Raw genomic sequence first — 144,179 nt, forward strand, 5'->3', positions numbered from 1 at the left:
TGTGCATCAACAAAGTCTTGAATAAAGGGTGTGAATACATATCTACATGTGATTTCTTTCTTTTTTTTAGTTTTAATCAATTTGCAAAAAAATAAATAATTAAAAATATTGTCATTACGTGATGTTGTGAGCGGAATTTTGAGGACAAAAATGAATTTACTCTCTTTTGGGACAAGGCTGTAACATAACAAAATGTTGAAAAATTGAAGCGCTGTAAATACTTTCCGGATGCACTGCACATTTATTCATTATACCTCTGACTACTTTCGGACAATTTGGTGTCAAAATCCAACCCTTGTTCTGCATTGTGACACCTGGGTAATGGATCAAGTGGGGGATTGTCTGTTGAGGTGAAATATGGTGGGGACCTTTTGTGCCCCGTGCCACTACAGTAACCATGAGGCCCAACGGGAACCCTTAACATGAGATGGCTAAAGGGGGTCTGATGAAACAAGAAATCCTCAAAGATGAAGCAGGTGGCCGAAGTAATGACTTGTCTCTCAACGGCTGTGAAGGTGAATGAAGGTTGCAGCAGGTCCTCACACCCCGATCATCTAGGATTTCCCAGCCATTGGACCAGGCGAAAAATCTGTGAAGGGCCGCGTGTTTGTTGGCAAGCAATGATATTCCCATGTTAAAAAAAAACCCATGCATAGAAACCTGCTATGCCAAGCTGGACACTATTCCATCTGCTATCCCATCATGTGACAAGATGATCCTCCTCGGTGGCTTCAATGCCTGAGTCAGAGGAACCACCAGCTCTGGAACAGAACCATCGGGAGAAACAGAGTGCAATGTCAACAGCACTCTGCTTCTCACGAAGTGCGGCAAACACGATCACGTCATCATAAATACCATCATCAAGAAAAGTTCAAATTCTCCTGGCAACACCCTCGCTCCAAGTATTGGCACCTGCTCAAGTACATCATCTTACGAAAGTGCAACAACAAAGATGTCCTGTCCACTAAGACAGTGACTGGTGCGGACAACTATTGAATAGATCATTGTCTGATATGCTCCAGGATCCAGCTAAACATCTGCCCCAAGAGTAGGCCTGGACACTGCCAAACTGTCAAAACATTCAACATTGCCAAGCTCGAAGACCGAGAAACAAAAGCAGTTTCAACAGTGCCTGATGAAAGAACATCCCAGAAAGTAATCTGCAGGGAGGAGCTCAAGACAGCCTTAAAAACATCTCTGCAGACCCCTCACACCCTTGACACCCTCTGTTTAAACTCCTCCCCTCTGGTCAACATTAGAGCTCTGTATGTCAAACCAATGAGACACAGGAACAGTTTCTTTCCACAGGCCATCACACTGATGAACAATTTAACCTGCCATAAAACTCACTAATTCATATACCTCATGTACAGTTTCAATCTGTTTGTCTGTTTCTCCATTGCACACTTTTTTATTGCACATTTTATTTGCACTTTTTTTATTGTGAATTATTTAGTGTTTTGTGTTAATTTATGCATGATTGTACAGAGAGAGTACAGTTCAAACCAGAGTCAAATTCCTTTTATTCTTGTTGATACTTACTCTTGGCGAATAAAGACTATTCTGATTCTGCCAAGAAACACTCAGACACCAGAAGAGGAAGCACGACTACTGGTTTGATGAGAATGACCAGGTCCTCCAATGACTCATTAACCAAAAGCAAAAAGCTTTCCTCAGCATCTGGAAAGATCTGACCTTACAGGAGAAAAGGTCTCTATTTAAGGAATGCAAAATGAAGCTCTCAAACTTAAAAATCAGTGGTGGATCAAAAAGGCTGCACAAATCCAAGCCCTCAATGCCAGAAATGACAGCAGAGGCTTTTTAAATGCCACCAAAGCAATCTACAGGCTTCCCAACCAAGAACAAGCACCTCTTCGAAGAAAGGATTGCCTGAGGCTGCTGAAAACCAATCACATCAGTGCTCAGGCAAAAGAACACTTTGAAGACCTCTTAAACACCAGCTCAATCATTGAGGAGGAAGAAATGCTCAGCCATTTACATAGACAAGACATCGTTGTACAACTCAGCCAAAACCCAACTCGAAGAAACTGTTGTCACCCTTAAGGTGTACTGACACGTGCATGACTTTGATTCATGCACTTGAACGACCTGTGTCGTGCATAGGGATGAGTATCGGGAACCGGTTCTTTTCGGGTATCATTAAGAAATCATTCGATCCACGACATCGATAGCCTTTTTGCTTAACGATTCCCTTATCAGTCCTTCAGAGCGGCCATTGTTTTGAGGGTGTTTGTCGGGAAAATGATCATTTCTCTACACTGATTACAGACCCTGCAGCAGGTCTGTAATCAACCATTTCTGCAGCACTGTTTTGCTTTGGACCTTGAACCAATGAAGCAGTGCTTTGACCTGCTGCTTCATTGGTTCTTTCAAATCAAATCAAATCAATTTTATTTATATAGCGCCAAATCACAACAAACAGTTGCCCCAAGGCGCTTTATATTGTAAGGCAAAGCCATACAATAATTACGGAAAACCCCCAACGGTCAAAACGACCCCCTGTGAGCAAGCACTTGGCGACAGTGGGAAGGAAAAACTCCCTTTTAACAGGAAGAAACCTCCAGCAGAACCAGGCTCAGGGAGGGGCAGTCTTCTGCTGGGACTGGTTGGGGCTGAGGGAGAGAATCAGGAAAAAGACATGCTGTGGAGGGGAGCAGAGATCAATCACTAATGATTAAATGCAGAGTGGTGCATACAGAGCCAAAAGAGAAAGAAACACTCAGTGCATCATGGGAACCCCCCAGCAGTCTAAGTCTATAGCAGCATAACTAAGGGATGGTTCAGGGTCACCTGATCCAGCCCTAACTATAAGCTTTAGCAAAAAGGAAAGTTTTAAGCCTAATCTTAAAAGTAGAGCGCTCTATTGGGGTGATATGGTACTATGAGGTCCCTAAGATAAGATGGGACCTGATTATTCAAAACCTTATAAGTAAGAAGAAGAATTTTAAATTCTATTCTAGAATTAACAGGAAGCCAATGGAGAGAAGCCAATATGGGTGAAATATGCTCTCTCCTTCTAGTCCCTGTCAGTACTCTAGCTGCAGCATTTTGAATTAACTGAAGGCTTTTCAGGGAACTTTTAGGAGAACCTGATAATAATGAATTACAATAGTCCAGCCTAGAGGAAATAAATGCATGAATTAGTTTTTCAGCATCACTCTGAGACAAGACCTTTCTAATTTTAGAGATATTGCGCAAATGCAAAAAAGCAGTCCTACATATTTGTTTAATATGCGCATTGAATGACATATCCTGATCAAAAATGACTCCAAGATTTCTCACAGTATTACTAGAGGTCAGGGTAATACCATCCAGAGTAAGGATCTGGTTAGACACCATGTTTCTAAGATTTGTGGGGCCAAGTACAATAACTTCAGTTTTATCTGAGTTCAAAAGCAGGAAATTAGAGGTCATCCATGTCTTTATGTCTGTAAGACAATCCTGCAGTTTAGCTAATTGGTGTGTGTCCTCTGGCTTCATGGATAGATAAAGCTGGGTATCATCTGCGTAACAATGAAAATTTAAGCAATGCTTTCTAATAATACTGCCTAAGGGAAGCATGTATAAAGTGAATAAAATTGGTCCTAGCACAGAACCTTGTGGAACTCCATAATTAACCTTAGTCTGTGAAGAAGATTCCCCATTTACATGAACAAATTGTAATCTATTAGATAAATATGATTCAAACCACTGCAGCGCAGTGCCTTTAATACCTATGGCATGCTCTAATCTCTTTTATGGTCAACAGTATCAAAAGCAGCACTGAGGTCTAACAGAACAAGCACAGAGATGAGTCCACTGTCTGAGGCCATAAGAAGATCATTTGTAACCTTCACTAATGCTGTTTCTGTACTATGATGAATTCTAAACCCTGACTGAAACTCTGCAAATAGACCATTCCTCTGCAGATGATCAGTTAGCTGTTTTACAACTACCCTTTCAAGAATTTTTGAGAGAAAAGGAAGGTTGGAGATCGGTCTATAATTAGCTAAGATAGCTGGGTCAAGTGATGGCTTTTTAAGTAATGGTTTAATTACTGCCACCTTAAAAGCCTGTGGTACATAGCCAACTAATAAAGATAGATTGATCATATTTAAGACCGAAACATTAATTAATGGTAGGGCTTCCTTGAGCAGCCTGGTAGGAATGGGGTCTAATAGACATGTTGACGGTTTGGAGGAAGTAACTAATGAAAATAACTCAGACAGAACAATCGGAGAGAAAGAGTCTAACCAAATACCGGCATCACTGAAAGCAGCCAAAGAGAACGATATGTCTTTGGGATGGTTATGAGTAATTTTTTCTCTAATAGTTAAAATTTTATTAGCAAAGAAAGTCATGAAGTCATTACTAGTTAAAGTTAAAGGAATACTCAGCTCAATAGAGCTCTGACTCTTTGTCAGCCTGGCTACAGTGCTGAAAAGAAACCTGGGGTTGTTCTTATTTTCTTCAATTAGTGATGAGTAGTAAGATGTCCTAGCTTTACGGAGGGATTTTTTATAGAGCAACAGACTCTTTTTCCAGGCTAAGTGAAGATCTTCTAAATTAGTGAGTCAGGCACTTCTGATTTAAGGCTCTCTTTTTCAGAGGAGCTACAGCATCCAAAGTTGTCCTCAAAGAGGATATAAAACTATTGATGAGATAATCTATCTCACTCACAGAGTTTAGGTAGCTACTCTGCCCTGTGTTGGTATATGGCATTGGAGAACATAAAGAAGTAATCATATCCTTAAACCTAGTTACAGCGCTTTCTGAAAGACTTCTACTGTAATGAAACTTATTCCCCACTGCTGGGTAGTCCATCAGAGCAAATGTAAATGTTATTAAGAAATGATCAGACAGAAGGGGGTTTTCAGGGAATACTGTTAAGTCTTCAATTTCCATACCATAAGTCAGAACAAGATCTAAGGTATGATTAAAGTGGTGGGTGGACTCATTTACATTTTGAGCAAAGCCAATCAAGTCTAACAATAGATTAAATGCAGTGTTGAGGCTGTCATTCTCAGCATCTGTGTGGATGTTAAAATCGCCCACTATAATTATCTTATCTGAGCTAAGCACTAAGTCAGACAAAAGGTCCGAAAATTCACAGAGAAACTTACAGTAACGACCAGGTGGACGATAGATAACAACAAATAAAACTGGTTTTTGGGACTTCCAATTTGGATGGACAAGACTAAGAGTCAAGCTTTCAAATGAATTAAAGCTCTGTCTGGGTTTTTGATTAATTAATAAGATGGAGTGGAAGATTGCTGCTAATCCTCCACCTCGGCCCATGCTACGAGTGTTCTGACAGTTAGTGTGACTCGGGGGTGTTGACTCATTTAAACTAACATATTCATCCTGCTGTAACCAGGTTTCTGTAAGGCAGAATAAATCAATATGTTGATCAATTATTATATAATTTACTAACAGGGACTTAGAAGAGAGAGATCTAATGTTTAATAGACCACATTTAACTGTTTTAGTCTGTGGTGCAGTTGAAGGTGCTATATTATACTTCTATATACTGCTATACTTCTTTGCTTCGCTCCTCTTCAGAAGTGGCAACTCCGCTTCTTAACCCCTCTCAAAGCTATTAAAATATGTCAATCGTGAGTCACTTTTGTGTGGATTAAAGTGACTAATTGCTACTCCTGTCTTGTTGCAAGAAAGAAACAAGAATCGTCCTCTGTTCCGTTGCTCCAAATGCTGCACCGCTCTCTGCTGAGTCAAGTCCGCTCGGAATTTATAACTTCAAAACGAATCGCCGTTTAAATCAAATGACACCTCTTTGCAAATGTTGTAAACTGTAAAAAACTGCAATTGATCAAAATATTTTTTTCTTCCCAAATGAGACATCCTGCGCTGATGTGCAGCAGCCCAAGACTGTATGGCTGCAGACCTGCAGACTCCAGCAGCCAGATGAGCTCAGCTCAGATGTATGGAGAGACTTTCATGTCATTAATGTCTGAAAGGAAATGCTTTTGACAAAACTACAGATTTTGTTTATTTCTATTTACAGTAGTGTTCAGAATATAGTAGTGCTATGTGACTAAAAAGATTAATCCAGGGTTTGAGTATATTCTTATTGTTACATGGGAAACAAGGTACCAGTAGATTCAGTAGATTCTCACAAATCCAACAAGACCAAGCATTCATGATATGCACACTCTTAAGGCTATGAAATTGGGCTAAGTGTGTGGATCAGTCATGCACATGTCAGTGCAGCCTTAAAGGCATGAAAAACAACAAAGCACCTAGGGGAAGACAACATTCCCATTGAGGTCTTTAAAAAAGGAGGTCCCTCTCTCCAACACCAATTGCACAGGCTCATAATCAAAATCTGGTCTCAAGAACAAATGCCAGCAGACCTGAAAGATTCAGTGATTGTCATCATCTACAAGAAGAAAGGAAAGAAGTCTGACTATGGAAACCATCGCGGAATCTCCTTGCTGTCTGCTGCAAGAAAGGTTCTTGCACGGATTGCTAAGAACCGTCTGAGTCAACAAGCAGAAAACATCCTTCCTGAAACCTACAATGGGCTCTGACCATCAAGAGGGACAACAGACATGATCTTCACTGTTCAGCAATTGCAAGAAAGTGTTGAGAGCAATGCCAACCATTTTTCCTCACCTTCAGTGACTTGACAAAGGCATTCGACAGCATGTCACACCCACGTCTGTGGAAAATCCAGAGCAAAACGGGCTGTCCAGAGAAATTCATCAAGATCCTAAAGCTTCTCCAGATTGACATGTCTGAAGCAGTTCTGGTATATAACACAAAAACGTAAGGCTTCAGTGTTCAATCAGGAGTAAAGCAGGACTGTGTTGGTGCCTCTATGCTCTTCATCATCTTCATGGCAACAATCAAGATCTGATCAAGACAAGACACCACCATTAACTGAGTTCATACAGAACGGATGGAAAGCTCTTCAACCTGAGCAGACTGAGAGTCAAGAAGACTTCACTGATGACAGCAGCGTGTCATCCTTTAGGGCCAATCACACATTGTGCAAATTTGGTTGATTTGTGCATAAAGTGCGCATGAAGCAGGAATCGTATGCAATACGTGTAAAACCACAACGTCTCGTACACCTGTTGCTCCAACTGTTTGCGTACACCAGCAGCTGAAAGACAGAGTGAGCGCTGTACGAGCCCATCAAACCCTCTCGCGGCAGGTGTCGGCCAAATTCCAACTGATGCGCACGAACATCTAACACCGCTCGCATTGCACTTAGAAAATGTGTGGCCATTCATACTATCATCATGAAAACAGTCTGCAGACAATCACTGTTGAGCTGGATGTGAAATTTGTCTAAGTGCCCCATGACTGTGAAGTTGCCAAGTGCTCTCCCTACTGTGCGTGTGTTTCACGCACTCCCCCAGCTCTCCCCCAACACATCTGTGCATGTGGTTTGCTCCCCCTCCCCCCGCAGGCAAGGCATCTCTCATCTGATCAGAATGACATCTTGGTCTGTGCGCTGACAGGACGGGGGAGGGCAGCTGTTGAGACATCTCCAGTCCTGGACATCACAGCTGCAGCACACGTCCCGTGTTTTGATGGACACTCGTGTGTGTGTGTGCGCTTGTGTGGAAATACATAAAAACATATATCACTTTTGCGATGGGAGGAGAAACGGACCGTCAGTCCGTTTGGACACGCAGCAGGTGATCTGAATGTCACGTCTGACAGGACACGTGTGCTGGGCCGTGAAGGCTGTGAGCGGTGCGCCACAGGACCAGGACAAGCCAACAGTATGACAAATACGCCACTTTCAGTCACATATCAGAAGAAATACACCGTACCAAATGCCGTTTGATCAGTTATCACAGCGCTTTTTTCTTTTTTTAGAAAATACGTTTATCTGCTTGTTGATTTTAGCCATTTCACACTGCTGTTACAGGACAGTGATTGTAGCACAGTGGTAAAGTTTCTATCCGGTAATCAGAGCGTGCAGGTTTGAATCCCATGGCATTATTTTTTGTTTTTAATTTAACCAGGGTTATTTAACCGCAGGGTTCTGTATTGCATCCCCTTTTATGTATTATTTATATCAACCCAGTGACATTCACTAATAGGGATGGGTATCGAGAACCGGTTCCTTTCGGGTATCATTAAGAAATTATTCGATCCACCGACATCAATAAGCTTTGTGCTTAACGATTCTGTTATCGGTCCTTCAGAGTGGCCGTTGTTTTGGGGGGTGTTTGTCAGGAAAATTATAATTTCTCTACATTGATTACAGACCCTGCAGCGGGTCTGTAATCAACTTTTCTGCAGCACGGCTTTGCTTTGAACCTTGAACCAATCAAAGCAAAGCTTCAATCTATTGCTTCGTTTATTCTTTCTTTCGCTTAATTTTCCCCCGCTAAAACCCTAAAGAGCATACGTCTGTGAGTATTATTTACCTTTTTTATGTTAAACCGACCTGTTATGGTCTTCTGAAACAGTATTTTATAACTTAAAAATGGGAGTGATGCTAATGCATTAGCATGTCTATGTCATTTTCAATGTTAAAAGTTAGCATTAAGCAGTTGCAGCTGTCATCACTTTCAGGTGCATTTGTTTTCAAATTGTAATATTTCTTAAATTTATTTTTGTTTATATATTAATAATCTAATGATTATTATATACAATTTTAGAGAAAGAGACAAAAAGAACCTGAATAGAAACACAACAGAAAATATAAAAGCAACTAACAATTAACATAAATCAATAAATGCATACAGAAATAAATACGTGTTTCCTGTGAACACCTAGTGACTCTTACACCTCCATTTCATCCCTGTCTTATTTAAGTTTAATGACAGTTTGTTTCAGTCAAACCATATTTTCAGTGTGTTCATTTCTTCAGTGATTTCCTCCAGAACTATCTGCCAGACTAGAAAACTAGAAAGAGCAGAATACTACTGGAATGAATTTGAATAAGGAAAGTTGTTTTTTTTTCCTCTCACTAAATGGATGCTGCACTCACTCCAGTTTATTGTCTGGAATAGTCCCAGATTGCATTTCAGAGCTTCTAGAATTTAAACATTTTCGTGGATGGTGTTGGGGGGTAATTTTGGATTTCAGCTTTTTTTGTTTTTCACCACTTTCATCCCTGAATATGTCAATCATGATTCACTTTTGTGCGGATTAAAGTTGCTAACTGGGACTCCTGTCTTGTTGCGAGAAAGAAACGAGAATCGTCCTCCGTTCTGTTCACACAGCTCCAAACGCTGCGCGGTTCTCTGACGAGTCAAGTTAGAATGATAGAGTCCAGTCTGAATTAATAACTTCAAAGCGAAACAACGTTTTGTTTATTTTTATTTATGTCAAGAGATCAAGGATTCAGTGACCAATTTCATATTTATTTACTTTAAGACTCAATGAAATACATAGAAAACCTGTAAAGCCTACTTTTAGTACAAAATTCACGAGGTATCGATAAGGGAATCGATAAGGAATCGGATCGATAAGCAGAATCGATAATGGCATCAATATCGACAAAATCTTATCAATACCCATCCCTATTCACTAATTATACCGCTGGTTTTTATTTTATTTTCCTCCACATTAGCAGCGCAATGTGGTGCACCTCATCCCATGGAACACAGTGCAAGCAGCTGCAGCAGCTCGCACTGTGTTCCTGCTCGAAACACACCGTCATGTGCACGAACCGTTGCACCGGCATTGTGCATGCCTACCGGTTGGTGCAATGTTTTGTGGTGCGCTCATACGAGCTCTACTGCCGTGAGTCGCTGTAAATATTCGCACTATGTGTGAAGGGGCCCTTATGGAAGAAGGTTTTCAGAAATTCCTTGAAAGCTTTGACACAGCCTACAGCAAACCTGGTCTTCATATCAACCTGAAGAAGACACAAATCCTGTATCAGCTGTTGTGTGGGCCGCCAGAAGAGGTACTGCTGGCCCACCACCAAGGGCGCCCTGCCTGAAGTGCGGGCTTCAGGCACGAGAGGGCGCTGCCGCCACGGACACAGCCGGAGTGACAGCTGTCACTCATTATTCCTGACAGCTGTCACACATTCTTCATCATCACACTCCATAAAGACCAGACGTCATCTCCACCTCGTTGCCGAGATATCGTACTTCATTGTAGGTAATATCCTCAGCCTTTTTGTGTTTATCTGTAATCTGTACATTGTGAGTGTTTGCAGGTGTACCGGTCCCTTGTTTTGTGGAAGCTGAGTGAGTGCAGGACGGCACTCTTTTTCTCTGAGGGATCACTGCAAACACATCAGCATATTGAGTGAGAGGTGGAGGTGGCATTCCCACCGTTGTTGTTACTGGGTGTACACACACCCACACTTGACTGTCTTTGTTCTCGCCAGCAGTACCAGATCCGACAGTCGGGGACGGTGATCACCTGGGAATTCGGGACTTGGCGGCTCCAGTATTCTCTGGGTTCGGTGGCGGAGGAAATCGTGTGGTTCCGGTTCATCTCAGGACAGACGTCTTCTATCCTCGAGCCTGCCCACACGTCACCTTTGTGATTTGACTGTAATTATATTCTGAGATTGTCTGTATATTCATTGTGCACGTTTCACAACATTAAATTGTTACTTTTTGGCTCATCTATTGGCCGTTCATTTGCGCCCCCTGTTGTGGGTCCGTGTCACTACACTTTCACAACATCAGCTTCCAACCGTCATGGTCAATCCAAAGCTTCCTGCTGTGAAACTGCATGGACAGGTCCTGGAGCATGTGACCCACTTTTCATACCTGGGCAGCCATGCATCATCAAATGCAGACATTGATGATGAGAGCCAACACCAGCTCAAATGTGTAGGAACTGCCTGCGCCCTGCTTCACACCCATGTTCTCAAATGCGTAGACCTTCGACAGAGACAAAAATCCTCATCAACAAAGCTGTTGTCATGCCAATTTTGCTGTACTGATCTGAGACCTGGATCAACTAACACCGCCACCCGAAGACCCTTGAGAAATTGCTCCAGCGCTGCCTGATGAGTATCTTCCACATCATGTGGGAAGATTACTGTACCAGCATCAGCATCCTAGCTGAAGCCAAGCTCCAGAGCATAGTGTGTCATCATCAAGAACCAGCAATGGTGGGTGGGTCATGTTGTGAAAATGGATGACAGTTGAATTCCCAAGCAGATCATCCACACCCAGCTAAGCGAAGGAAAATGGTCCAGAGGAGGGCAGGAGAAACGCGACAAGGACCTCCTGAAGCACAACCTGAGGAACTGTTCCATCGACTGGAAGACCTGGGAAGAACAAGTAAGTGACCAAGCTAGGTGGAGAACAATGATCCACATGGGAGTTGAAGTCAACACAGAAGAGAAGAGGAGAAAGAGGAAGGAGAGATCCTGACCATCAGAAGCCTCCCACAGTAATCACGTGCTGCGCTTCAAGATTGGGCCTGTTCAGTCATCTCCGTGCCCACCATGTTGTCCGAGAGTCGATCCAGAGACAGCCTTTCTCACCACAGAGGGACTGTCACAGTGACGCTAGACATGATGATTTCATTTTTAAGTTGTAAAGTTAAAGTTTCATCTGGCAATAAGAGCCCTGTGTTGACTTTTGAACTTGTTGCGAGAGCTTTAAGAACTGAAGCAGCAATGTAACAGCTTAACGCAACTGATTTCTAACATTAATACAAATAATACGGATGTAAACAAGATTTTGCAACGTATGAAAAGGAAACAGAAATATCACTGCAATATTTTTATTTTCAATGTATCTTCACAGGTCCAAAAAGAATGAATCATATTTTCAGACAGAGAAGGATTAGCGCACCTGTTACAGGTTGGGTGTGTGAAGCAACAGCCACCGACTCCTCAGTTCACAGTGAAGCGCTAGAGAGGGCTCAGGATTAGCCGGAATGGCAAGGAAATCGCAATCTATGTGTTTAGACCACCACAATATAACAATATATTTGATTTATTTCTACATACTGGTTGCATATTGCTCAAATAACATTGGAGAATATCTGATTCAATGTCCTATACTATTTATTTCACAATGTATGTGTGATACATATCACATATGAGCAAAAATTTTTAAACAGGTCAGGGATTTGCAGGTGCCACTCTGGTTGGTTGATGTCATGCTGGGACGACAAAACAAAAATGATCACAGTAAATCCAACCCTTCTGCTCTCCACACCTAACTTTACTGATATGTAACTAGTAATGAGTTCATGACTTTCTTTGCTAACAAAATTTTAACTATTAGAGAAAAAATTACTCATAACCATCCCAAAGACGTATCGTTATCTTTGGCTGCTTCAGTGATGCCGGTATTTGGTTAGACTCTTTCTCTCCGATTGTTCTGTCTGAGTTATTTTCATTAGTTACTTCATCCAAACCATCAACATGTTTATTAGACCCCATTCCTACCAGGCTGCTCAAGGAAGCCCTACCATTATTTAATGCTTCGATCTTAAATATGATCAATCTATCTTTGTTAGTGGCTATGTACCACAGGCTTTTAAGGTGGGCAGTAATTAAACCATTACTTAAAAAGCCATCACTTGACCCAGCTATCTTAGCTAATTATAGGCCAATCTCCAACCTTCCTTTTCTCTCAAAAATTCTTGAAAGGGTAGTTGTAAAACAGCTAACTGATCATCTGCAGAGGAATGGTCTATTTGAAGAGTTTCAGTCAGGTTTTAGAATTCATCATAGTACAGAAACAGCATTAGTGAAGGTTACAAATGATCTTCTTATGGCCTCGGACAGTGGACTCATCTCTGTGCTTGTTCTGTTAGACCTCAGTGCTGCTTTTGATACTGTTGACCATAAAATTTTATTACAGAGATTAGAGCATGCCATAGGTATTAAAGGCACTGCGCTGCGGTGGTTTGAATCATATTTGTCTAATAGATTACAATTTGTTCATGTAAATGGGGAATCTTCTTCACAGACTAAAGTTAATTATGGAGTTCCACAAGGTTCTGTGCTAGGACCAATTTTATTCACTTTATATATGCTTCCCTTAGGCAGTATTATTAGACGGTATTGCTTAAATTTTCATTGTTACGCAGATGATACCCAGCTTTATCTATCCATGAAGCCAGAGGACACACACCAATTAGCTAAAACTGCAGGATTGTCTTACAGACATAAAGACATGGATGACCTCTAATTTCCTGCTTTTAAACTCAGATAAAACTGAAGTTATTGTTCTTGGCCCCACAAATCTTAGAAACATGGTGTCTAACCAGATCCTTACTCTGGATGGCATTACCCTGACCTCTAGTAATACTGTGAGAAATCTTGGAGTCATTTTTGATCAGGATATGTCATTCAAAGCGGCATATTAAACAAATATGTAGGACTGCTTTTTTGCATTTACGCAATATCTCTAAAATCAGAAAGGTCTTGTCTCAGAGTGATGCTGAAAAACTAATTCATGCATTTATTTCCTCTAGGCTGGACTATTGTAATTCATTATTATCAGGTTGTCCTAAAAGTTCCCTAAAAAGCCTTCAGTTAATTCAAAATGCTGCAGCTAGAGTGCTGACGGGGACTAGAAGGAGAGAGCATATCTCACCCATATTGGCCTCTCTTCATTGGCTTCCTGTTAATTCTAGAATAGAATTTAAAATTCTTCTTCTTAATTATAAGGTTTTGAATAATCAGGTCCCATCTTATCTTAGGGACCTCGTAGTACCATATCACCCCAATAGAGCGCTTCGCTCTCAGACTGCAGGCTTACTTGTAGTTCCTAGGGTTGTAAGAGTAGAATGGGAGGCAGAGCCTTCAGCTTTCAGGCTCCTCTCCTGTGGAACCAGCTCCCAATTCAGATCAGGGAGACAGACACCCTCTCTACTTTTAAGATTAGGCTTAAAACTTTCCTTTTTGCTAAAGCTTATAGTTAGGGCTGGATCAGGTGACCCTGAACCATCCCTTAGTTATGCTGCTATAGACGTAGACTGCTGGGGGGTTCCCATGATGCACTGTTTCTTTCTCTTTTTGCTCTGTATGCACCACTCTGCATTTAATCATTAGTGATCGATCTCTGCTCCCCTCCACAGCATGTCTTTTTCCTGGTTCTCTCCCTCAGCCCCAACCAGTCCCAGCAGAAGACTGCCCCTCCCTGAGCCTGGTTCTGCTGGAGGTTTCTTCCTGTTAAAGGGAGTTTTTTCCTTCCCACTGTAGCCAAGTGCTTGCTCACAGGGGGTCGTTTTGACCGTTGGGGTTTTACATCATTATTGTATGGCCTTGCCTTACAATATAAAGCGCCTTGGGGCAACTGTTTGTTGTGATTTGGCGCTATATAAAAAAAAAATTGATTGATTGATTGATATGTGCTCAGACAAGCTGCAAATAGATTTGCCCAGCTCTTTTCATCCTTCAACCGCCTCTTTATGTCATTCAAGCTTTGCTATTATTGTTTACAGGACAAAGTGGTCACATGTTTAGGAAAATGACAGAATCTTCAATACCACACAGGCTCTCTGAGTGATCTTTTAAAGAGTAGGTTCCTCATAAAGTGGAGGTATTTCTACTAAATCTACCTGTGTAACCATTTGTGCAACATGGTCAATGAAAACGCAATGAACTAAGGTGAACTATGTCTTTTTGCAGGTCACAAAAATGCAAATTCCTTCCAATTCTACTGTGTAAAATGTCACCAAAGGTAAAGTGGAAGTAAAAACTTGCATGCATAAACACTGTGCATCTGTATAACATGAAGGTTAACCAGTCCAATAGCTGTCACATTTCACGGTTTTGCATGATAGCTGTGCAAGTTAGTCACATCCGACCCCTTCTTTAATTACAAAATGCACATTCTTTCAGCACATGCATGACAAAAAAATAAATAAATAAATAAAATAAAATAAACATTTTCTTTATTTGACTCTGAGTTTTAATAGTTGGTGTCACCCGTGGGGGTCAGTCAACCACTGCTGTGTCAGTAGAGATGGAGGCAAACACTTTTGTCCCTGATTTGAACTACAAATGATTTGCAGAGTTGAACACAAAAGAGAGCTTTTTCTTTTCTTTTTTCCCCAGTGTGCGTGCAAGCATCAAACATGGGCAGACATGATTTTTTTTTTCAGCATTTGTTCATTTTTACTGTTCCAAGACTCTGGTTATATATTTTTTGTTTGTTTGTTTGTTTGTTTTGTTTTGTTTTTTTACATTCATGCATTTTATTTTCTTTCATTGCTGAGGTCAGGTCTGAGTGCACACCCCGCATCGAATTTTGCTGAAAATGGTTAAATATTTTAACAACAGATAAACCTCCACTGCAGGCTGGAGAAAACAATACCCAATTATCTTGTCTATTGTTTATATATCTATGTGTATGCATGTGTGTGCATGTGCATACATGCATTGGAACACACTTGTGAAGGACACACACATACACACAGGTGAAAGACACGAAGAAGAACAAGTTTTACTGCTGGAAAGGGGGAGGATGAATCCTTTATTTAACCCTTCAGGGTGCGGTGCAAATCACCTCTGTAACATGCAGGTGTTTAAGCTGCAACAACATGCATGAGCAATCTGATGTCACAAATGAATGATGTTACAACACCCTGGCCACTTCAACCCTGACCAGCCACCCCTAGGCGTGTTAAAACAGGATTGCCTCGTTCCCACATTTCCTCCAGCATCATTAGCACAGATCTAATCGAGACAGATGGCGTCATGCAGTGGGGCAGTTTAGCATTTGGCTGCGCGGGCTTGGTGTCCGCACGCTGCACAGAGGGGCTGGCTAATAATTTGTCAGCCCCTGTGGGTTATGAGGCCAGCAAGTCAACAACGGGCCCAGTGTTTCTCAGGCCAGCGATGGAGATTAGAGAACGAGGCTGATCCAGTCACAGTGCAGGCGAAGGGGGGAACAGTGAGAGGGTGAAAGGAAACGAGAGAACGGGCAGTGTTCCCGGGTCTGTCTCACAAATGTAACTGAGACTGTGTTTTGCAGCACTCGCGGCCGTCAGAAGGAACATACGAGTCACTCTCTGTATATTATGTTTTCCGGCCACAACACGTGAACACAAAAGCAGCATCGTTCATTTCATATTTGCTTTTTCATGTCACGATATGTGATGCTTCCCTTGATGCAAAGCAGGCAAACAACATTTTGTGCTTTCTTAGTAATAGCACGTTGTGCAACACTTGTTCCCTCCTGTGCACGTCACAGAGTTAACCGGTGGAAATCTGCAGACAAACTCAGGACATTTTTGTTTTTGTTTTGTTTTTTTATACTTTTCACTGTTAGCCAAAACACTGGGACACAGAAAATCATGTCAGTATTTATGCAGGTTGACTCCCCTGTGTTATCAGTTGTTCAAACAGCCCTTTGCTACACAATATACCTGCTGCCCACATAGTGACAGGAAGCGCCACCCTCGATCCATCTCTGGCAACACAACACCAGTACGTCTTCTCCTAAGATTTATAATCTCAGGCCCCCAAATCCATATGACACATTACAGCTCTTCTGTATGTATTTTTAAAAGCAGTGAATAGCACACCTCACCAGGCTGTGTGATTTCTGGAAGTAAAAATGATAAAATATATATTCTGACATCTAGTGGTAGAGCTATGTCAATGTCCACACTGTGTGATATCTTAAACTGAAAAACCTGCATTCACACTAGCTCAAAATATCACATAATTTGAACAAATAGGTTTTTATGTGATTTTATTGTTTTATGACATCAAATCCGCAAGAGATCTGCCATAAAGGACAAGTTGGTCAGGCCAAGTTGAAGGGCAGCTCATTCACCGACATTGCATTCCATTTTTAAAAGTTATTCGTTTGTCAGTGGTTAGCTAAATTACCATGTCTCTTCTAGGGATGGGTATTTTATCTATTCATTCCGCTTATCCATCCGATTCTTTATCGATTCCTTTATTAATACCGCTTGTGAATTTTCTGTCTACTAAAAGTAGGCTTTACAGGTTTTCTGTGTTTTTACTGAGTCTTGAAGTAAGTAAATATGAAATTGGTTACTGGATCATTGATTGCTTGACATAAATAGAAATAAACAAAATCTGTACATGGTTATTGGATCCTTGACGTCTGGACATAAATAGAAATAAACACAATCTGTACATGGTCACTGGATCCTTGACCTCTGGACATAAATAGAAATAAATAAAATCTGTACACGGTCGCTGGATCCTTAATCTCTGGACATAAATAGAAATAAATAAAATCTGTACATGGTCGCTGGATCCTTGATCTCTGGACATAAATAGAAATAAATAAAATCTGTACATGGTCGCTGGATCCTTGATCTCTGGACATAAATAGAAATAAACAAAATCTGTACATGGTCGCTGGATCCTTGATCTCTGGACATAAATAGAAATAAACAAAATCTGTACATGGTCACTGGATCCTTGATCTCTAGACATAAATAGAAATAAACAAAATCTGTACTTGGTTACTGGATCCTTGATCTCTGGACATAAATAGAAATAAACACAATCTGTACATGGTTACTGGATCCTTGATCTCTAGACATAAATAGAAATAAACACAATGTGCACAAGGTCACTGGATCCTTGATCTCTGGACATAAATAGAAATAAATAAAATCTGTACATGGTTACTGTTTCATTGATCTCTGGACATAAATAGAGATAAACACAATCTGTACATGGTCACTGGATCCTTGTTCTCTCGACATAAATCGAAATAAACTAAATCTGTACATGGTTACTGTATCCTTGATCTCTAGACATAAATAGAAATCAATAAAATCTGCAGTTATTGTCAAAGCATTTCCTTTAAGGTATAAATGAGACATGTCAAGAGCCATGTAATTCATAAAGAATAGAGGACATCTCATTTTGGGAGAAAGAAAAATGGTTTAGGTCTGTTGTACTTTGGAAAGAGGTGTCATTCGATTTAAAATGATGATTTGCTTTGAAGTTATTCATTCCGACTAGAATCGATCTTTCCAATTTTACTTGGCACTGTTATGTGTCGACGCGGGTTGAGGAGTGGACCTGCGTCTGACGGAACCCAGCGCTAAAATAACCAGAAAGCGGTTCCAATAACAAAACAATTTATTTTTTCCACCCTCTGGTGCATAACAAAGTGTATGAACAAAAGATGCGTCAGTCTGGTGGAGTGAAGGCTGGCACGCTCTCCAGCGCCTAAAAGGATCGAAGCCCGGCGCTTCTGGACTCACTTTACCGCCAAACACCCCCCAGGTGGACACGACAAACCGACTCTCTGCGAAGGATAGAAAAGGTGAGGTAAGTCATCAGCTACAACCAATATCCTTCAAAAGGCACACACTATCAGCAACACATTCAGGTCTGTATTTAAGCTTTATGTAAATGAGCAGCTTCTCACAACAGGTGGAGGATTACCACTCCGCACGCCACGGCAGTGAGAAGCGAGCTGCACAATTCTCATCACAATTCAAATCTACTGCGTAACAAAATACCAAGTTACTATCAACAATTAGTCAAACAATTAATCACCTCAGATGTGTGCTGACAGCATGTGTCCCTCACCCTTCTTCCTTCACAGGCACGATGTGTCAAACCCAGGCGCGGTCCTCAGCGTCTCACAAACGAACATCACAAGGTCGAGTTCCCGCCATCTCATTATCTGCTTCAGCTGAAAGTCTTTAAGGTTGCACTTGAGCACCATCCAACGCTGGTGAGGGTGAAGGACTCTTCAGCCAGCACCTTCTCCACAGACAAATCAGTTTTCATACCACCTGGAGAGCAAAGAAAAGAAAAGAACACCAAAATGTCCAGCCACACCCCCCCCAACACACAACAGGCAGAGAACAGTGCTGCGTTTGGAGCTGTGCAGTTACTCCCACAAAACAGAGGCTATCATTATTATTATTATTATTATTATTATTTCCTTCATGTGATGGACAACTTCAGCTTATGCACTGGCGAAGCGGGTCCAGCTCACACCAGAGAACCATCTCGTAAAACTCTGGTGTGGAACGGAGGACGATTCTCGTTTCTTGCCCATAACAAGACAAGAATCCCAGTAAGTGACTTTAATCAGCACAGAGGTGACTCATGATTGACATCTTTAAATGGGCTTGAGGGGGAGTTAATAAAGAAATTGGGGACCTGCCGCCTCTGAAACGCTGCGAAGCAGAGAACCAGCCAAGCAGCAGGGCTTTGTTGCTTCATTGCTTCAAGCAGACACACTGTGTAGAAAAATTATAATTTTTCTGATACATACCATCAAAAATAATTTTATGATCATGAGCAGTCATGATCAGAATATCAACACCCAAAGCTGTAAATAAATAAACAAATCCATTACTCAGGTGCCAGGTGGTCACAGGCCCAGTGGGAATTCTGCCACTTGCAGTGGCCTGAGGCAAAAGTTCACAGAAGGCTCCTCCAACCAGCTTTCATCACCATTATGTTGTGGGTCTAGCCCTATGTCTTCAGTCAAGGTTTTCAAAGCTCAAGGTCAAGGACAACACAGTTCAAAAAAGTTTTGTGTGTGTGTTTATCTCAACCAAGAAGCCTCGATGGGACAAACTTGGTCGAAATGTTTCTTTGATTCTTTCTCTGATTAGATTTTGGACAACATACAAAGCTTGCACTGTTCACATTTTCTCCAGTCACAGCCATGTAAGTCCATAACTTCTTCTGGATTGTCTTGGTGTCTTTCCTCACTCTTCTCCTTCTTGCACAGTCATTCAGTTTTTGAGAACTGTCTACTCCATGCAGATATACCATAGAGTGTCATACTGTTTGGATTTCTTCATTGGTGTAAATAAAGTCCAAGACATATTCAGTAGCTTTACCATCAGAGAGCCTCGTCCACAACTACCACAAAAGACTCCAAGCTGTCACTGATGTTAAAGCCTGTCTATGACTGATCAAGAGACCCTGATTCATGCATTTGTCTCTTCTAGATTGTACTACTGCAATGTTCTATTTCTGGTTTACCGCAGTCCAGCGTTGGGGGTCTCCAATTGGTTCAAAATGCTGCAGCCAGACTTTTGGCAGGAAGCAGACAGTTTGACCACATTACACCCATTTTGGCATCTCTTCACTGGCTTCCTGTCTCTGTGAGATCAGATTTTAAGGTTCTGCTATCAACCTATAAAATAATTCATAGATTAGCACCTCCCTACCTAGCTGACCTAATTAAACCTTACATACCGGCCCGAGCTCTGCATTCTCAGGCTGCAGGACTACATTGTGTCCCTAGGGTGAATAAAAAGTCTGTGGGTCACAGAGCTTTCTCTTATCATGCACTTGCTTTGTGAAATGATCTCCCTGCGTCAATAAAACAGTCAGATTCTGGAGAGACTTTCAAGTCTAGACTTAAAACACACTTATTTTCCCTTTCGTATGGCTAGCATACTGCCATGGTACGTTATTATGCTTTCTACCCTTTTAAATTAATTTTATTATTAAACAGAGCGGGTCGTGGCCTCAACTTTATATAAAGTTGAGGCCACAACCTAAGCTTAGCCCTAAGCTTTTAGTGAAGCTTAGGGCTAGTGGCTGGCGATCACCTTAGTATTTCTTCTGTTTTGCTTGTTGCTTAATGCTGATCGACATATTATACTTGTATTTGTTGTCTTTCTGCCGCCTGATTCTGTTTTTTTTTTCTCTCTGATTGAGCTGCACCAGCATGGACTCAATTTTTCCTGTATATTTGTATTGTCAGTGTGTCGGTAGCATGGCCAAGCAGAGGGTCACCCCTTTGGGTCTCTGGTCTGTTTGAGGTTTCTTCCTCAAATCATCACAGGGAGTTTTTACTTACCACTGTCACCTGAACAGGGGTATGTAAACTTTTGATCAGGATCATTTTGGTAGTTTCTGTTGTCATTATGATTTTAAAAGAGGTAAGCACAGTTGTTTGGACAACAAATGGCTTCACCACAACACCTACCATGAGTGCAAAAAAGTTTTTGTGTTATCATTCATATTCCTCTGAAAAAAATGGTAAAAAAAAAAAAAAAATCTGCCAGTGTATGTAAACCTTTGAGCACAATTGTAGCATGTCATATCACTGCAATGCTCTTGGGACTATATAATATTCTTATTGTGACCCTGTGCACAAATGAAAAGTCTTTCAGGGTGACCAACTTGGGAGCATCCTACATATAGCTGACTGTGTGAGAAGCATTTTGTCTCCAGATTTAACCCAACCAATTTCTGTGACTGTCCCTGTGCCTTCTTGGGAGGCATAATTGCAAAAATGCACACTTTAACTTGCATGCGGCATGCACTAGCCCGTTCGGTTTCTAATTAACATGCACCCTAGCCAGCCACTACTACGTACTAACTAAAGTGTGATGCTTGCTACCTGACCTCAGTACCACGTGAACTGCAAAAATAAGGGCTCTAGTGAGTAGGTCATGATTGCAATTAAAGCCCACATACGCTTTCAATCTAAAGGGCCATTCACACTGTACACGTTCAGGGCATTAAACGCATCGCGGATGGCTCTAAAAACCATTATTTTCAATGAAATGCTTCATGTTTTTGCCGAACCAAAAGCCGAACTGGCACAACGCTTCGCTGGGTGCGCGCATTGCTGCTTGTCGTCGGTTCACTGCGGTCAGAGGTCAACCCAATCCAACTTTCACCGCTGTGGACGGTGACGTAGCTTCTCACTGTCCAATGGAAAAGAGGCATCAGGCCAAAACATGGAAGACTACAGTGCAGAAATGTGCACAGAACTGCTAATTTATACACAGCAGTTTTCTGAAGAAAATCCTTACAAATGTTTTTTTTTTCTTACATCAAGATTCATTTCTGATTACTGTTAAAAAAAACTTTTCTTATGTTAGAACACTTATTAAAATAGTAAAAAAAAAAAAGGTTCTTTAGAAATCTTTGTTCTGTAAATTAAAACCAAAACTTACCTGTTGTTTCATATGAGATGATTTCTTGATTAACATTATAAGGAACCTTGGACATTTATTTTTAGAGAAATAAAACAGCATGAAAATGAATGTGTACATTTTTAACTCTGGTAGAATCATTCATATCTGCATTTCAACCAGAAATAAATGCAAATATCTATATACTAAGTGTGGAGGTCCCATTTTTTGTCCTCAATGTTCTCTGGATCTGCTCACCTCACACATCATCTCTATGCTCTTGATCTTCCCCTATCCTCTGTAGTTACGGAAGCACATCATGTCTCTTTCACAAATCCCCTTAACTGCCCACATTTTGCGGTTAATTAGAACTGCCAATCTGTGATATACCACAATTTCCGCTGGATGGCGTTTTCGCCTAGTGAGTATTGACGCCTTTATGGTGTCAAATCTCGCGCCTAATCACGTTCTCGCTGGGGAGGCCAAGATTTCGTTGTCAGTGTAAACAAGCGTTTGCAGGTGGTGAAATGTGAGCCACCAATTTCTCCTTAAGAAATTATTCGACCCATCGACATCAATAGCCTTTTTGCTTAACCATTACCTTATCGGTCCTTCAGAGTTGCCATTGTTGTTGGGGGTGTTTGTCAGGAAAATGATCATTTCTCTATATTGATTACAGACCCTGCAGCGGCTCTGTATAATCAACTGTTTCTGCAGTGCTGCTTTGCTTTGAACCTTGACCCAATGAAGCAGTGCTTCGATCTTCGATCTGCTGCTTCGTTGGTTCTTTGTTTTATTTCACTTTATCTTAAATTTTCCCAGCTAAAACCCCAAAGAGCATATGTCAGTGAGTAATATTTACCTTTTTATGTTAAACCGACCTGTTATGGTCTCCTGAAACAGTTGATAGATGTATTTTATAACTTAAAAACAGGACCGATGCTAATGCGTTAGCATGTCTATGGCATTTTCAATGTTAAAGTTAGCATTAAGCTGAGCCATTATCAAGCCTCCCTCCCCAGCGTGCAAAGGGTTCTGGGATACTCTAAAACCATGAATGAATCCATCCAGCTTCCATGTATGACATTCAATGCATTGTCACTGAGCACTGCTTTTTTTTTTTTTTGTCCGTATTTCATCAAGGTAGGTCACTGAAAATTATCTGAAGATGTTTCCTAGTGCAAAAGCATCCACAGATTCCAAATCTACCATCACATTTGCGCCAGTTATTATGCTTCGGGCGCTACAGTCCCGTTTTGATGCCAAAAATAGAGCTTGGGCAACAGGAGATGATGTAACAACTGCAGTGTGTTGGTTAATTTAGGATTTCTCAATGTGACATAAACCTCATGATGAAATCATTTTTTAATTTAGTCATTTCAGCTTTTAATTACATCCTCATTGAGTATGATTGTTTTTAATGTTGTGATCAGGACAGAGTAATTTCTAAAACATGAATTTGACTAGTGATTGTGAATGTTTTAAAACTGTGCACAATAGGGGTGGGGCTTCTACCTGTGTAAATGTCTTTTTGACTGAACTTTGACTTCATGGACATGTTTAATGATTCATTCATTTAATGTTTAAATATAAAAGAAAACAGCTTTTTAAAATAATGAAATAGTTGCAGTTTAAACAGCCTTTGTTTTATTTAGAAGCGTAGCAGCAGGTGTTAGTTTTCAGAGAGGACAGGTGAGTTGGACCCTCAGGATACTGAACCAAATGAAGCTCTCCTCTGCAGCGCTGAGTTTTTGGGAGACACTTTTGTCCTATTTTGCAGAGCAGAGATGTTCTCTTCTTCCTTCTGGACTTCAGGTTTTGGTGTTCAGCTCCAACACTGGAAGTTTTTGAAGTGCATCTGTATGTTGGTTGTCTGCACAGCAAATGTTCCTGATGTGGGAGAAGTAAAAAAAAAATATCTTAAACTATAAAGAAACATGTAACAATAAAAAAAACTTAAAAAAAATTGACATTATTACATATGTTTTTGTTATAGTCACATAAGCAACAATTAAAAAAACTGTAACTTTAGTCGGTAAAAAAAATAGATTGAACCAATTACAAATTTACAAAACATTCACTCAACTCGACTGTGATTCTGCAGCCAAAGGCTAAAATGCTAAGTTAACTTTAGCGAGCATTAAACCTTCAGCAGTGCAGTAACGTCATGTTTTATTTTTAAATGATCCTCACCTCAGACAAATTTGCAGAACTAAACTCAGTTGCTCAACCTGGGTGTTTGTACAACCCCTGGCAATAATTATGGAATCACCGTCCTCGGAGGATGTTCATTCAGTTGTTTAATTTTGTAGAAAAAAGCAATCACAGACATGACACAAAACTAAAGTCATTTCAAATGGCAACTTTCTGGCTTTAAGAAACACTATAAGAAATCAGGAAAAATAATTGTGGCAGTCAGTAACAGTTACTTTTTAGACCAAGCTGTTGTGTGTTGGGGGGTGTGGCTGGATATTTTGGTGTTCTTTTCTTTTCTTTGCTCTCCAGGTGGCATGAGAGCTGATTTGTCTGTGGAGAAGGTGCTGGCTGAAGAATCCTTCACCCTCATCAACATCATGTGCAGCACCTGTGAATGGTGCTCACATGCAACCTTAAAGGCTTTCAGCTGAAGCAGATAATTGGATGGCGTTCTGCATTTAAGTCATGTGTGATTCAAGCAGAACTGCCGGGAACTCGACCTTGTGATGTTCGTTTGTGAGACGCTGAGGACCACACCTGGGTTTGACACATCGAGCCCGTGAAGCAAGGAAGGGTGAGGGACACATGCTGTCAGCACACATCAAAGGTGATTAAGTGTTTGACTAATTGTTGATAGTAACTTGGTATTTTGTTACGCAGTATACTGGAATTGTGATGAGGATTGTGCAGCTCGCTTCTCACTGCTGTGTCATGCGGACAAGTGGTCCTCCACCTGTTGTGAGAAGCTGCTCATTTGCATAAAGCTTAAAATACAGACCTGCATGTGTTGCTGATAGTGTGTGTCTTTTGAAGGATATTAGTTGTAACTGCTAACTTACCTCACCTCTTCTATGCTTCGCAGAGAGTCGGTTTGTCGTGTCCACCTGGGGGGTGTTTGGCGGTGGTAGTGGGTCCAGGAGCGCCGGGCTTCGATCCTTTTGGGCGCTGGAGAGCGTGCCAGCCTTCACTCCACCAGAAGGACGCTATTTCTGTTTTTACACTTTTTATGCACCAGCGGGTGAAATAAATATATTGTTTTTGGAACCGCTTTTCTGGTTATTTGTAGCGCTGGGTTCCGTCTGACGCAGGTCCGCTCCTCAACCCGCATCGACACATAACACAAGCAGAGGGAAAAAAATATGGACTCACTCAATTCTGAGGAATAAATTATGGAATCACCCTGTAAATTTTCATCCCCAAAACTAACACCTGCATCAAATCAGATCTGCTCATTAGTCTGCATCTAAAAAGGAGTGATCACACCTTGGAGAGCTGTTGCACCAAGTGGACTGACATGAATCATGGCTCCAACACGAGAGATGTCAATTGAAACAAAGGAGAGGATTATCAAACTCTTAAAAGAGGGTAAATCATCACGCAATGTTGCAAAAGATGTTGGTTGTTCACAGTCAGCTGTGTCTAAACTCTGGACCAAATACAAACAACATGGAAAGGTTGTTAAAGGCAAACATACTGGTAGACCAAGGAAGACATCAAAGCATCAAGACAGAAAACTTAAAGCAATTTGTCTCAAAAATCGAAAATGCACAACAAAACAAATGAGGAATGAATGGGAGGAAACTGGAGTCGTCTGTGACCGAACTGTAAGAAACCGCCTAAAGGAAATGGGATTTACATACAGAAAAGCTAAACGAAAGCCATCATTAACACCTAAACAGAAAAAACAAGGTTACAATGGGCTAAGGAAAAGCAATCGTGGACTGTGGATGACTGGATGAAAGTCATATTCAGTGATGAATCTCGAATCTGCATTGGGCAAGGTGATGATGCTGGAACTTTTGTTTGGTGCCGTTCTAATGAGATTTATAAAGATGACTGCCTGAAGAGAACATGTAAATTTCCACAGTCATTGATGATATGGGGCTGCATGTCAGGTAAAGGCACTGGGGAGATGACTGTCATTACATCATCAATAAATGCACAAGTTTACGTTGATATTTTGGACACTTTTCTTATCCCATTAATTGAAAGGATGTTTGGGGATGATGAAATCATTTTTCAAGATGATAATGCATCTTGCCATAGAGCAACAACTGTGAAAACATTCCTTGCAAAAAGACACATAGGGTCAATGTCATGGCCTGCAAATAGTCCGGATCTTAATCCAATTGAAAATCTTTGGTGGAAGTTGAAGAAAATGGTCCATGACAAGGCTCCAACCTGCAAAGTTGATCTGGCAACAGCAATCAGAGAAAGTTGGAGCCAGATTGATGAAGAGTACTGTTTGTCACTCATTAAGTCCATGCCTCAGAGACTGCAAGCTGTTATAAAAGCCAGAGGTGGTGCAACAAAATACCAGTGATGTGTTGGAGCGTTCTTTTGTTTTTCATGATTCCATAATTTTTTCCTCAGAATTGAGTGATTCCATATTTTTTTCCCTCTGCTTGGTCTAAAAAAGTAACCGTTACTGACTGCCACAATTTTTTTTTCCTGATTTCTTATAGTGTTTCTTAAAGCCAGAAAGTTGCAATTTGAAATGACTTTAGTTTTGTGTCATGTCTGTGATATGCTTTTTTAATACAAAATTAAACAACTGAATGAACATCCTCCGAGGCCGGTGATTCCATAATTTTTGCCAGGGGTTGTATATAGCTAAAAGTGAGGAATTTTGGATTGAGTGGGTCTACTCCATCACTCCATCTGTGGTGTCTCACTCTGCCCAGGAATGTGGCCTGAACCACGGCTGCTCTGTGTGGCTCTGCCCATTGTCACGGTCCGATCGACCCCACCGTCTGATCAGTCCTCCCTCAGCTCGGCGTTACTCCGAAAAGTTGCTGAAAAAAGCTTCTCCCCGCAGGGTGATGGGTAATTGATTCCACTGCTGTTTTTTCAGCTTTTTTGTGGTTCTGACAGATGCAAATTCAAGATGGCAATTGTCCTGCTTTTTCAGGATTTGGAAGAGGGAGATAGTGACATAGGAATCTCTGCCTCCCCCCCTCCCCCCACCGCACCCAATACTTTGAATGCCTCCAAAGCATCACACGTATCCAATGCAAGGGGAGATGTCATTTGATTCTAATGAAGCGTGCAGCGTGAAAGGCCTTTTTTCGGCCGCAGTGACCTCCTCCTTGGTGCCCCCAGACACCATAGCAAGTTTGGTGTCGATTGCTCAATTACTGTGGCTGTGTACAGCAAACACACACACGGTCAGCCTTATATATTAGATTAGATGAAAAACAAACATTTTCAGAATGTGAAGTTTAATCAGAATGTTCTTCGACAGTTTCTGAAAAGTTGGATTCCAATCCTGATCAACAGGACCACACAAAACAGGGCTGTCAAGGTCCTTAGACTTAGACAACTTTATTCATCCCACCAGGGGCAATTAATTTCAGCAGCCTGCATACCGGCACATCACACACACAAAAAAAACATACTACATCCACATAAAATGTGCAACATACTGCATCCACATACCATACATCTACACCTTACAAGGAATTTAAAGGACGGATAGCAGAAGGAATAAAAGATTTTAACAACCGATTCGTCCTGCAGACAGGTGAAACATAACGACGGCCCGAAGGCAACAAAGAAAATTCACCTGCCAGCACATGTCCGGGAGAAGACAAAATACAATTTGCCTTCCTCACCATTTGCTGTTCACAAAAACTAGCTAGGTCTCTGGTTTCCACTCCAGTGATCTTTGAACATGTCTTTGTGATACTATGCAAGCTACTTTTATCTTTCAGTGCCAGGCTAGGAAACCAGCAGATGAAAGAAAAACATAAAAGACTTTCAATAAAGGACTGATAAAAACGACCCATAATAACAGAACTGACAGAGAAGGACTTCAATTTGTGAAGAAGGTACACTCTCTGTTGCCCTCGCTTCACAATGTCTGCCGTATTTACGTCGAATCTCAACTTCTCATCAAAAAAAGTGCCCAGATATTTATATGCAGGAACTTTTTCTACAGCTTTCCCATGAATAATGCTGTCTATAGCAAACCCTTTGTTACGTCTAAAATCAATTATAAGCTCCTTCGTTTTAGATACATTTAACTCCAAGTGATTTGTATCGCACCATGAAACAAAATCAGCAAGGGCCTCCCCATGTCCTGACTCCTCTCCCTGAAGAAGGGACAGCAAAGCAGTATCATCAGAGAACTTAACTAAATAGCTGCGTTGCCTGACACTTCTGCATTCATCTGTATATAAGATGAAAAGCAAGGGGGAAAGAACACAGCCCTGTGGTAAGCCTGTGGACAAAACTAAGGAGTCTGAAACGCGTCCATTTACCAAAACTCTCTGTCTCCTATTCGTTAAAAAGTCTGCCAACCAATCAACCATCTGGTGAGGCAATTTAAAATCACACCTTAACCTCTTAATTAAAAGGCTAGGCTGCATCAAGTTAAAAGCTGAAGAGAAATCAGCAAATAAAAGCCGAGCATGAGCTCGAGGCTTTTCCAAATGTCTGTAAAGACAGTTGAGAATAAAAAGCTTAGCATCTTCTACTCCTTTACCCACCTGATATGCAAATTGAAGTGGATCAATATTCCCTTTCATATTTGACATTATCATATTCTTCATAATTTTCTCAAAGACCTTCATACACAGTGATGTAAGTGCCACAGGTCTAAAATCATTAAACTGTTTAGGAAATGACTTTTTCGGGACAGGAATTATAAGTGATGATTTCCATAAATCTGGCACTCGGCCGCAACTAAGTGATCTCTGAAAGATATAGAGGAGGACACTACTGAGTTGCTCACCACAATACCTCTGTGTACATCCACAAATTCCATCTGGACCACAAGACTTCCTTACATTAACCTTCTCCAGAAGTCTTTTCACACTATCCTCGCTAATGATTATACCATCGTCAGTAGCAGAGGAAGTGCTCTCAAGGGGGAGTTTATCTGCAACCTCATAGTTCTCAAACCTAGAATAGAAACAGTTAAATGCATTCGGCAGATCCTCATCGTAGCTCCCCTCTACTTTAATTGGCGCTCTATTATTATCCTGTTGGACATTAGTAACTGAAGCCATAGATTTAATGCCTATCCAGGCTGCCTGCAGATCACCACTACTGTACATATGTTCTACCTTGTCTTTGTAAGCTCTTTTAGCTTTACGGATTTCATTCCTAACCTCCTTGTTAATTTCTTTCTTTTCCACATTATCTCCTATATAAAAAAATTTTTTCTTCTTATTTAAAACACTCTTTAAATTTTTTGGTGACCCACGGTTTATTATTGGCATAGCTAATAATATTCTTCTGAGGAATGTTGATATCCACACAGAAGGATATATAAGAGGAAACTGTTGGGAAGGTGTCGTAGCACGGACCCACAACAGGGGGCGCAAATGAACGGACAATGAATAAGCCAAAAAGTAACAATTTAATGTTGTGATAATACACAACTAAATACACCGAATTTGCAAAGTCAATTGACACCAGGTGACGTGTGGGCAGGCTCAAAGATAGAAGACCCCCGACGAGAGAGAAGCCGCGTCCCACACGGCTTCCACCACCAACGGTCTGAAGAACACCGGAGCCGCCAAGTCCCGAGTCCCCAGGTGGCCTCTGTCTTCGGCTGTTGACTCTGGTACTGCTGGCAGAAAGCAGAGACAAGATGAATGAGTGTGAGTCCGCACACTCAGTAATCCACAGTCTGCACACAGTTAGGAGGGAGCACCTCCACCTCCAATCACACACTCGTGCAGCTCCTGATTAACCACTTATCTGGTTTGGGGTGTGAGGCGAAGCCGTCGCTGTCACACCAAACGCCAATCCCACAGACAAGGAAAACACCAGGAAAACGGCTGCAACAGAAGTTCAGATTATTACACAACGTATTAGTCAGCAGAGAAATTACCTCTTCAGTAGTCGGTTTCTCGGCGAGGAGGTGGAGTTGCAGTCCGGCCTTTATGGTGATGATGATGATGATGATGAACGAGTGACAGCTGGTGCAGAGGATGAATGACAGCTGTCACTTCTTCTGGGTCTGGCGCCCTCTCATGCTTGGAGCCTGCACTCCAAGCAGGGTGCCCTCTGGTGGTGGTGGGCCAGCAGTACCTCCTCTTCAGCGGCCCACATAACAGAAACAGTCTGTGTCAGTTCATTCAGATCAGAGCATGTATCATAGAAAACCTCCCACGCAGTCCATTCGAAGCAAGCCTTCAGTTTGTCGATGCAGTCTTCGGACCAACACCTCACAGTCTTTATAGTCCGCTCCCGACGTCTACAAACTAGCTTATAAGTCGGCAAAAGAAGAACACTATTATGGTATGAGGCTCCGAGAGGGGGCATACTGATGGACCTATAAGCTTTGGCTACTGAGCCATAGCACTGGTCAACAATAGAATTTCCCATAGTTGTTGAACAAGTAACATACTGCTCGTATGTCCTCAGTACTCTGTCTAATCGGCAGTGGTTAAAATCCCCCAAAATAAATTTAGGAGCATCAGGGGAAATTGCAGTTAGTTTATTATTCACATCCTTGATCAGCTGGCAAGCTGCCGTGACGTCAGCTCTTGGGTGAATATAAACCAGGGAAAAAAACAACTGAGGAAATTCCCTCGGCAGGTATAAGGGGCGAAGTGAGATACTCAAAAGCTCAATATCTGAGGTGCATATTTTCTCTCGCACCACAACAGTTTTACAGTATCTCTCATTAATATAAAAACAGACCCCACCTCCTTTAGACTTATTTGTAATGAAAGAAGAGCGGTCCAGACGAATGGGGAGTCCAAAGCCGGTTAAGTAGAAATCCTCATTCCTGTCTCGTTCTCCCAGCCATGTTTCAGTGAACGCGAGGAGGCAAGTCTCTCTAAACTCATGTTTCCACTTTGCGTAGATCTCGAGTTCATCCATCTTATTCCTGATAGACTGAACATTGGAAAGAAGGACTATTGGGAGAGGTGGGAGCCGGAGTCTATCGTCAAGTCTAATTCTTCTCAGCCGGCGCTGGACGCCACCCCTCCTCCCCCTTCTTCTCCGGCGTTTCCTCGGTACCAATCCACTTTCTGCAGTGTCGAAAAACCCACCCGGCAAGCCAGGAGGATGCAAGGACTCCGAACCCGCTTCTGGCAGACGGAGAGACAACAAGAGTTCCCGACTGTAGATAATCCTACCAGCACTCACGTCTCCGCCATCTTGGTAGCGCTAATGCTCCGACATAACAGAGTCCAGAGAGCAACGAAGATCCCGATGTAAGCTCCCTTCATGTTTCCGCGTAACTCCGCTTAGTCCTCGATAACAGATACAGGCATAGAAGTCCACAGCAGTAACACACAATCAACAACAACAACAACAACACCCAGCACTCAGAACATACGCCTCAGCAGGCTGCACAGTGTCGCACAGGTAGACGAGCGCCACTTCCGCATTCCGGAAGTGGCGCAGTCCTGAGCGCTAACGGGAATTCATGGTGTGAGGTCACCGACTGACGTGGTCCTAAATGCAGGTAGACGAGCAGACGAATCTCAGCAGCCTGATGTCCGTTCAGCCAGCAGTAGACACCTAAAACAAAATTATAATTCAGACTTAACAACCACGAAATTAAACTTCCACAGAAACAAATAAACATGTTTTCAGTAAAGTCAAAACTACCTGAGTCTTCAGTTTTTGCAGGTGTGAACACCAGGTGGTGTCCCATGTCCATGTGGACCCGGTGGGATGTGGTGCAGCTGCTACCACCAGCCAAGTGTGGAGAACGAAAGATGGGATGAGCTTCTCGGTCCCAGCCACAGCCAGGTTTGGTTGCACCCCAGGACGGCCCAGGCGCAGGATGTGCTCAGCTGGCGGGTCAGATGGTACACTGGCAGTCCCGCTGGCTCGGAGAAATAACTGCAACAGAGAACAGAGATATTGTATCAAATTCTTTAGACATTCAGCTCAAACTGAAATCTGTAATGTACACAGCAGGATTTTTTCTTAAAGTACAACAGAATTTTGAAAATGCTGCCCCGTCTCCTCTGTGCTTACGGTGTTTAAAATAATTATGTGCAGTTATCCAGTTTTGCAGTAAGTTATCAAGGCTTTTGTCTTATGGTCACCTTGAAAAGAAGCTGACCTTCTTTGCCTTCTGGATGTCCACATCGTAAAAGAAGAGACCTCACATTTTGATCTAAAGTTGTTACTTGCGGCACACCAATCAAAATTTTCTGTCAATTTTTCAACTTTCCAGAAATGTCATCAACTTTATCAGATGTCATCACTGAGCAAAAATGTCCACAAGAGTGTACACTGTGAAAATCGATTTCCAAAACTGTCCTCAAATTCAAAGAATCAAATCAAATCAAAACAATTTTATTTATATAGCGCCAAATCACAACAAACAGTTGCCCCAAGGCACTTTATGTTGTAAGGCAAGGCCATACAATAATTACGGAAAAACCCCAATGGTCAAAACGACCCCCTGTGAGCAATCACTTGGCGACAGTGGGAAGGAAAAACTCCCTTTTAACAGGAAGAAACCTCCAGCAGAACCAAGCTCAGGGAGGGGCAGTCTTCTGCTGGGACTGGTTGGGGCTGAGGGGAGAGAATCTGGAAAAAGACATGCTGTGGAGGGGAGCAGAAATCAATCACTAATGATTAAATGCAGAGTGGTGCATACAGAGCAAAAAGAGAAAGAAACACTCAGTGCATCATGGGAACCCCCCAGCAGTCTAAGTCTATAGCAGCATAACTAAGGGATGGTTCAGGGTCACCTGATCCAGCCCTAACTATAACCTTTAGCAAAAAGGAAAATTTTAAGCCTAATCTTAAAAGTAGAGAGGGTGTCTGTCTCCCTGATCTGAATTGGGAGCTGGTTCCACAGGAGAGGAGCCTGAAAGCTGAAGGCTCTGCCTCCCATTCTACTCTTACAAACCCTAGGAACTACAAGTAAGCCTGCAGTCTGACAGCGAAGCGCTCTATTGGGGCGATATGGTACTATGAGGTCCCTAAGATAAGATGGGACCTGATTATTCAAAACCTTATAAGTAAGAAGAAGAATTTTAAATTCTATTCTAGAATTAACAGGAAGCCAATGAAGAGAGGCCCATATGGGTGAGATATGCTCTCTCCTTCTAGTCCCTGTTAGCACTCTAGCTGCAGCATTTTGAATTAACTGAAGGCTTTTCAGGGAACTTTTAGGTCAACCTGATAATAATGAATTACAATAGTCCAGCCTAGAGGAAATAAATGCATGAATTAGTTTTTCAGCATCACTCTGAGACAAGACCTTTCTAATTTTAGAGATATTGCGCAAATGCAAAAAAGCAGTCCTACATATTTGTTTAATATGCGCATTGAATGACATATCCTGATCAAAAATGACTCCAAGATTTCTCACAGTATTACTAGAGGTCAGGGTAATGCCATCCAGAGTAAGGATCTGGTTAGACACCATGTTTCTAAGATTTGTGGGGCCAAGTACAATAACTTCAGTTTTATCTGAGTTTAAAAGCAGGAAATTAGAGGTCATCCATGTCTTTATGTCTGTAACACAATCCTGCAGTTTAGCTAATTGGTGTGTGTCCTCTGGCTTCATGGATAGATAAAGCTGGGTATCATCTGCGTAACAATGAAAATTTAAGCAATGCTGTCTAATAATACTGCCTAAGGGAAACATGTATAAAGTGAATAAAATTGGTCCTAGCACAGAACCTTGTGGAACTCCATAATTAACCTTAGTCTGTGAAGAAGATTCCCCATTTACATGAACAAATTGTAATCTATTAGATAAATATGATTCAAACCACCGCAGCGCAGTGCCTTTAATACCTATGACATGCTTTAATCTCTGTAATAAAATTTTATGGTCAACAGTATCAAAAGCAACACTGAGGTCTAACAGAACAAGCACAGAGATGAGTCCACTGTCTGAGGCCATAAGAAGATCATTTGTAACATTCACTAATGCTGTTTCTGTACTATGATGAATTCTAAAACCTGACTGAAACTCTTCAAATAGACCATTCCTCTGCAGATGATCAGTTAGCTGTTTGACAACTACCCTTTCAAGAATTTTTGAGAGAAAAGGAAGGTTGGAGATTGGCCTATAATTAGCTAAGATAGCTGGGTCAAGTGATGGCTTTTTAAGTAATGGTTTAATTACTGCCACCTTAAAAGCCTGTGGTACATAGCCAACTAATAAAGATAGATTGATAATATTTAAGATCGAAGCATTAATTAATGGTAGGGCTTCCTTGAGCAGCCTGGTAGGAATGGGGTCTAATAGACATGTTGATGGTTTGGAGGAAGTAACTAATGAAAATAACTCAGACAGAACAATCAGAGAGAAAGAGTCTAACCAAATACCGGTATCACTGAAAGCAGCCAAAGAGAACGATATGTCTTTGGGATGGTTATGAGTAATTTTTTCTCTAATAGTTAAAATTTTATTAGCAAAGAAAGTCATGAAGTCATTACTAGTTAAAGTTAAAGGAATACTCGGCTCAATAGAGCTCTGACTCTTTGTCAGCCTGGCTACAGTGCTGAAAAGAAACCTGGGGTTGTTCTTATTTTCTTCAATTAGTGATGAGTAGTAAGATGTCCTAGCTTTACGGAGGGCTTTTTTATAGAGCAACAGACTCTTTTTCCAGGCTAAGTGAAGATCTTCTAAATTAGTGAGACGCCATTTCCTCTCCAACTTACGGGTTATCTGCTTTAAGCTGCAAGTTTGTGAGTTATACCACGGAGTCAGGCACTTCTGATTTAAGGCTCTCTTTTTCAGAGGAGCTACAGCATCCAAAGTTGTCTTCAATGAGGATGTAAAACTATTGACGAGATACTCTATCTCACTTACAGTGTTTAGGTAGCTACTCTGCACTGTGTTGGTATATGGCATTAGAGAACTTAAAGAAGGAATCATTGCTGTGTGTTGGGGGGTGTGGCTGGATGTTTTGGTGTTCTTTTCTTTTCTTTGCTCTTCAGGTGGCATGGAAACTGATTTGTCTGTGGAGAAGGTGCTGGCTGAAGAGTCCTCACCCTCATCAACATCATGTGAAGCACCTGTGACTGGTGCTCACATGCAACCTTAAAGACTTTCAGCTGAAGCAGATAATTGGATGGCGTTCTGCATTTAAGGCATGTGTGATTCAAGCAGAACTGCCGGGAACTCGACCTTGTGATGTCCGTTTGTGAGACGCTGAGGACCGCGCCTGGGTTTGACACATCGAGCCCATGAAGCAAGGAAGGGTGAGGACACATGCTGTCAGCACACATTAAAGGTGATTAAGTGTTTGACTAATTGTTGATAGTAACTTGGTGTTTTGTTACGCAGTATACTGGAATTGTGATGAGAATTGTGCAGCTTGCTTCTCACTGCTGTGGCGTGCAGGATAAGTGATCCTCCACTTGTTGTGAGAAGCTGCTCATTTGCATAAAGTAAAAAAATACAGACCTGAATGTGTTGCTGATAGCGTGTGTCTTTTGAAAGATATTGTTGTAACTGCTGACTTACCTCACCTCTTCTTTGCTTCACAGAGTCAGTTTGTCGTGTCCACCTGGGGGGTGTTTGTCTGATGGTAGTGGGTCCAGGAACGCCGGGCTTCTATCCTTTTGGGCGCTTAAGAGCGCGCCAACAGTCACTCCACCAGAAGGACGTTGTTTCAGTTTTGTACACATTATTATGCACAGGTGAAAAATAAATTGTTTCTGTTGTTGGAACCGCTTTCTGGTTATTTTTAGCGCTGGGTTCTGTCTGACGCAGGTCCGCTCCTCAACCCGCGTCGACACATAACAATCATATCCTTAAACCTAGTTATAGCGCTTTCTGAAAGACTTCTAGTGTAATGAAACTTATTCCCCACTGCTGGGTAGTCCATCAGAGTAAATGTAAATGTTATTAAGAAATGATCAGACAGAAGGGAGTTTTCAGGGAATACTGTTAAGTCTTCTATTTCCATACCATAAGTCAGAATAAGATCTAAGATATGATTAAAGTGGTGGGTGGACTCATTTACATTTTGAGCAAAGCCAATAGAGTCTAATAATAGATTAAATGCAGTGTTGAGGCTGTCATTCTCAGCATCTGTGTGGATGTTAAAATCGCCCACTATAATTATCTTATCTGAGCTAAGCACTAAGTCAGACAAAAGGTCTGAAAATTCACAGAGAAACTCACAGTAACGACCAGGTGGACGATAGATAATAACAAATAAAACTGGTTTTTGGGACTTCCAATTTGGATGGACAAGACTAAGAGTCAAGCTTTCAAATGAATTAAAGCTCTGTCTGGGTTTTTGATTAATTAATAAACTGGAGTGGAAGATTGCTGCTAATCCTCGGCCCGTGCTACGAGCGTTCTGGCAGTTAGTGTGACTCGGGGGTGTTGACTCATTTAAACTAACATATTCATCCTGCTGTAACCAGGTTTCTGTTAGGCAGAATAAATCAATATGTTGATCAATTATCATTTACTAACAGGGACTTAGAAGAGAGAGACCTAATGTTTAAAAGACCACATTTAACTGTTTTAGTCTGTGGTGCAGTTGAAGGTGCTATATTATTTTTTCTTTTTTAATTTTTATGCTTAAATAGATTTTTGCTGGTTATTGGTGGTCTGGGAGCAGGCACCGTCTCTACGGGGATGGGGTAATGAGGGGATGGCAGGGGGAGAGAAGCTGCAGAGAGGTGTGTAAGACTACAACTCTGCTTCCTGGTCCCAACCCTGGATAGTCACAGTTTGGAGGATTTAAGAAAATTGGCCAGATTTCTAGAAATGAGAGCTGCTCCATCCAAAGTGGGATGGATGCCGTCTCTCCTAACAAGACCAGGTTTTCCCAGAAGCTTTGCCAATTATCTATGAAGCCCACCTCATTTTTTGGACACCACTCAGACAACCAGCAATTCAAGGAGAACATGCGGCTAAACATGTCACTCCCGGTCCGACTGGGGAGGGGCCCAGAGAAAACTACAGAGTCCGACATTGTTTTTGCAAAGTTACACACCGATTCAATGTTAATTTTAGTGACCTCCGATTGGCGTAACCGGGTGTCATTACTGCCGACGTGAATTACAATCTTACCAAATTTACGCTTAGCCTTAGCCAGCAGTTTCAAATTTCCTTCAATGACGTGAATTACAATCTTACCAAATTTACGCCTAGCCTTAGCCAGCAGTTTCAAATTTCCTTCAAAGTCGCCTGCTCTGGCCCTCGGAAGACATTTGACTATGGTCGCTGGTGTTGCTAACTACACATTTCTCAAAACAGAGTCGCCAATAACCAGAGTTTGTTCCTCGGCGGGTGTGTCGCCAAGTGGGGAAAAACGGTTAGAAATGTGAACGGGTTGGCGGTGTACACGGGGCTTTTGTTTAGGGCTACGCTTCCTCCTCACAGTCACCCAGTCGGCCTGCTTTCCCGGCTGCTCGGGATCTGCTGGAAGGGAACTAATGGCGGCTAAGCTACCTTGGTCCGCACCGACTACAGGGGCCTGGCTAGCTGTAGAATTTTCCACGGTGCGGAGCCGAGTCTCCAATTCACCCAGCCTGGCCTCCAAAGCTACGAATAAGCTACACTTATTACAAGTACCATTACTGCTAAAGGAGGCCGCTTTGCAAACACTTTGGGAAAGCAAACAGCTTTCCCAAAGTGCATGCAAACCAGCACCAAGGATTGTGGCATCTGCCAGCTGACAGAACATTCATAATTCTGATTTTTACTCCCACCAGTCACCGCTGGACTGATAATATTGCACACCGGGCATTTGCCCGCTGGCCTTATGGCCTACTGGCCTGCGGATTGTTTTCTTTTTTCTTTTTTTTCTTTTTTTTTACTAAGTAAAGTGAGCTGTGAGCTTTTCATCCGCGTTTTTTTTTTTTTTTTTTTTTTGTAGCAGCTACGACTCGTCGTCATGCGGTGATAACAGCACACCTGCACTGAGCTTTACAAAGACATTTTTATGCTTTTTTCCTCCTTTATTTACAGCTGAGCTGAGCCGCTCCGTATCTGCACGTTAAAACAGCTGATCCTCCGTGACGCGTCAACAACTAACACTATTTTCCACTCAAATGCACCTAAACTCTCTTTCTGAGGACCACATGATGTGAAAACGCAATAAAACTTTCTGACCTGTAAATCTGGTCATGTTTTCTGCATAAATAAATGTTATCCATTCTTTGTGCTCAAACGCCAAAGCAGGGGCGAATCCAGATGGAATGGGGGCGTGGGGCAAGGATGTGCTCCCCTCACAACACCCCTAGATTAAAGGTCCAGTTTTGAAGCCTTTTCTTACTACAACTACTAATACTACTTAAAATAATAATAATTTCGACAAGTAAAATGTTTAGACAAAATTTAAATGTTAGAAAAATGTTAGAAAGAATTTAATAGTTACATTTATTAACAATGTAAGTTTTACAGTTACAGTGCTGTCAGCAGTTAAATATGAGGTCAAGAAAGAGGTCTTTATTTTACTTTTTATAAAACAAGTATATATTTTCATTGAAGTCAAGAAAGGGTGACTATAAAGTGAGGCGGGGACCACTACGGCCATGACAGTAAGTGAAGGTTAACTTCAGCTATTAATTGATGAACAGCAACCTAACTTGTTCATAAATCAGACATCTGTGTGTGAGAGAGACATTCTGATCTTCTGGTCTGAAGTAAAGTGCTGTTTAACTGGGTCACTCAGATATGAATTAAGCTTGGATATTATTTTCGTTCGTGCTAACTCTGCCAGTCACGTAACCTAGCCTAGCAATGTAACCTGTGTAAATGGTGTGCATGGCTAGCTACCATGCTGTCGCCGCCAGGTTGTGGCTTTATTCTTTATTCTATTTGTGTGACGGTTGTGCATCGGTCATATGAAGTATGCTGTTTTGCACAGTCTGCGGTGCGGTGGCGTAGTATAACGGCGTCCCTGTCTAAAATGTATTTTCCCAAGTCCTGGCATAATTTCACATACCTAACATTTTACTTTAAATTGAGAGTCATTCTCTAAGTTGATTAGCAACACAAATTGGTAATAAAAGAAATCCTTGATGTTACTTGTAGCTTGTAGTGAGATAGACAACTGTCTCCATCTTGTGGCCTTTTTGTGTATTGCAGTTTCAAAAGTTCAACCTTTGTATCCAGTCATTGGTCCAGTCATCCAGTCAATTCTTGCTTTATATGATGAACTGTATCACACAAGTAATATTATTTATAGTATAGCCTACAGTATTTCTATAACAAATGTTTTTATATAATTTCTATTTCTAAATTTAAGTAACAAGGCTGAATGAAATGACGGCTTATTATGTCTAAAAAGTAATGTGACCTACTGTCAATAGATCGTACTTTTGATAAGCCTATGATAACTGTATTTCGGGAGAACTTTTCATAATGCTTCTTATAGTGTTAAAATGTATGTGTCTCCTGGTGCACATTGATCGGTTAAGGCAGTGATTCTCAACCGGGGTGCCGCGGCACCCTAGGGTGCCGTGATCGATCGTCAGGGGTGCCGTGGGTATTTTTCATATTCGCGATTATTTTTCATATTCGCGATTACCGTGAATTATTTATTTTATCCACAAAGCATAAAACGACTCAGAATCTGACGTCATTGTTCTGCAGCCTCGCTCTCGTCTTAAGGCGGGACAATAACAAGGAGGCTGACGGCCGATTAAAACAGTGCCGTCTCCTTCAAAAGCCGTCTAAAATGCGGAGCTGTCGGTGTGTGTCTGTGCCTGTGTGTGCACGCGCGCGGAGTTAACAGGCTGCAGACTGCGAGGGAGGGGGGGGGGTGAGGGAGGGGAGGGGGTGGGTGAGGGAGATTCCTGAATGCAGGCGCGACACGTTCAGTGCGCAGCGAGCGCGGAGCAGAGAGAGGATTTTAAATGGAGTGAACATGTTAACAAAACGGAAACATGAAGCTGCCTTTACTTCTCTCTGAACTTTCTCTAAAGGTGTGATTCTGCCGTTACCGTCCTGTTCACACCATGTGCGCGTCGTATGCTGAATTTATGAGATCATGAGATGAAATAAACGGTCAAATATCTTTAAAAACATATTTAAAAAATTAGAATATATGAATGAACTAGAATTAGAGCAACTCTTTACCTTTTGACCCTGTACAAACTGAAATTGACCTTTGTCACCATTCTTGCCATTTTTACCCCAAAACTCCATAACATTCAGTCATAGATTGTCCAAACTATACCTTTTTGGAATCTTTATAATCAGAAAAGTAACATGATGTAGTTTTCAATTTGACTGGAGCATTTTTAAATTTCGACCCCTGTGTAATTCTTCAATTGAACCCTACCTGGCCGCCTACTGAAAATTCATGTGGCCAGTCGTTTTTTTGAAAAGTGTAGTGTCTCAGCTGTATTTGTGCTGAATTTGATGCTTGTATCACCATATGAAGGATTGCTTTAATTATCTGCTGCAGTAATAAGCCAACAGAGCATGAACCAGCTGCTGTCTGTTAGCTTAAACATGTGTATATAAGGCAACATGAATTAAAGGAGAAATGCTGATTTTAACAACCTGGACCTCATTTCTGGCATAAAATATGGTCGTTTATTCACCAATATAAGTTTAGTGTGATTAGAAGTCCATAGTTCAAACGACGTGTTCAGTTCAAATCTGAGGCAACACATTTTCTTCTTTTACTAAGGTGGATTAGAACTTTTTGGGGTACACAGCATAAACTACTGGACAGGAGGAACCTAGCAGTCAATGTGACTCACCAATTTCAAAAAGTAGCTCTTTCAACCAGATGTGCAGTGCCGTGACAACCAGATGAAGTTAAATCTGTGGCTACAACAGTGATGTTTTTAACGTGCAGCCGGACTGAGAGAGTTTCCCCTTCATAATGATATGAGGCACTCAGAAGTATGTGGCTGAAAAAACTCAACCTGCAAAGACCACTTAAAACGTTATACGTGTGCTATTTTCACTTTATTGACAAAAAGCCCATGGAGGAACATCTAGTTTGTGGCTGGGATGTGACAGACCACTGGATAAACTAACGAGGATTGACAGTAGTGCCACCAAAATAACAGATATGATTTCATGTGGCTGGAGAACAAATCACTGTAATTGTAATCATTGGCAACATGTATTATCCTTTTCTGAAGAGATAAAATGTAACGTGTTTGGACTGCCGGTCAGTATGAACCTAAAAATACCATAATTTCAGTACAGACATAAAATGTTCAACAATACAGTATTTTAATCTCAGTCTGAATTTAATATTGTAGCTGTTATTATGTACCAGGTTTTCTCTTGGTTTCTGGAGCACAGAGGTGATCCTGTTACCAGTGGGAATTAGTGGAAGGTTAATGGTGTAATTAAAGTGCTGTCATGAAAAGCATCTAATGCAACACTTCTTGATAATCATGTCCTGCATCGCTGCCCTCAGATGAGCAAGATGAGATGTTCAAAAGAGCCCACCATCACCTGTGAAATCCATCCACCAGGGCCCCCACATCCTGGAGCCAACTGCATCTTGGAGAGTGATGCAGACTCCTGTCTGTATGCAGGGATTCCACTAACAGAATATCAAACACTTCACCATCAATGCAGGTTGTGGCCCAAATTCTAATGACTTTGATGAAACTAAGACAACACTTTGTCATGATTGATTTGGCACACCGATTTAAAATATCACAAGCTCAGGTCAGCTGCACAGTGGAACTGTGGGTAGACATAATGGGCCTCATGTATCAACGTTGCACACTTGTGGCATAAATTTACAGTGTAACTTTGAAGTACCACAAAGTTGCCGTGACATGTATCAAGCAGTGCGCACCTGCCCATTTCCGGCGTACGCCTGACGTGACCTTGATAAATGCGGCGGGTGAAAACACGCCCATAAATATTCAGACTCCGCTTCATACACACCCTCATTTTACGACATGGAAGCCAGGAAGACGGCAAAGAAAAAGAACTCCACCAATCACGACGCGTGCCAATAGAGCGTCAAAAGCGGCTGTCGTATTAATTGTTTTGTAGTATAATCAAAAAAGTGTTACAGTGGTCCCTCATTTGTCGCAGGAGTCAATAAGCGAAGTCCGCGAAGTAGTCAGCGTTATTTTTTACAATTATTATAGACGTTTTAAAGCTGTAAAAACCCTGTAAAACCACTTTATACACTTTCTCAATCTGGCATGAACATTTTCTCACTTTTCTCTCGTATGTAAACACTCTCAAAGTTCAAACCTTAGTAGAAAAATAAGACCAACCTGTTTTCAGGCCAAAACATTTGTTTGAGAAATAAAAATAGAACGTTTTCCTATAAATAATTATGATGGCTTTTAGAACTAACGAATGTAATTTTAACGATCAACCTACGAAGTTGGACACATACGAAATTATTAATAGTGACTGACCAGTATTTCACAGATCGCGCCTCTGCGTCCTGACGCCGCGCCTTTTTCCACTCACACCTGGCTGCAGGTGTCTGTTTCCGAGTGACAAACACAGTTATGAGTAGTTGTTGGCGCTCTTTTTTCTTCTGGGCGAGAAGATTCTTATAAACAGACACGCAGAACACAGAACACTGTTAAAAAAAAAAAAAAGGCATGCAAAATTGGACTAAAAACTCCGCGAAACGACGAGGCCGCGAAAGGTGAACCGCCTTATAGTGAGGGACCACTGTATTCTCTTTTCACATGTCAATAATTCTTGACATGTGGATATTTGCTCGCTCAATTAATAAGACACGCCTAATTTTTCAGATTTTGTTATTCTTAAAATGTATTTCTTTATTTATTTTATTGTGACAAACGAACGACACGAGACGACACAACCTGACTGCAGCACGGGCGAAGGGAATGACAACACTACAGTTGTAATTAGCAATTTCATTGTCTAAAACGATCACAACACATAAAGTTAAGCTCAGCGCTCGACGTCTGGAGAAAAAGGCGAGCAGCGCTTTCTTTGCAGTCAGCGCTGTGGCCACGGATCGTGCTCGATAGACCAGCAATCCCGCAAAAGCGGGATTTGTATTGATTATTATGTAGTATAATCAGGAAAGTTTTATTTATGTAACATATGCATTGATTTGTATAATGGCACTGTTTATCATGTTGATAATTTTCATTTTTATGTGGATTCCAGCGCTGGTTCATTTTGGTGTATAATTTACACCACCTCTCGACCTGGTGTATATTTTCAGCGCAGCGTACGCCAACGACCACATTGATAAATGCCAAGTAGCGCAGCCGTTTTGGCGTACACCCCATATACGCTCAAATATCGCCGTACGCAACATTGATACATGAGGCCCAATGTGTGAACACATGAAGGATCTCACTGTGTGGTTGCCTCATGAAACAATTAAAGCAACACTGCCAAAAGTTTTAAAGAGCATGTTGCTAACACAACCTCTGTAACTGACTGTACAGAGACACTTTTCAAAAAGCAAAAAACCTGGATTCAAGAAGTGAGTCATATACAAATAACACAGTTAAGTATTTAGGGGCTGTTTACCCCTCTGGAATGATCATGTTTTTTCTGGTGCTTATGATGGAAAATGTGACATGTACATAACACAGATGTGTTTTTTTTTATTTGGAACATACTGTATATTGAAAATGTATTGAAAACACTGTTTTCCTTGTAACAATAAAAAATAAACCAGTGAAAGCATCTTATTTCCATCCTTCTTTATTTTCCTTCACACAGTGTTCTTTTGTTGTCTGTAACACACATTACACCTGTTAAGTGATAACTATTTTTAAGAGATTCAGATATTTGGGGCATAGCAGAACCTTTTTTGCAACAAATTCATCCACTAATGTTGGAAGTAGGTGTCCAGATGACCAGCTGGACACACATCAGTGTCAACTGGACCTGGAGGGATGTAAAAATACGGCTTAAGAGTTTATTTTAATGAAGGCATGTATTCTGTCACATTAGTTCATACATTATAATTTACAAAAGTTACCCACCTGGGGATCTGACCTGTTCTGTGCTGCATGAACACCTGCTGTTTGTATTTCACCTGATGCTGAAACGGCGTTGCTTCACACCATGCGGCACCGCCGCAATGCGCAAAGCCTCCGCTCCTCTTTCCATGACAAAAACTCCGGTAACAGTGGAATGTGCCGTTCATTTCCAAACTGGATGCTGTCTTTTATCCGGGATGTCATCTGGCTAGCACAGGAATTGTGAAAAGACGTGGACATCAGCACTTTTTCGGCACATTGAGACAGACATGCGGAGGAATTCCTCTCCTAAATGATGTGCTTATATAGACGAGCAACATCACATGCAAAAATACATGCAAAGCCTGAATACCAAAACAAAATAAAGCACGCCTAAGAACAGGGGTGGCCAAGTTCGGTCCTCAAGAGCCACATTCCTGACACTCTTAGTTGTCTCCCTGCTGCAACACACCTGAATCCAATGAAAGACTTGTTAGCAGACTTTTAATGAGCCTTTCATTTAGTCTTTCATTGGATTCAGGTGTGTTGCAGCAGGGAGACAACTAAGAGTGTCAGGAATGTGGCTCTTGAGGACCGAACTTGGCCACCCCTGCCTAAGAAGAACACTTACAGTATTAGTGTGCATTTAACATTTTATACACTCAACAAAAATATAAACGCAACACTTTTGGTTTTGCTCCCATTTTGTATGAGATGAACTCAAAGATCTAAAACTTTTTCCACATACACAATATCACCATTTCCCTCAAATATTGTTCACAAACCAGTCTAAATCTGTGATAGTGAGCACTTCTCCTTTGCTGAGATAATCCATCCCACCTCACACTTGTGCCATATCAAGATGCTGATTAGACACCATGATTAGTGCACAGGTGTGGCTTAGACTGTCCACAATAAAAGGCCACTCTGAAAGGTGCAGTTTTGTTTTATTTGGGGGGGGGGGATACCAGTCAGTATCTGGTGTGACCACCATTTGCCTCATGCAGTGCAACAAATCTCTTTCGCATAGAGTTGATCAGGTTTTGTGGCCTGTAGAATGTTGGTCCACTCCTCTTCAATGGCTGTGCGAAGTTGCTGGATATTGGCAAGAACTGGTACACACTGTCGTATACGCTGGTCCAGAGCATCCCAAACATGCTCAATGGGTGACATGTCCGGTGAGTATGCCGGCCATGCAAGAACTGGGACATTTTCAGCTTCCAAGAATTGTGTACAGATCCTCCGCTCCTCTTTCCATGACAAAAACTCCTGTAATAGTGGAATGTGCCGTTCATTTACAAACTGGACGCTGTGTTTTATCCAGGATGTCATCTGGCTAGCACAGGAATTGTGAAAAGACGTGGACATCAGCACTTTTTCAGCACATTGAGACAGACGTGCAGAGGAATTCCGCGCGTCGCGGCGGTGCCGCATGGCACAAAGCAACGCCATGATGAAGCCTCACAGGACATGTTCTGGCATGTCCAGGCACATCCACAATTTCTCGGATAATCACTTGATGGAAAAACCACCGACAGCTGTCTGAACGCCATCTCAAAGCTGTCCTGTGAGACCAAAATGGAGGTGGTTTTGTCTCGCTCCAGTAGCGAATCCATCGTGACGCGCAAAGCCTCCGCTCAGCTTTCCATGACAAAATCTCTTGTTAAAAGTGAAATCTGCCGGAAAATGGTTGATGTCCAGCTCTTGTGATAACCAGAGAAATGGCACATGATGGTCACGGATCCATACAGCCATCCGTTTAGAAATGAAATGGTCGCTCAGCCTGTCGATGGCGGCTTCGGAGCGTGGTGCACCACCAGTGGCTCTGGGCCGTCCTTAAAGCGACAATAACACTCCGTAATCTCTTTGAAGCCCATAAAATTTTCACCAAAAACCATCTGAATTTCTCGAATGGTGTCCACTTTGATGTCCCTCACAGTTTCTGAAAAAAATTTGATCAAGCAAAGCGGCAGTCTCTGAGCCATTCCTAAACAATGAAAAAAACGACGAGAGGGGTGGACCACTCCTCACTCAAAGCCTGCTCACAGGCGAATGACGCAACCGACAGGCATGAAAAAACTCACGCATGCGCACGAAGGTTCAAGCTTGGCTGACGCAATCACACGTGATTCAAATCCATATGGTTTTTGAAAAAAATAAGGTTGGATACTTTTCTAATAGACCTCGTACATTGTGTCCCAAGACTTCTTTTAACAGAACCAGAGCAACTTTATTACTGTGCAGGTCCTGATACGCCTCAGAGCTTTTCCGATTGTTCATTGCCTCCCATCCAAAGCAAGAGCTAAGTCACTACCGTTTGTTATCTTAGGCCACTTCTTCATGTTGTCCTCCCACCGCTGTATATTTGTAGACAGCGGGATTGTAATGTTGGCTCGTTTGAGCCGTGACAGGTGCTGTTTATGTCGCTAACCCTCGTAGAAAGTAGTAAGTGGATTCGCGTAAACAGTTAACATGTAAACAAACGTCGGTTCTGGTTCATACCGGAAGTCTCACCCATAATTCAAGCAAAGCCTCATGGGGGCTCAGAATAAGGTGGATAATTTTCTCATGCATTTTTGGACAAACTGGAGATCCTCTGCCCATCCTTGCTCCACAAAGACTCAACCTGCCATGGATACAGCTTTTGTACCAAATCATAATTACAGTCACCTGTTGGTGTCACCTGTTTAAAATAACAGGATCATTCATTATTATTTTTTAAGCTCATTACCTGCCCTAAATTGCCCCCATCCTGGGTTCACACTGTCTGCAAGAAAACAGAAATCAAAGCAAATGTAAAAATCACTGCGTTATTCCTCACTCTGGCTCTATTTTGTGTGAGTTTTTGTGGTCCCCAGATATTGTCTAGGACTTAGAATATCAAAATAGAAATTTTACACTTTTCTGTGACCTTCCCAAACATGTACTGGTCATTCTGAACATTTTGAATACCTTGGAAAATCTGTAGCTGCTGCAATTTAGAAAATGCAGCTGTATTTGAAGTAACACTCAGGATGAAAAAGGGCGTGGTCATTTTCAGGCTGTTCATCCTGGATAGAGATTTTGGCACATATCCCAACTTGTTCATTGAGGACATATTAGTCTAGAACAGTTGCGTTATCCTCTCCTAAATGATGTGCATACATGTCTCAGCTGGGTCCTCTACTAATATCGCTTTGTTTTCCTCTGGGTGAAAGTTTCCAGTCCAGACTTGCATGTCAGGTGAAATGAGGACTCCATGTGTGTCACCTGAAAACCTGTCCATGGTTTTATCGCTAAATATACATCTTTGCTCAAGCAACTTTGAGACATGTAAAATTTGTGTTCAAGAAACTGAAGACTTGCATGGTATATATATTCAGAAATGGCATTTTAAACACCACAAGTCATCATGTTGGTTTAATGCAAACACTGTGGGAGGAAATTGTCAATTTGCTTATATAGACGAGCAACATCACATGCAAAAATACATGCAAAGCCTGAATACCAAAACAAAATAAAGCACGCCTAAGAAGAACACTTACAGTATTAGTGTGCATTTAGCATTTTATACACTCAATAAAAATATAAACGCAACACTTTTGGTTTAAGACACACCTGTGCACTAATCATGGTGTCTAATCAGCATCTTGATATGGCACACCTGTGAGGTGGGATGGATTATCTCAGCAAAGGAGAAGTGCTCACTATCACAGATTTAGACTGGTTTGTGAACAATATTTGAGGGAAATGGTGATATTGTGTATGTGGAAAAAGTTTTAGATCTTTGAGTTCATCTCATACAAAATGGGAGCAAAACCAAAAGTGTTGCGTTTATATTTTTGTTGAGTGTATATATACAGTGGGGAAAATCTGTTTTTGATCCACTCTTGATTTTGCAAGTTTTCCCTCCTACCAAGAATGTAGAGGTCTGTAATTTTTTATTGTAGGTACACTTCAACTGTGAGAGACAGAATCTAAAAGAAATAGCAATAATAAATCCAGAAAATCACATTGCATGATTTTTTAAAAATAATTAATTCATGAAGTAAGTGTTTGATCACCTACCAACCAGCAAGAATTCTGGCTGTCACAGACCTGTTAATTTTTCTTTAAGAAGCCCTCTTTTCTGCACTCTTTACCTGTATTAATTGCACCTGTTTGAAAAACACCTGTTCACACACTCAATCAATCACACTCCAACCTATCCACCATGGCCAAGACCAAAGAGCTGTCTAAGGGCATCAAGGACAAAACTGTAGACCTGCACAAGGCTGGGATGGGCTCCAGGACAACAGGCAAGCAGCTTGGTGAGAAGACAACAGCTGTTGATGTAATTATTAGAAAATGGAAGAAACACAAGATGACTGTCAATCTTCCTCATTCTGGGGCTCCATGCAAGATCTCACCTTGTGGGGTAAGGATGATTCTGAGAAAGCCCAGAACTACATGGGAGGACCTGGTCAATGACCTGAAGAGAGCGGGGACCACAGTCGCAAAGATTACATTAGTAACACACTATACCGTCAGAGTTTAAAATCCTACAGGGCAGCAAGGTCCCCCTGCTCAAGCCAGCACATGTCCAGGCCCCTTTGAAGTTCTCCAGTGACCATCTGGATGATCCAGAGGAGGCATGGGAGAAGGTCATGTGGTCAGATGAGACCAAACGCCGGTATCAAGCTTTTTGGTATCAACTCCACTCGCCATGTTTGGAGGATGAGAACAACCCCAAGAACACCGTCCCAACCGTGAAGCATGGAGGAGGAAACATCATACTTTGGGGTGCTTTTCTGCAAAGGGGAGAGAGCAGCTGCACCGTAATGAAGGGAGGATGGACGGGGTCATGTATCATGAGATTCTGGCAAACAATCTCCTTCCCTCAGTAAAAGCATTTATGATGGGCTGTGGCTGGCTCTTCCAGCAAGACAATGACTCGAAACACACAGCCAGGCCAATTAAAAAGGGACTCCATAAGAAGCATTTCAAGGTCCTGGTGTGGCCGAGCCAGTCTCCAGACCTGAACTCAATAGAAAATCTTTGAAGGGAGCTAAAATTCAAAACCTGAAAGATCTGGAGACGATCTGTATGGAGGAGTGGACCAAAATCCCTGCTGCAGTGTGCAAACTTGGTCAAGAACTACAGGAAACATCTGACCTCTGTAATTCCGAACAAAGGTTTCTGTACCAAATATTGAGTTCTGTTTTTCTACTGTATCAAATACTTATTTCATGCAATAAAATGCAAATTAATTATTTAAAAATCATACAATGTGATTTTCTGGATTTTTTTTTAATTCTGTCTCTCACACTTGAAGTGTACCTACGATAAAAATTACAGACCTCTCCATTCTTTGTATATGGAAAAACTTGCAAAATTGACAGTGTATCAAATACTTATTTTCCCATTGTGTATGTGTGTGTGTTTGCATATATATATATATATATATATATATATATATATACACAGCAATGTTCAGAATAATAGTAGTGCTATGTGACTAAAAAGATTAGTCCAGGTTTTGAGTATATTTCTTATTGTTACATGGGAAACAAGGTACCAGTAGATTCAGTAGATTCTCACAAATCCAACAAGACCAAGCATTCATGATATGCACACTTAAGGCTATGAAATTGGGCTATTAGTAAAAAAAAAAAAAGTACAAAACGGGGTGTTCACAATAATAGTAGTGTGGCATTCAGTCAGTGAGTTCATCAATTTTGTGGAACAAACAGGTGTGAATCAGGTGTCCCCTATTTAAGGATGAAGCCAGCACCTGTTGAACATGCTTTTCTCTTTGAAAGCCTGAGGAAAATGGGACGTTCAAGACATTGTTCAGAAGAACAGCGTAGTTTGATTAAAAAGTTGTTTGGAGAGGGGAAAACTTATATGCAGGTGCAAAAAATTATAGGCTGTTCATCTACAATGATCTCCAATGCTTTAAAATGGACAAAAAAACCAGAGACGTGTGGAAGAAAACAGAAAACAACCATCAACATGGATAGAAGAATAACCCATTGATCAGCTCCAGGATGATCAAAGACAGTCTGGAGTTACCTGTAAGTGCTGTGACAGTTAGAAGATGCCTGTGTGAAGCTAATTTATTTGCAAGAATCCCCCGCAAAGTCCCTCTGTTAAATAAAAGACATGTGCAGAAGAGGTTACAATTTGCCAAAGAACACATCAACTGGCCTAAAGAGAAATGGAGGAATATTTTGTGGACTGATGAAAGTAAAATTGTTCTTTTTGGGTCTAAGGGCTGCCGACAGTTTGTGAGACGACCCCCAAACTCTGAATTCAAGCCACAGTTCACAGTGAAGACAGTGAAGCATGGTGATGCAAGCATCATGATATGGGCATGTTTCTCCTACTATGGTGTTGGGCCTATATATCGCAAACCAGGTATCATGGATCAATTTGGATATGTCAAAATACTTGAAGAGGTCATGTTGCCTTATGCTGAAGAGGACATGCCCTTCAAATGGGTGTTTCAACAAGACAATGACCCCAAGCACACTAGTAAACGAGCAAAATCCTGGTTCCAAACCAACAAAATTAATGCATTTCAGATGTGAAGAAATCATGAAAAACTGTGGTTATACAACTAAATACTAGTTTAGTGATTCACAGGATTGCTAAAAAAGCAGTTTGAACATAATAGTTTTGAGTTTGTAGCGTCAATAGCAGATGCTACTATTATTGTGAACACCCCCTTTTCTACTTTTTTTAACTAATAGCCCAATTTCATAGCCTTAAGAGTGTGCATATCATGAATACTTGGTCTTGTTGGATTTGTGAGAATCTCCTGAATCTACTGGTACCTTGTTTCCCATGTAACAATAAGAAATATACTCAAAACCTGGATTAATCTTTTTAGTCACATAGCACTGCTATTATTCTGAACACTACTGTATATATATATATATATATATATATATATATATATATATATATATATATATATATATATATATATATATATATATATATCAAAGCTCTCGATTTACCGATCGATCTACGTTGCGATCCTCACCTATGGTCATGAGATTTGGCTCATGACTGAAAGAACGAGATCGCGAGTACAAGCGGCCGAGATGAGTTTCCTCCGCAGGGTGGCTGGGCGCTCCCTTAGAGATAGGGTGAGGAGCTCGGTCACTCGGGAGGAGCTCGGAGTCGAGCCGCTGCTCCTCCACGTCGAAAGGAGTCAGTTGAGGTGGCTCAGGCATCTTTTCCGGATGCCCCCTGGACGCCTCGCTGGAGAGGTGTTCCGGGCACATCCCACTGGGAGGAGGCCCAGGGGAAGACCCAGGACACGCTGGAGGGACTACATCTCTCGGTTGGCTTGGGAATGCCTTGGGGTTCCCCCGGAGGAGCTGGGGGAGGTGTGTGTGGATCGGGAGGTCTGGGCGGCTTTGCTTGAGCTGCTGCCCCCCGGGACCCGACTCCAGATAAAGCAGAAGAAAATGAATGTATATATATATATATATATATATATATATATATATATATATATATATACACACACATACACCTTCTACACCTTTTCTCACTCTTCCTTCAGACCCTTCTCAATATCATGCTCTTTCTTTCTTGTGTTGCTGTGACTTGGAATTGCCACATCAACCACAACTGCCCTTTTCTGTTCCTTATCAACCATCACTATGTTATGTTGGTTGACATACTGTCACGTTTTGGCCCTAGTTTTTCTTGTCCTGTTTTCCGCCCGTTACTTCCCTTACCTGCTTTGGGTCGTGTGGTCAGCTATCCTTGGGATTCCCCATCTTGTGGACCTTTTTGTGTGAATCCTGCTTTGGTTTTCCCACCATCCTTTTTTCTCCCGCCGCCCTCCCAGTGTCGATGTGCAGTCAGGGATGGATGTGTCGGGGGAAGTACTGTCACGATTCAGCCTTGATCAGGGCTTTGGCTCTGTTGTTCCCTCCTTCTTTTGCCCATCGTCTGCCCCAGCATTGATTTATTAGTTGTTCATCTTCATTATGTGTTTATTCTCGGTTCTGTTTAGCTTTTTCACTTTGTTTCTTGTTACTTTTCATACTTTAGCCATTGTCCAGTTCCATTCTAGTTTTGTTCAGCTGGTTTGTGTTTGCATTTTTTAATCATTAGTTTATCACTTGTTTATTTTGCTTTTCTCATTTGTGTTATCTGTTGTGCTTTAATGTCGGGTTTTGCTTTCCGTTCTCATGTACGGTCTTCTAGTTCTTATGCTCATGTCAGATTTTAGTTCCTGTTCGTAGTAATATTCAGTTGTAGCTCTGTTCATTGTTCCCTGTTATTCCTCACACCCAGTTAATTATGTTCACTCCACGCCCTGCACCTGCCATTATGTCTTTTTCCCTCGCTTTGATTCAGTCCGTTTTGTGTTTCCATTCATTCACACTCTTTGCACCTGCTCATGCATCTTTGTGTCTTACCTCACTCCACCTTGTGCTGTTCTTCCTCACTATCTTGTAACATGCTTTATCTTGGTCCACTAGCCACACCCCCTTTCTAGATTGCTCCACAGGTGCACCTTGTTAACACCACCTGACTCTCGTTTCACACAAGTTAGTCCACCAGATTTTAAACCCTCACAGTCTCACAGTCCCTCGCCAGTTTGTCGTCACTTCTTCCACACATTCCAGCCTTTTATTCTCAGTCTTGTTTTTGCCTAGCTGTGTACTGATTATTGCTCTGTTCTCCTCGATCACGCCTTTTGTACCTCTGCTCCGCTGCTTGACCACCTGTGTGCCGAACCTAAGCCTGGAATAAGGACAATGTTTTTTCATACACCTATGCCAAGTCTGGGAGTCTGCTCTGTGGGTCCAGTCACTACGGTTGCCTGACAGCTGTCCGCCCTGACACATACACCTGCTTGTCTGACTGGAATTTGAAGTTCCAGAGTGCCTTAGCTGTGTTGTTTTCCACCACCTTTGGTAGTGTCCCCACTTGGACTGTGGTACGTCCAGTTGCTATTTAGCACAGATGTTCCTGTACACTAACTGAGCTACTTGGTTGTGCCTCTCAGTGTGTGCTGTTCCAGCTTGCATGTTGCACATTGACTATGTCCTGGACTGACTCAAGGGCATCTTTGCGGGCAGGGTACACCCTGAACAGGATGCCAGTCTATCGGAGGCCATATGTAGACAGACAAACTCATTCACTCTGATACGCATGGTGAACCATTTGGCCATAATGTTGGCTAAATGGTTCGTGTGTTTGGTTTCAGTGTGGAAGGTTCCTGGTTCAAACCCCACCCCTGCCACATTTCTCCATGTAATGTGGAGTTACATCAGGAAGGGCATATGGTGTAAAATGTGTGCCAAATAAACATGCAGATATACTTTGGATCTGCTGTGGTGACCCCGAGTGAAAACAAGGGAACAGCTGAAGGGACTTAATTTTTCTGACAAAAATAATATTTGCTAATTTATAAATGTGAGTCTCTGCTGTGGTAACTCATGGTGAGCTGACATTAAAGATGTGCTCTTTTGCTCATCCGCCATACAACAGATAAACCCAAAAGAATCAAACAGCAAACCACAAGCAAATGTCAGGAAAATTCTCCGGAAAGGTGAACACCACCTGCACATTTTGCACACGCATTACAAGGCCACTTCATACACAAAATGCCCTGAAACTGTGAAAATAAAAATTATATTTCATAAGTCCACCAAAATTAAGTCTAATTTTTTTTTCAACCAAATCACAATGCTATGATGTAACAGGTGCCACAAATGTAAACGTACCATAGGGTTTGCAGCGAGTCACTCGGCATGCCACCTGCAGATGCAGTCAGTGAGGGGAGGAGCTGTGTGCACAGCCTCATGTCAGGGTTTGTAGCTGAGTTTGAATACATCATGTAAAGACGCTCATGCTGTTTGTTGCCCTGTCTGCACCTTTCTGTGACATGCCTGAGCCTCTCAAACTCCTGCTTCTCTGCTGGGTGGTTAAACTGAGCTACAGTGTGACTTCACCAGAATGGTTCCAGAACATTTCCACCGATCTCTTCAATTTGCCAGGGGACATTTTGCTTGGAGGACTTTTTCCCATCAACCGACTCTCCAGCAATCTGAGCGACAGACTCCAGCCGGACAACATCAGCTGTGAAAGGTTCCTGGGCTACACCAACTTCCAGCTGTTTTTGAAATGACTTAACCAAAATGTGAGGTTCTGTGTTGTCTAACGGTACATCTCCTTTTTGTGTGTGACCCCCACAGTATTGATGAGTATGGATTGGGCATTGCTCTGGTCATGAAATATGCAGTGGATGAAGTCAACGCCAACCAGCTGTTGCTTCCTGGCGTCAAGCTGGGTTATGAAATCTATGACACATGCAAACAATCTGCCGTCATTGTTATGAATACGATTCCATTTCTCACGGCAAAAAAAACCAGAGAGTTGACCGTAGAGTGTAATTACACCAACTATGAGACCAGGATCTCAGCTGTGATTGGTCCACAAGGATCAGAAATGGTTGCAGTCATTGCAAAACTACTTGGATTCTTTCTGATGCCACAGGTATGGAGAAAATTTTGATTATTACATTCATAAAAGAAATAAAGTACAATTAAATGGCCATGTAAATACTGCCAAAATAATCATTCAAAATACTAATTTAAATTACATTTTTCAGATTTTTTTATGACAATAATTCAAATAATTTATTATTACAATTAATATAATAATTGTCATTTTTACAACTCTGTTGTTGCAAATTAATTCCTGATGTATCCTTCCGAGGATGATTATGCATTTTGTATTTGTTCAAAGTTAACACAAATAACTGTCTATATATACACATACACACAAACTTGGACTTGGGCTAATATATATACAGTTGTGTGGAAAAGTTTGGGCACCCCTGATAATTTTCATGATTTTCTTTTATAAATCATTGGTTGTCTGGATCAGAAATTTCAGTTAAATACATCATATAATAGACGAACACACTAATATTTGAGAAGTGAAATGAACTTTCTAGTATTTACAGAAAGTGTGCAGTAATTATTTAAACAAAATTGGGCAGGTGCATAAATTTGGGCACCCTTGTCTTTTTATTGATTTGAATACATTTAGCACTAATTATTGGAACACAAAAATTTGGTTTTGGAAGCTCATTGACCCTTGACCTCCTTACACAGGTGAATCCAATCATGAGAAAGGGTATTTAAGGTGGCCATTTACAAATGTTTCCTCTCTTTGTATCTCTTCTAATGAGTGGCAACATGGGAGCCTCTAAACAACTCTCAAATGGCCTGAAAACAAAGATTGTTCAACATCATGGTTTAAAGGAAGGATACAAAAAGCTATCTCAGAGATTTCAGCTGTCAGTTTCCACTGTGAGGAACATAGTGAGGAAATGGAAGACCACAGGCACAGTACAAGTTAAGGGCCGAAGTGGCAGGCCAAAAAAAATCTCAGATAAGCTGAAGGACTTATCTGCTGGTGTATATTGAAAGATTGTATTGTTAAAAGGGGCAGAAATCATAAGACTTGTTCTTCTTTCTGCTCCTTTTCATTCTGGTATTGTGGTGCTTTTGTTTTTTGCTTTTCTGTTTTTCTTTTAAATGAATGAAATAAATATTAAAGAAAGAAAGAAAGAAAGAAGCGAAGGATGGTGAAACAGTCATAGTCAATCCACAGACCTGCTTCAATGACCTGCAACATGATCTTGCTGCAGATAGTGTCTCTGTGCATCGTTCAACTATACAGCGCACTTTGCACAAGGAGATGCTGTATTGGAAAGTAATGCAGAGGAAGCCTTTGAGTTGCTTGAGGTATGCTAAAGCACATTTGAACAAGCCAACACAGCATTCCAAGAAAAACACTTGCTACCTACAACCCAGTCTCACGGCAAGTCATGATTCAGCAGCATGAAATATATATTAATCTGTTGGTTCATGATATTGTGATGAAAAGCGCCTCATTTTCATCATGGCAGCACGAATTCATTCTAATTTATTCCGTGATGCTGCACGAAATTAAAAAAGAAGTGGGGTGTCGGGGTGGTTATGGTTAGGGTGGGGGGAAGGAGTAGGATTAGGTTATGGTTAAGGTTAGGGTTGGGGGTAGGAGTAGGGTTAGTAATAGTCAGTTTAAAAAAAACCTGTCATGACCCATTTCGTGACAGGAGGATGAAAAAAAAACATGCGACTGGGCTGCTACCTACAGCAAAATTTGGAGGTGGTTCCATCATGCTGTGGGGCTGTGTGGCCAGTGCAGGTACTGGGAATCTTTTTAAAGTTGAGGGTCACATGGATTCCAGTCAATATCAGAAGTTTCTTGAGAACAATGTTCATAAATCAGTGACAAAGTTGAAGTTACGCCGGGGCTGGATCTTTCAACAAGACAACGACCCTAAACACTGCTCAAAATCTACTAAGGTATTCATGCAGGGGAACAAGTACAACATTCTGTAATGGCCATCTCAGTCCCCAGACCTGAATATTATTGAAAATCTGTGGTGTGATTTTAAGCGGGCTGTCCATGCTCAGAAACCAACAAACCTGAGATGTTTAGTCAAGAAGAATGGTCCAAAATACCTTCAACCAGAATCCAGGCTCTCACTGGAAGCTATCGGAAGCATTTATAGGCTGTTATTTCTGCAAACGGAGGATCTACTAAATATTGATGTATTTTTTCTGTTGGGGTGCCCAAATTTATGCACCTGCCTAATTTTGTTTAAATAATTATTGCACACTTTCTGTAAATACTAGAAACTTCATGTCACTTCTCAAATATCACTGTATTTGTCTGCTATATGATATATTGAACTGGCAGGGGTGGTGGCCAAGTGGTTAGTGCGCTTGGTTTCAGTGCAGAAGGTTCCAGGTTCAAATCCCACCCCTGCCACATTTCTCCATGTAATGTGGAGTTGCGTCAGGAAGGGCATCCAGCGTAAAACCTGTGCCAATTCAACATGCAGATCCACCTTGGATTTGCTGTGGCGACCCCGAGTGCAAACAAGGGAGCAGCCGAAGGGACTTACTATGATATATTGAACTGAAATTGCTGATCCAAACCAAAGAAAATCATGGAAATCATCAGGGGTGCCCAAACTTTTGCATACAACTCTATATATATCGTATTCGCCCGTCAGAGCACCCAGGGCCCTCCACATGAAATTCTGCCTGAAGAGGGGGTGGGTCAATGTACAAGCATGGCCAATATTGGCCATTATTATCACTGTACCGAGGCGTTGCTAGGCCGGTAGCGTAGATTTATGTCAACGCTACCTGGCTATACCCGCCCGCTGTGCATAAACAAATGACGTCATAGCGCGCAGCCCAAGAACTGTCCGCAGAGGAAAAGATAAAAAGGCGAGAAGTGCGTGTTGCTCCCAATATGAATGATTTTCTCATGGATAGTCCGACAAAGAACAGCAGCCAAAGCAGCCAGCTTGACGAGGACGCACTGGCGAATTTGAAGAGCAGTGCACGCCAGCCGACACAACAAAAGTTAAAGTGAGCCAACTTTTTATGTACGCGTTACGTGTTGTGTATCTCAGTAAGTGATAATAATGCAAATAACATGCTGTTGTCATGCGGTATCCATTTTCTGAGTCCCTCCATTCATGGCCGGGCGAATATCGGTCATTTTGGGCTCCGCCACAGGAAAAACACCTCTGTTGAAAGCCTTAAGGACAAGTTGGAACATGTCCTGCCTGCTAAACAGTTTCTCATATACTCACACCACTGAAAGCCATCAAAAGCCGCCTGGATTTTACAAATGGTTATCAACACGGAGGTGTTTTTCCTGTGCCGCCGCACCGCGTCGGCTGCGTCCCGACGCACGGATCCGTCCGCACGTCTTTCATTAAAAAATCTCCTTTAACAGTGGAATATCCGGATAAAATGCTGAAACCGACTTCTTCTGAAACTTCTCTGTTCTCTCACGACGTCCTGGATCAATAGAGCCTGAAATGTGGAGGTTTTCAGCTTGAACAGGCTGATGACGCTGCCTGAGAGCGCTGCACGACGTCTCGCACCGTGAAAAGTCCTTAAAGCGACAGAATCACCTCAAAATCTCTCATCAGCCGTTAAAATTTTCACTGAAAACCAGCTTAATTTTTCGAACCGTGTCCACTTCGATGTGTCTCACAGGTTTAGAAAAAATTTTGATCAAACAACGCGCCAGTCTCTCAGCAACTTCTCAGACAAAGGAATTCCGATGAGGGGCTGGATGACTCCTCCCACAAGGAGTGCTCACAGGCGAATGACGTCACCGACAGGCGTGGAAAAACTCACGCATGCGCACGAGGGTTCAAGCATGTCTGACGTAAAAACATATGAATGAAATCCATATAGTTTTTGAAAAAATAAAAAGGACCGTTACTTTATTGACAGACCTCGTATATATATATATATATATATATATATATATATATATATATATATATATATATATATATATATATATATATATATATATATATATATATATATATGTGTGTGTGTGTGTGTGTGTATTCTGACACAATATGGTTCTTCTCATGTCAGGTTAGCTATGGTGCCACAAGTGACAAATTCAGTGACAAGTCTCTCTACCCATCATTCCTGCGTACCGTACCCAGTGACAGATGGCAAGTGCAGGCCATGGTGGAACTAGTGAAGGAGTTTAACTGGAACTGGGTGGCAGTGGTGGGCAGTGATGAAGAGTATGGAAAGCGGGGTATGCAGGAATTCTCCAAAGTAGCAGAGCAGCAGGATGTCTGTGTGGCCTATCAGGGGCTGATTCCAGTGTACACTCATGCTGAACCAGTCATCAAAATGATCCTCAACCATATCAAAACAACAGAAGTGGGAGTGGTCATTGTCTTTTCACTTCCAGAGCCAGCTGTTGATTTCTTTGAAGAGGTTAGCAAAACAGACAGTCGGGGTTGGAGTCACTTCCAAGCAGTTGTAGGATACTAACATGAAGTGAAGCAAAATTCACCAATATGAAACTGGAATTGAAAATTTTAGAAATGACCAAAATTGGATTTGCAATGAAAGTATTTCAAGACAGGAATTATCTTACAATCAAGTCATTCCATTGCCAAGATTTTGAATGTCACTCTGTATCGTGCATATATGAAGATGGAGATCCTCTCCGGTGCAACAGTCCTCCATACAAGCCCAACTCGTCTGCAAGTTTGTCTTTCTGAAAAAGTGCAGAATGAGTGACTGTTGAAATTATACCCAAATGTTGACGTTGTGCCATGAATGACATTTTAAACATTATCACAGCTCACAGCTATTTTCTGTCTAAAGTTCTGGTGCCATAATGACATTCTGTGCTGAGAAGCAACATTCCCTCTGTGCTCTGAGCTGTCCATGCATGCATGTTTAATTAATAAGAATTCTGTGTGTGTATTTTTATTAGTGTATTTGAATCCTGCCCTGTGAAACTGTTGCTCCTCCTCATGTTTATAGAGAGAGCAGTACTCACTATATAATGGCTGAGTGGATCCTTGTCATTTGATTGGTGGCTTGTATGTCACGTGACATGAATTATAAATACCATTTGCCATTGTGTTTCATTGACCATGCAATTGTTCTTTTTTAGCATGCAATTTTAGTGCTATATTAAATGTGCTATTGCACGCCCCAACCACCGAGCATGCTCCCACTACCGGGGGCGGCATTTAGCTAAACATGACGGAGTTTGTTTTGTTGGCAGACGACAATTTGAAGAAGCTAATTGGCACTGCTAATTCTTCTAACACACAAAAAAAAACAACTCCACCACACCATAAGCCATCTGGAGGCCTGAAGAGCTGTTAGGATGAAGAGGATGAAGTTAGGATGAAAAACTGGAAAAATTTCTGATGCAGTTGTTCGTTAGAGTGAGGAAAGCAGACGGTAGTCTGTACACGAAGTTAGTGGATGGCATCATGAACTACTGAGAACAATTTTGGACTTTAAAGTTCGTGTTGGACTGTTAAGCACCAGTAATGAACACCAAAATGTAAGTCCCTTTTCTGTTGTTTATAAATTAATAAAATATCAGATGACAAGGCTCTGTTTTCGCTGTTATATAACAGAGGGTCTGTTGGGGAACGTAGATGGAAGATGGGGAATGTAGATGGGTGAAAGATGGAACGTACCATTCAACAAGCTTCATTGAATGGTATGTTCCATCTTTCACCTCATGAAATATTCGTACTATTGAACTCATAAACATTCACTATTTGTATACTAATCACTGCACAGGTGCTGATTTTTTTTTCAAAATTCCATGTGACAGTGAAAAAAAAAATCACATTTTCAGGGTAAAAAAATGGCTCTAAACAAGGCCGCGGTTTGACTAGAATCCATATACAGTAGATAGCTCTAAGACATGTTAAAAGGCTCCAACTCATTCTGCTCAGTGCGGAGGAAGTGTGTTGCATAGGAGAAAGGGTTGAGGAGTCATGGCAGGAAGCTTTATTAACATCCTGACGTGTGCTGAAAGCGTGACATTTAGTGACAGGAAAATTAGACATGACCAGGGTTGGGAAGGTTACTTTAAAAATGTATTTCGATACAGTTACTAGTTATCTGTTGAAAAATGTAATCAGTAACGTAATCCAAGTACCATAACATTAAAGTAATGTAATTTGATTACTTTCAATTACTTCTGAATTACTCCAATATCAAATATGCTAATACAGACAAAAGAAACTAAATATAAATAGTCTTGACTGTTGGGAAAGTGTAGTGACACGGACCCACAACAGGGGGCGTAAATGAACGGACAATGAAAGAGTCGAATATGAACGCTTTACTGTTGTGAATGAGCACAACCACAATACAGAGGAATACAGAATTTTGCAAACAGTCAATCCACAAAAGTGACGTGTGGGCAGGCTCGAGGATAGAAGACGTCTGTCCTAAGAAGAACTGGAACCACACGATTTCCTCCGCCACCGAACCCGGAGAATACTGGAGCCGCCAAGTCCCGAGTCCCCAGGTGGCCACCGTCTCCGAATGTCGGATCTGGTACTGCTGGCGAGGAGCAGAAACAATAAGATGTGGGTGTGTGTACACCCAGTAACAACAATGGTGGGGATTCCACCTCCACCTCAAACACAGTAACACAGTTGTGCAGAGCCTGAGAGCTACTTATCCGTTTTGGCGTGAGGGGTGAAGAGCGTCATTCCTACACAGTCCACAAAACCCAGCACCCAGCTGAAAGTAGCTACAGAAACTCCTGCAAACACTCAGAGCACAAATACAAGTGCGTTTGGTACCGAACAGAACGGCTGAGAGTTTACCTTTACAGGTCGATGATATCTCGGCAATGAGGTGGAGATGACGTCCGGGTTTTATGGAGTAGTATGATGAAGTGTAGATGGGTGACAGCTGTGTCCGTGGCAGCAGCGCCCTCTCGTGCCTGAAGCCCGCACTTCAGGCAGGGCGCCCTCTGGTGGTGGGCCAGCAGTACCTCCTCTTCTGGCGGCCCACACAACAGGACCCCCCCCTCAACGGGCGCCTCCTGGTTTATCCGGGTGTCGGCAGTAGAAATCGGCCAGGAGGGCCGGGTCCAGGATGAAGCTCCTCTTCACCCAGGAACGTTCTTCGGGTCCATACCCCTCCCAGTCCACCAAATACTGGAACCCCCGGCCCATTCGACGGACGTCCAGGAGCCGGCGCACTGTCCAAGCCGGCTCCCCCGTTGATAACCACACCTCCTGCCCGGGCTGGTATACAGGGGCCGGGGACCGCCGGCGGTCTGCATGAGCCTTAGCCCTCATCTGGGCCTTTAACAAGGCAGAACGGGCGGTGCGCCACACCCGACGGCACCTCCGCAGGTGGGCCTGGACCGAGGGCACACCGACCTCTCCCTCCACCACGGGAAACAATGGGGGCTGGTACCCCAGACACACCTCAAATGGGGAGAGGCCGGTGGCAGAAGACACCTGGCTGTTATGTGCATACTCGATCCAGGCCAGTTGGTTACTCCAGGCCGTCGGGTGCGCGGATGTCACACAGCGGAGGGTCTGTTCCAACTCTTGGTTGGCCCATTCTGCCTGTCCGTTCGTCTGTGGGTGGTACCCGGACGAGAGGCTCACGGTGGCCCCCAGTTCTCTACAGAAACTCCTCCAGACTTGAGAGGAAAACTGGGGACCATGATCCGAGACTACGTCAGTTGGTATCCCATGCAGACGGACGACGTGGTGGACCAGGAGGTCTGCTGTCTCCTGGGCCGTTGGGAGCTTCGGGAGGGCCACGAAGTGGGCCGCCTTGGAGAATCGGTCCACTATCGTGAGGATGGTGGTGTTGCCCTGGGACGGCGGGAGGCCAGTGACGAAATCCAGGCCGATATGGGACCAGGGGCGATGAGGCACAGGAAGCGGCTGGAGAAGTCCTTGGGACCTTTTGTGGTCTGCCTTGCCCCTGGCACAGGTGGTGCAGGCCTGGATGTACTCCCAGACGTCGGCCTCCATAGACGCCCACCAGAAGCGCTGCCGGACGACTGCCACGGTCCTTCGCACCCCTGGATGACAGGAGAGCTTGGAACCGTGACAGAAATCCAATACTGCAGCTCTGGCCTCTGGTGGGACGTACAGTCGGTTCTTCGGCCCAGTTCCAGGATCCGTGCTCCGTGCCAGGGCCTCCCAGACGGTCTTCTCCACGTCCCAGGTGAGGGTGGCCACGATAGTGGACTCCGAAATGATGGGCTCCGGTGGATCCGACAGCTCAGTTTTGACTTCGTCTTCGTGTACCCGGGACAAGGCATCCGATCTCTGGTTCTTGGTCCCGGGGCGATAGGTGATCCGGAAGTCAAAACGTCCGAAGAACAGTGACCAGCGGGCTTGCCTGGGGTTCAGCCGCTTGGCGATCCTGATATACTCCAGGTTCCGATGGTCAGTGAAAACTGTGAACGGCACAGACGCTCCCTCCAACAGGTGTCTCCACTCCTCAAGAGCCTCTTTCACCGCAAGGAGTTCTCGGTTGCCGACGTCATAGTTCCGTTCAGCCGGGGTCAACCTGCGAGAAAAGTAGGCACACGGGTGAAGAACCTTATCGGTCTCTCTGCTGTGGGATAGCACGGCTCCTATCCCTGAGTCAGAGGCGTCCACTTCAACCACAAACTGGCGGCTAGGGTCGGGCTGCACCAGAACTGGTGCAGTCGAGAACCGTCGTTTCAACTCCTTGAACGCGGCTTCGCACTGATCTGACCAGGTGAAGGGGACTTTTGGAGAGGTCAGGGCTGTCAGGGGGCTAACTACCTGACTGTAGCCCTTAATGAACCTCCTGTAGAAATTTGCGAAGCCGAGGAACTGTTGCAGCTTCCTACGGCTTGTTGGTTGGGGCCAATCTCTCACTGCCGCAACCTTGGCCGGATCAGGGGCGACGGAGTTGGAGGAGATGATAAACCCCAGGAATGACAAAGAAGTGCGGTGGAACTCGCACTTCTCGCCCTTCACAAACAGCCGGTTCTCCAACAACCGCTGCAGGACCTGACGTACATGCTGGACATGAGTCTCAGGTCCGGAGAAAAGATGAGTATATCGTCCAGATATACGAAGACGAATCAGTGCAGGACGTCCTGCAAGACGTCATTAACCAAAGCTTGGAACGTCGCGGGGGCGTTAGTGAGGCCGAACGGCATGACCAGGTACTCAAAATGACCCAATGGGGTGTTAAATGCCGTCTTCCACTCGTCTCCCTTCCGGACCCGAACCAGGTGATACGCATTCCTAAGATCCAACTTTGTAAAGATTTTGGCTCCATGCAGGGGGGTGAACACGGAATCTAACAAGGGCAACGGGTATCGATTGCGAACCGTGATTTCATTCAGCCCCCTGTAATCAATGCATGGACGGAGTCCGCCATCTTTCTTGCCCACAAAAAAGAAACCTGCACCCATCGGGGAGGTGGAATTCCGGATCAGCCCGGCAGCTAAGGAGTCCCGGATGTAGGTCTCCATTGATTCACGCTCAGGTCGTGAGAGGTTGTACAGCCTGCTGGACAGGAACTCCACACCTGGAATCAAATCAATGGCACAATCGTACGGACGGTGTGGGGGAAGGGTGAGTGCCAGATCCTTGCTGAAGATGTCAGCAAGATCGTGCTACTCAACCGGCACCGCCGTCAGATTCGGAGGGACTTTGACCTCCTCTTTAGCCTGTAAAGCGGGAGGAACCGAGGAAACTAAAAACTTCCAATGACAGGTTTCGCTCCTCTGAACTACCACCCCAGACGGCCAATCAATCCGGGGATTGTGTTTCAACATCCACGGGAAGCCCAAAATCACTCGGGAGGTAGAAGGTGTCACAAAAAACTTGATCTCCTCCCGGTGATTTCCAGACACCACCAGAGTTACAGGTTGTGTCTTGTGCGTGATTAAAGGGAGAAGGGTGCCACCCAGTGCCCGCACCTGCAATGGCAAAGGGAGCGCCACCAGAGGGAGCCCTACCTCCCTAGCCCATCTGCTGTCTAGCAGATTCCCTTCTGACCCCGTGTCCACCAGTGCTGGGGCTTGAAGGGTTAAATCCCCGCTCAGGATTGTAACTGGGAGTCGTGTGGAAATATGTGTGTGTCCCACGTGAATGTCTTGGCCCACCCTAAGCCCAGTTTCTAGGGGCGGGCGTTGGTGTTTAAACAGCTTGGGGCAGTCTCTCTGCTGGTGCTCACTCGAGCCGCAGACAAAGCACTTCCCGCAGGCCAGCCTCCTCTGTCTGTTAAATGTGGCCCTGCTCGTGTCCATAGCTTCGTCAGCAGGGGGAGCTGTAGCCACACGGAGCGTTGAGGCTGTGGAGCGTGGGGAGGGCGGAACCTTTTTGGACCCGGAAGGGAGAGGGATGGCGCGTGCCCGGCCACGTCCTTCGTCTCACTCCTGACGGCGTTCCTCCAACCGATTGTCTAACTGTATAACGAGATCAATAAGCCCATCTAAATCCCGCGGTTCTTCCTTCGCTACCAGGTGCTCCTTCAGGACTGACGACAGTCCGTTTATGAAGGCGGCACAGAGCGCAACGTTATTCCAGCCGGACCTCGCAGCCGCGATGCGGAAGTCGACTGCATATTTGGCTGCGCTCCGGCGCCCCTGTCTCATTGACAGCAGCACTGTTGAAGCAGTTTCTCCTCTGTTAGGGTGATCAAAAACCATTCTGAACTCCCTCACAAACCCAGTATAAGTGGTAAGGAGCTGTGAATTTTGCTCCCAAAGCGCTGTAGCCCAAGCGCGTGCCTCACCACGAAGCAAGGTAACTATATAAGCCACCTTACTGGCGTCAGACGCGTACATTACAGGACGTTGTGCAAAGACGAGCGAGCACTGCATGAGAAAGCCCGCGCACGTCTCCACTCCACCTCCGTACGGCTCTGGGGGACTTATGTATGCTTCAGGGGATGGTGGGGGGGGTCGTTGAACGACCAGTGGAACGTCTATATTCTGCACTGGGTCGGCAGGAGGAGGAGCTGCAGCAGCGCCCTGAGCGCGCGTTTCCACCTGTGCGGTGAGAGCCTCCATCCTGCGATTAAGGATGACGTTTTGCTCTGTCATCAGATCCAACCGAGCGGTAAAGGCGGTGAGGATTTGCTGCAACTCACCAATCACGCCTCCTGCAGACACCTGTGCATCCTGCTCTTCCATTGGCTGTTCAACAGATGGGTGACGCCCCTCGGGATCCATGACGCTGGCCGAGATATCCTGTTCGGAAAGTGTAGTGACACGGACCCACAACAGAGGGCGTAAATGAACGGACAATGAAAGAGTCGAATATGAACGCTTTACTGTTGTGAATGAGCACAACCACAATACAGAGGAATACAGAATTTTGCAAACAGTCAATCCACAAAGGTGACGTGTGGGCAGGCTCGAGGATAGAAGACGTCTGTCCTGAGAAGAACCGGAACCACACGATTTCCTCCGCCACTGAACCCGGAGAATACTGGAGCCGCCAAGTCCCGAGTTCCCAGGTGGCCACCGTCTCCGAATGTCGGATCTGGTACTGCTGGCGAGGTGCAGAAACAATAAGATGTGGGTGTGTGTACACCCAGTAACAACAATGGTGGGGATTCCACCTCCACCTCAAACACAGTAACACAGTTGTGCAGAGCCTGAGAGCTACTTATCCATTTTGGCGTGAGGGGTGAAGAGCGTCACTCCTACACAGTCCACAAAACCCAGCACCCAGCTGAAAGTAGCTACAGAAACTCCTGCAAACACTCAGAGCACAAATACAAGTGCGTTTGGTACCAAACAGAACAGCTGAGAGTTTACCTTTACAGGTCGATGATATCTCGGCAACGAGGTGGAGATGACGTCCGGGTTTTATGGAGTAGTATGATGAAGTGTAGATGGGTGACAGCTGTCATGAGATAATGAGTGACAGCTGTCACCCCCTGCTGTGTCTGTGGCAGCAGCGCCCTCTCGTGCCTGAAGCCCGCACTTCAGGCAGGACGCCCTCTGGTGGTGGGCCAGCAGTACCTCCTCTTCTGGAGGCCCACACAACACTTGACTACATAGTACAGTTTATTAAGCAAAAATAAAACTGTTTCTTTTACATGGCATGCTCTGTTTTACTTGACATTATGAATTAAGAGCACCCACAATATTGTTTTAAACACACACAGTGTTCACCTGCTAAATTTTCAACAAAAAATGCCAAACAAATGAAAGATAATGAAAACTCAGGCGTGTGCGGATGAATTTGTAATTAAAAGTGGCTTGCAGAACAATATACAAAACAAAAAAAAGTCTACTACTTGTTCAGTAAATTCACACCATGTTTAACATATCAGTCCACTTACTGAACTTTCAAAATAAGAACAAAAGCATAATGAAAACCATTAAGTAAATACTGTCAGTAAGGAGGCGTGGTCGCCATTTTAATTCCAGGCAAGTTAGTGATTTGCGCACATAGAAGTTCAAGAAACAGGTGGAATATGCCGGAAAGCTGCGCATGTTGGCAAAGCCACAAACGGAGGAACAAGGGACACAATATTTCCTTCCATAAGTAAGTGGTTTTGGTTCTTCTTGTCACTTTGTCCGTGATATTTGGATGATAAACAGCTGTATGTTTCCTGCCGTACCTGTGTCGCCCGATGACACGGACCATGAACTCTTCCCTTATGTCTAGTTGATATTTTCCACTGCTAGACCAATGTCTAGTTAAAATACTTGTCGTTAGTGATTAAAATTGTTCGACAAGACTGGGGATTTTTTTTTTATTTGCACCTTAAAATAATGAGATTATAATGACCCACGCTGTGCCGCTCACAGTCACACCCACACATAGATATGTGTACCCACACCACTGACTTCATGAATGAAACTCGGTCAATAAAGGATAATTGTGTAAAAATATAATATGTATATAAATGTATTGTAATGGTTTTAGGAGCCACGCTGCACTGAACAGCAGCTGCAGCAGGACGCCTCAGATCAGCAGCTGGAACAGCGCAGATCCGTGTAACTTTCGACACTAATATTTGGGAATGTGTGTGTGTGTGTGTGTGTGTGTGTGTGTGTGTGTGTGTGTGTGTGTGTGTGTGTGTGTGTGTGTGTGTGTGTGTCAGAGTAAGTTTAATACTTTCCTGACATAATTTAATGTAATTTCATTTTACTGGCTCAATATCCAGGTCAAAATGGCATTTTAATACGTATTTTGCGAGCATTTTTCTGAGTGTGTCCAGTCGCGGATCTCCATTGAAAATGCATTAACATCCGGGTACTTCATCAATATTTTGCCGATTAGGAGACGTCATGTCGCTGTCCATGAAGGGACATTTTCGTTTCAAAGAAAAAAAAATATTATATACAGATAACAGGGTTCTAGCTAGGACAAAATTTTAGTGTAGTGGTAATGTCGAGGGAGCAAAGCAACGGGGGGGGGGTTGCGGAAGAGGGGAAGCTTTTGAAAAGTCAGGCTAAAAATTGGCCATTCTAGTGGTACCCAAAGGGGAAAAGCCAGGTACGACCCTTCATCATGTCCAGAAGGCTGGGGAAGTTTGTTGAGTGGGCAATCTCATTCTGGGTTAGCCAGGACATGGCCCTCAGTGAGGCAGTCGGAGTCCAAGGACATTTTTAAGTCAAGACTTATTCTCTTTCTTATGAGTAGTTTTTATTTTGTTATGTTTTATTCTTTTACTTCTGTTTTTAATTAGGTATTTGATTTTTTTTTTTTTTTTTTTTTTTTTTATGTTGAACTGTTCTGTGTGAGGCACCTTGAGATGGCTTTTGTTGTAATTTGGCGTTTTAGAAGCTGATTAAATTGAAATTGAACAACATTTTATTGAGTCTTAAAGTAAATAAATATGAAATTGGTTACTGGATCCTTAAACTCTGGACATAATAAACTCTACATGGTGGATCCTTGATCTCTGAACATAAACAGAAATAAAATCTGTTAGTTTTTGTCAAAAGCATTTCCTTTCAGACATTATTATTGGCATGAATGTATTTCCATACCTATGAGCTGCAGCTCTTGCAGATGTGCTGCAGGTCAGGTTCATAAAGAATGCAAGAAGTCTCATTTTGGGAGGAAAAAACGTTTTAGTCGATTGCAGTTTATTGTCTGTATTGCAACGTTTGTAAGAGGTGTCATTTTATTTAAAGCGGTGATTCATTTTGAAGTTATTAATTCCGAGCGGACTCTGAGCCGCGCAGCATTTGAAGCTGTGACAAAACGGAGGCCGATTTTCATTTCTCGACTGCAACAAGACCAGAGTCCCAGTTAATGACTTTAATCCACACAAAAGCGACTCATAATATTTTAATGGCTTTCAGAGGGGTTAAGAAGTGGACTTACCGCTTCTGAAGAGCAGCGAATCAAAGAGCCACGAGCCATTGAATCGAAGCATTCACGCTTCAAACTGGAGTCGCGCTGCAGAACGGTTGATTACAGACGCTGTATTGAAAATCGTAACGTCCAAAATTATAGCGTAACGGGCCATAACGCAAGTTTGCGCTAGCTAGAACCCTGGATAATATCATAAAATGCATTAAAATTGTAATCCTGCGAAGTAATCCCCATTTTACTAAATATACCTGTAATCTGTCTTTTTTTTTCTGTAACTGTAGCGGAATACAGTTACCTTTTTTTTGTATCCTAATTACGTAACGCCGTTACATGTATTCCGTTATTCCCCAAGCCTGGACATGACCACAGTGTGGGAATCAGAAGTGACCTTGTCAAAGTTGTGGAATTGAAAATTAACTTGTAAGTGGCTCCAACCCCACAGAGAGTTATTGTGATAACATAAGATAAATTATAAAGTATTGTTTGGTACATTCTCTTCTGTAGCAATCATCTAATCCAATCTACTCCAGGTTATCAAGATGAATATGTCTGCTGTGTGGATTGGTAGTACATCTTGGGCCAGCCACAACCGCCTGACTACCATTCCAAATATCCACACAGTTGGTACAGTCATTGGCTTCTCTGACAAAAACCAGAGTCCAGGTCTGCTCATCCCTTACACCCAAGCGCTCCTCACCAAACTGAGTGAAGAGAGGAACAAAACTTCCTCTCCAGTACCACCAACATCTGGAACCGATGTAAAAGGCAATCCCTGCCCACAGTGCTGGAACATGACAGCTGATAATATCACTTTGGTGAAACAGCCTGGAGTACAGAATTCAGCTTTTAGTGTATACGCTGCCATCTACAGTGTGGCACAGGCACTGCACAACATGCTGGGATGCAATTCAACAACATGTATGTGGGGAACTGAAAGCAAAATTTATCCCTGGCAGGTAATTTTTTTATTTTATTTAATTTTTTTTTATCTTCTATGTCTGACTAGGGTAATGTACAGTTGAAATAGCCTTTTTTTCAACTTTAAATCATTAAATAGTTATCAAAATTGTTTATATTCTACAGTTGCTGGAAGTTTTAAAGAATACGTCTGTGGACATAAATGGAACACGCATGGAATTCGACAGCAGCGGGGATCCAAACTTAGCATACACTGTGTTTGAGTGGATCTGGGAAGATTCCAAGCTACATTTCCAAGATGTAGGGAGCTTTAATCACAAACTGTTCATCAACAAGTCCCTCTTCAAATGGCACACTGAAGACTCAAAGGTAATTTTGCCTCAGTTTCAAACAAGCAAACAAGGTTTGGTGGCCACCAGACCTTGGCTTTGAAAATGAAAGAAAGAATCAGACAATCCCAATTCAAGCAATATGTAACTTTAAACATATATGTTAATCAGATAAAATCAGCATCTGCTTCTAATTTCCCCCTAGGCAGGCCAGACGGCAGACAGGTATACTGTATATTTAATAAGCAAAATAAACTTTAATTTCAATTTTCAATTTTTCATTTATATAGCACCAAATCACAACAAAGTTGCCTCAAGGCGCTTCACACAAGTAAGGTCTAACCTTACTAACCCCAAGAGCAAGCACACAGGTGACAGTGATAAGGAAAAACTCCCTCTGATGATTTGAGGAAGAAACCTCAAGCAGACCAGACTCAAAGGGGCAACCCTCTGCCTGAGCCATACTAGCGACACAATTGACAAAACGATTTACAAAATGAATATAGAGGAATTTTTGTTGTGAAAGTGTAGTGAAACGGACCCACAACAGGGGCGGTAATGAATGGACAATGGATTAAGCCAAAAAGTAACAATTTAATGTTGTGAATTGCACAACGGAATACAGACAATTGCAGTTGAGGAGTACAGTCAATCATACACAAGGTGACGTGTGGGCAGGCTCAAGGATAGAAGACGTCTGTCCAGAGAAGAGCCGGATCCCACACGGCTTCCACCGCCAACAGATCTGAAGAACACCGGAGCCGCCAAGTCCTGGGTCCCAGGTGGCCACCGTCTCCAGCTGTCAGACCTGATACTGCTGGCGGAAACAGAAACAGTTAATGGTGGGTGTGTGGATACACACCCAGTAATCTCTCCATACTCAGTTCCTCCGGGAGGGAGAACCTCCACCTCCAGAAACAGTTTCACCCGTGCAGCTCCTGCCAGTCTCTTCCCTGGAAGGAGTGAGAGGTGAAAAACGTCGCACTCCCACTATCCGCCAATCCAGCTTCAGACTGAGTCCACAGGAACACGGCTGCACACAGAACAATGTTTAGTTACAACAATAATTACCGCAGAGAAGGATACCTGAGTGGTAGCTGATTTCTCGGCGGGGAGGTGGAGTTGCAATCCGACTTTTATGGTGATGGTAGAATGAGTGACAGCTGGTGCTGTTGACGAGTGACAGCTGTCAGTCTCTGTTGCTCCGACGCCCTCTCGTGCTTGAAGCCCGCACTTCAAGCAGGGCGCCCTCTGGTGGTGGTGGGCCAGCAGTACCTCCACTTCAGCGGCCCACACAACAGGACCCCCCCCCTCAACGGGCGCCTCCTGGCCCGACCAGGCTTGTCAGGGTGTCAGGTGTAGAAATCGGCCAGGAGGGTCCAGGATGAAGCTCCTCTTCACCCAGGAGCGTTCCTCAGGTCCGTACGCCTCCCAGTCCACCAGGTACTAGAACCCCCGACCCTTCCAACGGATGTCCAGGAGCCGATGCACGGTCCATGCCGGCTCCCCATTGATGATCCGGGCAGGAGGCGGCGCAAGTCCGGGGGTGCAGAGTGGAGAAGTGTGGTAGGGCTTGAGGCGTGACACATGGAAAACAGGATGAATCCGCAGTGAAGCTGAAGCTGCCAGCTTCACTCCGGACTGAGGACTTTCAGGATATGTAATGGTCCAATAAACCTGTCCTTGAGTTTTTGGGACTCCACCTGAAGAGGGATGTCCTTGGTTGATAGCCAAACCTCCTGCCCGGGCTGGTATGCAGGGGCCGGGGAATGCCGGCGGTCTGCATGGGCCTTGGCCCTAGTCTGGGCTTTGAGCAGGGCAGAATGGGCGGTACGCCACACCCGACGGCACCATCTGAGGTGGGCCTGGACCGAGAGCACCCCGACCTCTCCCTCCACGAGCGGGAACAATGGGGGCTGGTACCCCAAACACACCTGAAACGGGGAGAGGCCGGTGGCAGACGAGACTTGGCTATTGTGGGCGTACTCGATCCAGGCCAGATGGTGGCTCCAGGACGTCGGGTGCGCGGAGGTCATGCAGCGGAGGGCCTGCTCCACGTCCTGGTTCGCCCGCTCTGCCTGTCCGTTCGTCTGAGGATGGTACCCGGACGGGAGACTCACGGTGGCCCCCAGTTCCCTGCAGAAACTCCTCCAGACTTGAGAGGAGAACTGAGGACCACGATCAGAGACGATGTCGTTAGGGATCCCATGCAGATGCACGACGTGGTGGACCAGGAGGTTTGCAGTCTCCTGGGCCGTCGGGAGCTTCTGGAGGGCCACGAAGTGGGCCGCCTTGGAGAACCGGTCCACTATCGTGAAGATGGTGGTCATGCCCTGGGACGGCGGGAGGCCCGTGATGAAGTCCAGGCCGATGTGGGACCAGGGGCGATGACGCACCGGTAAAGGCTGGAGGAGACCTTGGGTCTTATGATGGTCTGCCTTGCCCCTGGCGCAGGTGATACAGGCCTGGACGTAGTCCCGGACGTCGGCTTCCAAAGACGCCCACCAGATGTGCTGCCGGACCACTGCCACGGTTCTTCGCACCCCCGGGTGGCAGGACAGCTTGGAACCGTGACAGAAGTCCAAAACCGCAGCTCTGGCCTCTGGTGGGACATACAATCTGTCCTTCGGGCCGGTCCCCGGGTCCGGGTTCCGTGCCAGGGCCTCCCGGACGGTCTTCTCCACGTCCCAGGTGAGGGTGGCCATGACAGTGGACTCAGGGATGATGGTCTCCGTTGGGTTTCACAACTCGGCCTTGGCTTGCTCTTCGTGCACCCGGGACAGGGCGTCAGATCGTTGATTCTTAGTCCCGGGGCGGTATGTGATCTGGAAGTCAAAACGCCCGAAGAACAGTGACCAGCGGGCTTGCCTGGGGTTCAGACGCTTGGCGGTCCGGATGTACTCCAGGTTCCGATGGTCCGTGAATGGTACCGTCGCTCCCTCCAACAGGTGTCGCCACTCCTCCAGAGCCTCTTTCACCGCTAGAAGTTCCCGATTGCCGACGTCATAGTTCCTTTCAGCCGGGGTCAACCTGCGGGAAAAGTATTCACAAGGATGGAGAACATTATCGGACTCCCTGCTCTGGGACAGCATGGCTCCTATCCCTGAGTCAGAGGCATCCACTTCAACAATAAACTGGCGATTTGGATCAGGCTGCACCAGGACTGGTGCAGTCGAGAACCGGGATTTCAACTCCCTAAACGCGGCTTCGCACCGATCCGACCAGGTGAAGGGAACTTTAGTGGAGGTCAGGGCTGTCAGGGGGCTAACTACCTGACTGTAGCCCTTAATGAACCTCCTGTAGAAATTTGCTAAGCCGAGGAACTGTTGCAGTTTCCTACGGCTTGTTGGTTGGGGCCAATCTCTCACCGCCTCAACCTTGGCCGGATCAGGGGCGACGGAGTTGGAGGAGATTATGAACACCAGGAAGGACAAAGAAGAGCGGTGGAACTCGCACTTCTCGCCCTTCACGAACAGCCGGTTCTCCAACAACCGCTGCAGGACGTGACGTACATGCTTGACATGGGTCTCAGGATCCGGAGAAAAGATGAGTATATCGTCCAGATATACAAAGACAAACCGTTGGATGAAGTCCCGCAAGACGTCATTAACCAACGCTTGGAACGTCGCGGGCGCATTGGTGAGGCCGAACGGCATGACCAGGTACTCAAAGTGACCTAACGGGGTGTTAAATGCCGTCTTCCACTCGTCTCCCTCCCGGATCCAAACCAGGTGATAAGCATTCCTAAGATCCAGTTTAGTGAACACTGGATCCAATAGAGGTAACGGGTATTGGTTGCGAACCGTGATCTCGTTCAGCCCTCTGTAGTCAATGCATGGACGGAGTCCGCCGTCTTTTTTGCCCACAAAAAAGAAACCAGCACCCATCAGGGAGGTGGAGTTCCGGATCAACCCGGCAGCTAACGAGTCCCGGATGTAGGTCTCCATTGATTCGCGTTCCGGACGTGAGAGGTTGTACAGCCTGCTGGACGGGTATTCAGCGCCCGGTATCAAATCAATGGCACAATCGTACGGACGGTGCGGGGGCAGCGTGAGTGCCAGATCTTTGCTGAAGACGTCAGCAAGGTCATGGTACTCGGCTGGCACCGCCACCAGATTGGGGGGGACTAAAACCTCCTCCTTAGCTGTCACACCAGGTGGAACCGAGGATCCTAAACACTCCCGGTGGCAGGTTTCGCTCCACTGCGTCACAACCCCAGACGGCCAATCAATCCGGGGATTGTGTTTTAACACCCATGGAAAACCCAAAATCACTCGGGAGGTAGAAGGTGTTACATAAAACACAATCTCCTCCCTGTGATTTCCAGACACAACCATTGTCACTGGCTGTGTCTGATGTGTGATTAGTGGAAGAAGGGTGCCATCTAGTGCCCGTACCGACAATGGTGACGGTAAGGCCACGAGAGGGAGCCCAACCTCCTTTTCCCATCTGCTATCCAGCAGATTCCCCTCTGACCCCGTGTCCACCAGTGCTGGGGCGTGAAGGGTTAGATCCCCACTCAGGATCGTAACTGGGATGCGTGCAGATCGTCGGGGTTTCCCCGCGTGAGTATTATGACCCACCCTTAGCCCAGTCTCTAAGGACGAGTGCTGCTGTTTTGACCGTTTGGGGCAGTTTTTCTGCGTGTGCTTGGTTGAGCTGCAGAAAAAACACTCCCCACGGACCAGCCTCCTTTGTCTCTGATCTGATCTCATTTTGGTCCTAAGAACGGCAGCAGGGGGAGCTGTCGTCACGTGGAGTACCCTGGCTGTGGAGCGTGGGAAGACGGCTCAGTGACTTGAAAATGTTCACATGTCCATTGTCTGACTTGTTTAAAGAAAACTGCCTGCAAAAATTATTTATATTGAGTCTAGTCCTTAGGTTTAGTCTTTTCATTTACTCATGGCCTCTGAAAATAGGGTCTGTGTATATAGTGTTGAAATCCATAAATGGTTAATTGGGAATTTTTGTTAAACCCCTTTAATTAAATATACAGTGGCTTGCAAAAGTATTCAGCCCCTTGGTATTTCACACATTTTAAGTTATTAATGGCATTTCAAATACAAAACGTAAATCAGGCATCTCAATATAAAAATTTCAAAAATTATCTTCCTTAGACTCAAACTGAAATTAAATCTCTACAACTTGATATAAATAAATTAAAATATAAAAGCCAAGATGATGGGTAATCAGCCCCTTTGGTATAATAACTTTAAATAATCAGTTTAATTGCCAGTTTTCTTCAGACAAGTCAGGGGATGGATACATGAACATTTCCAAGTCACTGAATATGTCTTGAACATTATTAACATCGGTTATGAAGAAATACAAACAGTATGGCACTCTAAGTCTGTGTGGAGTAGACAGTTCTCAAAAACTGAGTGGAAAGCCACCAAGACATCCAGACAACCCAGAAGTTACAGGCTTCTGTGGCCGTGATTGGAGAAATTGTGCATAGTGCATGTTTTACATTTTGTATCCCCAGTTATACAGCTTCATGATGAAGTGGTACAGAGCAGGGTTTTATTAAAAAGAAGACCTGAAAGTTCAGCTACAATTTGCCAGAAGGTACATCTGAGATGCAAGCCCAGATTTAATGTTTTGGTGAAAGAAAACCCTCCTTCTAATTTTAGAAATTTTTATATTGAGAAGCCTGATTTACTTTTTGTATTTGAAATGCCATGAACAAATTAAAATGTGTAAAATACCAATGGGCTGAATACTTTTGCAAGCCACTGTATATACAAGTATATGGATTTTGCTCTTCAGTTTCAAAGCTTAAATGGGTGAAGTTTGTGTCTTAGAAAAAGTAAAATTAAGAGTAAAATCAGAGTGTCTACACCTCTGCCAAGGCTGAATAATCCTATAATTTTGCATTGGGATCCAATCCAATCCAACTGTAGGCAAGTACAGTATGTGTGCATAAAAGATAAAAATGCTTGTGTTGTAACCGTGATACCACAACCTTTGCAGGTGCCTTGGTCTTCTTGTTCTGCGGCATGTGCATCAGGACAGGTACGCAGAGTGAAAGGCTTCCACTCCTGTTGTTTTGACTGCATTGATTGTATGCCGGGCACATACCAGGCAAAGAAAGGTAAACTGACTGTTCTCATATTTCTCACATAGCCTTTATGCATAATTCAGTCATTGTTCAAATTGTGTCTTCTGACCCCTAGAGGACATTCACTGTACTCATTGCCCTGAACGGCAATGGTCCCATATCCGCAGCACAAACTGCACTGCACCCGTCTTTGACTTTTTACCATGGGACTCACCAGTGTCTCTGGAACTGATGTTTGCTGGGCTGCTGCTGCTCATATGTCAAGGGCTTGTGGGGGCTGTGTTCATTAAGAACAGGAAAACCCCGATGGTGAGAGCCTCAGGGGGGATCCTGAGTTTTGTCGCTCTGGTCAGCCTGATGGGAACCTGCCTCAGTCTGGTACTCTTTCTTGGTCAGCCACAGGACCTGATTTGTCGCCTTCAGATGCCGCTCAGTTTCATCTCCCAAACAGTTGCCCTCTCCATTATCATGGCCATCTCACTACAGGTGAGGCATGACAACAAGTGCAGCAATTAGTGTGACAAAAATAGAGAAGATAATGTCGTCAACCTGTAAAATCCTCTTTTCACAGATATGCTACATGACAGAGTTCCCCGAAAAGGCAGCATCTCACATGAGCAAAGTGAGAATCCCTGGGAGCTGGTTGTTGATTATGGTTTGCTGCACTATGCAGGCTGGTCTCTGTGGCTGGTTTGTGCAGAACGGAAGTTCACTGTCCAATTATGTAGCAAATATGAGCATAGACTTTATGAAGACATTCCTTTCGTGTCCTGTGGAGCCCTTGACTGGATTTGCCATAATGCTAGGTTTCAATTGTGCAATGGCCCTTATATCATTCATGTCCACCTTTATGGCGGTAAAGCCCATTCACCAGTATAACCTTGCAAGGGACATTACCTTTGCCTCTTTGATCTACTGTGTGATTTGGGTTATCTTTATTCCAATCTACATAGGATGGAATAATCAGAAGCACAGGTCCATTGTCTACATTTCTTTCAGCATAGCAAGCAACTTCGGACTAGTAATGGCCTACTATTTCCCAAAATGCCACCTACTGCTGAAGAAACCTGAGCTCAATACATTGGATCACTTTCATACCTTTTTAGAGGGGGCACCACCAAGACCAGCTCAGGAGGAGCCCCAGACTCAGACACAATCAAGACAGTAAACTCAAACTTCAATAATCAGTGTACCAGAGGTGGGACGAAGTCACTGTCAAGTCACTCTCAAGTCATCAATCTGCAAGTCCCTAGAAAGTCTCAAGTCAACTTGCAAGCAATTAGTGGTCATTATGACTTGAGACTTGACTTGGGACTTGTCGATTCATGACTTGAGAGTGACTCTAAGGTGACTTCATCCCACCTCCGCAGTATATTGTCAAACATTTAATTTACATATTGTGTGTCTGAACTCAGGGTGTTTGTACGGCTGATATGAATTCACGACAGTTGTCAGACCTTTAGGGCCCCTTCACACATAGTGCAAAGTTTGGATGAAGTGTGCACTTATTGCGCATGACGTAGTAATCGTGTGCAAACCGTGTTTTGTTGTCGTCCCTGCCTCCAATACCCCGTACACCTGTTGCTACAACTATTTGCACACACCAGCAACTGAAAGACAAAATGTGCGCTGTGCAAACCCATCGCACCCTCTCGTGATAGGTGCGGCCAAATTCCAGGTGACACGCATGAACATCTAACACCTCTCACATGGCACTTAGAAAATGTGTGGCCAGTCGCACTCTTCACATAGCAGCACCCTGCAGGTGAACACTGTCGTACTGCTGTGAAATGTGTCAAAGTTCCCCATGAGTGTGGCTTTGGTATGTGCACTGAGAACTGTCAGGAGGTGTGGCTATGACAGAAGCAGCTGCGGTGATCTGTCATTCTGAACATTCCAGCTGCACAACACCTACTGTGTTTGGACAGACATGGACTAACACCTGTCCACTGTGATGTGCATGTGTTTGATTGCTGTATTTACGTGGACAGAAATAAAAACATATATCGCCGTGGCAACAAGATGCAGCGAGTGCGCGCACGGAGCAGACAATGACAGCCTGCCAGGTTGAAATGGACCATCAGATCAGAACACGCAGCGGGCGATCTGACCGTCAGGTCACCCACATGAGCTCTGTTCCACATGACGTGGTGTTTGTATGGCGGCGCGCCCTCCACAAGACACACTTGTCGGGCAGAACACGCGCACCAGACTTGACGCACCAGACCAGTAGTTGTGGACATCAGAGCACACTGCTTCTCATTCATGTCATTTCATGACTGTATATCTGTGACCAAGGGTCATCACCAGAGGAACTGAATGGATCATATTTGTATTGCTCACTTGATAAATGCGGTGTTTTTATACGGTGTGTGATTTTAATTTGTTTTGTAATACTTCCATGTCCTTCCTGATGTGAGGCAGATTCCCACAACTTTCAAAGAACAGCTCCATAGCTTAGTGGTAAAGTCTCTGACTGGCAATCAGATCTTTAGGAAGGCACAGGTTCGTGTCTTGTGGGTGGTATGTCTTTTTTTATTCCACATGAGTGGTGCGATGTGATCCCACAGGTAGCAGCTGGTTTTAATTTTTATTTATTCCACATAAGCGGCGCGATGTGGTCCCATAGGTACTGGCTGGTTCCACATAAGCGGCGCGATGTGGTCCCATAGGTACTGGCTGGTTTTTATTTTTATTTATTCCGCATAAGCGGTGCGATGTGGTCCCATAGGTACCGGCTGGTTTTAATTTTTTTATTTATTCCACACAAGTGGTGCAGTCATGTGGTGCACCTCGCACTGTTCTTGCTCGACAGACACCGTCGCATGCACGAACTCTCGCACTGGGCTCATGTAAGCCTGCCTGTCAGCGCGATGTTTCGTGGTGTGCAAATTCGAACTGTTTCGCCCTTACATACATGCATCATGGGCATGAATGTCATGGTCATTTTCTGTTTTTGATGATTTGTTTTGCCAGGCTGGAATGAATGTACAGCATACATTGTTCATGACTTAAAAAAAAAAAAACAAGAAGTGGGTGCAGATGTGGAATTTATTTATTTTTTTCTCTTATCTGCACAGGGTCCAAATTATACATGCAGGCTCAAATATATGCATACACCCCTGTTAATAATTGGTTAAATGTCCCTTAGGAAGCTACACCTCATACAGAACCTTTTGGTGGCCATCAACAAGATGTGGCAAAGGGGAGCTGGTGTTGCCCTTTGCCAGGTCCGGGCTGGCCTGAATATCAAACTTTGACAAGAGTTGTTCGAACTGAGAACTCACGGAGGTCATGAAGGCATCCTGTCGCTGAGCTAGCTCACCAAGGCCAGTGCTGAGAGCGGCGAGCCAATCCTCTTGCTGGGCAAGCTGCTTACTATGGTGGTGTACCGCAAGCTGGAAAGGCATCGAGTCCGCTTCGTCCATCGTTGGCCAGCTTGATCTATTGGATCTGGGTGACAGGATAGGTTGGACGCAAATGCAGGACTCAGACAACAAGCTCTGTAAGTAAAAGCATTTTACCAAAACAGTAAACGGGGTCCGGTACACAGTGAGGCAGTCCAACAAGAGTAACAATGTCAAAATCATCAGGCAAAAGCGTGGTTGAGGATACAGGCAGGTAGTCGTAACACACGTGAGGCAGGCAGGATGAGAATACACAAAACAGAGCTGGAGAGAAGGCACTAGGTGCAACAATCTTGTGAGGGAGTAAGGCAGGATGAGGAGGGAGGTGTGCGTGGAATGCTCCAGAAAGAGGGTGTGGCCAGAGAAAGTGAAACACCCACCACCAAGAGCCAGCAGAGACAGACAGGAGAGAAAGGGACAGACAGACAGACCCAAACAGGAAAAAACCCCAGCAAGAGAATAAACAAAACAGAGTAATTGAAAAACAAATCAAAGCAAAGAAATAAACGCAACCCAAACTCAAATCCTGACAGTTCCTCATAAATTACTTGAGTCCCTTATTTTAACCCCTTAACACCCGAATTTATATAGCTGTATATAAAAAAAATGTTTTGTGTGTGTTTTTGCCTTTAAGTAGATGGTAAATAATGTTGAGATTATTAATTTCACTTTTGCACAAAAACTAGATAGTAATATTGGGTATTCTGGTAATGACTTTATGTTATAATGTTATAATAATAATGATCGTATGTTGCAAATTTGCAACAACGGGCATACTGGTCAATTTGGTAAGTTGCATATTTGAGTCAGAGATTGTAGCATATATGCGACGATGGGCGTTAAGGGGTTAACAGGTCCTGGACATGTTGTGGTATTTTATTTTTTACTTTGAACATAATTTATAAGTCTTGTGCTTTATACAAATGGCAATTATCTTTGACATTTTAGATTTAACATAATTTATATGTGTTTTCCAACTTAAATTATCGTCAATAAAGACCCCAAGAAATTTAGTTTCATTTACGAGATCAATTTCAACATCGTGTACACGCAGATTTCTACATAAATACCTGGGCTTATTACCAAATATGATACAATTTGTTTTACCAAAGTGAAGCGACAATTTGTTAGAATCAAACCATTCCTTAAACTTCTGCAGTTCCCTCTCCATCATATCCAGAACCTGTCCCAAATGATCCCCACTACAAACAGTCGTATCATCAGCAAATAAAATACAACTCACAAACTTAGAAACAAAACATGTCATTGATATATAAAAGAAACAGCAAAAGCCCAAGGACTGAGCCCTGGGGCACCCCACGAGTGCACCTCAAAAATTCGGAATTTATCCCACCCAAGTGAACACATTGATACCTAACTAGCTATCCAATCATGAGCTAATCCTCTGATGCCATACTTCCATAATTTATCCAATGATAAGGTATGTTCTATAGTATCAAATGCTTTCAGTAGGTCGAAAAAAAACCCTATGGTATATTGTTTGTTTTCAATTGCATTTGTGATATGCTCCACAAAATCAATTACCACCAGTGAAGTGGTACAAATTTTTCTGAATCCATATTGCTGCTCATTTAATATTTGATGTCTGGATATAAAATCATTTAACCTCTTAAAGAATACTTTTTCCAGAATTTTTGAAAATTGAGGTAGCAATTAAATTGGCCTGTAATTTGGAAAAAAGTGTTTATCACCACATTTGAACAGCGGTATCATTTTAATTTTGGAGGGAAATCTCCCAGTCATTAATGACAAGTTACAGATATAAGTTAAAGGTTTATTAACACAATCAATTATATTTTTTAATCAAAGAAATATCAACATTATCACAGTTAGTATACTGAATCTGAAAGGTTATTCCTCGTTGTCCTGATATCCCAAGTACTTATATTAGAAGGTACAATTAAATTTGCTAAATTTTTTCCCACAATGGCAAAATAATCATTAAAATGATAGCTTTCTTTTCCTTAACAACTGTTATCAGAGTCTGAGTAAAAATATGTTGGATAATCTTTTTTTTATTTTTCATATAAAGCACTATAATACTGCCTTTTGCAAGACTGCATGATATTAGTTAACTTGTTTTTATATGTCTTATATTTACCCTCAGCCTCAGTTGTTCTGCGTTTTAAAAATTGCTTGTACAAAAACTTGTTCTTTTTACATGCATTCAGCAGTCCCTTCGTGATCCAAGGTTTATCAGTGTTTTGCTTGTGTCCAACATTTAATATCAATGGACAATGTTTATCATATAATTTGGAGATAATGGAGATAAATGATTCATATGAATGGTCAATGTCTTCAGTGTAGATATCACACCAATTTTGGTGCGATAAATCTGTTGTAAGACTGGCCGTAGATTCCTCAGTTATTTTCCTTTGAAAATTTGGAATGTCAAAAAGGCCACTAAGGAACTGTAAACGACAAAAACCAGCAAGTGATCACTAATGTCAATTATGAGTAATCCACCCGTTAAATTAAATTCCAGCAATAATATTTGTTAATATATTGTCAATGCGTGTCAGTGTGTTCGTAGTAATCCTGGTTGGGTGTTGTGTGTTGGGGGGTTTGGCTGGACATTTTGGTGTTGTTTTCTTTTCTTTGCTCTCCAGGTGGTATGCAAACTGGTTTTTGTCTGTGGGGAAGGTGCTGGCAGAAGAGTCCTTCACCCTCATCAGCATGATTTGCAGCACCTGTGGATGATGCTCACGTGCAGACTTGAGGACTTTCCGCTGAAGCAGATAATGAGATGGCGTTCTGCATTTAAGCCATGAGTAATTCAAGCAGAATTGCCGGGAACTCGACATTGTGACGTTCGTCTGTGAGACGCTGAGGACCGCGCCTGGGTTTGACACATCGTGCCTGTGAAGGAGGACGGGTGAGGGACACATGCTGTCAGCACACATCAGAGGTGATTATTGTCTGAATGATCGTTAACAGTAATTTGGCATTCTGTTACGCAGTATATTTGAACATTGATGAGAATTGTGCAGTTTGCTTCTCACTGCCGTGGTGTACGGAATGATGATCCTCCACCTGTTGTGAGAAGCTGCTCATTTACATAAAGCTTAAATTCAGACCTGAATGTGTTGCTGATAGTGTGTGCCTTTGAAGGATATTTGTTGTAGCTGTTGACTTACCTCACCTTTTCCATCCTTCAGAGTCAGTTTGTCGTATCCACCTGGGGGGTGTTCGGCGGTGAGTCTGGGTCCAGAAGCGCCGAGCTTTGATCCATTTGGGCGCTGGAGAGCGCGCCGTCCTCACCACCTTTATGTTGTACACCAATTATTGCACAGGAGAAAAATAAAATTGTTTTGTTTTTGGAACCGCTTTCTGGTTATTTAGCGCTGGGTTCAGTCAGACGCAGGTCCGCTCCTCAACCCGCGTCTGCACATAACAGTTGGGTATGATATTGCTGGTTACAATCCCATACAGAACACATAATCCAAGAATTCTGCTATATGTATATGGTTATGAGGATTTAATGTCTATGGTAAAGCCTCCACAAACAAATAAAAGCTTATTGTTTTTAATAGAGTTGTACATTTCCGCCACCTTCTCCACAAAAATGTTTATATTCGATCCAGGGACTCTATAAATAAATAATAATAAAAAAAATCCTAACCCTCAAGCTGGACAGAATCAATATACTCATCTTTCAACCATGTCTCAATAACTGCAATAACTGAAAAATATTTATTAGCGATTTTTAAACAGTCCTGAATTTTGAAAAAATTCATAGAAATGCTTCTGCTATTAAAATGTATAATAGAGAATGCCCCATTTGTGACGGAATATTGCTTAATTGTTCCTCACTAACATACTTACAATGATGATTTATATTTTTAAGAAAGAAACAATCCGGATCAATATTATTTTCAGTGTTATGAAATCTATGTACGGTTTCATCAAAAACTTAAATTGAGCTCCTGTGGAGGAGTGAATAGTGAAAACTCAGTTGCCATCATAAAGAAATGTACATCCACAATCCAGAAATGCAGTTTAGTAAATCTAACTTCACGATGTGAACTTTGATTGATTATTTATTTCGAAGCTTTACAAAATAAGCATTTCTTTCACATTTACATTTACCCACATTGGGTTGAAAAGAACAGGAAATACATACATACATACACACGCATTTAGCCCGAAAAGGGGTGGGATGAAGACAAACTTATTTAATCCCACCCCCAAACACCCATACATTATTACCACTACCGAGTGTGACCAATATTCATTTTTTATTATTATGTAATTGATGTCATATATTAGTGATGAACATCTATAATAATAATAATAATAATAATAGTAATGATAATAATAATTCCCACCATAATAGTTTGTAATAATGACAATGATAATATTATTATTATTGTCAATCAAAAAAAAAATTTTTTTCAAAAATGTTTTTTTTAATTGATGTTGCTGGTGTCATTCCTTAAGTCATTTTCATATATCAATGAGTTCCCCACATTTATTCAGAGAATGACTATTTAGAAGAATTATTGTGTGCATCAATGGTAGTTCTATCTCTCTCTATATATTATATATGTAGATATACATACACAAAATACACACATACATCACCTATACACACATGTATACACGTACACACACATATATATACAAATATGTTTCATTTATGTTATTATTTTATTAATTTTATTACCTTAACTTTTTTATTTTATTTTTTTTTTTTACTTTCCCCATTCGTCTTATGTGTGGTGCATTAAACGATGCAAAGTATTTTGTAAACCTGCTGCCAGAGAGGGGTCGCCCCCTGATACAGGTCCACCCTTTGCTGAGTGTCCAAGGCTCTGCATTAAAAGACAAGGTTTTGGAGTCTGCTGGCAGAAGGGGGAGACCATCGAGCAACAGACCACCACTTGCCGGCCCTGATCTGATGATAGTGATGTAAGTGATGTAAGTGGGGAAACAAGGAGGAAAGAAAAGGAAAAGTATCTTTATGTATCAATAAATTTATATATGTACATAGTTATATAAATGTAAATATAAATATAAATATGAATATATATATATATATATATGTTTCCCCCCCTCTCTCTAAATTATTACCATCTGCACCATACTTCTATTTGACTAGCATTTCGACTACAGGATCTTGATGTATAAAAATAATACTTTTGACCATGGTTACGACACCAGCAATAACAGGTATTATGCAAATATGTTAACATATACTCAACAAAAATATAAACGCAACACTTTTGGTTTTGCTCCCATTTTGTATGAGATGAACTCAAAAATCTAAAACTTTTTCCACATACACAATATCACCATTTCCCTCAAATATTGTTCACAAACCAGTCGAAATCTGTGATAGTGAGCACTTCTCCTTTGCTGAGATAATCCATCCCACCTCACAGGTGTGCCATATCAAGATGCTGATTAGACACCATGATTAGTGCATAGGTGTGCCTTAGACTGCCCACAATAAGTAGTTCTCACTGCCTTCACTTTAAAGTTACCACATCCCCTGAAATTATAACTCCCTTCTCTCTGAGTAAAAAGACTCAGAATATTACTAGGTAATGAGTTTTTACTGGCTTTATATAATAATTGTGCAGTGTAGAAATTAACCAAATCTGGCATTTTCAACAATTTGGATTGCAAAAACAGACGATTTGTGTGATCAAGATATCCTACCTTATAGATGATTCTTATTGCACGCTTTTGGAGTATAGAGAGGGGATGTAGCAAACTTTTGTAATTTTTGCCCCAGATTTCTATACAGTATGTTAAATAAGGAGAGACTAAAGAACAATACAATAAATATAATGCATTATGATCCAGAAAATATTTTGCTTTGTACATAATAGAGACATTCTTGGAAACTTTTTTATGTATGTGGCTGATATGAGACTTTACTTTACTATCAATGGTTATCCCTAAAAAATTGATTTCGGACACTTTATCTATTTCAACACCGTCTATATTTATTGGTAAATTAGAATTGTCATTATGATTTCTGAAAAACATGACTTTAGTCTTATACTTATATTTAGGGATAATTTATTAATATTCAACCAGGTTTTCAGCTTAATTAATTCACTATTTACCACATTAATAAGTTTGCTATAATTATCACAGGAATAGAATATATTGGTGTCATCTGCAAATAATAATAATTTTAATAATTGTGATACATTAAAAATGTCATTTATATAAAGATTAAAAATGTGGACCCATTATGGATCCCTGTGGGACCCCACAAGCGATGCCCAAACATCCAGATTTAAATGCACCCATCTGCACAAACTGTTGTCTCTCCATTAAATAGCTTTGAATCCAGTTCCAGTTCCAACTTAAACATGGTATAGGATTTCTTAAGATTTGTCCTTTAACAAGGATGAAACATCCTTATTCAAATCATTCTAGGTGACACATATTCCTGATGCATAGACCTCTGGCATTTTCAGGTGCATCCTTTGGTTTGATAAAGAGCTTGCAGTTTGTGATCCAGACTGAATTTTACCCTGTTTTCTAAGCAGCCTTGCTTTCCTAGCGATGTCCGCATTACTCTTGGTAAGATGCTCATTTATAGGTTTGTGCCTTTCAGCTTCCTTCCTTGTTTGAGTAAATCAATTTTGTGCCTTCTGTTTGCAAAGTGGATGATGATAACTGGAATGGATGTCTTATCCCGAGTCGGCAGAGTACATGCTTCGATATCTTCTTTATTAATGTCAAAATGTTTACTGTGGAGGAATGCAGGAATGAGAAGTTAATAGGCCTTGACCCTGTTAGGATAAAAGACATTATAGAACCTTATTAAAATATTTGTGAATGCATGTGAGCCTGTATGTATAATTTTAACCCTTTCTGGAAGAGAGATCCAAAATACACTCAAACTTGTTCACCCAATTCTTGTTTTTTAAAGTCATGAATGATGTATGCTATATAGTCATTCCACCCTGGTAAAAGACCAGTTCAACAGCATCATTAACAGCCCAAAATTACCGTGACATTCATGCCCATGATGAGTATATATGTAAACCTCTGCCCACAACTGTACATTCACACAAGTTTTCTTTAATATATACCATTGTTTTGTATATATGCGGTACAGTAGTTGCTGCCACATTTTGCATGCTTTCACATACGAGTATACATACATAATCAAAGCAGTATATTTGGTATCATTATATCTGTGCATATAGGCTATAAAATACATATTTATCTAAGAGAAAAATCCAAGTATACTTAGGTGGTGCTAACCGTGGAATGCAAAACACACAGAATCAGCAAAAAAAAACAAGCATATTTTAGACTTGTAGACAGTTGTCGATGCATTTCAGCTAACCAGCTAATAGCTAATAGCTTTTCAGCTAATCTTGAAAACCATCAGTGGACCATTTTTCTTCTAATAAATTTAATTTAACAAACTTTAAGTCAGCTAACATTTTGTTCATAAACTTTAATGGTCAAAACTGTTTGTAAACCCTAAAATCAACTTTACATAGAGGTTCAGAGGTCAAAATATACACTCTGGGGTGATTATGCTTTTTTCCCCAGACTGCGACTGCGGAACAAGTTACCTCCTGATTTACACCCTATTTCTGACCTAGCACTTTGTAAATCAAAGCTCAAGACTTATTCATTTGAACTGGCTTTTAACACCTGGTGGTGCTGTGACATGTTTTGTTTTTATGAGGTCTGTTAGAAAAGTATCGGACCTTTTTATTTTTTTCAAAAACCTGATGGATTTGTATCACGTGTGCTTGCATGAGCAAACCTTGAACCTTTGTGCGCATGCGTAAGTTTTTTCACGCCTGTCGAGTGCGTCATTTGCTTGTAAGCAGCCTTTGTGGGAGGATGGGTGGAGTCTCTCGTCGTTTTCTTTACAAGGAAATGGCGGAACAACTGGAGCAGCGCGACTGCATCAAATTTTGCCAGAAACTGGGCGACAGCCAGGTGGAAACCATTCGGATTATTCAGACAGCTTTCTGTGACGATGCTATGGGCATCACACAGATTAAGGAGTGGTACAACCAGTTTAAAGATGGCCGCACAACCGTGGAGAGCGAGCCACGCTCCGGGCGGCCATCAACATGCTGAAATTGTTGGGGAAAGTGTAGTGACATGGACCCACAACAGGGGGCGTAAATGAACGGACAATGAAAGAGTCGAATATGAACACTTTACTGTTGTGAATGAGCACAACCACAATACAGAGGAATGTGAAATTTTGCAAACAGTCAATCACAAGGGTGACGTGTGGGCAGGCTCGAGGATAGAAGACGTCTGTCCTGAGAAGAACCGGATCCACACGATTTCCTCCGCCACCGAACCCAGAGAATACTGGAGCCGCCAAGTCCCGAGTCCCCAGGTGGCCACCGTCTCCGAATGTCGGATCTGGTACTGCTGGCAAGAAGCAGAAACAACAAGATGTGGGAGTGTGCACACCCAGTAACAGCAATGGTGCAGATTCCACCTCCACCTCTCATCCACACTCGTGCAGCTCCTGTCACACGGCACTTATCTGGTGGGGTGTAAAGCGAAGCTGTCGCCGGTCACGCCAATCTCCAGATAGTGCACTCCACAGGAAAAAACAGCTGCAAAAAATGAGTTTACTAGACACAGTTATTTATACGGCTGAGATTGTTACCTTCACAGGTCGATGGTATCTCGGCAACGAGGTGGAGATGACGTCCGGGTTTTATGGAGTAGCATGAAGAAGTGTTGATGGGTGACAGCTGTCATGAGATGATGAGTGACAGCTGTCACCCCCGGCTGTGTCCGTGGCGGCAGCGCCCTCTCGTGCCTGAAGCCCGCACTCCAGGCAGGGCGCCATCTGGTGGTGGTGGGCCAGCAGTACCTCCTCTTCAGGCGGCCCACACAACAGAAATGACCGGATCATTCCAAAGTGAACGCTGTGGTGATGCAGGACCGTCGTGTGACTATCCAAGAAATTGCCGTATAGTCACACGACTGAAAAGCTACCGAAAGCCGTCTGAATCTTCTGAATGGTGGAAGAGCTGGGCATGTCACAACATGTCCTGTGAGGCTTCAACACGAAGGCGCTTTTGCTCTGCCATCAGCTTCATGCCAAAGCCATCGGCATGAATTTCACTGCAACTCTTTTCATGGCAAAATCTTCTGTCACAGTGGAATGTGCCGAAAAAGTGCTGATGTCCACCTCTTCTGCAATTTCTTGGATAGTCACGTGACTGTCCCGCATCACCACAGCATTCACTTTGGAATGATCCGGTCATTTCAGCATGTTGGTGGCCGCCCAGAGCGCAGCGCGCTCTCCACTGTTGTGCGGACGTCTTTAAACCGGTTGTACCGCTCCTTAATCTGTGTGATGCCCATAGCATCGTCACCGAAAGCCGTCTGAATAATCCGAATGGTTTCCACCTGGCTGTCGCCCAGTTTCTAGCAAAATTTGATGCAGTCGCGTGGCTCCAGTCATTCCGCCATTTCCTTGCAAAGAAAAAATGACGAGAGACTACACCCATCCTCACACAAAGGCTGCTTACAAGCAAATGACGCAATCGACAGGCGTGAAAAAACTCACGCATGCGCACGAAGGTTCAAGGTTGGCTCATGCAAGCACACGTGATTCAAATCCATAAGGTTTTTGAAAAAATAAAAAGGTCCGATACTTTTCTAACAGACCTCGTATGTGCCTGTTAAATTCTGTTGTATGTTATTTTTTATTTCTGTGAATTCTTGTTCCTTGATTTTACCATAAAGGACTTTGAGCACCGTCTGGCTGCTGTAAGGGGCTGTATAAATAAATGTTGATTGACTGATGAAATCATAAGTGTTGGACTGTGTTGTACAGTATACAAATCCAATTAAGTGAAACTAATACCTTATATGATAGCAGCATCACCTCCAGGAGACAGAGGAGAAGGAGGTCAAGCCAGCATAAATGCTTTAATTATATTATATTAAAATTATATTCCATCTGTATTTTTTGGAAATGTTTGTAAATTTTTGTTTTGGTTTTATTGGTATTTTGTATTCAATTAATACTTTCCGTGCAGTGATGTTCCTGAGTTAAACTGGTCAGTGGGCCAAAGTCCCACTCGTTACTGAATGATTGGGGCTTTTCTGCATTGTGTGAGCCCAAAACTGTGAACGTGTTGTTACCGTTGCAGGCACAACAGTTTCTGTCGCCCTAAAACTGTCAGCTTTGCCACAGCGCCCTCTGATGGTTACACTTGTTTTTGTCCGCTTCCTGTGGAGGAGGGAGAGGCTCAGTTAGCAAACCCTAGCAACGGTTGCTAACAACAGACTCCTGCAAGGCTGTTCCGTATCCAGAAAAAGTGCTGCTGTTTAACTTTACGCACATTAACCTGGTGAGATCCCTTATTATTTATTTGTACAATCAAACACTTTATTTAATACATGTATTGTGCTAGTGTAACAGCTAGAGCAATTGATTTTGTGAAAATGTATCAGTGGCTAGTACCGTCAAAAATGCATTTATTTTATAAATTCTAACCTTGTAGTGTAAAATGAGAAGCTTAACAAGGCAGAAAATATTTTCCAGCCTATTTTTTCATTATTAATTTCAATTAGATCATATAATTACATCGGCACAGGAGGTCATGTTTTTGTTGTCATCTGTCTGTCAACCCTATTTTTCTAGCATTTCAGAGATGATCGTTTGTAAATGTAATTATCTGGTGGGTTAATGGAAATTATTGCTATTTTTCAGATAGCTTTTTATTTTATTTTGGTTTAGCTTTAGTAAAGTCATCATGGACAGTTTTGCTGATCCAAAACACAGAAGTGGCATTTTCATCATCATCTGATATTTGCTGTGAGCCAGTTTTTGTTTTTGTTTTTTCTTTTAGAAGCCAGTAAAGCTCAGACTAACAATGCTTCGTGGGAGATCAACAACTACCCATTTACACAGCAATGAGCCAGATATTGAAACTGCAGGTAATGTTGCCACTTAAGATAATATTCTGAGATGTTAAACTGCTGTATATTATATTATTTTGACAACCTATGATTTGATTTAAGCAGAATCAGAGCTGGCCAAACTACAGAGGCAGATTCGAATCACGGAAGGAGATCATCAGGCATACGCCATCAAGGCCCGTGAGGAGATTCACAAGCAACAGTAAGCAGTCATGATCCCTGCAACACATCATCACCAGTGTTTGTTTTCTGCCTCTGTAGATGCTGTTTGTGTTTTCTGAATGAAGGAAGGAGATAGAGATGTTGCTGAAAGAGCAAGAGGAGCTCCGGCGAAACCTTGATGTGTCTGAGAGCTTCTCCCGCCAACAGCAGGACATTGAAGACACCCAGCAGCTTCGTACTTTACTGTCGCATAGAGATGCACTAGAGGAGGTGCAGAAGACAGAGAAGCAGTGTCAAAGGGATCTAGAAAGAGAGGTTCATTATTTTTCACTCTGCGAGATTTGTGATCTATGCTTCTTTGGCTACTGTTGCTGTGTGTATGTGGGGGGGGGCATTACTGTGGTTACTGTTGCTAGGCAACAGGTCAAAAGCAGACATTCATACATGCCCACACATATCTGACTGTTTTACATATATGTGTGTGTGTGTGCATGCGCGCTTGTGCACAATTCCACATTTTGCCATAAAATAAAGGTGGTCAGTTAGGATAACGTCATATTAATTATCAGTGAGTCTCCCATTTCTATGTCTGTTAATGTTCTGTTCTATAAGCAAAACGGAGGCCTGTAACAGCTTGTTTTAGATTTCTGTAACGTATGTCACAGAGGTCCAGATCTGGACTTCATGCTAGGTAATTTCACCCATGGCCATGAAGACAGTAATGGCAATGGGGTATGGCAGTCTGACATTTGACCCCAGTGATCTTGACCTTCACCCAAATGCCTTTGACAAATTTGACCTAACCTGGGCAATCCCAGAATTCGCCTTCATATGTGTGCCTTGTTTGGTAGGCATTCGAGTGAAAATCAAAATTTTGACCATTGAGTCCAGTGACCTTGACCTTTTACAAAACTAACCTTTTAATGGCAATTAAAAATTGCCAATTCTAGGGTTGATCGTCAATTGACAAAAGGACCTGAGAGATGAGGGAACAAATAAACAGACAAACGTTGCTCAAATTATTGGGCCATAGAGTTTGTAACATGTGTTAATAAACTCTGCAGATCTGTAATTGTGAGCTGAAGCTGGCAGAACTCAGACAAGTAGAGATCTCTATGAGTGGCAGAAAAAAGTCTCAGGCACAGGGAATGCAGAGGGTCATACGCACCTTGGAAAACAGTCTAAACAGGGTGAGTGTTTCACAGTTATCAGCATTCACATTTTACCTTTGTGGATTTCTCATGTTACAAGCAGTACTTCCATTCAGATAATACTGTAGAGACATTAACAAGTGCATACTGTCTCTCCACTCACTGAAAAAATCTTTTCTAGGCTTCAACTTCTTTTAATCAGCATCTGACGAAGAACAGCCAGCTGAGAGACGAACTAAAGACACTTCAAATTGAGCGTGTCCATTTCCAGCAATTATATCACAAGCTGGACAAGGTCAGGGGTCATGCTATAGCTGAGCCCAAGAACAAACTAAAACGAGAGCTTACCTTTCACAACCTTCGTGTTGGACATACACTAGTTTTCACTTGTCAAGAAAAAAATATGCCACTAAGGTTACTGTGTGTATGTAGGAATTGGAGGATATCCGTAAGAAGATCGCAGAAATGATCACCTTGTCTACTGCTACTTATGATGCCAGGTTAGAAATTTTCATCATATACTGATCCTGATCTTGGTTTTTGAATAACCTGTTTCTAATCCTTTGTGTATTAGGAAGGAGTCACAGAACAAGATGTTCACGATGATGGAAAAGGAAGTAAGGACCTTGCTAAGTACAAAACTGAGGTGAAAGAACTGGAAGATAAGATTGCATATAAGCAAAACCTCAAAGAGTTCATGACCATCAAGTGCAGGAAGATGGCTAGTCAAGATGACAGCCATGGATCAAGACACCAACAATGTATGTTACAGCCAGCGATACTGTTTACTGATTTAAGGGAGTCACATAAGCATTTTGTTGGCAAAATACTTACATTTCTTGTACTCACTGAAAGAGGTGAGATATTTACTTGAGAATTTTGTGAATTTTCACATGTAAATTCTTGTAGATGCCAAATCACATACCATTGATACTTACCTCAGTGAAACTAAATTTATTCCAACATGACAGCAAATGAGACTGGCTTTGCACCTAGAACTGATTCTACTCGGCAACCTATAACAATCTTCTTACTGTATAAACTGTTCCAAAAAGCTACTTGAAAGACAACCTCTTTGTGTATGACTGATCCCACCAGATCTCAGAAGCAAAGCATAGCAGGTCCTGATTAGTAGTTGGATGGGAGCCTTTTAAGGAAGACCAAAGACTGTGTGTTTCTCCAGGGGTAACTGGAGTTGTGACAGGAAGGGCATACGGTGCAAAACTTATACAAAATCCCTGTCCAGCTAAGTCCAAACACAGCTCTTGCTTTGTGAGTACAGAGATTGGATGCCCAGAGAAGGGACCACAGCATCTACCGGGGCACCTGATCATGTACGCTTTCTCCAAGTACACAAAACACATGAGATGGGCATACTCCCAGGCTGCCTCCAAAATTCTTGTGAGAGTGAAGAACTGATCAGTTGTTCCACAGCCAGGACAGAACTCACATTGTTCCTCTTCAATCTGAGGTCCGACTATTGGCAAGACCCTTCTTTCTAGCACTTTACCAGGGAGGCTGAGTCGTGTGATGTCCCTGAAGTTGGCACACCCTCTCTAGTCACCTTTTTGTAAATATGGGGACCACCACCCCAGTTGCCAATGTTGAAGAGATGTCTCATCTAAGACAGTCCTTCCACACCCAGAGCCTTCAGCATTTCTGGATGGATCTCATCAATGCCCATGGCATTGGCACTGCAGAGTTGTTTGACTACCTACTTCCACCAGGGAAATTGATGATGATCCCCCATCAGCTTCCAGCTCTGCTTCTACTACAGATGTTGCTCCAGTCTGATACAGGAGTTCCTCAAGTGTTCCTTCCAGTGACCGATTACATCCTCAGTTGAGGTCCGCAAAGTCCCATCTTTACTGTATCCAGCTTGGATAGTTCCCCGTTTTCCTCTACTGAGGTGCTGCACAGTCCCCCAGATGCACCTTGGTGCCGACAAAAAGTCCTTCTCCATGGTTGCTCCAAATTCCTCCCACACCCGCTGCTTTGCCTCCCCCACAACAGAGGCTGCCGCCCTTCCAGCCTGTCAGTACCTTACAGCTACCTCCAGAGTCCACCGAGATAACATATCCCAGAAAGACTCCTCCTTCAGTTGGACGGCTTCCCTGATCACCAGTTTTCACCATGGTGTTTGAGGGTTACCGCCCCTTGAGGTACCTAAGATCTTCAGTCCACAGCTCCCTGCTGCAGCTTCAGCAATGGAATCTTTGAACATTGCCCATTCTGATTCAATGCCCCTAACCTCCACAGGGATGCCAGAAAAGCTCCGCCGGACGTGTGTGAAGATCTGTCGGACAGTGGTCTCCTCCAGATGTTCCCAGTTCACCCGCACTGTTTGGGCTTACCGGGACTGTTCAAAGTCCTCCCGCACCCTCTGATCCAACTCACCACCAGATGGTGATCAGTTGACAGCTGTGCCCCTCTCATGCAGCCTCAGATCAGATGATAGGATCACAAAATCGATTGTAAACCTTCGGCCTAGGGTGCTCTGGTACTATGTACACTTATGAACATCCTTATTTTTGAACATGGTGTTTGTTATGGACAGTCCATGACTAGCACAGAAGTCCAACAACAAACAACTGCTCGGGTTTAGATCAGAGAGGCCATTCCTCCCAATCACGCCTCTCCAGGTGTCTCTGTCATTGCCCCTGTGTGCGTTGAACTCTCTCCAGCAGAACAATGTATTCCCCAACTGGTTCCCCATACAGGATTCCAGGCAGGGACTCCAAGAAGGCCAAATACTCCAAACTGCTGTTCGGTGCATAGGCACAAACAACAGTCAGAGCTTTACCCCCACAACCCGAAGGCAAAGGGAGGCAACCCTCTCGTCTACTGGGATAAAGTGCAACGCAGTGGTGCTCAGCCGGGGGCTTGTGAGTATCCCCACACCTGCCCGGTGCCTTGCAACTCCAGAGAAGAATAAGATCTTACTTCTATCAAGGAGAGTGGTTCTGGAGCTGAGGCTATGCATGGAGAAGAGGCCTATTAGATCTAAGTGGTAGTGATCCACCTTCTCCACAAGCTCAAGCTCTTTCCCCCACAGCAAGGTGATGATCCATGCCCCCAGGGCTAGTTTCTGCCGCCCAGATCTGGTTCTTCGAGGCCCTTCACTGTCACCCATGGGACAGTGCAGCCAATCCCTGCAGTTCCCCCTGTGGGCAGTGAGCCCACAGGGTGGAGATGAAAAGACCACTTTGCCTTATCGGGCTGAGCCCAGCCGGGCTCTGTGGCAAGCCTGGTCACCAGCTGACGGGCCCTCCATTCAGGCCTGGCTCCAGACAGGGCCCTGGGCTTCCTCTAGGCCAGGTCATGTTCCCTCTAGGTAGAGGAAACATGACCTGGCCCAGACCTTGTTCTTCCATGGGGTCTTTGTGAACCTTTCATAGTCTGGCCCCTTGCTTTTTAGACAATTTCATGAATTCATCTACACCCCCCCACCCCCCGCCCCAAAGGCAATGACTGGCTTATAAAGCACAGACAGTTTATTTTTTCGTCTGTCACTGGCCTTGTCCAATAGCATCTCCAAGCCTACCAAACCCACATATCCCCTTTTCTGTCTTCTCTACAGATGGCTACACTGGCTCATTTGCACTGGTCCTTGTCTAAAGCACTTACTACTCACTTTGGTAGTTTTGGGAGTAGTACAGCAGGTATGCAAGGTGGTGGGTGGCATCTGAGCAGACCAATTGTGATGGGTTGTATGAGCCAAAAATTCCAGGGCCAATTTTTTTGTTGCTGTCCATTCCTGATTCCTGCTCATGCTATCTGTGTGTATTCTTGGACAAGACACTTGATCTGCACTGTCCAAATCCACCCTGGTCTATGGATAACAGCCTTGGCTGGAGAAGTAACCTGCAACGGACCGCACAGCGAATTTTGCAGAGTAAAATTCACTCTACGGGGACTACAATGGATTCCACTCCAACAAGAGTTAAATAAACTCTGTTATAGTGTGACATCAGCTCTATTGTCAAATCAAGTTTTTCAACAGCAATAAGAGTCACTCACAGCATGATAGAGTTGATTTAACAGTGTGATAGAGTTTATTTAACTCTATTTGGAGTGGGACCAATTGTAGCTCCAGCAGAGTTTGTTTTGCTCTGCAAAATTTACTGTGTGGCATTCCATCCAGTGGGAGGTGTGTACTGTCACCCATTTCATGCTACATTATCCAGAAATATACACCAGCACCAATGGGCCTCACAGCCTATGTCGGAATTATTTACACAGTTAGTGATTTTAATTAGTCCTTTATCCTTGTGGCATCATAAACTTATGCATGATCATTTGTGCAACAGTGACAGTACATTATCTAAAGCATTATCTAAAGTCCTGCAAGAAGTGTTGACATTGCAAAGCTTTTAGCTGTGCGCATTCGTCTTCAGCACATGACTAAATCTGCATTGTTAATACCTAGTATGTCTGCCCAGTAACATTGAAGGTGATTGTGCATTGCAGTGTCAAAGCTGAAGGAGAACAGAAAGGAGGATTTAGGGAAAGAGTCACCTGAGGCTCTGGAGCAAGTGTTTGAGAAGATTAAGAGTATGATAGGGGAAGATGACTTAGACATGCTGGTCAACAGGTTTATAAAGGGTAAGACACAGCAACACAACCTGACACATACAACCATACACATATAATGCTTTGACCATCCTTTTACTCCTCTGCCCTGAATTAACTGTGGGCTATCTGTCCTTCTGTCCATTTTTTGTCCATCAGTCCATTAACATCATGGTGCTAACTTCAGAAAAGCAACCATTATTTTTCAAATAGTTAATGCTAACTGCAATTTCATGCCTTCTTTATGAAATACCAGTGAGCAATTATAATATGACTTATTTTTTCTGCTTCCAGGGGAAACACTACTACTACTAGTACTACTACTACTACAAATACTACATTCAAAAAACTGACTCATTGAATTGGATTTCCATCTAATAAATATGTGTAGTCCCAACTAAATTAAATTTAATTATGTGGCAGGGATGTGCTTTATTTGAGTTGGGGCTACACATATTTATTACATGGAAATCCTGTACATAACTGAATTGAGTTCATCCAATGAGTCATTTTTTTTTTTTAGTGTACTACAATTAATAATAATGTCACATTGCTTTACTGCTGTTCTATTCTGCAGTTGAAGACCAGAACTTTGCACTCTTCAATTTTGTAAAGGAGCAAAATAATGAAGCAGAAGAACTCGTGGATCGAATCAAACAAGTGAGTAAGGTCTCTTGCATTGTGCATGTGGACAGACAGGTGCCAAGAGACGCCACAACACTTTAAGGCAGCGGTTTAAAGTTTAACTGTTTAAGGCAGCACTAACAAAAAACAAAAAGCAACAACAACACATCATCAGTTCAACAACAGGTAGTTACAGTGGTTAATGTGATGGGCTTGAGACCAGAAGATCCTTGCTTCAAATCCCCATCAGACTGACAAATACCTAGGGGCCCATGAGCCCTTATGCTACGGTCACATTAGCTACAGACAGAGACAAGCAGTTGGTTTTGTTGCTTGATGGGTGTTCCCAGGGCATGCACACTCCATCACCATAAGATACCATGTAAATGCCCACTTTCATTGAAAATGAACGGCAAGTCGCTGCTTTGCCTCTGTCGCTGGCTGCCGCTTATACCTGATGTGACCATATGTTTAATCCCCAAATTGCTTCTGGTGTTCAATCAATCAATCAATTTTTTTATATAGCGCCAAATCACAACAAACAGTTGCCCCAAGTGTTCAGTTGAGCACTTTGCATAGCAGCATGCTGACGGCAATGTGGCAGTGAATGAATGTTAGGTATCATTGTAAAGCACTTTGAGCTTCTGATTTAGATGGAAAAGCCCAGTATTGTTATGTTTTATTCTGCTGATAGTCAGAGATAGCCCAAAATACAGGCAGCAAAACACATGAAGTATGTGAGGAACTCTGTGTTTTATTTACATAAGTATCCAACATGATAATCCACCCATACAGTACAAAAAAAAAAACAGAAGCCCACACGTCCTGAGCAACAGGTGTCATCAAAAATCAAATCAATTTTATTTATATAGCGCCAAATCACAACAAACGGTTGCCCCAAGGCGCTTTATATTGTAAGGCAAGGCCATACAATAATTACGGAAAAACCCCAACGGTCAACACGACCCCCTGTGAGCAAGCTCTTGGCAACAGTGGGAAGGAAAAACTCCCTTTTAACAGGAAGAAACCTCCAACAGAACCAGGCTCAGGGAGGGGCAGTCTTCTGCTGGGACTGGTTGGGGCTGAGGGAGAGAACCAGGAAAAAGACATGCTGTGGAGGGGAGCAGAGATCAGTCACTAATGATTAAATGCAGAGTGGTGCATACAGAGCAAAAAGAGAAACACTCAGTACATCATGGGAACCCCCCAGCAGTCTAAGTCTATAGCAGCATAACTAAGGGATGGTTCAGGGTCACCTGATCCAGCCCTAACTGTAAGCTTTAGCAAAAAGGAAAGTTTTAAGCCTAATCTTAAAAGTAGAGAGGGTGTCTGTCTCCCTGATCTGAATTGGGAGCTGGTTCCACAGGAGAGGAGCCTGAAAGCTGAAGGCTCTGCCTCCCATTCTACTCTTACAAACCCTAGGAACTACAAGTAAGCCTGCAGTCTGAGAGCAAAGCGCTCTATTGGGGAGGTCCCTAAGATAAGATGGGACCTGATTATTCAAAACCTTATAAGTAAGAAGAAGAATTTTAAATTCTATTCTAGAATTAACAGGAAGCCAATGAAGAGAGGCCCATATGGGTGAGATATGCTCTCTCCTTCTAGTCCCTGTTAGCACTCTAGCTGCAGCATTTTGAATTAACTGAAGGCTTTTCAGGGAACTATTAGGACAACCTGATAATAATGAATTACAATAGTCCAGCCTAGAGGAAATAAATGCATGAATTAGTTTTTCAGCATCACTCTGAGACAAGACCTTTCTAATTTTAGAGATATTGCGCAAATGCAAAAAAGCAGTCCTACATATTTGTTTAATATGCGCATTGAATGACATATCCTGATCAAAAATGACTCCAAGATTTCTCACAGTATTACTAGAGGTCAGGGTAATGCCATCCAGAGTAAGGATCTGGTTAGACACCATGTTTCTAAGATTTGTGGGGCCAAGTACAATAACTTCAGTTTTATCTGAGTTTAAAAGCAGGAAATTAGAGGTCATCCATGTCTTTATGTCTGTAAGACAATCCTGCAGTTTAGCTAATTGGTGTGTGTCCTCTGGCTTCATGGATAGATAAAGCTGAGTATCATCTGCGTAACAATGAAAATTTAAGCAATGCCGTCTAATAATACTGCCTAAGGGAAACATGTATAAAGTGAATAAAATTGGTCCTAGCACAGAACCTTGTGGAACTCCATAATTAACCTTAGTCTGTAAAGAAGATTCCCCATTTACATGAACAAATTGTAATCTATTAGATAAATATGATTCAAACCACTGCAGCGCAGTGCCTTTAATACCTATGGTATGCTCTAATCTCTGTAATAAAATTTTATGGTCAACAGTATCAAAAGCAGGTCTAACAGAACAAGCACAGAGATGAGTCCACTGTCTGAGGCCATAAGAAGATAATTTGTAACCTTCACTAATGCTGTTTCTATACTATGATGAATTCTAAAACCTGACTGAAACTCTTCAAATAGACCATTCCTCTGCAGATGATCAGTTAGCTGTTTTACAACTACCCTTTCAAGAATTTTTGAGAGAAAAGGAAGGTTGGAGATTGGCCTATAATTAGCTAAGATAGCTGGGTCAAGTGATGGCTTTTTAAGTAATGGTTTAATTACTGCCACCTTAAAAGCCTGTGGTACATAGCCAACTAATAAAGATAGATTGATCATATTTAAGATCGAAGCATTAATTAATGGTAGGGCTTCCTTGAGCAGCCTGGTAGGAATGGGGTCTAATAGACATGTTGATGGTTTGGAGGAAGTAACTAATGAAAATAACTCAGACAGAACAATCGGAGAGAAAGAGTCTAACCAAATACCGGCATCACTGAAAGCAGCCAAAGATAACGATACGTCTTTGGGATGGTTATGAGTAATTTTTCTCTAATAGTTAAAATTTTATTAGCAAAGAAAGTCATGAAGTCATTACTAGTTAAAGTTAAAGGAATACTCGGCTTAGTAGAGCTCTGACTCTTTGTCAGTCTGGCTACAGTGCTGAAAATAAACCTGGGGTTGTTCTTATTTTCTTCAATTAGTGATGAGTAGTAAGATGTCCTAGCTTTACGGAAGGCTTTTTTATAGAGCAACAGACTCTTTTTCCAGGCTAAGTGAAGATCTTCTAAATTAGTGAGACGCCATTTCCTCTCCAACTTACGGGTTATCTGCTTTAAGCTGCGAGTTTGTGAGTTATACCACGGAGTCAGGCACTTCTGATTTAAAGCTCTCTTTTTCAGAGGAGCTACAGCATCCAAAGTTGTCTTCAATGAGGATGTAAAACTATTGACGAGATACTCTATCTCACTTACAGAGTTTAGGTAGCTACTCTGCACTGTGTTGGTATATGGCATTAGAGAACTTAAAGAAGGAATCATATCCTTAAACCTAGTTACAGCGCTTTCTGAAAGACTTCTAGTGTAATGAAACTTATTCCCCACTGCTGGGTAGTCCATCAGAGTAAATGTAAATGTTATTAAGAAATGATCAGACAGAAGGGAGTTTTCAGGGAATACTGTTAAGTCTTCAATTTCCATACCATAAGTCAGAACAAGATCTAAGGTATGATTAAAGTGGTGGGTGGACTCATTTACATTTTGAGCAAAGCCAATTGAGTCTAATAATAGATTAAATGCAGATCTGTGTGGATGTTAAAATCGCCCACTATAATTATCTTATCTGAGCTAAGCACTAAGTCAGACAAAAGGTCTGAAAATTCACAGAGAAACTCACAGTAACGACCAGGTGGACGATAGATAATAACAAATGAAACTGGTTTTTGGGACTTCCAATTTGGATGGACAAGACTAAGAGTCAAGCTTTCAAATGAATTAAAGCTCTGTCTGGGTTTTGGATTAATTAATAAGCTGGAATGGAAGATTGCTGCTAATCCTCCGCCTCGGCCCGTGCTACGAGCGTTCTGGCAGTTAGTGTGACTCGACTCATTTAAACTAACATATTCATCCTGCTGTAACCAGGTTTCTGTAAGGCAGAATAAATCAATATGTTGATCAATTATTATATCATTTACTAACAGAGACTTAGAAGAGAGAGACCTAATGTTTAATAGACCACATTTAACTGTTTTAGTCTGTGGTGCAGTTGAAGGTGCTATATTATTTTTTCTTTTTGAATTTTTATGCTTAAATAGATTTTTACTGGTTAATGGTGGTCTGGGAGCAGGCACCGTCTCTACGGGGATGGGGTAATGAGGGGATGGCAGGGGGAGAGAAGCTGCAGAGAGGTGTGTAAGACTACAACTCTGCTTCCTGGTCCCAACCCTGGATAGTCACACAGTCAAAAATGCACACGAACAGGAAAAAGACGCGTGGAACAGGCTAATACAGGAACGGTAAAGTACTCACAGATTTGAAATGCAGAGACCAGTAAAGTTACACAGTGAACCGGCTTTCTTTCTTTTACTTTCTGACGCTCAAACAAATCATGGTGCTCTGTCTCCAGCCCAGTCTCACGTTTGATCAAAAACCTGAAGGGGGATTATGTCCTGGCAATTTCCGTTTGTTTGTCTGTCTTTCTGTCCGTCCATCCATCCATACGTCCCAAAAAGGGTATCAGTGTTCTGAAATCAACTCCTCTCACATTTTTAAGAAGAATTTTGTGAATCTTGGTACAAGTCCTTATGATAGTTACTTTGTAAAAGTAATCCAATTACTGATTACTGGTTATTCCTTGAAAAAGTAACTTAGTTACTTTACTGATTACTCAGCTTTAAAAGTAACTAAGTTAGAAAAAATGGTAACCCATTTTGACAATACTCACTTTATAGTCACCCTTTCTTAACTTCAATGAACATAAATACTTGTTTTATAATTTATATTATTATTTATGCAGAAAACATGACCAGATTGATAGGTAACAACGTTTTATCAGCGTTTTTTACATCATGTCATCCTCACAGAGTTAAGGTGCATTTGGGTGGAAAAAAAGTGTTACATGTTAACACGTCGCAGATCAGCTGTTTTTAGCGAGGATACACAGAGCAGCTCAGAGTTTTAAATAAAGGTGAAAAAAGCGTTAAAATGTCTTTGTAAAGCTCAGTGCACCTGTGCTGTCATCACCGCGCTTTGAGAGATGAGGACTACTCGTAGCTGCTGCAGAAAACCGCTGATTAAAAGATTGCAGCTCGCTGAAAGTGGGCAAAGTGGACAGTTCAGCAGAACCCTGACCCCCTGCCCACAGGCCAGTTTAATGGTGCGATTGGCCTGCAATGCAAAAATAATAATAACACACAGTTACTCGGAGAAGTAACTTTAATCTGATTACTGATTTGGAAAGATCAACGCGTTAGATTACTCGTTACTGAAAAAAGCAGTGAGATTAGAGTAACGCGTTACCGGCATCACTAGTCATCAAAGCAGAAAGTTCTTAGTGTGTTGTTACTTCCATTGTGTTGTGGCTATGCAACATATTCTCAGCATATTGTTTTCGTATATGATATCATAAGAAAAATTAACTAAAACGTTTCACCCAGATGCGCAATGCGTGTTTCGCATTTAACATTCTGAAACACAAGATAGTGTTAGGAGTTAGGTTTAGAATAACAATAATAAGAATTTCCACCTTTTTTAAAACACAAAATCTGCCATCTTGTTTTTTCTGACGACATCACTGCCTGCTGACATATATGTGGGATATGTACAAATTTTGGGGCATTATTTTTCATAGGCTTCACTACAAATTTTTCAAGAGGATAGCCCGGGATATTTGCAATGATCTGTATTTTTACATACATTGTGTGAATTTAGATTTGACATGTAATGAAATTGTTGCAGGTGCTGTACCTTGTATTTGTGTTCTGAGTTTACAAGCATTTTGCTCAATTTGCAAGACTTTTTTAAATACAACTTCCTCTTGTTGATTTGATGTAGGTGTATTTTGTGTTTGTTTTCTGCATTTACTCATGGTATCTTAATTTGAAAGTGTTGTGGAACCTCTCAGCCACCATACACACAGTAGTTATTAAAAGGTTTCTTTTTAACATTATCCTAAAAGACAGTGAAGGTAGAATTAATGGCATAATATATTTTTATCCCCCCCCCCAAAGATTCAAGAAGAAATTGAACAATTGCGAGTGGAAAGACTGCAACAGGAGCAAGAAGAACGCACTTCATTGCGTGACATTGATGAGAAACTAAAAATAACAGAGTCACAGGCCATGGAGTATGAATCACAGGCCGGCATCCTGACCAATGTCCTGGATCTGATTAAAACAGGTCTGGTCCTAAATACATGTGTTTCTATTCTATACACACAGAGTGAAATGCACTTTTTCTACAGTAATGGCCCCATACACAACACGCTCATAATCAAACATACATAGTCTCATGTGATTTTTGATGGGTTCCATTCCACAGGTGTGAACAACCTTTTCTCTGAGATAGAGTGCAATCGCTCAGTGACAGAGCACATGTTCGACTCCTCTGCAGGGATCAGCAACATCATGTCCTACCTCAGTCTGGTGGAACAGAAGACCAATGAGCTGCTCACTATTCAAGCATATCTCAGTTCGAAAGTAACTTGACAGTGTGCCCTATATTGTTAAATTTGGAGTAAATCCTCTGTCAGTTTTATAAAGTGTATTTGGATGTAGAATTAGAATTAAAATCTTCCTTTCTTCATTTTACAGGATATGGAAAAGTACTATAATCCCAAAGATATGACCCGATTCCTCTTGGGGCAAGATCCAGATATGCTTCAGCAAAATATTAGCATCCATCCTGCAATCAACAGGTTGCTTTTCATTTCTTACAACAAAATAGTATTTCCATGTGTGCTTTCTGTTCTGTTCCAAGAGTATCTTTATTATGATATTTTTATTTTTATTTATTTATTCATTTGTTTATGCTATTAATTCAAAAGTACAATTCATAACGTATCAGACACCCAGTTTCTCAGAGTCCAAGGTATCATGTTCATCTGGTTTTGGACTTATGAGCAACAGTCCACAAATCAATCATGTTTCGATTCAGATTCAAAGTTGTCATGCACAGTAAGGAAACATGTTTCCTTGTGCAATGAAAATCTTTCTTTGACAAACAATACGGAGAATCTAAAAGAAAAGCAATTATAAAAGCAGAATAATAATACATAGTAAAAGCAATTATAAGAAGTAACATGAAAAATACAATATAAATATAAACTGTACAGAAATACAGCTATGGAATGGGAACTATACGAGGGCTGTCAATAAAGTAATGGTCCTTTTTATTTTTTTCAAAAACTATATGGATTTCATTCATATGTTTTTACGTCAGACATGCTTGAACCCTCGTGCGCATGCGTGAGTTTTTCCACGCCTGTCGGTGACGTCATTCGCCTGTGCGCACTCCTTGTGGGAGGAGTCGTCCAGCCCCTCGTCGGAATTCCTTTGTCTGAGAAGTTGCTGAGAGACTGGCGCGTTGTTTGATCAAAATTTTTTCTAAACCTGTGAGACACATCGAAGTGGACAGGGTTCGAAAAATTAAGCTGGTTTTCAGTGAAAATGTTAACGGCTGATGAGAGATTTTGAGGTGATTCTGTCGCTTTAAGGACTTCCCACGGTGCGAGACGTCGTGCAGCGCTCTCAGGCGCCGTCGTCAGCCTGTTCAAGCTGAAAACCTCCACATTTCAGGCTCTATTGATCCAGGACGTCGTGAGAGAACAGAGAAGTTTCAGAAGAAGTCGGTTTCAGCATTTTATCCGGATATTCCACTGTTAAAGGAGATTTTTTTAATGAAAGACGTGCGGACGGGTCCGCGCGTCGGCTCGCTCCGCCACAGGAAAAACACCTCTGTTGAAAGCCTTAAGGACTCTGCCACTGACTCCAGCAGGTGATTTCACTGATGACCTCATCCCATCTGATCAAAGTGATGTTAATCAGTGAAATCACCTGCTGGAGTAAGAAAATCTGCACTCTCTCGACCCTTTCTGGAATAGTTTGGACACCACTGCTTTAAATGTTCAAATAAATATCACAAACTGGAATGGTCCTCAATCTGTGTTTGGAAGTAAAACTAGATTTGAGGAGATCAAACAACAATGTTGACGACTGAGCTTCCTGTATGTGTTGGTGTTGTTTTGACTCCTCAGAGTGGAGTACGACACAGACTCTTTTGTCACTGAAGATCGGCCACTTTCACATGGGGAACTTCGCCAAAGGTTAATGAAGGGGGTAAGTGCAGTAATGTGTTCAGTGCTTAATTAAAGGGGTCATATATCTAAAGACATGCTGGTTAGGTGAACTAGAAAGTTTATAATTGTCCAGGTCTCCCTTGTAAAAGAGATCTTGATCTCAATGAGATTAACCTGGTTAAATTAAAATATTCGTATTGCACAAAGTCATTGTGCTCATGATGTAAAGGTTACTATTCACTATGAGTTTAAAGGGCATAATTCTAGAAATTTTAATATTAAAAACCTGAATTTCTTTTTTGTTTGTTTTTGAAGTCATAAAAATTTCAAACATGTAAAAGCTCAAGGGAGCACTAACTTTTTCACAGCACTGTAGAAGGGAAAAAGCAGTAAGCACAATCTTTAGGGTGTCCAAATACTCATTGTGCATTTAGTAGTAGGTGAATGGTACCAGGATGATCTACTGCCTACATTGTGCACATACTAGAGAAGTGCATCGGGACTGGGGCCCGCTGGGTCCAGCGGGACCCAACACAAATCTGGCAGGAGCGAACAGTTAGAACTTCGCAGCAGGTGGGAACAGGGGGCTAAAAAAAAACACTGTGGAATGGAAGCAACAATAAGGAGTCGGAAGTCAAATAAGGAGAATAGTGTAAAAGTATGTGGTGCCCACACACTACTTTCAGGTTAAATAGAGTGTCTTTAATTTAACATGAGCAACAGACAACAGGAGTGGATAGGAGGAACAGGTACACATACAGAGACGCAGCTGCAGCGGGAGGTGCCGCAGCAACCCACCGCATGCCCATATAGGGCACACATATGAAACTGTCTTTAAATTAAATGAAAACCATGACATAGGAGCACTAATACTGACCAGTGCATCAGGAGACATACAGGCCAGGGAAACGAAATGAACAACCCCACAAATCTCTTTATTAATAGCCTAAATTATGTGTTTTCTCCTGTGGGATGAGAGAAGACACAAAATCAATGCATTTCTATTATTGTGCAGGCATAAATTCTCAGAGTTTCACAGGTGTGGGTGGGACTGGACATAAACATTGTGCGAACGGGCGGGAGTGTAACATACATGTTGCGGTTGCAGGCGGTAATGGTCCGAAATTCAGCACGAGCAGGCAGGAGCGGGATGAAGAAAATAGTCTCGTGCAGGGCTCTACATAGGGACTATACCGGTAACCAAAGAATTTCAGAAAATTCTGAGAAAATGGTGGTCATACATGAAAAAGGTACTGACATCCAAGGGACTATGTGATTATACAATACATCAAGAACCATGAAAAAGTCTGCTTTTGGAAAAGAAATTTTTCTTGAACTGTGAGTATGCGCATATGTCACTTTGTTCCAAGTCAAAGGACAGATAAAATGGCACCGACATAGTATGTTTGAATTCTGTACTTATTCGCTTACTTCTAGTAAGCATTACTGTAACGATTGAGTAGTATATACTAACCGACGTTAAGTACACACTCGGTATTCAGACACAGGGTATGAGACATGCCTACTGAGCCGGTCTAACAGTATATCTTGCAAAACTTCGTTTTAACAAGATATTGATATCCTAGGACATCTTCCCCCCCGGGGTGCAAGATATCTTATAAAGGGAGCATCTGAGGAAAATAAATATGAAGGGTCAAAGTGATCAAAATTCATTGAAATATTGAATGTGGTAAATATGAACGCAGTAAAACGGGTAAAAGGGTAAAACTGGACTTGATAAAAATGGAAGGTGTGAAGTACTAAATATGAAAGTGAGTGACGTAAAAAACATCTGATTAATATTGCCCTTTTGAAAATTAGAATCGTTAAATTTGGATGCCATTAAAATCCCATTATGGTAAATATTAATCTTAGAAATATTATGTCTTAAAAATATAACATTGGCTAATTTAATTCACTGCCTCGATTTTAGTACCTCTACCCACTTCAATTGTATCATTTGCTGTACTCGATTTAATGTTGAATGTTTTCATTCACTGCCTCAATTTTAGTAGGTCCGCTTTACCCACTTCAGTTTTATCATTCACCGCGTCAACTGTGCAATTTTGCTCACTTCCGCTGGATCGGAATATGGCAGCAGCCACTGTTGCGACAGCGGAAATTTGTAGTCCAGAGCCACTGCACATGTCACTGACCGCGGAGTGGCGCCAGTGGGAGTCGGGGGCGAAGAGCGCCCAAAGCTAAAAGCGCCCAAATCTAAAAGCGCTTTTCTACTTCACAAAAGTAGCACTGCTCTGCTCTACTTGGCTCTTACTTAGTGAGTACTTACTTACTGAGTGTTAGGATTGTCAGTCACTGACTGGTTGTCCTCTATTTCGTTAAACCCAGTACCTGTCTTAGTGTATATAATTATATATTGTCACTAAACTGTCCATTTGTCTGAGTCACGTTTCCAGTGCCGTTCGAGAGACGATTTAAGATGGTTCAAAGATGGAGCTGTCACAATTTCGGTGGGCGGGGCATTCCATGGATCCACTACTCTCTGGCTAAAACTGTTGCCTCTAAGTTTAGTCTGGCAATGTTGCTTGAAAATCTTGAACCCATTAGAGCGTGTTCTGCCTGATGTCTGTAGTGAGAAGAACTGGGACACTTCAAGGTCATCAATCCCATTAAGAATCCTATACACTTGTAGAATGTCAGCTCTTCTGCGCCTTTACTTTAGTGTGGGTGAGTGAAGTGTTTGCAGACGTTCAGTATAAGGCAGAGTTTTCAGGTCCTTAACTAGCTTCGTTGCACGTCTCTGTACTTTTTCAACCCTGTCCTCATCTTGCCTGTACACACCGTGGGTAAGAACTGTGCAGTACTCAACTATAGGCCTCACTAGAGATTTGTATAGTTGCTTAAAGGTCGTAGATTGCATGTCATGGAATGAACGCTTGATTAGTCCCAGCCTTGCATTTGATTTAGCCACTGCTCGACTCTACTCGGTTTTTTGCTTTTCTATTAGGGTTAGCACCTGGTACCGAGTGGTTTTTTTAGTACCTGCTCAGGAGCGGTTCCAAGCGAGCCGAGCCGATACTAAAATGTGACGTCGACAGGCTGCCGGCCACTGATTGGTCAGAGAAACTTGTCACTGGACGAGACATGAGCGCACCGTCCGAGACGAGACTCAAACCCGCCATTTTTAAATAGTCACAGTGGTGTTACAGAAACTGGGTTTTTCTTCCGTTTCACGGCGAGGTTTTTTGTTTGTTTTTTTTACTCGCACTGGTCCGTGGATGAGTTGCGGACGTTTCTGTTTGGTGGCGTTGGAGAGAATACAGAGAGGTGGATGAAGCGACCCGAAATGAGAAAATCTCCCAGTCTTTGGCAGCACCCGGCTCACCGGACATTACAGCAACGCAGAGAACAGCTGAAAAAGCTTAAAAGTGATTACAGGACCACAACGACCGGAGTAGGTCAGACTGTAAGGGCTGGAAACGGTTCGACCGAAGGAACGCTGTTTACGTACACCGACCGATGAGCACCCGGAGGCAGGATGATCGCGACTCGGCCACAGCTTTGTTGGTAAGTGTTTTTGTGACTTTGTCTGTCGTCTGCTTGAAAGCACCGTTTAATGTTACTTATCCCATTGGTGGGAAGCACACTTTAACAAAGATTTTGAGTCTAAACTTGTGTTAAAGTAACGTTGTCTTGTGTATTCAGACACAGTGAGCTAGCTGACTACTAACTAGCGAGCTAGCTAACTCTGTGCTCAGCTTTAAGGTACTATTAACTTCTGACAGAAAAACACCTCAAGTCAGCATGACAACAAACGTTTACATCTAATTTAGTGCCATTACTTTATTTTTTTGAACATGTCGTGATTTTGTGTTTTTGTTGAAGAATCCAGTTCCATAAGCGAGGAGGGTTCGACCATCAACGTCCAGCACTACACAGCAACGTGTCATCACTGGTAAGAATAATGTCTCACATCACATAGCTTTTAGCTCCAAAATGTTTTTCCCTAATAACGGTGTGTGTGTGTATATATATATATATATATATATATATATATATATATATATATATATATATATATATATATATATATATATATACGAGGTCTATTAGAAAAGTATCCGACCTTATTTTTTTCAAAAACCATATGGATTTGAATCACAACAAGTCAGGACAAGTTGAGACATGTCTATCTCGGCTTTCAGTGCTTACCAGTCGAGTGAGTATAAAAGAACTTGTGGAGAGCTGGACATGTCCCAACTTGTCCTCTAACATGCCGAAACGGAGGTGTTCCTTTGTCTCGCTTCATCAGCGAATCGGTCATGACGCGCGAAGCCTCCGCGCGGCTTTCCATGACAAAATCTCTTGTTAAAAGTGAAATCTGCCGGAAAATGGCTGATGTCCAGGTCTTGTGATAACCACAGAGCCATCAGCTTAGAAATGATCCAGTGGTTTGTGCCGCATCGTCGCAGCTCGCAGTGCGGCGCACCGACCGTCCTTTAAAGGGGTCCTTAAACCTGTAGTTAAAGTCCTTATTCTCTGTGAAGCCCATAAAATTTTCACTGAAAGCCAGATAAATTTTTCGAATGGTTTCCAGGTGCCAGTCTCTAACAGCTTCTGAAAAAATTCTGATGGAAAAAAAGTCCTTTTCATTCCGCCATTTCCAGACAATGAAAATCCGACGAGGGGGCGGGACCACTCCTTCCACAAGGCGTGCTCACAGGCGAATGACGTCACCGACAGGCGTGGAAAAACTCACGCATGCGCACGAGGGTTCAAGCATGTCTGACGTAAAAACATATGAATGAAATCCATATAGTTTTTGAAAAAAATAAAAAGGTACGATTCTTTACGGACAGACCTCGTACACACAGGGTGACACCCCCCCCCCCCCCCCCAAAAAAAAGAAAGCCATAAAAATATTGTAAAACAAAACAAAAAAAAAATCCCACTAAGGTCCAGCAAATTTTGATGGACCTTCCCCAAAATTTCAGTTATCTTAGTTGCTTTGCATGAAAGTCAGCTTCTTTCAAATTATGCTCCAAATTGTCTGATTTGTTGGAGCAAAATTTTGAAAAAACATAACTTTTATGCAAAGTGATCAAGATAAGTGAAAGTCTGGAGAATGATCATATAGAAACTGAAAGGTTTTTTTTTTTTAATATTACAATTCTTGTTTTTTTTTGGGGGGGGGGGGCACTCTGTATGTATGTACGTGTGTGTATGTATATATATATATATATAGAGAGAGAGAGAGAGAGAGGTAGAATTTTTTAAAACTTGCTTTTGTTTATCACTTCCCATTTCTACCTTCATTATTGTCCAGGCAAGAATAAAAGGAGCCTGTTCCAGCAGGAGAATCTGTCCACCCAGCGATGTTGAGGTTGAAGCTGAACTGGGTTCAGTGTGATCGACACATCCGGCTGATCCTCGAAGAAGCAACGGAGGTGGAAGCTGCGTTTAATCGGGCAATCCTTGATGTGCTGGGCGAGCTTATCCACGCGATGCATGACCGGGCCATGTGTCCTGCGCCCCCACCCCAGGACTATAGACATGTGGAACTTTTGTATAGTTTGTATTGCACAGATTTATGTATTTATTTATTTATTTTGGAGGGGTATTTGCTCTTCTTTTAGTTGCAGTAAACATTTTGACTTATGTGATTGTATCATAATTTGTCATTTCTGGCTGAGTCAGCAGTAAAAAACATTTAGTCATTGACGTTTTGGTACGATGATGGTTCATTTCTAAGAATTTTAATTTGGGATTTGCTACTCCAGAAGACACTGCACATTACACCTGGCTAAATCTTTACAAAGATGCTGGAATAATCATGTCTAAACTGAGATTTTAGCAAATGGTATTCAACATGAAAAGGTTTAGTCACTTCAGTGATAGCACCATTACATCAAGGAATTCTGGCTATACTAGGTTTAGGGTTTGATGTGATGTAACATTTTACCACAAACTATTGTACTGTGGTGTATAATTCTGCTGGATGACTTATACCAAACCAGAAGTAATTTATTCAGATATTTTGAACAACCAGTTTTACTGTCTGTTTACTTCCATTTACATTTATGACCCCATTAAATGTAAAACGTATTTTACTACTGAATTTTGCTTAAACGGCTTTTCAAACTGTTAGCATTTAATTTAAATCAGTAAACCTTGGTAACTTTTACAAATCAAATTGATGTTACACAAAAGTGGAGAAATTTTAGCAAAAAGTACAAAAGTTTATTCAAAATTCAGTGAAACATAACCGGTGTATGACGTGTAGGCAAATGTTGACAGGTATCCCATTCCATGGCATGAACCTTTTCAACGGTGTCTGAGAAAACCATCTGAAACACACACATACAGCATACATATTTTAATTAGTGCTGTCAGGCTATTAAAAAATAATGTAATTGATTACAGGGTTTGTGATTAGTTAATCTAAATGAATCATTTCATTGCAGGTATATTTTAAAAATCTGTGTGTTTGGGGCATTGAATAATCTGGTAAACAGGATGTGTGTTATTTCTGTTACACATCAAGCAGGTATTAAGCTGTAAATTGATCTTAAATTAGAAGACGTGTCTAACTGAAATTTGGAGTGCAGACAAATTTCATTGTATTTATGTGTACAATGACAATAAAAGGCTGTATTATAAAGAATGCCTATAAAAACAGAATTGTGGGAGTTTGGAAGCTGATTTTCTGCACAATATGATGCCTTTAATAATTATCTTATGAGATTTCATATTTAAATTTGTCTATTGAACATTAAAATCTGGATGAAAAACAAACGTTTTTAATGCGTTTTAACCTGTTCGAGTTCAGTGATGACGTTAATTAACGGTCATTAAAACCGAATTAACATTTTGTGCATGAACGTCGGTAAACGCCCAAACTCCCACGTTTGATTTTTAACAATAGTTATCAAAGCAAGTTACTTCAGTATAAAAGTACTGACATCTACATGTAACATAACACATAACCAGAGTAGCTGCATTTTCTCGCCTGGAAAACTGCCTCAACACGTTTGGGGTCCAGATCATAAACAGACCACAACACATGAAAAGATAAATCACTTTGTAAGAATATAAGGCAGGGGTGGGCAGCGAGGGCCGAGACACTGCAGGTTTTCGTTGCAACCAATCACCTCAGCAGGTGGGTTGCTGATGAGCTTCTCCCCTGAACATAAACACCTGATCGTCAATGAAATCACCTGCTGAAACACCTGATCATGAATGAAATCACCTGCTGAAACACCTGATCATGAATGAAATCACCTGCTGAGGCAATTGGTAGTAAGGAAAACCTACAGTGTCTCGGCCCTTCATGGCACATGATTGCCCACCCCTGATATAAGGTAACAGTGTCAGGAGTTGCCTACCTGTTGGGCTGTTTGAGCCTCAGCTCAAGTCTTACTTTGAACAGTTTGGGAAAGTTCTGTGGCTTCGACTTTTAAGGAGTAAAAAGCTGCTCTCCATCTGGGCCTGTCTGCCCTGCTGCTAGCTGCTCTCCATCTGGGCCTGCCTGCCCTGCTACTAGCTGCTTTCCACCTGAGCCTGCCTGCCCTGCTGCTAGCTGCTTTCCACCTGAGCCTGCCTGCCCTGCTGCTAGCTGCTTTCCACCTGAGCCTGCATGCCCTGCTGCTAGCTGTCCTCCACCTGGGCCTGCTTGCCCTGCTGCTAGCTGTCCTCCACCTGCTGTCAGCGGCTCACCGTATCACTGTACTGCTGGCTCCTCATAGTGGAAAAATCACGGACTGGATTTTATCATGGGGCGGATCCGGAGCCAACACGCAGCGGGACCAGCGGATCCTTCGCGGACTATGGGCTGTTTTTTCCTGTGCGTCTTGCCCTGCTGTGTTTACTGGAAGTCTGCTTTGAGCATTCCCCCTACTGCAGCGCGCTTGGTGCTGCACCTATGTTGCCTGGCAGGGGGACGCGTCCAGCTGATCGGGATCCGGCATCATTGTCACCCACACCGCCTCCAATCAGCTATGACTCCCCAACTCTGCTCCCACACATAAGTATTCTGGTTTTGAAGGAGTACATTTTATCACCACTCCACCTCTCTGCTGGACATCAGACCAAGGTGGATGTCACTTACAGACTGTGACATCCAGCAGAGGTGCCTCATTGCCCTTCTGCTTATTTCAGGAAACATTCAACCTAATCCAGGTCCTGATCACAGTTTGCTGACTAATGTCCCTACATTCAGACCCCCCAGTGAACATCAATTAACTTTTGACTCCTTCTACACTAGAAAGCACCTAGGTGTTTTACATCTAAACACCCGCAGCCTGATCCCAAAAATGGCTGAGTTGACTGCTTATGTCCACACTTCAAACCCTGATGTTCTGGTTATCTCTGAGACCTGGCTCAAAAAATCCACCCCTGATTCTGTAGTCGCCATCCCTGGATATAATATATTTCGCCAGGACAGAAGTTCCAAGGGGGGTGGAGTAGCCATTTATTCCAAGGCAAATTTACATTGCTCAGTGTTAACATCTAAATCTGTTGCAAAGCAATTTGAGTTGGTCATCATGAAGGTTAACCTGTCTACAGACTTCTCTATCATTGTTGCTAGTTGCTACAGACCACCCTCAGCACCTGCCTGTGCTCTCCCTGCTATTAGTGAGCTTATTGCTCCTTATGTTACTTCAGAATTCATCTTGCTTGGGGACCTGAACTGGGGCATGCTTAACCCTCTACCATCAGTGCAGTTACAATTAGATGCACTTGGCTTGTCCCAGATTGTGTCAAGCCCCACCAGGTATAACTCCAGGTTTATGAACATTGGGACACTGATTGATGTTATACTTACTAACGGACCTGATAAATATGTCATGTGTATTCTGTCAAAGTCTAAGTGATCACTGTATCATAGCCTGTGTTCGCAAGAGCATTACTCCACAAACCCCACCTCTGATTATATTCAAATGGCTAACAAAACATTTTGACGAGCAGGCCTTCCTACATGATCTATCCCAAGTTAATTGGCGCAGCATTGATCTTATCCCTAATGTTGAAGTTGCCTGGTCACATTTCAAAAGTTTGTTCACTTCAATTTTAAACAAACATGCTCCCCTAAGAAAAATAAGAGTAAAAAATCGATATAGTCCTTGGTTTAGACCAGATTTAGCTGAGCTCATCTGTCAGAAACACCATCTTTGGCAAAAAGCTAAATTCTCTAATAATCAGATTGGCAGACCTATAGAGCTGTCCGAAACAAATGCACTCAGACAATTAGAAGGGCAAAAGTTACTCATTTTAAAGAGCAATTACTCGCTAGTAGTGCTGACCCTAAAAAATTCTGGAGTTCAATTAAGTCTAAGGAAAATAAGAAAATAAGTCCCTGTCTGCCAATCATGATCAAAGCTGATGGTGTGGTTATCACTGATAAGGCAAAAATTATGGACAATTTTAATAAACACTTTGCTCAGGTTGGCCATACAGACCTTTTATCTCAGGCCACAACCCCTGTGAAACAACCCCAATCAGCCCCTGATAGACCTGTCTTCTCTATCCATCCCATCCTGGAATCTGAAGTGCTCAATGAACTGCTGAGACTGGACACTTCTAAATCTGCCGGACTCGATTCACTAGAGCCTTTCTTTTTGAAAACAGCAGCTCACATTTTAGCAGCCCCCATCTGTAGACTATTCAATCTTTCCTTACAGACTGGGGTTTTTCAAAAAGATTGGAAATCTGCTGTGGTCACTCCTCTATTTAAAGGAGGAGACAACAGTGACATGAACTGCTTCAGGCCAATTTCCATCTTGCCCTGTCTTTCGAAAATCTTTGAAAAAATTGTCAACATACAGCTGATAGATTACCTGGAGTCTTACCAAATCTATAACCCATTGCAGTCTGGATGTAGAGCCAGGCACAGCTGTCTGACTGCCTCATTGAAGGTCCTCAATGATATCATCAATGCTGTTGACAATAAGGAGTACTGTGTGGCTATGTTTGTTGACTTAGCCAAAGCTTTTGATTCTGTGGACTTAAACATCTTGATGGATAGGCTACGGGAGACAGGTTTTTCAGACAACTCCATTACATGGTTTAAAAGCTTTTGCTCTGGGCGTATGCAGGCGATGAGAGTTGAAGGGCTCCTCTCAGAACCCCTACCTCTTCACAAAGGTCTGCCTCAAGGATCCACCCTAGGCCCCACTCTGTTCAATATTTACATAAATAATATCACATATGCTGCAGGTCAGTGTCAAATGCATTTGTACGCAGATGACACTATCCTGTATGTGCATAGTCCGTTTCAACACTAGTCTGTCTTTGCTCCAAGACAGCTTCATTTCACTTCAATATGCCTTTTCTGAGCTTCGACTTGCGTTAAATACGAGGTCTCTTAGATAATAAACCGACCCTTTTTTTTTTTAACTATATGTATTTGAATGACATGCGATTACACCAATCATGCTTGAACCCTTGTGCGCATGCGTGTTTTTTCACGAGTGTCGGTGACGTCATTTCCCTGTGGGCAGGCCTTGAGTGAGATGTGGTCACGCCCTCTCGGCTGAATTCCTTTGTTTCACACGCTGCTCGAGACGGCACGCGTTGCTTTATCAAAAATTTTTCTGGACCTGTGAGGAATATCCAAGTGGATACTATTCGAGAAATTAAGCTGGTTTTCGGTGAAAAGTTTAACGGCTGATGAGAGATTATGGGGTGTTTCTGTCGGTGTAAGGACTTCCCACGGAGCGGGACGTCCTGCAGCGCTTCCAGGTGCCGTTGTCGGCCTGTTTAGAGCTGAAAACATCCTAATTTAAGGCTTAATTCACCCAGGACGTCGTGAGAGAACAGATAAGATTCAGAAGAGGCCAGCGTGAGGACTTTATGCGGACATTCCACTGTTTAAGGACATTTTTTAATGAAAGACGTGCGCGCAAATTTGCCGAGTCGTTTCCGTGACGACTCGGGAAATCTGTGTGCGCTGCGACAGGAAAAACACCTCCGTGTTGAAAACCATTTGTAAAATTCAGGCGGCTTTTGATGGCTTTCAACAAGTGAGTAACTGAGAAATTGTTTAACAGCTTGGGCATGTTCCAACTTGCCCGTTAAGGTTTCCAATGGAGGTGTTTTTCCTGTCGCGACCCCCCGCGGTCGGGTCCGGCCCGACATGCGACTCTGCCCGCACGTTCTTTCATTACAAAATGTCCGTTAACAATGGAATGTCCGAATAAACTCCTCATGCTGACTTCTTCTGAAAGTTCTCTGTTCTCTGACGACTTACTGGGTCAACAGAGCCTGAAATGTGGAAGTTTTCAACTTGAAACGGTGAGACGCTGCCGCCTCGAAGCGCAGATCGCCGTCAGGCGCTGTGGGCCGTCCTTACGGCGACACTACCAGACCAAAATCTCTCATCAGCCGTTAAAATTTTACCGAAAACCAGCTGAATTTATCGAATGGTGTCCACTCAGTTGTGCCTTACAGTTTTGAAAAAAATTTGATCAAACAAAGCAGCAGTCTCTGAGCCATTCCTAAACAATGAAAAAAACGACGAGAGGGTGGGCGACTCCTCACTCAAAGACTGCCCACAAGCGAATGACGTAACCGACAGGCGTGAAAAAACTCTTGCATGCCCACGAGGGTTCAAGCATGTCTGATGTAATCACACGTGATTCGAATCCATATGGTTTTTGAAAAAATAATAAGGTCGGATACTTTTCTAATAGACCTCGTACAAGAAAAACCAAATGTATGTTCTTTAACAGAAACCTCCCGCTCCCTGAGAGTCCAGGTAAAATTGTATCCCTGGACGGATCAGAAATTCAGACTGTCTTGCACTATAAGTATCTAGGTGTATGGCTTGATAACTCTGTAGTTTTTGAAACCCACATCATTAACCTGCTCACCAAAGCAAAGGCGAGAATTGGCTTTTTATACCGCCATAAAAACACTTTCACTCGCCCAAAAAGAGAGCTTTTGGTAAAAACTACAGTTCTCCCCACCCTTGATTATGGAGACTTAGTTTACAGAATGGCATCAAAGACTCTACTCCACAAACTTGATGTTGTATATCATGCTGCCATATGCTTTGTTACAGGTACACCTTTCACCACGCACCACTGTGACTTGTACTCAATGGTGAAGTGGCCCTCTCTCCACACATGTAGACAAATCCATTGGCTATTGTGTATTTACAAATGTTTGATTGGCTTGGCTCCGTCCTATTTGAGCTCTTTACTAAACATCCACACTTCTAGTCGCGCTCTCCGCTCCAGCACTTACATCAGTCTAGTGGTCCCAAAAGTTCGCACAGTCTTTGGTCGCTCCTCTTTCCAGTTTTCTGCAGCAAGTGACTGGAATAACTTACAACAGTCTCTAAAGCTTAGTTTTTACCCCTATCTACTTTTAAAAACTCAATTTCTAACATTTTACAGGACCATTGCACATGTTTTTAATAATGTATATCTTAATTCTTAACATTTTCTGTTTTATTGTTGTTTCTGCAGTTGTTTTACTGTATGTTTTTCACTGTTGTATGTGGAGATTGTGAATCTGTTATTCTCTCCTGCTGTGTTGCCTCTTGTCCAGGTCGTCATTGTAAATGAGAAAGTGTTCTCAATTGACTTACCTGGTAAAACATTGAATGAATAAATAAATAAATAAATAAAAATGTACAGACGGTTGCCCAGTTCCGGATCACCTTTTTTAAAGTCCCGCTATACGGAGCCATAATGCAACTGAATGTCCTTTATTGTGTATTGTTGTATTGGGTATTTGGATGTTATTTAGCTGAAAAAGTCTGGGTGGAGTAGCGCTTCTACTTAAAGTGTGAAGCCACATTATGTGTGGCGCAAAAATTTGCCAGAAACGGATCGCAACACTTTGCGTCACTTTGGGTTCATTCCTGGCATCTGGCTGGAGCCCTTCTAATGCAGAATGATACACACTGTGCCCGAGAATGTGTTTTGAACACAAAATGATAGAAATAATACTTATTAAATGAGACTTTACCTCGTTTCAAAAAGCGCCGTTATACGTTTTTACGAGCAAAAAATGAAGTGTGGAGGTGAGATTTCTCCCGAATTAAAAAGTAAAAGCCCCCACATTTATGTCCATTCGTGATGTTGAGATGACCCCCAAAGTCCACAAGGCTCACAACTACAGACACGCTGCTGCTTCAGTGATCCACAACTGGCAAATTTTCGCGTCGGAGATAAATGCACGCAGCAATTAAACAGCAAGACATAACACACTGACATTTTCTACCCAAGTAAGTAAGTATTTTCCCACTCTAGAACCAAAAACACCGAACGGCTAACTCACCTTTGCTACGTCTTAGAGATCGTTACTTTAAAACTTGCAAGAATGAGTCAGAAAAAGCGCGCACACCGCAGACACCAGGATGTTTTGATTCCTCTGCTATTCACAAGGACGGCTGGATCCGGTCGAGCTTGTGGTCGTTTGTAGACAAAACATCAATCTTTCCATTGGTACCAAGTATTAGCTTGTTCGTGCTGATTACGAGAAACGGCGGCACAAAAACTACAGCAGTGATCCGGAACTGGGCAAGTGACTGTATTGCTCTCAGAAACGTGTCTTCATTTACAGACCAAGTCACTGACGTCTAAACAAAATGGAGCAAAGTGTGACAGGTGCTGTAATTAATTAATCTAAATTAACGCTTTATTTTGACAACCACAATTTTAATACTTAATAGTGACAGCCTATTATTTATGAGCTAACGATTAGCTTCCCGCCATGCTTTGTCTCTTCGTCTCTAGCAGCTCGTATCTTCTCGTCTTCATATTGTTGTATGAATTCCCAAAGTCTTCTGTACTTTTCAAGCGTGTTTCGTCTCATCACCAGCAACTTTCTCTTAAAACCTCACAGAGCAAACACACGGAGTCCGCCATTGTTTACGATTGTGTCGCGTATAAAACGACGTCATTTGGGCGCTCTTCGCCTGCGACTCCCAGTGGCGCCACCCCGCGGTCAGTGACATGCGCAGTGGCTCTGGACTACAAATTTCCGCTGTCGCAACAGTGGCTGCCGCCGTATTCCGATCCAGCGGAAGTGAGCAAAATTACACAGTTGACGCGGTGAATGATAAAACTGAAGTGGGTAAAGCAGACCTACAAAAATTGAGGCAGTGAATGAAAACATTCAACATTAAATCGAGTACAGCAAATGATACAATTGAAGTGGGTAAAGTAGAGGTACTAAAATTGAGGCAGTGAATTAAATTAGCCAATGTTATATTTTTAAGACATAATATTTATAAGATTAATATTTACCGTAATGGGATTTTAATGGCATCCAAATTTAACGATTCTAATTTTCAAAGGGGCAATATTAATCAGATGATGTTTTTTGTCGCTCATTTTCATGTTTAGTACTTCACGCCTTCCATTTTTATCAAGTCTAGTTTTACCCTTTTGATTTTTTAACCACATTCAATATTTGCTGCTTTCACTTTTAACCACATTAATTGTTTTACTGCTTTCATTTTTACCACAATCTATGTTTTACTGCACTCATATTTGCCACATTCAATATTTCAATTAATTTTGATCACTTTGACCCTTCATAGATAAACTGTTACACCGGTGTCACCAACCGAACGGTCCCCCTAAAAATCGGTCCCCCAATGACGCGGTTCACAAATTAACACCTCATTTCTGCTTAAAACTGCACTCCAGTCATCATCTATTTCAGCGACAGATACAGTATCTGAAGCTTTTGTACAACAATCATTTCCACATAAATTCAGCATTATTTCATCATAAAAGGCGGCAGAAGCGATCAGAGCTAAATGGCTAAACGAGCATGTCCGACATTTCAAAACGTCACAGAATTTCACCTCCTTTCTGCTTAAAACTGACTTTAGAATGATTTAAGAGGTTTTACCTTTATCATCTGATGGTTAATAATCCCATTAATCCATTTCATTGCTTTGAGTGAAGAGACCCCGTCTCAGACGTCCTGCTGTGGTCTGAAATGACGCATGGGCAGATGCAAAAGGTGGACCGATTTTTAGGGGCGGACTGTTCGGCCTGCTACACCCGTCTGTGCGCTGGGTGTCATTCCCACACAGTCTAATGGGGAAGATATGGACATATGCTCCCTTTTGGACAGAACATTCGGCTTTGCAAGCAGCCATTTCTTTGCATTTAAAGGGACAGTCACTGAAACAGGACATTCATTACAGACATGAAAACTACTTGCTTTTAAGATGGGTCTCCTCTGTGACAGTGGGAAATATTTGGATACACACTTTAAAATATTTATAAGACACCTGGTGACCTATATTTTCTTCCTGGAAATGTTTACATTTTGGCCCCTTTAAATGACTGTTTATTGTTTATTTCGTGATAGATCTTTCTTATGTTTTGAATTCTGATTATAATTCCTTCAAGAACTAAATATTGTGAAAGGTTTGAGCCAGATCTGAAAGACATGCTGTTGAATTTTTGAGTATGTGGACATTCATTAAAAGGACAGATAATGTGAGAAAAGGTTTAAAATATTAGCAGAGGTGTGATGCCTCTGAGGCCAGAAGTATTTCTAAAATCATGGAATCCTACGTGCCATTTGGGTGAATGTGAACCTCTGACCCACTGAAAATCTGGCATTGTACAAACTTAAATAAATCTATCTTCTATTATTTTTCAGTAACCTCATATTGAGATAGACTGCATATTATAATTGGGAAAATTCTGTTTGAAGGCTTTTAACCAGTGTGTATGAATCTCATGGTCTTCGGTGAATATGATCAAATAAATGTTATTTGAGTTTTAAACTGACTATGTACTGTTCTGGTTCAGGTTCTGGAGCAAGAAGACTTTTAGTCCAGAAGGCAGCAGCAACCAAATCTTCCTCAGTAATCAGTTTTACAATAAGGATTTATTTTCCACATGGCGCAAAACGGTGCACATCACAACGCAAGTGTTAGTTTGTTGATGTTATACTCAAACTTCTACATTCTCTTGTCTAATGAATGGCATGAATGAACCCTCTTTACACCCAGCAACTTTGCACTCAGTCTATGCACCCTTTAAATAGTAAATAAAATGTGGACACACCTCAAAAGCATGTGCGTCACTGTGCAATTTAGTATGCAATCGCTGCCAAGATAGGGCCGTTAATGTGACACCTGATCACTACACAGTCATATTAAAGAACGCCTGATATATGACTGCAAGCACATGCAATCATTTAAAGCTAAATTTTGCAGATTGTACCTTTTCTAATGAATATTGGCTTGGTTGTGTTTAGTTGAAACTAATTGGCTTTGGGGTTATAAAAAAAATGCCTTTTCCGACTGTTAAGCAGCTGTTATTCTGATGTGTATTTTACCATCTGGCTGTGGTCTCACACAGACCTCAGTCCTGGTTTTACTATACCAGCTGCTGTGCTCAGACAGAAAGGTTGGGGGCAGCACAACCTTTGGTACATGCTGAATCCCTTTTCCTCTGGTTGTAAAATGAGGTGAAGGGCTTCAGTTGGCACAGTGATTTAGTAGGAACTGTGTTGGCTGATGATTAAAGTTTTTGTTATTTTAAAATCACATTATTTGTTAAAGATTTCTCATCATAAAGTTCTCTTTTGTGGTCTACAAGAAATGTTCAATAAAATTCCTGTTCAATATGACAACCGTGCAGATCTTTTTGTTTTATCCTTTGATCTGAAATAGTTGTTACGTCTTGTTCTGTGCCGTGATGAGACTGACTTTGATCTCACAGACTTTCAAATGTTTGACTTTATTCTGCGTATGTGAGAGCAGAAACAAGCACAGTGCCACTTCCTTCAAATGAAAAATGAAAAATCTATTTCGGACAACACATTTTTATATTCAGTTCAGCGAAACAGATGTATGCGTTGCTATTTTTAGGCTTTAAAAGTCACATTGCTTTATAAAGCAAATTATTTAACAGATGTGAAAACTAGTAAAAAAAAAAAAACATTTAAGTCATTATGTTAATTATGTGCAGTATCGCTTCAGAAGAGATGGAGCCTGCTTTCTTTGAAATTCTACTCTCACTTAGCCCCTCCTCACCCTATGAACTGTGCACACGGCTCTCTGCATCGCCATAGAAACATTCCTTTTAATGACAACACAAACCTCATTTCCTGCACTCGACAAAGCCTTGCATGTGGAAACGGCCTGCATCATGCCCAAGGCCCACCTCCTTTTGCAGGCCATGCCCCCCACCAGCCACTCCCCCCACCTTCCTTTTCCCTCCACCTCTCCATATAAGCACATTTTACACTTTTTTTCCCCCTCTCAACTCTCCCGATTTTCTCCTTTGCTTTTTGGACTTCGCAGTGTCCTTTTAACTCTTCTTCATATTCTACAGGTATTTCTTGCATGAAGCACACGCAGCCATCACGTCTAACTTGATTCATCCCAATTACTTTAATAAATAGTTGCACGATAATGAGACGTTCATCCAACGCACACCTAGTCACCCAACCCTGTGAACAAACACTTGAACATGCGAGGACAGGTCAGGTATTGTGCCTACGCACTCTTATCTAGACCGTACATGCCTGTGCGGCCTGTTCGTCTGTTCCTCATCGGCGTGTTCGGCCTTATCGCCTGCAACAGTTTGCGTCCTTTTCCGCAGTCACAGGGGTTCTCTCAAAAAACCTCAAGCTTGAGCCCATTTCTTTCATTTGCGGACCACTAGACTGATGCATTGTGCTTTTTTAAGAGATCTAAAGGGGTTTTTTTTAAGCAAAATTGGTCTTCCTGTACACCAGAGTTGGTCTGTTCTGGGAACAACAGCAGTAATAAAATGCCATGTCCTCATTATCACCAACTGTTATCACTTTTGACTGTCTGGACTCTGAAATACAACTGTTTCTCTTTCTCTCTCTTTCTTTCTCTCTCTCTCTCACTCTCTCTCCCCCCTCCCTCCCTTGTTTGTTTATTTGGGAATGTTGCCAGGTATTTCCCCAGTCAGTCTGCCTGTAACCATAGTGCACCCTCCCCTTGAAGGACGCCTTCCCTGCCCTCATCCCACCCTCCTTACATGTTGCTAAGCAACCACCAACTGTGAGAGCAGCCAATCAAATTGCTGCATATGTCTTTGAACAATGCCAAAAAGGAAAGAGGGTGTCACTTTTTCTTAAATCGAGACCCTCTTCACTGATAATACTTGCAAATGGTTGCAGTTTTTTTTTTTTTTTTTTTTTTTTTTTTTTTTACCTCACTGAGCATAAATGCTTTTGAGAAGCGTGCTCATTTGCAGCACCAACTACTGACTGTTCACCACTGGATGGCGGCAAGGCCGATTTCTCTGTCACCACACAAGCTGCAAAAAATAAATAAATTAATTAAAAAAATCTGCTGTTGCTAAGCGATCTTGACTCTCATGTTTTACCTGTGAAACATTTTCAGTTTGTGTGCAGAAGTCCCTGACACCATTTTGTCTTTGTGTGCACCATTTTTAAATGCACACTGTAACGTCTAAATAAAGTTGGCTGTCGCCTGCACTCTGAATCCCACGTCTATTGAACATATGAACATTTTATAAAGGTGATGTTGTTAGAAATGACACTGTGCAGGCCATTTCTGAATAAATGGCACACCTGCTGTGTTTGAGATCTGGTTAAATATTAGCCACAAGCACCCAAAATCAACTTGTCATCCCTTCAAAAGCAGGAACTGTGCTGAGTGATTAGAGCTGCACATCTTCTTCCAGTTGAGCAGCAGTGGACTCACTCTGGGTGTGCAACTTCCTGGTTCTTTTGCATGAAAAGCTGTCAGCAGTGACAGTATGGATCACTGACACATGATCCAGCTGATCAAATTCAGGTCCCATCTCTCCTGATCACTGATTGTTTTGTCCACATCCCCTGTCTCCCTCCCCCCTCTGTACCCCTGTGCATCAGTCCCTCGTTGCAGCTTTGGTTGCTGTGCAGATGGCTCTTTGTTGGTGCTTCAAAATGGGTCTAAGGTCAGTGAGTCTCGTGCCATCGACACACTCAAACTTCTCCAGCTGGCCGGTGACTTTGTGTCTATTTGATCTGAAATTATTCTGAACAAGCGTCAGATCTGCTACGTGTGAATGCCTCATACTGCATGGTCCTAAATTAGGAGGAAGTTATAAAACCACAAAGGGTAACGATGCCGTAAACCTCTCATAAGCGTGCTAACATGGATAAGGTTTTCTCATCTGAGCCACATCTAGACCCGTCTTTTGTCTTGTTTCTTGAATCCATTAGAGTTCCCAGGCATCTCTGAAACAAACCAAACACCAGAATATCAGATCAGCCAGAGATGTACAAATGCAAATCTGCCATCTGGTCTGTGATCCCAAACCAACCCCTTGCTCACCATTTATCAGTGAATCTGATGGTTGTATATGAACCTGCAGGCCAGCGACATGTAGTGTAGTTTCACAGCAGTTATCAAACGTATGTAACATATTCTTCTATAGACTGGGTTTAAAAGTGTGTGTGTGTGTGTGTGTGTGTGTGTGTGTGTGTGTGTGTGTGTGTGTGTGTGTGTGTGTGTGTGTGTGTGTGTGTGTGTGAGAGAGAGAGAGACCGTTCAAAAGTCTGTCTTTGTGAAACGGCCTGCTGAGTGCAGCGTTTGTGCAGCAGAGGGCCACGAGGTCTTCAGCGTGCAGCAGGAAGGAGCAGGTAGTGTCAAAGGCGGGAAACTTGCAGAAGGAGGAGGAGCAAGTCTTGCAAAGGAATTACTGGAAATTTCCACTTTTTTTCTGGCATGTCAGTTGCAGGGGTGGAGCGAAGAGGTAAAAAACAAGGTAGAGCGTGAACAAATAGGAGCTGTGCAAAAGAAGAAGTCCACCCATCTTTCAAGTACTTATTTAATTATTAGATAGTGTTGAATGTGGGCTTCAGACATAAGATGGTTGTAATGTTAAAGTACCTTAGGCTTCAGTTGTTTGATTTTTTTTTTTAATTAATCACAAATATAGTCATGTTATTTCATTAGTATGCATGAAATAAATATTTGAACTGGCCACAGATGCCTCTGTTTCTGTTATATACCTGTTTGTTGTTTTAATCTGCAACCATAGTACAACCCCAATTCCAATGAAGTTGGGACATTGTGTAAAATGTAAATAAAAACAATACATAATAAAAACAGATTTGCAAAACCTATATTCAATTGAATACACCACAAAGATAAGATATTTAGTGTTCAAAATGATAGACTTTTATGTTTGTGCAAATATTTGCTCATTTTGAAATGGATGCCTGCAACACATTTCAAAAAAAGTTAGGATGGAGCAACAAAAGACTGGGAAAGTTGATGAATGCTCAAAGAACACCTAATTGGAAACAGGTGAGTGTCATGATTGGGTATAAAAGGAGCATCCCCAAAAGGCTCAGCCGTTCACCAGCAAAGATGGGGTTAAGATGACCACTTTGTGAACAACTGCGTGAAAAAATAGCCAAACAGTTTAAGAACAATGTTTCTCAACATTCAATTGCAAGGAATTTAGGGATTCCATCATCTACAGTCCATAATATAATGAGAAGATTCAGAGAATCTGGAGAACTTTCTACACGTAAGTGGCAAGGCCAAAAACCAACATTGAATTAATTAACATTAAATCGGTGTGTAACTTTGCAAAAACAATGTTGGACTCTGTAGTTTTCTCTGGGCCCCTCCCCAATCGGACCGGGAGTGACATGTTTAGCCGCATGTTCTCCTTGAATTGCTGGCTGTCTGAGTGGTGTCCAAAAAATTAGGTGGGCTTCATAGATAATTGGCAAAGCTTCTGGGGAAAACATGGTCTTGTTAGGAGAGACGGCATCCATCCCACTTTGGATGGAGCAGCTCTCATTTCTAGAAATCTGTCCAATTTTCTTAAATCTTCCAAACCGTGACTATCCAGGGTTGGGACCAGGAAGCAGAGTTGTAGTCTTACACACCTCTCTGCAGCTTCTCTCCCCCTGCCATCCCCTCATTACCCCATCCCCGTAGAGACGGTGCCTGCTCCCAGACCACCAATAACCAGCAAAAATCTGTTTAAGCATAAAATTCAAAAAGAAAAAATAATATAGCACCTTCAACTGCACCACAGACTAAAACAGTTAATGTGGTCTATTAAACATTAGGTCTCTCTCTTCTAAGTCCCTGTTGGTAATGATATAATAATTGATCAACATATTGATTTATTCTGCCTAACAGAAACCTGGTTACAGCAGGATGAATATGTTAGTTTAAATGAGTCAACACCCCGAGTCACACTAACTGTCAGAATGCTCGTAGCACGGGCCGGGGCGGAGGATTAGCAGCAATCTTCCATTCCAGCTTATTGATTAATCAAAAACCCAGACAGAGCTTTAATTCATTTGAAAGCTTGTCTCTTAGTCTTGTCCATCCAAATTGGAAGTCCCAAAAAACAGTTTTATTTGTTATTATCTATCGTCCACCTGGTCGTTACTGTGAGTTTCTCTGTGAATTTTCAGACCTTTTGTCTGATTTAGTGCTTAGCTCAGATAAGATAATTATAGTGGGCGATTTTAACATCCACACAGATGCTGAGAATGACAGCCTCAACACTGCATTTAATCTATTATTAGACTCTATTGGCTTTGCTCAAAAAGTAAATGAGTCCACCCACCACTTTAATCATATCTTAGATCTTGTTCTGACTTATGGTATGGAAATAGAAGACTTAACAGTATTCCCTGAAAACTAGAATTCATCATATTACAGAAACAGCATTAGTGAAGGTTACAAATGATCTTCTTATGGCCTCGGACAGTGGACTCATCTCTGTGCTTGTTCTGTTAGACCTCAGTGCTGCTTTTGATACTGTTGACCATAAAATTTTATTACAGAGATAAGTGCATGCCATAGGTATTAAAGGCACTGCGCTGCGGTGGTTTGAATCATATTTGTCTAATAGATTACAGTTTGTTCATGTAAATGGGGAATCTTCTTCACAGACTAAAGTTAATTATGGAGTTCCACAAGGTTCTGTGCTAGGACCAATTTTATTCACTTTATACATGATACCCAGCTTTATCTATCCATGAAGCCAGAGGACACACACCAATTAGCTAAACTGCAGGATTGTCTTACAGACATAAAGACATGGATGACCTCTAATTTCCTGCTTTTAAACTCAGATAAAACTGAAGTTATTGTACTTGGCCCCACAAATCTTAGAAACATGGTGTCAACCAGATCCTTACTCTGGATGGCATTACCCTGACCTCTAGTAATACTGTGAGAAATCTTGGAGTCATTTTTGATCAGGATATGTCATTCAAAGCGCATATTAAACAAATATGTAGGACTGCTTTTTTGCATTTACGCAATATCTCTAAAATCAGAAAGGTCTTGTCTCAGAGTGATGCTGAAAAACTAATTCATGCATTTATTTCCTCTAGGCTGGACTATTGTAATTCATTATTATCAGGTTGTCCTAAAAGTTCCCTAAAAAGCCTTCAGTTAATTCAAAATGCTGCAGCTAGAGTACTGACAGGGACTAGAAGGAGAGAGCATATCTCACCCATATTGGCCTCTCTTCATTGGCTTCCTGTTAATTCTAGAATAGAATTTAAAATTCTTCTTCTTACTTATAAGGTTTTGAATAATCAGGTCCCATCTTATCTTAGGGACCTCGTAGTACCATATCACCCCAATAGAGTGCTTCGCTCTCAGACTGCAGGCTTACTTGTAGTTCCTAGGGTTTGTAAGAGTAGAATGGGAGGCAGAGCCTTCAGCTTTCAGGCTCCTCTCCTGTGGAACCAGCTCCCAATTCAGATCAGGGAGACAGACACCCTCTCTACTTTTAAGATTAGGCTTAAAACTTTCCTTTTTGCTAAAGCTTATAGTTAGGGCTGGATCAGGTGACCCTGAACCATCCCTTAGTTATGCTGCTATAGACGTAGACTGCTGGGTGGTTCCCATGATGCACTGTTTCTTTCTCTTTTTGCTCTGTATGCACCACTCTGCATTTAATCATTAGTGATCGATCTCTGCTCCCCTCCACAGCATGTCTTTTTCCCGGTTCTCTCCCTCAGCCCCAACTAGTCCCAGCAGAAGACTGCCCCTCCCTGAGCCTGGTTCTGCTGGAGGTTTATTCCTGTTAAAAGGGAGTTTTTCCTTCCCACTGTAGCCAAGTGCTTGCTCACAGGGGGTCGTTTTGACCGTTGGGGTTTTACATAATTATTGTATGGCCTTGCCTTACAATATAAAGTGCCTTGGGGCAACTGTTTGTTGTGATTTGGCGCTATATAAAAAAAAATTGATTGATTGATTGATTGAATGCCTGTGACCTTCGATCCCTCAGGCGGTACTGCATTAAAAACCGACATTGTGTAAAGGATCTTACCACGTGGGCTCAGGAACACTTCAGAAAACCATTCAGTTAACACAGTTCATCACTACATCTACAAGCGCAGGTTAAAACTCTACCATGCGAAGTGAAAGCCATACATCAACAACATCCAGAAACACCGCTGCCTTCTCTGGGCCCAAGCTTATTTGAAATGGACCGACGCAAAGTGGAAAAGTGTGCTGTGTTCTGATGAGTCCACATTTCAAATTGTTTTTTGGAAATCATGGACGTTGTATCCTCCGGACAAAAGAGGAAAAAGATCATCCAAATTGTCACCAGCACAAAGTTCAAAAGCCAGCATCTGTGATGGTATGGGGTTGTGTTAGTGCCCATGGCGTGGGCAACTTACACATCTGTGATGGCACCATCGGTGCTGAAAGGTACATCCAGGTTTTGGAGCAACACATGCTGCCATCCAAGCAACGTCATTTTCAGGGACGTCTCTGCTTATTTCAGCAAGACAATGCCAAGCCACATTCTACACGTGTTACAACAGTGTGGCTTCGTAGTAAAAGAGTGCGGGTACTAGACTGGTCTGCCTGCAGTCCAGACCTGTCGCCCATTGAAAATGTGTGGTACATTATGAAGCACAAAATACGACAACGGAGACCCCGGACTGTTGAACAACTGAAGTCGTACTTCAAGCAAGAATGGGAAAGAATTCCACCTACAAAGCTTCAGCAATTAGTGTCCTCAGTTCCCAAACGCTTATTGAGTGTTATTAGAAGGAAAGGTGATGTAACACAATGGAAAACATACCACTGTTCCAACTTTTTTGAAATGTGTTGCAGGCATCCATTTCAAAATGAGCAAATATTTGCACAAAAACAATAAAGTTGATCAGTTTGAACATTAAATATCTTGTCTTTGTGGTGTATTCAATTGAATAGAGGTTGAAGAGGATTTGCAAATCATTGTATTCTGTTTTTATTTACATTTTACACAACGTCCCAACTTCATTGGAATTGGGGTTGTACAAAGCTTTTTCTTCATGGTGGATTTATGAATCGTGGAGGATTCCCTGTGCGTTTGTGTTATTAAAAATTTATGAGTAAGGATCATGAAATCATGAACTATCACTTTGTAGACTTGCATGATTTACAGTTACCTGGAAAAGTCCCTGGAATTAAGCAAATTGTTAAAATCACTAAAGCAGCATGTTTAAATACTGTCACATACGTACACTATAGATAAAATAACATGAACCATTGATAATAATAACAATAAAGCTTTGAAGCCATGTGTCTTGTACAGTCAAGGTGAAAAGAAGGGTAGAGCTGTCAGCTGATGACCACTGGTGATGAGTAATGTCAAATGAGGAGGATTAACTGTGCGTTTGTGTTATTAAAAATGACAGGCTAAGCCACAGAATCGAACTGGAAGGCCTAAAAGTGTGGTGAGGGTTTCCTGGGAATGTTTGATGGAAGAGCCTGTCCAGACAGCCTTCAACTATCACCTCCAGAGAAACTTCTTCCACATCCCAGGGGAAGCCAGGGACATGGAAGCGGAGTGCTCCATGTTCAACTCCTCCATTGTTGGGGTGGCTGCTTTGAGCTGTAGCCAGATGGTTGTCGGTGCTTGTCGTAGTGCCAACCCAAGAACCCACTGGTGTACACCTGCGCTATGGGAAGCCGTCAGGCTGAAGAAGGAGGCCTATCATGTCTGGATAGCACAGAGGTCTCCAGAATCAGCGGACAAGTACCAGCAGGCCAGAAGGACTGCAGCTTCAGTGGTGGCTGAAGAAAAACTGGGATGTGGGAGGAGTTTGGATAGGCCATGGAGAATCACTTTTCGGTCAACCTCAAAGTGATTCTGGCAGACTACCATGCAACTCAGGAAAGGGAGGCAGTTCTTAGCCCAGGCTGTGTTCAGCAAGGGAGGAGAGCTGCTAAACTGGACTGAGGATATCGTCAGGCAGTGGAAAGAACACTCTGAGGATCTCCTCAACCCTACTGACATGGCCTCAGTTGAGGAGGGAATATAGGGTACCAGAACCACTGCAGTGTACGATCCAGTCTCTACATGACCAAAGTCGGAGCTGTGTCCGCATTCTCTGCATTACATTGGACCTGTTCCCAGTGGGTGTTGGACTCCGCCAGGGCTGCCCCTTGTCATCAATTCACTTCATGATGTTCATGGACGTGATATGAACATGCAGTCAAAGACCAGAGGGTGTCCAGTTTGGTGACCTCTGAGTTGCATCTCTGCTTTTTGCGGATGATGTAGTTCTGTTGTACTTCATCAGGCAGTGATCTCTGATGTGCACTGAGTAGGTTTGACGACGAGTGTGACATGACTGGGATGAAAATCAGCATCTCCAAATCTAAGACCATGGTCAACCTTCAGAAAATGGTGGCTTGTCCCCTTTAGGTCAGGGAACATTTATTGCACCAGGTGGAGGAGTTTAAGTATCTCGAGATCTTGTTCACAAATGGAGGTAAGTTGGAGGGTGAGATGGACAGATGGATTGGAGCGGAGTCTGATGTTTTACGGATGCTGTACTGGACTGTCGTGGTGAAGAAAGAGCTGAACTAGAAGGCAAGGCTCTCAAGTAACCAGTCGATTTATGCTCCTGTCCTCACCTATGGTCATGAACTTTGGGTAATGATCGAAAAAATAAGGTCACGGATACAAGCAACTGAAATGAGATTCTCTGTCTGGTCTTACACTGCTGGACAGGGTGAGAAGCTCAACTATCCAGAGGAACTTGAAGTAGAAACGCTGCTTCCTCAAATCAAAAGGATCTACCTGACGTGGTCCAGATATCTGGTGAGGATGCCCCCAGGTTGTCTCCCTTGGGAGGTCTTCCAAGGCACAATCAACTGGGGGGGGGGTTCTAGGTACACCTACGACACACTGGAGGGATTATATTTCCCAGATGGCTCGGGAATGCCTCAGGACCCAATAGGGAAAATTACAGGACTTGGCTGAGGATAGGGAAGTGTTGATGAGCTCCTTGCTGTACTGCCACCAACAGCAGCAGAAAATGAATGAAGATTTGAAAGCATTTAACATTTTATTATATATTGTTAACTTCCTAGGTAGCTAATGATATCTAATTAATATCTATTTCTAGCCAGCGATAGATAGATTGATAGATAGATTGATTGATTGATTCAGCTGTGTGGGCTGGAACTGTGGCCATATTACAGAATGCTAATGCATTTTACCTTTTGACCTCATTTATTAATTATGAGACCCTGAATTATCGGATCTCCTCTTCTCAGAAAAGTTGTTTGCCCATCACATTGATTCAACCTGAGTGTGTTGACCACTTCTTGGGGAGAATTCTTGGCCTAAGATTGGATGGAGATCCTTCACCTCCTCACTTCAACCAGCATCTACTTCACTCTGGTGAAGATCACACCACATTAACATCACCATTCATAAACAGCAGCTCCTCACCTTTTTCAGTTACACATATGGACACTGCGTAAGTGTTTCTTGAAACCATCTATCACAGCATATTACAGTTAAATGTAAACAATATGTGCTCATCGATAGTACATACTATCAACTTATATTTGAGGGCAACTACAACAAGAATGACAGGACTTTTTTATCAGACCAGAATTAAGTTTTTTTTTTTTTATCAGACCAGAATTAACTTAATATGTAGATGATATGCTGTTTGACAACCAGGTGGTTGTGTTGTATCCCCAAGTCCATCCTCATTTCTCAAAAATAGTCATCTGTTTGGTGCAGCCAGGTGAAAAGGGAGGTGTCTACTTGGCTTTTGCTGGGTTCTTCAGTACTAAGTCGCCTGAGTGTGGGATCATGCTCAGAAATGCACCGCATGTCCAAAATGTCATAGCTAACAATCACTCACAGTTTAAATGAGCGGTCTTATCTGAGTCTGCTCAAGTAAATGTTTGTTTGACACAGATAAGACGTGTTGTGTGTTAGGGGGGTGTGGCTGGACATTTTGGTGTTCTTTTCTTTTCTTTGCTCTCCAGGTGGTATGCAAACTGATTTATTGTCTGTGGAGAAGGTGCTGGCAGAAGAGTCCTTCACCCTCATCAACATGATGTGCAGCACCTGTGGATGGTGCTCACGTGCAACCTTAAAGACTTTCAGCTGAAGCAGATAATGAGATGGCGTTCTGCATTTAAGTCATGTGTGATTCAAGCAGAATTGCCGGGAACTCGACCTTGTGATGTTCGTTTGTGAGACGCTGAGGACCGCGCCTGGGTTTGACACATCGTGCCTGTGAAGGAGGAAGGGTGAGGGACACATGCTGTCAGCAGACATCAGAGGTGATTGATTATCTGAATAATTGTTAACAGTAACTTGGTATTTTGTTACGCAGTATATTTGAACTTTGATGAGAGTTGTGCAGCTCGCTTCTCACTGCCGTGGCATGCGGACTGATGATCCTCCACCTGTTGTGAGAAGCTGCTCATTTACATAAAGCTTGAATTCGGACCTGAATGTGTTGCTGATAGTGTGTGCCTTTTGAAGGATATTAGTTGTAGCTGCTGACTTACCTTTTCTATCCTTCGCAGAGTCGGTTTGTCGTGTCCACCTGGGGGGTGTTTGGCGGTGAACGTGGGTCCAGAAGCGCCGGGCTTCGATCCTTTTGGGCGCTGGAGAGCGTGCCGTCCTTCACTCCGCCAGACCGACGCAGTTTTTGTTTGTACACTTTGTTATGCACCAAAGGGGGAAAATAAATTGTTTTCTTATTGGAACCGCTTTCTGGTTGTTTTAGCGCTGTGTTCCGTCAGACGCAGCGGTAACTGAAGATCTCCTGGACAGACCTTAGTACCAAAGACTGACAACTGTACAATGAGACAGGAAACACCAGGACCCCAAAATCATGGACCGTTGTTATCCTGCAAAGATATATTGCCATTATCAAATACCACCTCATTAGCAAGTCAACAGAAAAAAATGTCTACAAGTCGATTATAAGTATTACATATCCCTTGGTCTTCTATTAAATCTGCAGTTTTGCAAGGGGTATGGTGGTTATTACTATTATTATGCATGCTCTTTTCTTTTGTATCTTGTTTACCTTATTATGTTAACATTATTTGCAGGTGTAGACTTGTCATAAGAATATGAGATAACCATCACTTTATCATCCATACATGACAATTAAAAACCTTGAACTTTGAACCAATCTGCAAGGAAATCTTGAATACTAACAGATACCATCAAGATGCCCAAGTTACAATGTTTGAGTGACGCTTCAACAGTTATGAAATCTCAGTTAGAGTTTGCGAGAATTTCACTTTATATCCCTTATTTACTGTCATTTATCATATATTACTAAATTAAATGTTTGTCAGTATCCAAATATATATGGATTTAACTGATGCCAGAACAGAATTCTTCTGACAGAACCTCAATAGCCTGCCTGTGATTTTGACAGCATAGGGAAGGTAACAATTCGCATCCTTGAGTATGCCACTGTACAAAGATGGATGAGTTTGTAAGCAGCCTCTACTAGCAGGTGTTTTTTTTTTTTTTTTGGAAATCCTTGATGCTGCACTGAGGAGGCATGAAAATTCAGTAAGGTATATCTTATATATTATATTCCAATTCTAAGGTGGAACTATGATACAAACAGTATATCGAACATATGTCAAGATTACCAGGCACGAATAAACGTGTCATATCAGAACTTAACCTAAACCAGTTTGCCGGGGTAATGAAACCACTAAGCACAGAACTGGAAGTATGTCAGAAAGGCACGTACAATATCTTGAGTCTTCAAAATTCAGCATACTGTTTTCCCAGTGTCGCAGTCCAAACAGTCCCCCCAAAAATCGGTCCGCCCTGCCTTCACTGCACATGTGTCATTTCAGACCACAGCAGCATCATTTCTGAGCGTCAGCAGTGATTCACCGATTATCTCCTCGTTTCTGCTTAAAACTGCACTCCAGGCATCATCTATCTTAGCGACAGATATCTGAAGCTTTTGCACAACAATCATTTCCACATTTTTTATTTTATTTAACCTTTATTTAACCAGGAAAGTCCCATTGAGATTACTAATCTCTTTTTCAGGGGAGTCCTGGCCAAGACAGTGGCACATATCACAATTTCAAGACATAAAAGACATTTTCATACAATAATACAGCTATTTAAAAGCATTTACAAATCATGGATTTCATTTCCAAACCTTTGAGCAAAAGTTTAAACTTGCCAATTGGAACCAGTTCCTTTAGTTTCCAGTCTTTCTGTAGATTGTTCCATGTTGTGGGGGCAGAAAACTGAAATGCCACCTTCCCAGTTTCTGTGCGGACACTTGGTACAGACAGGAGCAGTGATTCTTGAGAGCGTAAGGAATACAATCCAGCCACTTTTGGTTGAATATATTCAGAGAGATATGAGGGAAGCAGACGGAGAATACCCTTAAAATTAACATACCCCAGTGAGTGAGTCTACGAGAATCCAAGGCTGGCCAGTCCACACGTGTGTAAAGTTCGCAGTGGTGTGTGCGAGGCTTACAGTTTGTGATGAACCTCAGAGAGGCATGGTAGACTGAGTCTCATAGTTTCAATACTTGAGTTGGGGCATTCATATAAATGAGGTCACCATAATCCAAAATTGGTAAAAATGTTGCAGCTACGAGTTTCTTTTTTGCATTAAAAGAAAAGCATAGCCTGTTTCTGAAATAGAAACCAATTTTCAGTCTCAGTTTCCCAGTTAGTTGTTCAACATGTCCTTTAAAGTTAAGGTTGTCATCAATTAAAATTCCTAGATATTTAAATGATTTGACCCTTTCGATCTCTGCCCCTTGAAGAGTAACAACTGAAGGGTTCATCAGCAGATTGTTTTTTTGTTTTTGAGAACAGCATCAATTTGCTCTTATTAGCATTTAAAGAGAGGTCTAGCTTTAGAAACATTTCCTGAACTATGTTGAAAGCGTTTTGTAATATAGAGACACTAACATTTAAAGTTTTTGCAAAACTATAGGTGACCATGTCATCAGCATAAAAATGATATTTTGTGTCCATGAGATCCTGGCCAACGTTGTTCACATAGATGGTGAATAGGAGTGGCCCCAAAACAGAGCCCTGGGGCACTCCTTTCGTTAATGGTAGAATATTAGAACAAATCTTATTTAGCATTATTTTTATTATTTATTATTTTCATTGTATTTTATGGTAATAGTGTTAAATGTCCTTGATATCTTGGGGCACTGATAATGTTGACATAGATGACACATTAGTACAGAGACGTCACCTGATGTCCCCATGGCCTGCATGGTTTTCTCGGTAGGCAGAGAAAACTGGGCACACTGTGTAGGACACTGCTGTTCAAAACAAAAGAGCTCAGTTTGCTCTTGCCAATTTTTCCAATTATCAGGTCCCTTCCCCCACCTAATCCTGACCTCTGCTCTTTGATGGGCCCCTCACCGCACCAGCCCCCAAGCACCGACATTCCACAAGTCAGGTCAGTCCTTTGTGCCAAAGAAATGAAGGCGGTGTCCTAACCATAGGTCCTTATCGATACTGATATGATACACGAGCAAAGAATATGGCACATCCTATAATATCACATAGCTGTGGGAACTTCAACCTTTATTTATTACCGCTGTTAAGGAGGGTGTTGTTTCATCTGTGTTTGTCTGGCTTACTGTCAGCAGCCTATCTTAAAGGTACATGAAGAGTTTATTATAATGTATAGAAAATGAAGATGGCAGATCATTTTTCATTCATATTTATTGATATTGTCTTGGGTTCATTTCCATATTATTTGTACTTTGGTGAAATGGCACCCCCCTCACATGCAGTTCAATCACATTGAAGGATAACAGGTTCAGATTTTCTGTAACCATACTTATATACATACTTATATTCATGCGTTTGGTAACAGTCAAGCCTCAGAGTAATCTACTCACGTTGACAACACTCACAGGAGAGTAATCCCTTTTTCTACAAACTTTTGAAAAGGAAGGACGTAGCTATGACAGTCATATCCCAGATGGTAGGGTACAAGACATTTCCTTGCAATGGCAGAACCCACTTGTGCCATGTGGGGATTAAAAATGTTTTTGCGTAGCTTGTGTCATCATTTTGAATTACTTTGGAAATCAGAATCCAAATCAGAATCCATGCCCTCCAGGCGGCGCTCTTATGCACCCCCAAGGAAAACAATCAGATACTCCAACTCAGTCATACTTATTGTAGTTAATTATTGCTGATCCTGGTAATTTGTTTTGCACTTATTTTGTTTGTTCTGTAATTATTTAGACGGTCCAATAAGGTGGGTAACTGTGAACTGAATTGCCCCTCAGGGATTAATAAAGTTCTAATTCACACAGAAATCACAGAAAATAAAAACATGGAAACAACATGGATAATCACCACATGACATGACTGGGTTAGAAATACTACGACAAACATTGTTAACATACTGTATTGTTAACACAATTAGGTATTACCTCTAAATAATTTCAAACCGTTTTTCCAAATTGTAAAATTTAATATTTTAGGTGTGAAAGCATTATCTACAACCAGGGTTGCTGCAGTTACTTTGAAAAAGTAATCCAATTACTGATTACTCCTTTAAAAAGTAACTTAGTTACTTTACTGATTATTCAGTTTTAAAAGTAACTAAGTTAGACTACTAGTTACTTTATAAGTTACTTTCAGCAGCACAACACCCTCCCCCGCCACCTCAACATGAAAATGATAACCCTTTTTGCCAGTATCACTTTATACACACCCTTTCTTGACTTCAATGAACATAAATACTTGTTTTATAAATAAATAAAATAAAATAAAGACATTTTTCTTGACCTCATATTTAACTGTTGACAAAACTGTAATGGTTAAACTTCCCATTTCTAACCTACATTGTTTATAAATGTAACTGTTAAAATCTTTCTAAAATTTTTCTAACATTTAAATTCTTTCTAAAGATTTTAGCTGTTGAAATTATTATTATTATTATTATTATTATAAGTAGTAATAGCATGAAAAAATGTCTTCAAAAGTGGACCTTAAATCTAAGGCTGTTGTGGGGGGCTGCGTCACCCCACTCAAGCCCCCTTCCCACATGGATTTGCCCCTGACTTGCTGTTTGAGCAGAAGAATGGATAACATTTATTTATGCAGAAAACACAACCAGATTGACAGGTAAGAAAGTTTTGTCAGCATCTTTTACGTCATGTTGTCCTTAGAAAGAGACTTAGGTGCATTTTGGTGGGGAAAAAAGTATTAGTATTTGCGTATCCCAGATCAGCTGTTTTTAGCAAGGAGACACACAGTGGCACAGAGTTTTGAGATAACTGTTTTTCAACTCGGAGCTGCTGCACAGTGGATACGGCTCTGTGCTCACAGCTCTCTGAAAGTGGGCGAAGTGGGCAGTTCAACCAAATGTTAACTTCTCCCTGCTCACACATTGAGATCAACCCACAACACAGAAATATGCACAGTGACTCGGAGAAGTAACTTTTATCTGATTACTGATTTGGAAAGATTAACACATTAGATTACTCGTTACTGAAAGAAGTGGCCAGATTAAAGAAATACTAAGCAACATGTTAACGCCATCACTGTCTATAAAATATACTGACATATGGCCAGCATACTGCAGCCCAGGGTGGAATTTTTCATGACACATGGGGGGGGACGGCAGAACAAGCACTTAAAAAAAAATCATCTGCACTTCACTGTCACTGTACGAGGAATTGGCACTCCCTGCAGTTGCATGTGCCCCTGCTTGCTGAGAGGTGCACAGAACAGAAGCAGTGTATGAGAGGTTCGGCGTGCAGTTGTCTCCTGCATTGTCCCCGGGGACAGGCGCTCTCCTCCCACTGCACTCTGCTCCGCTTTTAGCTCCGGATGGAGCATCTTCCTCTGCTCAGCAAGATCCTGCTGTCCGGTTCCACAGCATCTCCTCTGGTAGGGCAAAGTCCATTTAGGACACAGCACAGAACCAGTAATCTGCGCCACATATGGATGGATGGATGGATGGATGGATGGATGGATGGATGGATGGATGGATGGATGGATGGATGGATGGATGGATGGATGGATGGATGGATGGATGGATGGATGGATGGATGGATGGATGAGGCAGGAAGTCAATTTAAGAAGTAAAAGCCATTTGACAGACAGGGTGTAAGAACGGGTTTGAATCTCACCGGAGAGGACAAACTGCCCACTTGTGGAAAAAAAGTTTGCAGAAAGTCCACCTATTTGTAAGGAGGGTTTAGAACTTGAACTATGTTCACATTACTAGCTGTAGTAACTTGAATCTGACCTTTTTTCTGTGTGCTTGCATGTAATGCAGTGTGCACTTTAACAAATTACAGGATATATGTACTTAAACTAGTTTTGTTAACCCTGACCACATAACGGTTGTTCAACAAAATCTAAAATTAATTTAACAAAATATACATTTAATTCCATTGTATTATACAGTATATTGTGTTTAATAGTTAAACAACTGAGGTATGTAGGAACGGTTGACAGAACGAGATTAAGTGAATATAGTAGGGCAAGTTCATTCAAATTTGCAATTCATGGATCTTTTGTATAAGACTTGTATTGTAGCCTGCAGTCTTTTGATGTCACTTTCAATTGCAACTTCAGGGGCACTTCTAAAATATTAAATAATAATAATAATAAAACAATAAAAAATGGCTGTTGTGCAAAATTTTGTGTTTTTTTCCAGGGGGAGGGGGGCGCTCAGACGGGGTCTCGCCCGGGGAGTAATTCAGTGTAGAACCGCCATTGCATATTGATAATGTCATGAAATTTGTTGAAGGCACTATTTACCCACTGGTGGTACTCATGCTGTAAACATCCACTGAAGATTCAACATCCAACAAGTTATAGGCTAGCTACTTCAGATAACTGTAAGAGTTGAGAGCCAAATGGCCTACCAGACAGCACAGCAAGATCCATATGTGACATCAGCAGAAAACAAATAGACCAGCACTAAAGTAAAACAATGATATTAAATGTTATATCACAAGAAAATACACCAAGACAGCCATATTACCATATCATATATGGCAGCCCCGGTCACTCATTCATTCCTTCCTAAACTCATATTTTAAAAGAGGATTTCTTGCAAATTAACTAATCTGTAAAGATGAGTAGAGCACTTGGAGGCTTGAATGCTACTGGGGTTGTGAAAAAAGTGTACTTATCCTTTAATTACAGACAAAACAGAAAAAGAAGAAACACTGGATTGTCCGTCCTTGGCAGAGATATGCCCTTTAGTTTCACAAAAACTTGAAACATTTAGGATCTGTTCCTAAATGTTTCAAATCTGCAGTAATTAAACCGTTACTTAAATCTAATCTTGACCCCAGTGTATTGAAAAACTATAGGGCGATATCAAATCTATCATTCTGCTCTAAAATTCTGGAAAAGGAGGTTTCACTGCAGCTCATGGACCACCTTACTGAGAATAATCTTTTTGAGCCACTGTAGTCTTCTTTTAGAAAATATCATTCCACAGAGACGACTCTCACTGAAGTGGTGAATGATCTTCTGCTTGCAATGGATTCGGACACCACTACAGTTCTAGTGCTGTTAAATCTTAGTGCTGCTTTTGATACTGTGGATCATCATATTCTACTCGAGAGGCTGGAGAATCATTTTGGGAGAGTGTCCTTGCATGGTTGACATCATACCTGACCAGTCACTCTCACTGTGTTTTGCACAAGAACACTAACCTTAGTGACATGAAATTTGGGGTTTCACAGTGGTCTGTCTTAGGCCCCCTGCTTTTCTCCCTTTATAGAGCAGCCCTTGGGCACATATTGCGGCGTTTTGGGATTACCTTTCATTACTATGCTGATGATACTCAGTTATATATGCCGGTAACTGCTGGTAATCTCATCCACATTTTTATGTGCATGAGATTACCAGCAGATACCAGATTATCCTTAGAAGATTGCCTTGCATCAGTGAAAAGATAGATGTCTAGCAACTTCCTACTTTTAAACTCTGATAAGACTGAAATGATGGTTCTTGGTCCAGTGAGACATCAGCATCAATTTGACTCGCTAATGCTTAGCCTAGGCTCATGTGTCATACATCACACTGACAAAGTGAGGAACCTTGGTGTAATTTTTGATCCTACATTGTCCTTTGACCTCCACATTAGAAATATTACGAGGACTGCTTTCTTCCACCTGCGAAATATAGTGAAGATTCGCCCCATATGGCTGATGCTGAGACCCTGATTCATGCGTTTGTCTCTTCTAGATTGGACTTCTGCAAAGTTCTATTTTCTGGTTTACCACAGTCCAGCATTAAGGGTCTCCAGTTGGTTCAAAATACTGCTGCCAGACTTCTGACAGGAAACAGAAAGTTTGACCATATTACACCCATTATGGCATCCCTTCACTGGCTTCCTTTCCCTGGTACTAGCCTATAAAATTGTTCACAGACTGGCACCTCCTACTTAGCTGACCTACTTAAACCCTACGTACCGGCCCGGGCTCTGCATCCTCAGGGTGCAGGGCTACTTTGTGTCCTTAGGGTGATTAAAAAGTCTGCAGGTCACAGAGCTTTCTCTTATTGTGCCACTGTTCTCTGGAATGATCTCCCTGCATCAATAAAACAGTCAGATTCTGTGGAGACTATCAAGTCCAGACTTAAGATGTACTTATTTTCCCTTTCGTATGGCTAGCATACTGGCATAGTATGTTACTATGCTTTCTACCCTTTTACATTCATTTTATTAGTAAAGTGGGGCGCGGCCTCAACTTTATCTAAAGTCTGGGTCTTTTAGTGAAGCATAGGGCTAGTGGCTGGCGATCACCTTAGTATTTCTTCTGAGTTTCTTGTTGCTAAATGCTGACAAATTATAATGTATTGGTTGTCTTTCTGCCGCTTGATTTGTTTTGTCTCTCTCTTTAGGGTGCAGCTCCATCCAGAGATGGGAGTGGTGTCTTCTTCTGCAGGCCTTCAGTCGTGTGCACTGGCATGGACTCCCAAAATCTCCCAAAATTTGCAGTATAATTTCCTGTATTGTCTAATGTGTCAGTAGCATGGCCCAAGCAGTGGGTCACCCCTTTGAGTCTGGTCTGCTTGAGATTTCTTCCTCAAATCATCAGAGGGAGTTTTTCCTTACCACTGTCACCTGTGTGCTTGCTCTAGGGCTTGGTAAGGTTAGACCTAACTTGTGTGAAGCGCATTGGGGCAACTTTGTTGTGATTTGGCTCAATATAAATGAAAATAAATTGAATTGAAAATAAACTGAAACTTGTCGACTTGAGCACAAAGAGGTTATTCTCTTATACAGTATGACCTCAACATGGGTGCATCATTTGTAACATCTGACAGTTTTCTAGATTCTACAATATTTGTGGAAACATTGGTTAACACAGAAGTTGTTATGGTACAAAGAGATTTATAAAATCACCACCTGAATTCCATCTTCTTTTCAACTTACTGCAAGTATGTTTAGTACAAAATGAACAGACTTCCCATAGAGCTGTTCTCATCTTTGTAAAAGATTTTAAGACACGTGGAAACATGGTGAGGTAGGCAAATTGCAAAAAAAAAAGGTTGGGGGGTGTGTGTGTGTAGGAAATGACCTCACAAACACTCCTCCTCTCTGTGATGGCTCCCATTTTCCAGTAGGCAGTCATTTCTTTTGCCGGTCTTGTTGTCTGTTTGACCGGTTCCTCTGTGGATGTCGGTTCCGTGTACACTGAGGCCATTCGAACATGAATGTTTTCCTGCATAAAACTGAATACTCTGTGTGATATTATTAAAAGTTGTGATGTGATGAGCATATTTTGTGAATGCACTGCACAGAATCTTCAAATTAAGACTGCTGTAGTAGATTCTTGCAGTTCGAGGATGTGACAGTAGACCAAAAAACAAAGTAAAATCCTCATGAGAAGAAAATACACTTGAACATTCAGCACTGACACCAACCCTTTGATCTCTGCTTGTAATTATGACTGTTATAATTAGTTTTTAGCTGAATGTGAGGTAAATGATGAGCCTGGGGACCTACTGAACGCTGCCATGGCAAGAAGGAGATAACTGAGGGTGCCAGGATTAAATCCTTGGACGACATAAATACTGGTGTCAAGACATTCTCTGTGAGTGCAGGAACACTGAGCGTTTGAAACATTTTCATGAGTCTAGAGTGAAAAATGTTTTTAATCAAGACCCGCTTGATGTCATATTTGTTGATTATTCAGATTCCTACTGCATCTGTTTGATTTTCAGGAGATTAACAAGTGGATCCTGGTGTTGGACCGTTGGAGAAATAAACTGTGGGGAGTTGCAAGTCAGATTATCTTGCTGAAATTTAAAGAGTAAAACTGCTATTTAAATGGTAACTGGGTTGTTGCCTGAACAGAAACACGTCTTCCTCTTTTTAACTGACACTGAGCCAGTGGCCAGATGCTGCAGGTTTAAGTAGTTCAGTGTCCTCAAAGTTGAGTGATGCCATTTCCTTTGGTTTAACAGTTGAATGAAGCAGTACACACTGAATGAAATCCTTGGCTTCTGACTTTCTGCCTGTGTACCAAAAACAGGTGATTTCACTGATTAAAGCCTCGGCCCCACCGAATAATAAGCCATGAATAATAAGCCACGCATGGGTGTGTCAGTGATTATTCGAAGAACGATCCATGTTTTAAGCTATCACTTATCTGCTACTACGGCACCTCTCTGTACCTCAAATGTGCCAGGTATCAGCCTCTAGTGAGCCACAACCGACCTGTCATTTCACCGACCTGTCCAGTCTTGAAGGGCTTGTGTCGCCGCATATGATCCACGTTAAGCCACAAATGATCCATGTAGCGCCATGTAGTGCCATGTAGCGTGATGTTGGTGCACGTTGAGGCATGGGTTTGGTCCAAACCTCCAGCCCTCCCACATTTGGTCCCGCTTGGGTTTTCAATTCACAGCATCCATTCAAGATGTTGTCACACATTCCGGCCGGTGTGCGCCATGGACCAGGCTGCTGTTCAGCTGTGTTTCAGAGTCATTAAATACACCAGACCAGCTAGAACCGAACGACGGGTTCCTCTGTGCTTCTTTTCACTGGCTTTATTTCTTCAGCGACTTTACAGTCATTTTGACACAGTGATCCAACTTTTAACTTTGTGTCCATCCATTAATGTCTGCAAAATCGCTCTTGCACACTGGCGTTCTGTGTTCCTGGACAGTCACCTCTGCGCTTCCTGTTGCTGGCTTTATTTCTTCCATGGCTTTACAGTCATTTTGACACCATGATCCAACTTTTAATTTTGTGTTTGTACGTTAATGTCTGTAAAATCACTCTTTTGTGCACTGGTGCTTTGCATTCTTGGACAGTCGACTCTGCACTTCTTCTCGCTGGCTTTATTTCTTACGTGGCTTTACAGTCATTTTGACACCGTGATCCAACTTTTAACATTCTGTTCATCCGTTAATGTCTGCAAAATTGCTCTTTTGCGCGCTCGCGTTCTACATTCCTGGATAGTCACCTCTGCGCTTCTTCTCACTGAGTTTATTTCTTCTGTGGCTTTACAGTCATTTTGACACCGTGATCCAACTTTTAACTTTGTGTTCATCCGTTAATGTATGCAAAATCGCTCTTTTGCGAGCTCGCGTTCTGTGTTAAGGCTCGTCTTGAGTGTGAGTCATTGTGCCACTGCACACACAGCGGAGCTCATCTGATCCATTATATACATGATGTTAAATCTATCATAAACATACTTTTACAGCTGCTTATAAAGAAGGAGTGAACATGCAACTGTTTTACCAAGCTATTACAATAAAAACATTACAAATACTTATGTCTTAAGCTGTTCCAAATACGTTCTCCACCTCAGTGCACGAGACAGAGACAGGAAAAAAGCTCCAAATGTCCTCTGTGATTCCAGAAGCGATTACAGGTCTTTTCAACATCCAAGCTCTGACAGAAAATGATTAATCCACTACAAAATAATTATTTTATATACAGCGTCCTGCTCACAAAGCAGGTGGGATTGTAGTGCAAAAGATGGCTAAGCTTGTTGATAAGTTTTGAACTTCTTGAAATTAGCTCCACGCTCAGAGATGACCCTCATTAGCTGAATATTCTGCCTCTAAGAGCCTCTCATGGTCACTATTCTCCTACGATTGTTGAATAACTGGACTCGTACCAAAAAAAAAAAAAAAAACATGCCACATGGCTCATTATTCATCCTTCATTATTCCGTGAGGCCAGGGCTTTGCTCATCTACTTGCCTGATGAGTTGAAGTAA

The 144,179-nt window shown here is 42.2% G+C and overlaps 2 protein-coding genes across 2 annotated transcripts; both read left to right on the forward strand.

Moving 5' to 3' along the window:
- Positions 1-53,662: 53,662 nt before the first annotated feature.
- On the forward strand, positions 53,663-76,946 carry LOC117506679 (taste receptor type 1 member 3). Its single transcript, XM_034166228.1, has 9 exons — positions 53,663-53,865; positions 53,973-54,273; positions 58,254-58,610; positions 69,001-69,426; positions 69,554-69,757; positions 71,718-71,720; positions 75,691-75,811; positions 75,894-76,264; positions 76,350-76,946. Exons 1-9 carry the CDS (start codon positions 53,663-53,665, stop codon positions 76,944-76,946), a joined length of 2,583 nt encoding a protein of 860 aa, XP_034022119.1.
- Positions 76,947-89,982: 13,036 nt separating this feature from the next.
- ccdc114 (coiled-coil domain containing 114) lies at positions 89,983-120,992 on the forward strand. Its single transcript, XM_034166235.1, is given in 15 exon segments — positions 89,983-90,120; positions 90,208-90,304; positions 90,390-90,579; positions 91,329-91,454; positions 91,597-91,710; positions 91,848-91,915; positions 91,990-92,030; positions 92,033-92,176; positions 95,886-96,020; positions 96,565-96,647; positions 102,679-102,847; positions 102,989-103,146; positions 103,261-103,364; positions 104,703-104,784; positions 120,494-120,992. Coding segments are annotated over 15 exon segments (1,599 nt in total). The 5' UTR covers positions 89,983-90,056; the 3' UTR covers positions 120,518-120,992.
- Positions 120,993-144,179: the final 23,187 nt, after the last annotated feature.

The sequence above is a fragment of the Thalassophryne amazonica genome, chromosome 3 (genome assembly GCF_902500255.1).
Source record: "Thalassophryne amazonica chromosome 3, fThaAma1.1, whole genome shotgun sequence".
Classification (NCBI taxonomy): Eukaryota; Metazoa; Chordata; class Actinopteri; order Batrachoidiformes; family Batrachoididae; genus Thalassophryne; species Thalassophryne amazonica.

What these genes read in the sequence shown, in the direction of transcription:
- LOC117506679 (XM_034166228.1), top strand. Translation starts at nt 53,663, where the DNA reads ATGCCTGAGCCTCTCAAACTCCTGCTTCTCTGCTGGGTGGTTAAACTG. An exon ending in CTGTTGATTTCTTTGAAGAG is followed by an intron (nt 58,611 to 69,000) that starts GTTAGCAAAACA and finishes AATCTACTCCAG; the next exon opens with GTTATCAAGATGAATATGTC. An exon ending in GCAAAATTTATCCCTGGCAG is followed by an intron (nt 69,427 to 69,553) that starts GTAATTTTTTTA and finishes TATATTCTACAG; the next exon opens with TTGCTGGAAGTTTTAAAGAA.